The sequence below is a fragment of the Pleurodeles waltl genome, chromosome 2_1 (genome assembly GCF_031143425.1).
Source record: "Pleurodeles waltl isolate 20211129_DDA chromosome 2_1, aPleWal1.hap1.20221129, whole genome shotgun sequence".
Lineage (NCBI taxonomy): Eukaryota > Metazoa > Chordata > Amphibia > Caudata > Salamandridae > Pleurodeles > Pleurodeles waltl.
The window spans coordinates 440,457,177-440,601,355 of record NC_090438.1 but is presented as its reverse complement, the minus strand read 5'-3'; positions in this window follow the sequence as shown (position 1 = coordinate 440,601,355).

The window sequence follows — 144,179 nt, the reverse complement described above, 5'->3', positions numbered from 1 at the left end:
GCCCCTTCAACAATGAAGCCGGCTCCGAATGGAGCCGGCGGAGTTGAAGGGGTGCGACGGGTGCAGTGGCACCCGTCGCGATTTTCAGTGTCTGCAAAGCAGACACTGACAATCTTTATGGGGCCCTGTTAGAGGGCCCCTGCACTGCCCATGCCAGTGGCATGGGCAGTGCAGGGGCCCCCAGGGGCCCCACAACACCCGTTCCCGCCATCCTGTTCCTGGAGGTAATTACCGCCAGGAACAGGATGGCGGGAAGGGGGTCAGAATCCATGGCGGATTCCCTGGGCCAGCGGGAAACCGGCGGGAAACCGGCGGGAAACCGCCGGTTCCCCTTTTCTGACCGCGGCTTTACCGCCGCGGTCAGAATCGCCCAGGAAGCACCGCCAGCCTGTTGGCTGTGCTTCCGCTCCCCTCCGCCCTGGCGGTCATGGACCGCCAGGGTCGGAATGAACCCCTAAGTGCCTTTCGGGAAAGGTCTCACATCACCAAACTCCCAACACACTCTAGCATTCTACTCTAGTCAGGAGGACTGAACCAAGGGATGGAAAAAGGAGAGGGGGATCAAGTAGCGGAAAGGCTGAAAAGAAGCAAAGGTAAAATGGACAAAGTTACACCAGAAACCTTATAGCTTCCCAATAGATTATTATTTCTGGCGGTTTATCTGCAATGACAGTCTCTTTCCCTTAAATTCATCTTGTAGGGGGGAAAAAAAAAAATCACAAAATAGTCATGACCAGGATGCAAAGTAACACAAGAATGGAGTAGATTGATTCCTGATATGGAGGCACTGTGGGGCGGCGGGGATGAGGGCTAAAGTCAACTTCTGGGCATCCTGACACTTGCATCGCATGTGGTTATGGTACAGAAGTCACTGAGTACCACTGAATGTTTCCAACAAACAAAGTGAAGCACAGCTTATACAGCATGCTGCCTCTTTAAAAGCAGAGCACCTACACTGGAGCAGGAGTGCAGAGAGGCGCAGAGAAAATATTACTGGCGCCTCTTTTGGAACTGTGAGCCCCCTCTTGTCTCATCCAGAATAGGCTGAAAGCAGAGTCTTTTCAGGAGGAGGAATTCCTACCAACCTCCTTGTTCCAAAGTGGTTCACTGCCCTTCTTGTCCTTAACATGCACACTGCCCTCTAGTGTCCACAGACCTCAATTGGTACAATAACTGGGCGTACCTACTGAGTGGTGTGGCTGGCATCAGATGTTTGCAGGCCATGGTGTTACCTTAGCATCATTTTGCAGTTGGTGCAATGCACCTTGTTATTTTCATTGTACTACCAAAGATCTGGGCCACGGGCACAGTTATGCATGTGGCGGCCTTTATTGATGTCTCATTTTGCTGCAAGCATTTGATGAAATATATCCACAGATAGCTACATTGGTTTCACATTAACTGCAGAATTTTGCACTTAGATGTGCCGCCACAGCATTGGCAGTATACAAGACTGCTCTCCCGGTTTTAGATTGCATTTCAATTATATTTCTTAATCAGCTGATATCCATTTTGAAATAATAATTAACATCTCAAAGTATTTGCATCCAAAAGTGCCGTAAGATCACAGTGAAGCATCTGTCGCTCGTAAGCTGCCTGAACATGTTGTGATGGCTCTTACCATGCTTGCCACTGCTTCCTCCAGAGCAACATTGGTCAATGTGGCTAGCTTTTTGAGATAAACCAGTACATCCCACATTTTGCTTGAATACAGCATGCCATGAATGCATTCATAAACACGTGGCACTGTCACATACAGTCTAATCTCTTAGAGGCAAATCAGTAAAAGAGTGAAGATAGCTCATAGAAGGCTGCAGTATTCATGTCCTCTTGTAGGGTGAACAGCCCCATTTGCTGATATGGGGGCATTGATCTGCAGTAGGATTGGTTGCGGACAAAGGACCACTAAGGCACAGGATTTGGGTGTCTAGATCTCTTAAATGGACAGAGGATATTAGTTACTATTGCTTATGAATTTCACTTCCTCTAGATAGTGCTTCTTAGCACTGTGCCCTGTCCGGTGCTGACCACAGCGAGATTGGCTCAAGGATTTCACTAAACCATCTACTTGGTAGTAGCAACAGGTGGTGTGCTCAAAGTACAGGAACTTTTAACACAAGCTTATGCCCTACACTTAATGGGACATCTTACATTTTCAAGTGACAGGTTCTTTCACAAACCAGGACCTTTAGTGAGGAAGCATAAAGTGCTGGGTATTTTGTGGTATGGTTAAAGTTATTGTCAACAGTTGCTAATAAGCAACTTGACAGAATGTCTTCAGAAGACTACTCAAGAGTTGGCTCTTTCCTTCATAACCACCATACTCAAACAGCAATGGACTGTGTATGCCTGTGTTGATAAACATTTTTAATCTACATATGTGTATATTCTATATATGTGTAGTTCTTTAGAAAATATGTATCACTACTATGTCATAACAATAAATTACACACATACTATTTAAACCTGTTTACCAAACGTATATTTACTCATAATTAAATATGTATATGTATGTGAATATATATATGTATATACATGTATATATTTATATGAGTGTGTATGTGTGTGCATAAATAACAAATTAAAATCTACAAATAAAACTCAAATTATAAATAAGTAAATAAAAGTAAAAAAGTAATAATAATGTGTAAATAAATTAAAGAAAAATAAAATAATGATTAATATATATATACAAAATTATAAATAAATAAACATAATATAAATGTACTCTCTTGTAAGCTTTACTGTGTCTACCCATCACCGAATGTCACGTCTCTATCAATCTATCCTCCATCCCCACTCTGACTCATCCCAAACCCATTCTACTACTTTCATCTCCAAAGTAACCATGCCTAAGCTCTTCCCTCTTCGCATCTAGCTCACCCAAATCTCACTTTACGACCATGATCTCCCACACAACCCTAATAAATTCTCCCTCATTTATCTCACCTTGACTCATCTAAAACCCCTCCTGCTATTATGACCTTCCTAACCCTTTCCACAGACTCTTTCCTCCTCCATCTCTCCTTTACTCATCCCAAGCCTCATCTTATTACTATAAACTCCTGATGTACAGTTCTGGATTCTTCCCTTCTCTATCTCTCCATTACTCTATTCAATCCAACTAATAAAGTCACATATCCTCTGCTCAAATTAACTCATAAAAATTACAAAATTTAACTCATCTTTCCCTATACTAATCCACCATTAATTCCTCTTGGGCTCCGGAGTAGAGTGCTACTTGCCGAAAAGTGCTTCAACACCTCGTCAAGGGTAGTAAGTGCTATATAAATACTATTACAATGCAATATAATACAATTGTGGGCCGAGGGACGAGGCGTAAATAGGACACGACTGGCCAGGAGGCTGTCTCCATTGTCCTCGGAGACTACCAGCAATCCCAGGACAAGATGGGCCAGATACTCACCAAATTGTAAGAGACCCAAGGGCTGCAGGGTGAATACTACCAGGAGGCCATGCAGCAGCGGCAGGCACACAATGGCACCATGGTCTCCATGTTAGAGATTTTCAAAGAACTCAACACCATCCTGCGTATATCCTCCACTCAACAGCAGGCCCCATCCAGTAGTCACACAACACCTTTGCCCTCTACATCAACACCTGCTATAGGAATGGAGGCCCAGGAAGAGGATCCACAGGCCATCAGTAACCCTGCCCCTGCAGCTGAAGTAACCCTCCCCATAAAAGAGGTCACCATTGTGTGCCACTGATATACCCTGTTGGCTGTACAGTGCCCAGTTCCCATCATCCCAAGGCTAATGGGTACAGGACCTGTGAAACATACAGCTGGGCCACCCATTCTGATTATTTCAGAAACCATGCCCCCACTCCTCTGAACTGTGGTGTGAAACACTCAATACACACCAATGAGCACAAGTAATGGTGTATGTGTCTTCATTGTTTACAGTGGCATTTCTGTTAACAAGCAACAATCAAATACACATATCTGGACTACAAGAATGTCAAAGTGACACATGTAGTAGGATTCTCCAGCAGGTGTGTAAGCACATCCATATTGTAGTAACATCCAAGGGTGCAAGGGTGCCAACAGGCATTTCAGTAATCAGCTTGCAAACAGATATGTGACCTGAAGAGGGAAAACACATGGAATAAGTCTCTATGTTGTAAGCCATGTAGGCCATATCCATATATCAACAGCAATATAACTCAAACACAGGATGATTGCCCCAGTGGCTATGATACCACATATATAAAGGCCTGGATTGTCTCTCACACACATGTGTAGTAATGTAAAGATGCCTCATAGGTGACATCCTCTACCAAATACCTGCTTGCATAGTTGGGAACATGTAGTTGCCATGCAGCAGCTGATAGTACAGCATGATAGGCCTACAGAACAGCACAAGTCCGATACGTGTCCCTTACATTTACCCAAACAGACAGTGGATCAATAAACTTGGGTACAACCAAGGGGATGTATCATCATGGCACCAGCATTAAACACATGTCATTGGCAGCAATGCATTTCCACTACCCCTCATGATAAGTCAGCAACCTTTCAGGGTCGGAAACCAAGATGGAAGGAAGTAGTCTCCACACACACGTTGAAGCATGCAGTAGTAGTTGGATATCTAACAGGTGTTAGGAGCCAGGGCAGGCTGGGGAGTCTGGAGTCACTTGTGTGGAAAAGGAGATATAGCTATAGGATACAGTGTAGGCTTAGTGCAGACAGTGTGCAGGGAGGGATAAACGTCTGACATAGACAGCAGTACATCTACCTATTAGCCAGGCCCTTTATCACATCAGTACAGGGGCACTGCTGTTCCTCAGGACATAGGAAGCATGTACCTAATCAGGGTATTTCGCTGTCGCATGTGATATGTACTTGTTTGCAAGACACCCCATTTGTACATTGAGGGAATATGTACTCTTCTGGTTCCTATACACCTCTTCATTGGCCCTCGGAGGTACGAAGGCGATGTGAGTCCCTTCAATGACCCCTATTACATGGGGGACATTTGAATGTTGTAAAGGGCTGCCTTAACAGTGTTCAATTCAGCATGTTTTGGGTATCCAGCACATCCTGTAACACCATACTAAACTTGGGATGTGACGTCCCTGCAGTCACCTGAAACAAGCCACTGGCCAGAAAAGGTGTGACTGCAAACACCTGGACTGTTGGAGGGATGGCATTGGAATTTCTTAAAGCTGGCAGGAGGTCAGGTTGCAACCAGGTGACCAGCTCCCAGATGGACACACAGTTCAGTCGATAGGTCATAATGATGTAGCGCTCTTCCATGGATTCAAGATCTACTAGGGGCCGGTAAACTGGTGCATTGCTCATCACTCCATTTTGGTGGTATCGAGGCAGGGAGACAAACAACAATCTGGACACATTTCACAATGTAGTGACCCATGTGTGACATGTGACAATCAGGAAGTATTAGTCATGTAAGTTGTTTGTCATGTTGTGGAAAAACACATTACTCCACACTCAATTCCTACCCAGACAGTGCCTCCTATTTCTATACCTATGACAGTGATGTGCAAAGACTTTCCATATGTTTCACTATACGGATTGTGAATACAGACATACGTAGATACAACTGTGGTAATGTCACCTGACACTCACTACATATATAACTGATGACAAAATGTAATCTACAATTAAGCATATTGTGACGATATGCAGGAAATGACGCATTGGGAGCCCAGGACAGGCTGATTGGATACAGAACACAGGTTAGGTGGTTTCTGGTTCCGGTTGCACGGTGAGGACGCAGACGCGGAGTCGAGAACAGCGGCGGAGTTTGCAGGCAGGCTCCAGGAGGAGCAAAGTGGTACGACCGCGAAAAGGACGCCGCAGTTTATGGGGAGCCGCTTGTTCCTTTATCCTGTTCTGGTTGCACGTTGAGGACACGAGGAGGATATGGAGGCGAGCACAGATGTTGTTTGAGGGCAAATGTGTGCACACATTGACATGTGATGTCTGATTTTGGGGTATTGCATACACATAATGTATGTGGTGTTTGGAGTATTGGCAATGTGCATGGGCTGTTTATGTTGTTTTTCACCAAAGGTTGCCGCTATATAGGTATCACCTACATCATGTTCTCCATTTTCTCAATGTTTCCCATGCAGGTCAGTGCCCACCAGAAGAAAGAGTTGTGGTGACCCATTGCTGAACAAGTATGGACCCTGGGGGTCCAATGCCAGTGGAGCACCCACTGCAGGAAGCAGTGGGAGGACCTGAGACGCTGGGCCCAGAAGACTGCAGAGGTCCAGCTGGGGATGACCTCCCAATGTGGAAGTGGTGCCCGTTGGACCCGGACTTTCCTAATGGCGCGCATACTGGCAGTGACCTACCCAGAGTTGGATGGGCACTTGAGGGCAGCACAGCAGCCACAAGGGGGTAAGTGCAGACTGCTAGGTGACTTCTGCATTGTTGTCCACTGTATCCATCACTGGACTTGGGATTTACGAGGTCAAATGGAATTTGGGGAGTGCACAGTCCTGGTTGTCACTCTAATCATGTTGCACTGTAGTACGTTAGATAAGTAAAGCCATGCAGGAACTGAAGTGGTGGTACTGTACTCGAAGAGCAGACTTGCATCTTTATTCTTGTCTGCCTGGGTCAGGGTTAATGAGGTGAAAGGACATGACAGAAGTCAAATATCCCTGCCTTGTCATGATCAACATGTTTCTGCCAATAGAACCCTGAGCTGAGGTGTTCGGGCATTTGTCAGGACCTTGACAAAATACACTTGTGCTAAAAAATGTGCAGTAAAAAGGAAAGAAATATAGAACCATACAGGTGGTGAGCGATAATTCAAAATACACTTGTGCTAAAAAATGTGCAGTAAAAAGGAAAGAAATATAGAACCATACAGGTGGTCAGCGATAGATCCACTTTGCATATTGTCACTAAAGAGATATAAGAACAATCACAACAACATCCAGGTTATTACAAAAGTGTTGGTCGCACACATCAATTATAGTGCCACCATCAACCCAAAATGTAGAACAATAACTCCAGCAATAAAGTGTCCAACTATGTTCCCATTGTGACAACTGTAAAAATCATAAAGTTAACCCGCAAAAGTCAGGTGAGGTGTCTCAATGTGTCATGCCATGGTGTAAGGCTCAGGATGCGCTCTATCCTAGGGGAAAAGATATGAGGTGTGTATAAAATGCCATAGTAGGAGAGATTCTCTGACACTAAAAACTCAGCCAACCCATGTCTGGTCATCTAGAGGCCAAGCAAAAAAGACTGAAGATGAATGCAAATGAGGACACAGAACTGGCTGTGCCTGCGAGTGTCAAGACATACACACATTACTCAATGACACAAATGTAGAAATGCAGAGGGGAGAAAGCTACCCAACTATGGGCCTAATTTAGGTATTGGCGAACAGGTTACTCCATCACAACAGTGAAGGACATCCCCTCTGACAAAATCTAGATCCCATCATTTCCTATGGGATTTAGATTTCGGGGGACGGGATAGCCATCACCGTTGTGAAGGAGTAACCTGACCACCAATATCTAAATCAGGCCCTATGCCTATAACCGGAGAGCTACTAGTGATCAAATCATTGCTATCTGTGTTATTAGGCAGTAAAGCTTCAGATTGAGCCATAAAGCCTTGTTGACTGTTTAAAGGTAACATACCTATGTCATATAGTTGTGACAGAAATTCAGAATCCCTGGAGATGAAGACTTACAACACTAACTAAATGATAGAAGCCTTAAAGAGCCATTTTGGTGCGGTGTGCATTGTGTGGTGTTAAGATCAATAGATGTCGTTCTTTTAAAAGTATGGCCCTGCGTGCACTGTGCAGATATGGGAGAACTGACTGTACAGAAAGGAATGTTCCTATATACACGGGGCAAAGGAACCAGAGTAACTGGCTCCCCATATGTGCAGTGCTGGGCATGCCCTGCCAAGTGTAGAAAGCTAAATAATTGTAAGTGTGATTAAAAGCATAAGTAATGCAAATGCTCAAGGGTCATGAATCAGAAAGTGTCAACTGAAAAGGATGGTTGCAAAAATGTTTGATGTAAGCAGAGTCGGGTTAGTGCAGGCAAGGAGAAGTGCACAAGTGTGTGAAACCTCCTTGAGGGAATTGTGTATACCCGATTATACTGTGCAATCAGAGACCTGGGGTAGACATGCTGTTGAGCATGGTTAAAGCCAAGCCCCTTCGTTATGCACAAGTGCTGTCCTGAGGCAGTGCATTCTCATAACTTAGTCTAACATAGGCAGTATAAATGTGGGATCACACACAACGGTAGCGAGGCTACATAACTTCAAAACGTACTTATAAAGTGGTCCCTGTGAAGTACGTCCAATGCGGGTTCGAGGACACTGGCAGGAGCCGTAGAAGGCTCATTCAACGGTGGGACAGGGTGGAGGGAATGACACAATACTAAAGTGTCTGGAGGGAATGTAGGGAAATGTAGCCCCTAACAGATAAGCGGTGTTGTAAAAAAAGGGGGCAAGCCATTTAATAGTATTGTAGTTCAAAGGTACGGATGAGGTAGGTGGTCTAGAGGATGTGTCCAGAGCATATTCTTGCCTACAGCCTCAAAGTCATACGTGCAGAGGTTTGCCAAGCTTGGGGTGAAGGTACGGCTCATCGAAGATCCAAAGGGTTCGAAGACAGAGGGTACCCCCCAAAATGAAATACTTTTTTGCATGGCTAAGGTGGCACACTGTGTGATGAAAGGTACATGGGGGAGGTAATCTGGAGGCAAGGCTGGAAGAAGAGGTTGAATAGTTTTGAGAGTCTGGTCTTGTAGTCTGAAGGTTTCAAAGGACTCAACCTCAAAGAAGATGAGGAACTCTCTATTGATGTCAAAGGCTAGGCCATCAAGGTTTTGCAAGATATGTTTGGTGTCTTGTAGACAAGTAGGCATGGCTTGGACCAGTGGTCTCAGGAAAAAGTCAACAAACTGAGAAAGGGATTCAAGCAGTGACCCAATGCCAGAGATGATTGGTCTACCAGGTGGAGGGCCCTGTGGCTTGTGTACTTTTGGTAACAAATAGAAGCAGAATGTTAGTGAATCATCTTTGATTAAAAATTGCAGAGGTTGGTAAAAGCCCATGACTCTAAGCTGTTTGAGACATTCACTCCTGTACGAGGTAGTGTCAAAGATGATGATTTATCCCCCTTTATTGGCTGGTTTATTAGTTACAGCTGTATCAGTGTTTAAAGAGGTAACAACCTCTTGTTCCAGTTTGGTGAGATTGAAGAAGGGCTTGGGATGCTTGTTTTTCTCAAAGTCTTGGAGTACTGCCTTTTTAAAAGTATGCATCTCAGGGGGAAGAAGACTGGAAGGAGGTTTGAAGGAAGATTTCTTTTTGAGATCTGTATTCGGTTCTGATGCCATATCACACAAACAAGTCAGCTCTCTAAAGAAATAATGTAAGCATATTTTGTGAAAGAACTGGGACAATTCTTTGTGGGTTTGAAAATCATTACCTTTGAATGTGGGCACAAAGCCCAAACCTTTAGTAAGTTAAGTTAGTATCTTCTGAGATAAGGGTTCAACTACTGAGATTGACCCCTAGTTTGTCCTGCTGTGGGTACCTGGTTGTGTGTGTCCCTTTGTTGTGAAGCCATTTTAGCTATAGCTCCATGTACGTTATTTTAACACACTAGGCCAAGCCGCTGTGCACTCTAACCTAGATATATTTTAGTTGGCTTAATTTTATTATTGTTACAATAGCCACTTTTACGGTCTTGTTTTATTTTCTGTGTATCTAACTGTTTTTGCCTATGCCAGCACTCTGTTCTCAAACAAGACATTGTTATTCACTCTATGCTTCTTCCAAGGCTACAGCAAGGTACATTGCCGGTGAACGTGGTATAAGTTTAGTTTCCGAAATTCGCAGAAAACACACATCCTTATGTAGGGACATTTTCTCAGAACATCAACTGTTTTATTATAAAAACACTTCCCTATCCCTTACATGTTAGAGAGAGAGTTCAGCCACAGAACCACAACTGTATGCTGATTGCTGAATGCTTTGCCACAGCTGTTTTGCAGACTTCATGCCTTTGCTCAGGTATCAGGGATGATATCTTCCCAAGGGAACCTGAAGGGCAGAATTAGAGCTTAACAAGTTGTGCTCTATCATAGCCTTGGTAGGAATTAGTCTATTGACTGTAGTGACAATATGGTAGCGTTATTCTTGTGCATCACTCTCCTTGTCACAATTTTAGTACTGTCATGCTGTGTCGTCCTGGTTATTGCAGTTCACGTTTTGCTATCTAAGATGCAGTTGCTTCATTGAAATCATTATCAAAACATACTGTCTCCTTTTGTCATTGTATATTTGAGACTAATGTAATTGAGAGAAACGGATGAGAGAAGAGTGACCACGGCTTCCCTGAGAAATCAATTATGTCATGCACTCGGCTGCCCATTCATCCCTGTTCTTGGGTAGAGGTGAGGCATTGCTAGTTAGCGGGAGCAAAACCCGGATTGGAGCGACATGTTGTTACCTGCAGTGGTTTCAACTTAGTCTCCCACACAGCAGGTGATTCTGCTGCTCAAAATCCAGTTGTCTCATTAGAATAATGAGAGCCTACGCAACACCTTGGTCATGCTTCTCATTTGGTTTGGTAATGCTGGGGGTCTCCAGTGGCCATGAGTGTTGTTTTGTCATCTTCTTCCTTGCAGTCTTCCTCTGCCCTGTCCTAAAAAAGTAGGGTTGTGTAACTGGTGTAGTGATGGCTGGAAGTGTGGCATGGAATATCCCCAGGGTGTCAGGGCCACCATTGATTAGGAGCCCAAAGAAGATTCCACTTTGGCCTTTTCTTTGTGAGGGGGAATGATAGGACACACTGAAACCTGAGTAAGAGCTACCTGACCATTCGTCTGTGTCAGAAAGATGGTTATTCGTATCACTCTTTTGTCCTCTGCTGCCTCTTTCTTTTTGATTTGAAGTTAGAGCTGTGCAGTTGTCACTGGTGTACGGGTAAACTTTCGCCAGTGAGAATTCAGCTGAGTTTTTAGCATTAGAAGTCATATGTAAAGTAGGTATGCTGATGAGTCATCGGTGACCACCTATATGGTTCTATATTTCTTTCCTTTTCACTGTTTTTAAACAGACGTGTATTTTTCCTAGGTTCTGACAAATGCCCATACACCTTGGCTGAAGGTTCTGTTAGCACAACAAGGCAGGGATATTTGACTTCTGCTGTGTCCTTTCAGTTCTTTTAACCCTGACCCAAACAGACAAGAATAAAGTTGCACACCTGCTCTTACAGTTAGATTAAAACATCTTGCATATATCACTTTGTTTGTCCACAGATTACACACTCTGCTAGCCTCACCACCCTGATTACTCCATAGGGATCATTACCAAACTGTGAAAACATCTGAAGAGCTCCTCCTGATTAGAGAGGGAGTTGTAGCCTGCACTGTGATCAGATGTCAAGGTGTGAGGAGATTCCCTATGATGAAGCATGCCACCTCTGGTTGGTGAGGGATTTCATCCTAATAAGGAGCACATCTTTGATATTCTAGATACTTAACTTGTTCTCTGCATTAGACTCAGGTGTTTCGTGGTGTGAATGAGAAACGATTTTCAACAATAATTGATCATAGTTTTGATAGGAGAGGTCATTACCGCTAGTACTGATCACATTCTGCAGACAGACTTTGGAATGATTAAAAGGTAACACTTTGGAATGATTAGGAGGTAACCAATGCAACTATGAATGACATTGATGTGTATGCAAGAAATGCAAGAATATGCTCTGCTTTTCATGATGGTAAATTAGAGCTTGGAGACTACAATTGGACCAATATGATATGCATATATTTATAGCTAAGATATACAACTTAGTAAACTGCTACTAATAGGAAACATTGTTTTGTGAAATTCCAGCGTGGTGCCAATGAAACAATGAATCAGAAAATACAAATTCTACCTAGCATATATGTAATGGATTTGCATGTGCATATAAATATTTATAATTAAAAATAATAATGAGTGTATTCATGCAAATGTTTTATTACTTACCAATGTAACAATTTTCATAGTACAGATTTGTTAGACTTGGCATCCTTGGCGTGGTCTCCCCTAACCTTTTGACTTTGTTTCCCAAGTTGTTGATCTATGCTGTATTGTGTTGTTGCTGTTTTTATTACTTTTGGCACTTTACCACTGCTATCCAGTGCTAAAAGGCTCCTATGTAAAATTAATGTGTAATTGACTTTCCATGATTGGCATATATGATTTAAGAGTAAGTCCCTGGTACGGTGCACTCGAGGTAAACATGGCCTGTAAATCAAATGCTACAAGGAGGCCTACAGCACTTGTTGTGCCACCCACAAAGGTAGCCCTGTAAACATGGCTCAGACCTGTCACTGCAGTGTCTGTGTGTGCAGTTTTAAACTGCCAATTTGACTTGGCAAGTGTACCCAATTGCTAGGCCTAAACCTTCCCTTTTTTACATGTAAGGCACCCTTAAGGTAGGCCCTAGGTAGCCCCATGGACAGGGTGCAATATACGTAAAAGGTGGGACATGTACTTATGTGTTTTACATGTCCTGACAGTGAAATACTGCCAAATTCGGTTTTCACTGCTGCAAGGCCTATCTCCCTTATAGGCTAACATGGGGGATGCCTTTAAATATTATTAAAGTGCAGATTCTCTTTGGGAGCAGATAGAAATATGGAGTTTAGGGTCTTTGAACTCACACTTTTAGTAACTCTTTAAAGTTTGTTTTTAGTTTGTGTGTTTGAAAATGCAACTTTTAGAAAGTAGGCACTTTCTTGCTTAAACCATTCTGTGACTCTACTTGTTTGTGGATTCCTTGTCTGGATCAGTTTGACAGCGGGCTGTTTGCACCTCTCCTCTAGACAGAGGCACAAAGGGAGCTGGGGTGTAGCCTGCATATCCTGATGGACAATCTGGGTTGGCGGGAGGGGAGGAGCTGTGCCTGACCTCAAACAATGCAGTCTCCAACCCCCTGGTGTGTGTCTGGGGCCTGGCATGGGCAAGGCAGGATCTTGAAAACAACAGAGACTTCTCTTTGAAGTAGGCCTACTTCAAAGGCAGGAAGGGGTATAAGAAGGGTATCCAAAACCCCTGAAGATCAGATCACGTCTGGAATAAAGAGGAACCTCTGCCAAGTAGAAGAGCTGAAGAGCTGAGAAGAAGTTCTGCCCCCTGCCTTTGACTATGCTTTGTTGGGCTATCCTGCAGTTGCTGTTTCTGTCTGTGAAAGGGGAAAAAGACTGAACTTTGTTGTGGATTCCTGCTTGAGAAGAATCTCCAAGGGCTTGAACTGAGCTTGCCTCCAGTTGTTGAAGTCTCAGGACAATCAAAGACTTCCCCTGCAAGCACCTGGACTCTCTGCTGAGACTCCTGCTCTGCCACGTGGTGCCCTAACCAGTCCCTAGGCCCTTGAGAGGTGAAGCTGGCAATTAAGAACTGAAAATCCACGCAAAGACCGCTGTGCAGGGAATCTTTTGACGCACCACCACCTCTCGGCTGATAAAAGACATACTGCCGGCCTCGTGGTTGAAAATCGTTGCTCCATCAGCATCACGGCTGGAAGATCAACGCAATGTGGCTGGATAAATTACGTGTAACACCCGCAGCGGCTGCTGTTCATGCTCCTAACAAAAAACGTGTCTTGACATAAGTCATGGTTTGTGCTTCAGAATATATCTGGTGAATTTCAGGACTTAAGTGTTTTCATTTGGAACCATTCTTTTAGCCAGAAATATTCACAATAGGGCTCCAGGGCCACATGTGGCCCTCCTGACCTCTACATGCAGCCTGGGCCAATAGCAGCACTGACCTGCTGTTTTCTTGAACTAGCACTAACATCAAAAAGATGTTAAATAAACATGCAAGCATTTGTTTAAGGGTTAATTGAAGTTAAGGAAATTGAGTAACTAGAGTGTCGTGCTCTGCTTAACTTTGGGAACGCCATCATTTTTAAAGACATTTTGCAGCAAAAACGTGAAAATATGAAAAAGTCTATTCAAAATTCAAAAAGCGTATTTCATTAACATGCAGAACTGTTTCACCTTCCTAGATCTGATTATATCAGTGCATTGAGAAATAATTTTCTTACAAGTGTTAGTTTTCAAACATGAACTTAGAAACATTAATTCTTCCTCAAATCCTGACAATGCCAGTAGAACTAAGAGGCAAGTCAGATGTTATGTGTACACTTTGGTTGACATGGGTTCCTATTATAGCTGAACAACATTATAATTTATTAAATCAAACTCAGGTTTGTACAGCAAACATCCTGAAGTCATGTATTTAAAGGTCTTCTTTTATGTGATAATTAGGAAAAGGGAGAGAAAGTGAAATAAAAGAATGATCAAGGATCCCACAATTTGTTTACACTCACTATACCGCAGCCCATTCTCCCCAACACTCCGACCACTATCCTTCTAGCATCACTGTGGCCGTCGGTTACATCAAACACCAAACATTTTTAGCCCCTGGGAAAATGGAGCTCTGTGGCTAGGCCCTGCACACAACTGCCCATGCACAGAACCTTTGTCAAGCTGAGAACTGCATTGTGCTTGGGTGTGATAAGAATAAATAGAAAGTCTCTCAGCTTGTAGAATGTTTGTATGTAAGCCAATTTAATGATAAGTACGTCTCCATATATGTGCATATATTATTGGTTCAGTGAGCATGACAAGGAGTGCAGAACATTTTCAAATACAGTTTAAAAACCAGATTTCGAGAATTAATGAAAAACAGTTACTCACACAAATAAGAATGATATTGCAAGCGGCATGGCGATTTTAGAGCGCCTTGTCACTTATTTCTGAATAAATTCAGCAGGTTGCATATTTTCTTCAAGTTTGTTTCATTCTTGGTACTTATTGAATATTTTTCAGTGAGCAAATTCTTCATATTGAAGTATTGTACACAGATAATATAATAAAAATGTATTATATATTATAAAGCACATGAATAACATATTGAAGAAAACGCTGCACTTTTTGTTAAATTAATAAACTGCTCATACAAATCACAAGTCAAATGTGCAATACATTGAATTTCATCCAGTGCCCTTTGATTTCATGCATTATTAAGTCAAAACTTAAGTGCAACAAAAGGGCGTACAGACCACAGGAGACTGCATCCACAAAACAAATACAGATTGCAGCTGGATTATCAGCAGTCTGTTCATACCCCAGAATTCGCTTTTAGGATGATATGGTTGACGCCCTCACAGGATCCAGAGAAATCTCCACTTTAACGCTAAATATCTCCTATGTAAGGGAATTAATGACAAAAAAGCTTTGATAGCAAAATTGGACTAGTATGCAAATGCAATCCTGTAAACCAGAGTAGCAGTGCTTAATTTAGGTCAGCGGTTGACGGTGGGGGACACTGCACTTATTGTTGGTCACTTATTTTTCTGCAATAGCTATTTACCAAGTGCAAGAAAGGGAATTACACAGAGATGGGAAAGACGGAGGAAGAGAAAGACTTCACAAAAGGAGAAAGGATGAACCAGTAAAAGTAAGATAACAGGCCAGGGAGTGTATAGTAGAACATTAAGGAGGCATGAGGTGGAATTAAGGCTACTGGCTTTGGTATTTGACAGGATGACATTTAGTTGCAGGACTTCAGGCTTTTGAAGAGCGCTTTAGGCTCTGGCAATCTTTCTTTTACAAATTAAGTACTGCAGAACAGTTCCTAAAAGCTATGTAAGTATTTAAACCATGGTGATCAAGGGAGAGACAGGGTTCATAGTTTAGGGTGCCATCACTTTTAAGCTTTCACACTATCAGGAAAAAAATCGACAGGTTTTATGATTTTTTAATATCTTCGTACAAAAGTAACTATCTGTGTGTTTCTCTGTCTACCTCCCCACTCGTGCAGTGGATTTCAACATGTTATGTTCTGCCAGACAGAAAGTAAAATATGTTCATAAAGAACATAAGCATCAAAGAGCAGAAAGTAATATATGTTCATGAAGAACATAAGCATTAAATGTACAGGAGTCAAATACTTGTGCCAAAGGAGATGATAAACTTATCTGATAAAAGTGCCACATTTATTAAGCATAACCACAAAATTCAATACAGAAGTGTGGTCTTTCTACAATGGTGATGGACGCTTAGATGATCAGCTTTGTGTACCGGAGTGTCGGAGGCGTGACATCAGGCGATATGGGGCTTCTGGGGTGACAGAGCTCATCACACTGGCACCAAGGCCCCAGCTGCCCCCACTGATGCTACACAATGGGGCCTGCTGCCACAATTGAAGGTTTGGCCTGAGTAGAGGGCACAAGCTGCTTGCACAGTGCCCATTCTTCATCTCAGTCCTGGTAAGGATTAGTGGGCCTCCTGAGACATCTTGTGGCAAGGCCCACCAAGGGAAGACCCACCACCTTGCAGCCTTGTCAATGCCTCTGGCTTCCTTCCAGAAGGCCTGCCTGCCATACAGAGAAGTTGGCCGCCTGCCTCAGGACATCACGGGCTGGCCCACTTGCATTGGGTCAACTGGTCACTAACACAACAGTGAGCCACAGGACTCCTTTGTGGCCCAGCAACCCAGCCACCCACACATGGCAGGGTATCCCTGCTCATGTCTTCAGGACCCCCCACCCGCCTGGCATGAATGGACTACAAAGCGATGAAGCCAGCAGCCCCCCTCCAGGAATAAGTGAGCCAGCCCTTTGACAGCATGTTTACTGGCTGGCTCACCCTTGGACAGAGTCAGGCCATGGATGCCCCCCACAGCACAGTAAGCCTATCACCCATGCCCACATGGTGCCTGGCATTTACGAGCAGTTCGAGAGGCCAAACCTGCTCTTTCCAGCCTGCCTCAGCTCTGTCATGCTGCCAAACTGTGGGAACCCTCTTGCCCCCACTAAACCACTGAACTGGGGAGGCTCAGGCATTCTCCCCCCACAGATATTGAACCTAACATTGTCCTTTACAACAAGCACACAGAAGGCACCTCTTCAAATGCTGGAGGTCTGCCCTGAGGGAGTAGGACTCCTTGGATTACTATGATCTGTTTTGACCCCTTCTCTGCTACCACCTGATCTGAATCTACTCAGCCTATCTCCTTGTGCCAGGAGCTCCTCGCACTTCTTCTGGCTAGCCAACAGGAGGCAATGGGATTTCTTCATCAGGGCTGCTGGTGACAACAGGCCCACAGGATGAGCTCCCCCTTCCATCACATATTACCCCCCTCCCTTTGATGGACGGGACTCCCTCTGCAACAGTAACTTCTTGTCCTCCCACATAGTCCTTCCCACCCTCCCTCGTAGATTTTAGGCTGCCTGCTGCTCAAGTGAACAACATGCTCTATATGCCCATGGTGATGGGAAGATCCGTTGATGAGGGCTAATCTTCTGTGATGCCGAGAAGCGAGTAGACAGATTGGCGACCCACCCAATGGATGCAGATGGCACATTCTGGGTGCTCTCTCCCATCATCGGCTGCTCCCTGCATCCTGGGCACTCAATGACGTGAGGTCCGTGGCTTGAGGGACTGCCCCCCATCCATGCCACAGGACACCATATTCCTTCCCCTCCCTTGCCCAGGAGACCATAATCTGTCTTTGCCTGGATACGAAAGTCAGAGATGCCATCCGGCAAGCCATCCACAGAATACTCACGACAACTGCTTTTCTCAGAGGCCATCATCCAACAGAATCCTCTGGCTGTCTCACAGACATCATCTACCACAGAACCCTCTGCAGCTCCCCCAGCCTGCAACGATCATGGCAGTTGGGCATCACCTGGAATGGATGGACACCATAATTTTCGACCTTGTGGCAGAGACCAAGTACTTATGAAATGGCACATCTGGCATCCAGGACAGAGTGGAGGGGGTAGAACAGAGGCCTGCATCCGTGGAGGACCATCTCAACACTACACTGGAGAGAAATAGAGAGTGCTTATTCCTATGGAAAAAAATTACAGGCCTTAAGGATAGAAGCCGCAGAGATAACGTCCGCTCCTTAGGGTTTTCAGAACATGCTGAGGGGGCGGACACCAATAACGTCCTAAAGTACCTCCTCCCCTCACTAGCTGGACTCACTTTCTGCCCATCCAGTGGATAGCCAATGAGCCCATCACATGGGCACTGCACATCCAGACTCATCATGTAGGCCTTCTTCCTCTATCATCAGCAGGTGTGGCCCGTACATCTTTAAGGGTCATGACAGCTGTATTTTTGTGGACTTTTTGTGAAAGACTAATGATAGAGGAAGGCATTCCTGGCCCTCCAGCCTCAGCTCTGCAAACTGGACATTAAGTTTGGCATGTTTGAATATGCCCGTATGTGGATCATGGTAGATGGCAGGTCCGATGACATCTTCGACCCAGATACCCTTCGCTTCTTGTATGATGGAATAGCAGAACATGCCATTAAACTTTCTTTCACGGACTCAGTGACTGTTCCCCACCATGCCTCCATCAAAGGGTCACACCTGGCGGCCAATGGCACCCTGACAGAACCCGGAACCATGGCAGAGGCAGCGAGAGGCCAGCCAGATGAAAGGGTGACAGGGACATGGTCCTCAAGACTATGGCAGCCATTAACCATGATCAGGACCAATGCAAATCCCGGTTTGCACTGAAACCCTCCAGTACAGAAGGCTGAACTTTGGTCCTTGCTGCCGTGATTGCTGCTTCCTTGTAATGGTTGTAGAGTGACAGGATCCATGGTCTCCAAGTTCCTGATTTAGGAGTATAATGTTTAATGTTTGCATTTGTATACTTCTCCTTTCTGCTTGTCTGGTTGCCCATGAGTCTAATGAATGTTATGTACAACTGTACGTTGCCTGGTTTTTTCTATGCACTGTTCATAGGCATGTCTTGTTTTATGACATTATGTTCTATGTAAGTTTATGATACTCACAATCTTTTGTATTTGCTCCCCCTTAAGCTAGAATGGAGTCCCAGGTCAACTGACAGCTGCAGCAGTTCGGATCTGCATGTGCCCTCCACCGTAGCTTTCCCTTTGCCCCTCTCCTCCTACCCTTTCCCTCCTCCTCCCCCACAGTTACCAATTGCATGTGGAGTCATGCACCCATTGGGTCCCATCCTTCCTCACCCACCCTCTCTCCTTCCCCACCTTCTAGGCCCTCCTATCTCCCCCCAATGATCCAAAAGAAGCAAATAAATGGCACCTGTTGACCGCCTAACTCTGGAGGGCCCCCCTTGCAGCCTGTATTCAATTAATAGGACGATCCCTAGGGGCAAATCTTATCCCAAACTGACCCAATGCTTCCCAGCCACCTCCACAGCTCTGCTACAATCTTGGTATCTAACTGAATGTTTACTTCCCTGTGACTCTGTGGGACCTCTGGCACACTGGTGCCTCAAGTCTGGAGCTGTGGTTACAGCCTCCGGCCCTCCTTGTGGCGCATCCTCGACTTAGTGCCGCACTCCCCTACTGAGACAGTAACACCTCCCTCTACCATGTCTGAGGGGCCCCTCTGAAAACCCCTCCCGTTGTGGGTTTATTGTAGCACCTTGGTAGGGCACACTTATTTTAGCTTAGGCCTGTGTCCTTTTACCTAGTTTTTTTTCATTTATTTGTTTATTTATTTTTAGCACGGAGATGCTTTAGCTGATTTTCTGCAAAAGCATTATAAGTTTGTTTGCACCATGTACCTCTGCTCAATGCTGTACATGATAGTCTATCTAATACTGCCGCCACAAGAGCATGGAGCCAGCCTTCGCACCTAGACAAATTATCACATTAGGCCTATTCTATAATCACAAAACATTTTGTCATAAAAACATCACAGGTCCAAGGAGGATAGAGAGGTCATTCCAGCCAGAGGAGCCACCCTATGTTGTATGTCACAGCTTTACTGATCCAGGCCTTGTCTCTACAGTCAACTGAGGACATGGCCAGCTGACCCTTGTCTTCGGATGTAGGGGTGGGGACTCCTTCCATGGACTATTACGGGTAGAAAGGGTTATCCCTGCTATGTTCTCATGTAGATGCTAGGGGTTTAGGTAGGATTGCTTAGGTATATATTTGTTCCAGGATGTTGAGATTGTTTATTAGTTTCTCACTCATGGTCACAATAGTCACATGGTCACAATGCTAACTCAGATATGTTTCATCCTCCTAATAAATCGCAGCTCATGTCTTTTATCATAGAATGCAATCTTTACAATAAATGCATTGAAAACTGTTCTGGATCTCTTTGTCTGCCTTCGCTTGTGTGAGACTTTTGCAAATAAGAACATGTAGCAAGATCTGCCAAACGTGACTTCACTGAGGAGTTGGTGTGTCATGTTTTCTAGGTTGCCACAAATCACCTTTACTAGATTACTAGATCACCTTTTCCAGATTTTGGAAAGGTGCTGCTTGCCAGCCAAAATGGTTAGGCTGACAGTCTCCATCCAAGAAGGGAGTGACTCAGTCACCCACACATGGTGGTGCTGCAGCTCAAAAACCCACTGTCTTACCCCCAAAGTAAGAGTCCTACGACATGGCGCCACTGATGTTCCTAATGCACTAATCTTACAGGTCTCGTATTTGCAAAAGGTAACATAACTACCTTATACAGAGAGGTCCATGGTGTTGTGGAAACCCCTCCTTAGATAAATAGGTAGTGCCTATCTTAGGCTGTAGGTTGTTCAAGCTTGAACCTTAAAAGGGTTTCCCCATTGGTGCTCCCAGCTCTGATTCCTATCTTTTGATATGGATAATACACAACCAGTAAATATCCCAGAAAACTGTAGACAACCAGTCACACAGTTTCTATTAGCTAATGGACTAACCAATGAGGGTGGGGATGTTATGGTTGCGTTTGAGGCACACAATGTGTACAGAACAGAAATGTACTACTCATGGGTCACCTTTCCTGTGGTCAACATAGGCTCAAACACATTTCACACATACAGAGTAACAAATACACCTCAACAATACATAACATACAAATATTTTGAGATATCACTAAATTATCAAGAACACCCTGATTGGTTTAAAGACACCCACCAACATTGGTTACATGTGCACCACATCCTACTGTACAAGCTATGTAAGTAGTAGAAAAGCATACTTTATATAAAAATCTTGAGACGCCCAATAGAATTCATATTGCAAACCTTAAACACTGCCCCAGCGAGCACTTCTCCGTCTATAAAACAATTAGCCATAAAGGGAATAAATCAACAAACAGTCCATTCAATATTGGGTGAAGCACCCAATAAACAGGAGACAATCCCTTTTTGAGTTGCACAAAAAACAAATCAGCCGGAAGTAGTGTTTCCCCATGTGGGCCCCCTAGATAAACATTGGATTCTCACAGTGTGCTTGTCTTTTTGAACAGTGTCATCTATAGAGGATTGTGGCACTCAGGGCACAGTCTTTGCTGCAATATATCTCACTAAGCATTGAAAACTGACACTTGTGAATCTTTGGGAAGTGTTGAAGCAAATTCAAAAAGAACACGTGGCTGCCACTGCCCTAAATGTGGGGGGTGAAACAAATGCACAATTTTGACACTGTCTCCTCAATTATTTTAAGAAGCATTACAGGGGGAGCAGCAGCTTTGGCAATATGCCAGCAGCTCCGGGTTGTTCCTCAACGGGATCAAGAACAGGAGATGCCAAAGATTATTTCTGAAACTTATACTAATATAGGGGGGGATAGTCTGTGGGCCAGACCAACTAAACCACAATTACAAAGTACGTCCGGTAAAGAAAATCCAAGCATGTGCAAGAGTGCTCTAAAAAGTGCTTTGATAAAACAAAAACCTAATAACGGTAGACAAAGTAAAAGAGGAGAATTTCCATATTTGGAGACCTAAAAAAAGATGTAGGCTTAAAAATAGGGAAACTTTAAAAACTCCAGACAGATAGTTATATACTGACACTCACCCATCTTGTTCCTTCCAAGCCTCACCAGATAAACACAGTGAGAGAGGAGGGCGGTCAGAACACTGAAATGAGTACATGAAGCTGAAAAAGGAATCTGAACACTCTCCAGAAACCTTTGCAGAAAAGGAAGGGAAACTTCTACAACAAAAACCCCAGTTAAAAAAAGAAGAGTCCAGCTGTTTCGGCCAAACATCCAAGAATATTGATAACATTATTGAAGAACAGGACATGGCCAGTGACTCTGCTAGACAGCACAGCAGAAGTCATGATATGTCGCCAGAATCTTATAGAGCTTCTGGATGTGATACTGACTAAGGACTTTCTTGAAACTGAAACAGTGGACAGGCACATCTACCCACCCAATAGGGTTCACAAACAGAAAATCTAGATTGAGGGAGACATAGAGCGCTCTATTAAAGTAGTTTTCTGGGAAAGATTAGGACTAAATTACAATATATTACTGTAATCTTGTTTCCTTTCTCAGTCTTAGTTTCAGACAAAGTAAAAGAAGCTTAAGCAGTAGAGTCTGGATTGGCGCAATGACCAGCACTGTACTGCAACTGTGTGGGGTGGGAAAGAGATTCTCACTACCATGATAATCCAATAAGATCCACACCAGAATTCTAACCTCAGTATTCTATTAAACATAAGCTAGTACACCAGTGAGAGAAATTCTTAGACAATTGGTGTATCATGAGGCAATTGAACCCTGCATCTTTACAATGAAAAAGCTTTGTTTCCTGTGGCGAAACCGGACCACTTGTATAGAATAGTGTAAGATTACAGACACAAACAGTCACACATGCACATTTGCAATGCAAAATTCATACAGAAAAGCACTAATGAAAAACATTATGAGCAAAAATATAAAATAACCTTGGACACTTGGATATTTCCAATGGTTTTATGCACCATCAGAGCACTCTGCTCTCAAAGATTTTGCAGCTTTCCTCAGGGGTTCTCTGCCCATGTGACATCAATATTACATGATATTGATTCTGAGGCCTTATCTCACAGATGACGACCTCAACACACACTTAGCCGGGGTGGATTCCATCGTTTTGGGATTCAATGCCCAAGGATACAAATTCAACTTCAAGAAACCCAAAATTGCTTTTATTAATGTTCTATTTCTAGGATATGAATTATCAGAATTACAGTCATTACTATGTTTCTTCAGTTTTGACAGAACCTACATTCCAGAATATGCCCAATGCATATAACTGCTTTATGACTTAACATGTCCAGATTTCTCAAGCAAATATTGATACACGAACATACACACGTTCTCAGAGTATTACAGATTGACATGCATATTTACACACACGTGACAACAAAACAAACTTGGTAATCCGTGTAATTCCTGGTGACACAATGCTGGGTTTACCTATGTCACATTTAATGAGAGTGACATGGTACCCATAGCATACAAATCACATTTGTACGCCAATGCATAGCAACGTTTTGCACCAACAGAAAAAATACTGATTGTTGTTCAGATGGCTGTCAATAAGGAGAGGCCACTTGGCCAGGGGAAATGCATCATTGTCGTCACCTGATACCAGCCCTAGAGGCTGTTAAAAAGCAAGTATTCTTAAGGCAAAAGCATTACATCTGCATTGGATTCAATAGGCAGCCTCCCTGACTGCCACTGTTGTCAATTATGTTTTCGACCCAAAACTACAGACCCAAGAATTCCTTCAGTATGAACTTGAGTAGCCCAGGTCCTCTAACATCTTGCCTCTTGATCAATACAGAATCATCATTTACACTGAATGTTCAGAACAACCAGCTGTAGGTACCAAACACAATACTCTGCGGCTTGCGTAGCTATCAGTGGAGTAATGAGGGATGTTGAATTCTGCTTTCTACATACCTATATGCAGATCCTAGATGACTGCACAGCACAACTTGAGGACCTTAATGTTCTTATTTTAGAACTGGAAAACAACTTTTGATCCTGAACGTTCAACTTTGATTGTGTGTGGTTTGTATTACTGTGTCCAGTACGTCAGTGAATACTTGCACTAGCGGTGCCTTAATGGGTTCAGAGATTCTAAGGGTAACACTGTTAAACATAAATTTGTGTGGGGGGAAGGTAGCTGATCTAAAAGAGAAGCTGCCACAGGCCCATGTATTCCATCCATTGGGTCACCAATATGTAGGAATACACGTTGTAGGAAACAGTTTGGCTGCTGAAGCTGCCAAATCTCTAGTAGCTATGGCTTGTGCTGCTGTGATTTCTCGTTCCCAGACAAGAATGGATGATGAAACATTGGCTGCTGTGAAAGCTTTGGCTGATGGCGGGCCCTTACCAAAGGCATGTCCTGCAAAATATTCCTACCACGTATGTTCCCAAAACATTTCATTTGGAATAATTCCAGGGGTGGGTGATCATGTGATCCTCAACCAAGACCAGAGATTAGAACTCATCAAAGCAGCGCGTGTGGATATTGCTCCTTCCCATGTAGGTGTGGCAGCTACCATCTCACTCTTACAGAAATGCTATTGGTGGCCCAGTCTTTACAAATGGACCAAGCAATATATCCTTAGTTGTGACATTTGCCAGCAAATTAAACATCCACCATAGAAAGCCTATCACAGACACCCCTCCTAATTTCCAACAAACCACTATAGTGTGTGTACCTGGACCACTGTGGTCCTTTACAACCAGATGGTGTGTCGAAAAACATTCTAGTTGTTGTATATTCATGCTCCAGATTTCTGTGGGTAGGGCCACAATGATTGGCTGAGGCTTGAACTGTCAGTAAAGATTTGCATATCTTCATTGGGACATAGGCAGTCAAGGCATTCCACTCAGACCAGGCCCCTACCTTGTCTCCAGGGCATTCAGGAATGCCATGGCAATTTTGGGTGCTGGGATGCACTGCAGTTCTCCCTCCCACACCAAGAGAAATTTGGTAGTGGTTTTTCTGCTCCAAGGCCCATACTTACAAGAAGCGCAGTCGCGGTGTCATTTTTTTTTGACACAGCACATTCAGTGCTCCGTATTTACAAAAAGACGCATTTGGCAAAATGCATCACTTTTCTCTCCTTATGTCATTTTCAACTGCGCCACAAACGACTGCATCAGGGTTAGTTACTCATATGCAAGGTAGGCAAAGCCACTTAAAAACCCACACAGGAATGATGCAGTCATATTTACAAGAATTTTGTGAAGTGACACATTGTGGGAAAATGACACGCAGACTTCAAAAAGCATCAAAATTCCTTTGCATTGGCAACCCAGGCATAAAAAATTTGCATTTGCCCTGGTACATAAGCAGAATGTGCACAAAACACTCTGACAAGCTCAACTTTGCCATGGAGCTACTGCTACTCTAGCTCGGAGCATCAAGATGAAGATGGGCACCACCACCTCCAACACAGAGACAGTGCAGAATAAAGGAGAGGATATACCACCAGAGGACTACCTCCACTGACCTTAGGGAGGAGGAGTTCATCCCCTATTATGGGCTCAGGAGGAAGTCATTGTCCAGTTCCTACACCAGATTGCACCAAGGCTGTCACAACATCAAAGAGGTCCACCAACATCCTTTTTCAGTCTAAACTGATGGCTGTATTGCACAATCTGGTGTCTTGATCATTCCAAACTACCACAGCCAGAGTGGCAGGAATCTCCCAGCCATCATTTTCTGCCTTCTTCCCCTCCATCATTGATGCCATTATAAGCCTCACACCTCAGTACCTCATGTTCCTCAACACACACAGCAGCAACCGGAGAAGAAGATGGGCTTTGCAACTTGTGCCTCCAGCTGCTGCAGCCTAATTGTTTACAAACCGGTAGCACACATACGTGCAGGCCATAGTGGACCATCTGGGGATGTTCACAAATGTACTGGCAAAGGGCCCTGGAAGTGCTCATGATTCATCTTCTGACATTACAACAGTAATGAACGCTTCCAGAATGGGAGATATGGGAATGGCTTAAAATTTGGTAAGCACATCTCAAGTACATTATTTACCACATTGCAGTAGCTCATGTTGCTTAATTTTTACATATTTGGGTTGGATGAGTGAGACAGAGCATTTGTAGCAGGTGTGTGCCCCATATTTGCAAAATTATATATGGCGCATGTGAAATATAACCTTATAACTCACACATGTACAGACCTTGAAAACCACTGTAGCCCTCATGTACAAGAAGCTTGTACTGCTGAGGTGGTCATTTCCAAGACGCTCAGCTGAGACATGATATTCCAATCATACAATAGAGGCTATGCAAAATCATCCTGTATGCCTTGGCATGGCCTCATACATATGAACAAAGAAAAGGTAGTGCAAAGAGTTGCATGACTTTACTCTGAATCAAGGATGAGTCACATGGGTCTCATGTCTAGTTTATCCATGCAACACCTGCATCAGATACTTTTCCATGTGTGCAAGGACATGGTGATCTGCACAATTTCACAATATATATGCTTCCCCAAGGGAGGTGTAACAAGGAAACCATCATTTATTATTTACATCTGCATTTTTTCTCGTTAGTTACTCTTCATATTTGTGCTGCATTTTGCAGCACACATACAAATGGCCACATTTACATTTTACATTTGAATAAATCCGCATATGACGTGATATAAAATGGATGTCTATTTTATATGATCTTCAAGTTTATACAAGAAATTAGAGCAGGAACAACAACTCTGATTAATCATGTATACAAGCACAGGTAACCTACTCCAGTCCCAATAGTTCCACATCTAGGGGACACAAGGATGGCACCAACCCCCTGACTATCTAATATAAACATCAGTTAATAATTAATCAGTCCTGTCTGATGCTGCACAGGCAACCAGATTCCTTCATGAAGTGTTCCAGCAAAAATGAGATGAGTTTCGTCATGTGGGTCGATGGGCGATGTTACAATTCCTTGCGGCTCAAACAGTCCATAAGACTATCCTCAGGACAATATGTCATGAAGGAATTAATTATAACAATTGTTGCTTTCATCAAACTTCCCATTGCGGTCTAAAGAGCTGCTCAGCTAAAAATATAATATGTCTTATACTTCCACACACAGTAAGGAACGCGTGGGGAATCCTTAATACTACTTCTACAAAAAGGTATGTGCTCCCTTCATCTTGTAAACAGGAAGAATTAACAGAGTTTGGGAGGAGGGTGAACCTGAGGAGGACACCTCAGAGCCTACATGGGAACAAGTGGCTGAACTGGGGGAGGTGCCCTATCTGACCCATTGGCAGCAGGAAGGGGGTCCCACCACGCACAGAAGTCATGCTATACTCTGGAGGGTCTGCTGTAGCAGGCTGCAGACTAAGTATCTGGCTAGGAGTCTGGATCACACTGGCTCTATTGGGAGGATATCCTCATTTACAGTGAGCCTAAGGTTGCTGGGCCTGGGGCAGCCCATGTGCTGGTGGTATCCCAGTGCTTTAGAGCCTTCCTACTGGGTTTGGCTCATGATGTGCCTTTGGCAGGACATTTGGGGCAGGACAAAACTCACTTTTACTGGCCCCAAATGCGCAGACACTATGATGCATATTGCAGGCCTTACCAAACGTGTCAAGCAAGTGGCAAAAGTGGGGGGAAATGTATAGCTCCCCTCCAAAATGTCCCTTTGGTCAGCACACCCATTGAGCGGGTGGGCATTGACATTATGGGGCCTCTGCATCCCAAGTCAGCCATGGGCAACAGGGTTATACTGCTCTTGGTGGACTTTCTCTAAGGTGTCCCCCATTGCCTCCATCCCTACCGGCACCATATCTAGCATCTCCTGCTGGACTCCTACCCCGACATTGAAATTCTACTTGGGGGTACTCATAGTCCAGGGCTGGGGGGTGGTCTGGCCGGTGGTGCTTGTTGTGTTCTGGGTGGATCCGCTGGAGACCCCACAACACGGTTGGTCCATCCTGCAATCAAATATGGTGTGTCAACGGAGCCCAGTATTTCACAGAGGGTGTCTTGATCCTGGGGGGTCAGGCTGTCATTCTCAACCAGGTCATCATCCCAGAAAGGCAGCTGCTCATGAGGTATAGCTACATCTTATGCAATGACAGAGAGCAATGTTGCGATGTCCTTTGTGAGATGTTGACATGGCTAAAATGTTTGACAATCTGACTTGTTAACGTTTGACTTTCTAAACAATATTTGTGTATAGGATGAATGTTACACAGAGTCTTGGAGTACTTGTGGCACTGTAATTTCCTTTCAAATGACTATCTCTGCATTATCACTACAACCACTGTGTGACCAGACCAATTTTTAGGCGTATTTCACTGAAACATTGTTACGCAGGTCATTGGGCCCATCATTCCTAGACGTATGTAAAGAAAGTTGTCCACATCTGTCAAGTTGATTTGCATTGTTTGACATGATGCCCATATTGGATTCTTTTGACACGTTGATCCCACTACTGTTCAGATTGCAGCTATTTCCCAGGGTGGCCACATTCCCGGTGCCAGTATTCATCCCACTGCCCTGTGGATGTGACATGGCTCTGCTCATGATGTCGTTATGATCTAGCCATCTGGGTTTCACAATGTACACTTGTTGTTCTGTCTACCATGTGGCTCTGTCTACCATGCCCATCATGTGTTAATGTGTTCAAGGGCTGGAAGTGTTACACTTATCCCGCACAACCCTACACACTTTAGGAACGTGATAGACTGCAGAAATGTGTGTGGGCATGTACTTCCTATGTAGTAAATATTTCTGTCTTCTCATTTGTAATACTTGCATACACGTTTGAGGCCAACTTTGTGGACAATAGGCACCATGTACAACATCATAGGCTATGGTGAATATCACATTTGGGATTTTGGAAGCACTGACAGGCACCCAAGTTGATACTTGGCATATTTGAGTATCAGCATAGGGTGACACATCCGTCGACTGAAGTATATTCACTTGGAAATGTACATGCCTCCTCTACAACTTGTCATTTTGGGGCAGAGACACTACTAACTATCACACAGTGATGTGCCATAGGTCATACATTGACTCTCGTGTGTACGAAACCAACAATATATGTGACCATGTGCAACATAGTCAGATGTCTGTCTTTTGTTTTGGACTATAGTCCAAGCTGTACCCCACATGGTAGTAGTGCTGGCAATAGTGACATTTATCCAACTGCTTTTGCAACATCCACCTCAGTATCCAAACATCACTGACTCTTGCCCTTTGTGTTGGCAACTATTTTTACATGTCCGCCGATGGATCCATGTTTTGGACTATAGTCCAAGCTGTACCCCACATGGTAGTAGTGCTGGCAATAGTGACATTTATCCAACTGCTTTTAAAACATCCACCTCAGTATCCAAACATCACTGACTCTTGCCCTTTGTGTTGGCAACTATTTTTACATGTCCGCCGATGGATCCATGTTTCCCATGATCCAACTTGGAAATATGTAGCAAGGTGACCCAAATTCCCTGCAGACTCCCTTCTGCCTGATGCCCATTCTCTGACATCCGTTCCCAGCTGCAACACAAGTGTGACACTGTCAGACACAGCAGTGCATGTGTATTGTTTATGTTACCTGTCAGGCCACATATCCATTACTTTATAATTGCTATGCAATGTATCCCCATTCAGACATAGTGGCAGTTCCATCTACACATACATCACTTACAAGATTTTGTGACTCTGGTATTGCCAATAATTGAAACAGCTCCCCAGGTGACTCATAGCAAGGAGTTGTGTCAATGATTATCCTTGTTCTTATATTTATTATATGTGTGCTGCATTCTGCACAAACACTGGAAGTGAACAGAACCTGACAGGATTGCATGTGTGCAGGAAGTTTTCCTTCCTGCACATAAATATTTGTTCTTGCAAAGCAGGCACCCTGGATCCACGGTGCTACTGTGTCTGCATTGCAGGGATGAATCTTTTTGTGCATGAAGGGGCATCTTTCAGCATAGTAGCAATACTGAAAGGCATTTTCTTCATTCTATGTGTGCTGCATAATGCAGCACAATAATGCAGCCCACATGGGAAAAGGAAAAAAAAAGGATATATGAAGGTAAATCTCATTATTGCACCTCCCTTACAAATCCCCTGAGGAGTCATCGGCGCTTGACACATTCTCAAGTTTACATATCCTTGTAAATCTGTCTCACATCAATATTTATGTGTGCTGGTTGGGATACCCACCACAACAGTAAAGAAATGCCTTTTTTGTGCAGAGTGAGACAATGCAGCAACTCGCGTTGCCTTACTCCATATCTACAAGGCTATGCAAAGATCCTTTGTGTGGCTTTGCGTGGTCTGGTAGATATGGGCCTACAGCCTGTGTAGTCGGTGCTTTGAAAAAGAGCTGCACCAGCAGCATTAGCTGCTTGTAAATATGGCTCATAGTTTTGTAGACTAATTTTGTCCATTGCACAACATGTCCCACGATCCACAGGTTACGATGGACTGGTGCTGCACATTCAAAATGTTATGGGTACATGTGACAAAGCCTGCCTGAGCTGTGCAACATTTTACTGGGCAGTGTGAGTGAACCTTCAGTACATAATCCAAATTCCTGCCCTATTCCCTACTGACAGCACAGCAGAGCTTTGGGACAGCGCTAGTGGACTTGCGTACCGTGCATTTGTTGCACCCATTCCCCCTTATTGTTTTTTTAACCTGTGTATGTGGTGGTTCACTGTATGCTGTGCTGTCTTGTCTAGGGCCTACAGCCACCAACTCATCTGGGATGACATCTGCCATTCGCTCCTTCAAGGCATCCAGCCTCCTCTTGGGCTGCAGGTCTCCTTTCTCTGGTCCACAATGCTGCCTTCAAGTTCTTTGCAAGTTTTTCCTTTGCCTATGCCAGCACTTTTTGCAATCGTTAATGGTCCGCTTTACTTTTCCCACACAGTTGATCTTTTCCATGATGACCTGCCAAATGGCCTCTTTGTCCCTATTGGGAATTTTGAGGTGACAAAAATCTGATGTTACTGTTCTGTTACTTTACGTCTGTGATCAAGATGTCATTCTCCTCATCACTAAAGTTACACTTTCTCTTCCCCTATGAGTCTGTATGAACATCTGTGCTGTTGCTGGGGTTGTTGTCTCTGCTGCTACTGCCTGATGCCTGGCCCATGGCTGCTTTCTGTCGAGTTTGCCTTTTTTTTCATGATTCGTAATTTTTAAAAACTTTTTTATGCATTCCACACTCAAAAGTGACACAGTCGAATTGTGTCTCTTTACGTGCTGCAAGTTGGCTCTGCAACACTTTTGCAGTAGTAGTGTTAGATTTCGCTATGACTGCGCACACAGTTGCATCAATTTTATTTTACAGTAGCAGGATCCTTACACCATGGTGAGCTGTATTGTAAATATGACGCATCCATGGCGTAGGATTCTGTCACACTGGGCTGCAAGTTTTTCTTGTAAATATGACCCGAAGACTTAAAGCAATACTTAACAGCGGTAGTATTAGGTTCTAGTTATAGCTGGCTTCATTACCTATATGGGGTCCAGAGAGCACTAAATCTGCCAAGAGGTTCATTGGTAAGACATACCTCATATGAAGTACTCTTTGGGATACCTATGTATGTCCCAGATCTTGACAGCTCTGGTGCAATGGCGGCAGAAACTGTTTTTGACATAAATGAATGGGTCTCGGTTTTACAGGAAACACAACAGTTCTGTGATGCAAATACATCCACACATGCAGCCACCTTGGGGATTAGAGATTTACCACCATTCACAGGCTGCATTCATAAACTTGAGGATCTGTTTTTTGAAAAAATCTCTATGAAGAATGAGTTTGGCCCATCATTTCGATGACAGGTTCCAGTTTTGTGAATATACAGTCCCAGAACTATCATTTTACCACAGCTGCCTGGCCCCAAAGAAACCATTGTCTTTCAATTGCATCAAACTACATTATGTGGCCGATCCTACACAGTAGACCAAGAGGACTCCTAGGTACTTCCCATACCTTTCTCACTACCGCACAGAAAATACCTCTTCAAGCACTCAACAATGCTACAATTATTTCCCCGAGCTTGAGGACCTCAGAAAATGAACATTTGCTGATTCTTTTCACCACTTCATTGACAAGAAATGTCCAAGATGTACATCTATACTAATCTCATTCTATGCATCTATACTCAAATGCAACACAAACTAATTAAATTGTTCATTATAAACCACCACTGGGTACATCTACCAGTTTTTCACTGGCTCCAACTTTTCAACAAACTGCTTCTGGTTACTTTTCCAACACTGATTACTTTTCTGCAAACTCTTCAGCATCTGCTGCTGCACCTATATCAAGGGCATATAAGCTTTTTAACTGGCTTGGATATAATTACTTGAATCAGTCATGGTACTATCTGTGGATAGTATTGACACTGCTTGCCTTTCTGCTTTTAATTGTTTTTGTCAGTGTGTTCTCTCTGCTGGTAAATGGTCATTATCCTTGTTCGAATGGGGTCTCTAGTTGGCTGTCAGTTTACACACTGTCCAAGTAGGGACCCTCAATGAGGGTAAGGTAGTCAGGGTAAGGGAGTCACACACCTAAGCCTAAGATAACCCCTGCTCACCCCCTCGGAAGCTTGGCATGAGCAGTCAGGCTTATCTCAGAGGCAATGTGTAAAATATTTGTATGTTCTCATTTTTTTTATCTCTCTTTCAACAAACGTGGTATGGGAAGAAAACACTAAACACTATCATTAATTCAGCAATGTCAAAAAATGAAAATTAAGTGAGCTAAAAAAACTTTTACAAAAACACATGACTTCCCAAAGCATAAAATATTACTCCATCAAAATACAATTCTTGCAGGACAAAATGGGAACTACAAAAAAACAACCTACATGTTTAATTCAATCCGATGCCATCCCTGACATAAATTATGGTTTAAAACAGCATATACCATAGAAACAGTTGTTTCGTGGATGCAACACTAGTACTGGCTGGATGGCCCCAGGGCAGGTTAGTCCACAATCCACATTGTTAAAATTGCACTTTTCATTTATTTTACTAACAGGGAGAAAATATTTTGAACTATCCAACCTTTTTATCTTACAAAATATACCAAAATTAAAGCAAAATAATAACTAGGCCCCTACTGAAACTCCACACCTCCCACTAAAACCACAATCAAATTTAAAAATCAAATAAAAGTACAAATAAAAATTGGTGCATGTCTCTATTGAGCAAAGAACACCCTTATATTAACGTTTTTCAACTTACTTGTGATTTAAAAAAAACTAAGGGCCTGATTTACATATTGGTGGATGAGTTACTCCATCACAACAGCAGTGGATATCCTGCCTGCCAAAATATGCATCCCATAGGAAATATATGGTATTTAGATTTCTACGAACTGGATATCGGTCACAGTTGTGACAGGGTAACTCGTCAGCCAATCTAATCAGGCCACACTGCCAATGGCATATATGCAGCAGGAACTGAAGACAGAGAGTGTTCCTTCCAACTCGAAATACAAGTGAAAAGTGACCAGAAGATAGACAAAGCACTGGAGTGAGCCTGCTGACAGGAAGAGAAAGGTGGAGTCTCTGGGACACTTCCTTCCTGTTGAAAAAAAAAAAGTAAAATAACAAAAATGCTTTTGGCACCAAAAAACAACATGAATGGTCCTTTGGTGTAGAATATTAATTCAAGATGCTTTTTGGAGTAGATTTAGCTGCTTCTCATGTAGGAAATCTGCTCAAACAACTGAGCCCCTTGTGCTCATCAACATCACAAAAATGGCACCAGAAGAGGGTGATCCGAGGACATGCGAGTGCCATCAAATTTTGTGTGTGCTCAGTAGTGGCTGGTAAACTTTGTCACACTCGCCAGTGCATGCCAAATCAACTCTTGTGCGCATGAACAGGAAACAAAAACACCACTATCTGGATGGCCGAATTCAATGGGGATTCCGCGATACACAGGTAGCACAGGGTTCATGAATTCCCCAAACTCTGCCAATGGAGTCGAACTTTTTCCCACCCCTAATCATAAGGATCTTGTCCTCTGTTACTGGTAGGTGGAAGTGTCCAAGGATCAAGCATGCATAGTAGGATGTCATAGTTCAGCAGATGCATCCATTTTCATTTTACAGCTGTGAGAATGGAGACGCAACCCAAGTGTTTGCAAAGACAATATGTCAATATGTTAAGCAGCAGGACAAATTAAGTTAAGTTGTCAATTGTGATAGCAGTTGGAATAGACTGACTATCACCTGTCTTCTATTATATCCTGCATTTAAGTCTTGTTGGTTAGAATAGTGGAAAGGTTTGGACATAGGTCTTTCTGCAAGGACATCTCCTTATTTTTTTACCTTACCTTTCCTTTTTTCTAAATGTATTTTTGTTGGTTTTAAAGCTCTCAACACTTTACCACTGCTTTGTATCCTTCCCATAAAACATAGTAAAATTAGGTTGCACCAAATAGCCCTATATAATTTACTTATGAGTCCCTAGTAAAGTGGGACTCCATGTGCCTAGGGCCTGTAGTTTAAACACTGCTAGTGGGCCTGATGCGTTGATTGTGCCACCCACTTATGTAGCCCTTTAAATGTGTCTCAGACCTGCCATGCAGCCTGTGTGTGCAGTTTTAAACTGCTATTTTGACTTGGCAAAATAAACTGTCGCCAGACCAAACCTTCCTTTTAACACATATTGTCCCTCCCTGGTGCAGGCTGTCCACATCCCATGGGGCACGGTTTAGGGTATTTCAAAATTAGGCCATGTACATTTAAGTTTTGCACATCCTGGTAGTGAAAAACGCCTATATTCATTTTTCACTACTACAAGCCCTACCTTTCCCATGGGATAACATTGGGTTACTCTATTAGCTTTAATAAGTGGTAATGTTAAAAGGAGACCAAGTAGACAGGTGAGCATGTTGTCTGAACAAGTTTAATTAAAAGCTCTTTGATTTATAGTCACAATCCTGGAACATGTCATCTGATGAAATTTTTTTTTTTGGTCCAAACCATTTGGTGTCTGCAGCCTGTTCCTGGGTCACATGACTAGGTGTAGCTGGCAGTTGGTCTTTGTGTATTGCTCACAGACAGTAAGAGAAAGAGAATATTGGTGTTGGCACAATGGGCCACTCTTGGTTAACAAAGGGAAGGAGCTATCACCTATCACACTTGCACATAACAAAGGCTCTGCTGGAGCACATTTCACTAAGGGTTTGACACTGGTATTTTATGACCCTAGACTAGCAAGGTCCAGGAGAGGGGAGCAATGGGATGCCCAACACCTCAGGGGAGTGAACAACTTTAGGATATTCCTCTATTTCAAAGTGTGCCCCCAGGTATAAATATTCAACACCTTGACCAATTCTTCAGTACACTTCTGGACCTGTGGATAGACCTGTGATTCCTGCCAGGAAGAAGGACTGCTATGCTGCTCAAAGGACTGGCACTCTGCTAGACTGCTGTCAGGAAGGACTGTTTCCCCACCATGCTGACCTGCTGCCCTCTTACATGCATGAGAAGAACTATACCTGTATCTCTAAACCAAGGGTCTCAGAGTCACTGCAAGGACTGGTTATCTGGCCTTCTGACCACATGCCTCGGGGACAGAACAGGCTCTCAACAACCTTGAGACTCTACTATCTGTGAGCTCTGCTCCCCCAAGTGATTCTATCCCAGTCCTAAATCTTTGGAAGTGGGCCTAAAGGTGTTCTGCCAGCCCATGTGTAGATTAATCAGAACTGATTTATCCCTTTCGCAACGTGGCGCTTCTCCACACAAGGAAATTATCTCGCTCAACAAGGCCCATTGGAACCACTGTTGCATAACATCACCATACAAGGACACTGCATCACACTACGCAGCTCCCGGGGACTGCTGCTGTGACATTATCTCACCCAAATGTCACATGGCCTCTGCTGTGCATCGCATTCTTGGTGCTTGGACTCCACATCTCTTCATAAACAGGATTAAGGTACAGTGTTCAGAGGCCTTAGTGGGATCCTGTAGCCCATCAGGGCTTCATCGTGAGCAGCTTGATCTTGTGACTTAAGGCCTGATTTAGATATTGGCGGCAGCGGGCCTGAGAAAATTAATGTATTGCGGGTAAGCCAAAAACTGCCACGATGGAGTGTACTTTGTTATGCCAGCTACATCCCGCTCAGTATGGAACCAGGCCTGAGGCCATTGGTTGGATGCCAATAGCCCACAGCTGTTGCAAATTGGACAATTATGAACACCTGCAAAACACACTATAAAACATATTCCATTTCAAACAATGATCCTTTGCCATTCCACTGCAAATGACCAGCCTGCCAGCCAAATCTACAACATAGGAGACAGGTTTTTGTAGTCTGTTTACCTCTCCCTCTGTGTCTTTTTTGCTAAACTAATTTTTTTTACAGTACCCTTCATTTTATTGAACACTATTTGTTTAGATATGTTTCACTGGCAAGGAGAAAATAAATCCCCATTTTACATACAGAATTGTCTGTCAGAGTGGATGAAATCATCAATGTGGAGCCACAATTTTTTAGAGCACAAGTCGAAAATACTCCCATTTCCCAGAAAAGGAAAATGTGAACCAGCATAGTTGACAGGGTGAACTCAGCAGCCAATAACCTGTGCACACATGATTAGGAGGAGGTAAAACAACCTGCATGGAAAGGTTTGTTCAATGGCCTCAAAGCATCACCTAGAGTCCCAGAGGTCTGATGGTGGTTCTCCTCTACCCCCATTGCAACTCTTTCCCTGGGAGGAGAAGGAACTTCACATTCTCCCTCCTACAGGCTGGACTGGAATCCCTTGTGGAGTGCAGACTGGTAAGTCAGACCTATATATTCCTCCCTAATCAGCAGTGGAGTCCTGCCGTAAAGATAGACTTTTAGAATGCTGCAACAAGCTTAGCAACATAGATATAGCTACTAATGAATAAACAAAATCTGTTGTGTCATATAAATTACTGAAAGCATGGGTTTACCTCCCCATCTAACATAATGCAAAATGAATAGTCATATTGTGTACTGTATAGTTCCCCATTGATCATGCCTTGCATGGGCTCAGCCCATTACTGTCTATAAGTGTGTGCTGTTGTGCTTACAAAAACAGTTCCAAAACTACATCAATTTTCACAGGAGAGTATGCTAGTCCTAAGTTATATTGTCTCCCAGTCACATTATATCCATGTGTGTGTACCAGTTGCACATGTAGTCTCATCTTTGAGATAGTCTTTGAAAGAGATACGTATAACTTATTTGTCAAACATGTATTATCCATGGTGTCAACAGATGACTACAACTACCATGATGCTCTGTTATTGCATCTGAAAAACAATAGTGGAATGCAAAGTTGTTACATTGTTCTTTTCTTCCATATGAACAATCCTTTCAAAAGCTAGTGAATTGTTCAGTCACTATGTCATGCTATGGATTAAAATACCACTTCCTGTATATCTCAACCATGTTGACACCTGCTCATAGGTACACTGAACTGATCAAAATACTTACATTATTTATTGTCTGTTGTATCCGAGATATCCAAAAATGTGCTGTGGCATGCTGATCAGAAACAGTCTCCACACACAAATCAAAAATCACTGTCCATATGATGACCAATTACAGTGTCATGTGCATTATAAACCACTTTGTATCCAATGTTTTGGAGCCTGCTAGGCCTTAGAATGGCCCAGTACTCCCATCTACTCACCACTGTCTTGAGTGCAATGTCTGTCACATGTAACCTACAAATCTGAACTAATACTTTGACATTTCAGGGAACCTCTACAAGGTCAGACCTGGACTTATCTGTGTAAATCAGGCTGCATGGGTAAAATAAAGAAAATAACACAAAGGCCCAGTCAGTCAATCTCATTTTTTCTAAATTTCAGGTTGGCCCTTTTGTAGACAAAGACACATGAAATGTGCAAACTATATTTTAAAAACATATCCTCTTTATTCTTCACAGGTCTAACAACCCGGCCCAGTGCACCACTGCCTGCCAACCAAGGCACCTCCACTCCAGCCCAGCAGCAAGCCATCAGTGAGGACTGCCATGCTGTAAGTGATCGAAATGGGGTCTAGTTGGAAGTCGGTTTGCATCCTGTCCAGGTAGGGACCCTCAAGCTAGTCAGGATAAGGTAGATACCCGCTAAGATAACCCCTGCTCACCCCCTTGGTAGCTTGGCACGAGCAGTCAGGTTTATCTTAGAAGCAATGTGTAAAGCATTTGCAAATAACCCACAGTAATACAGTGAAAACACTACAAAAAGGACACCACACCAGTTTTAGAAAAATAGCTAATATTTATTTGTGTAAAACAAGACAAAAATTTGAAAAATCCAAAATACAGTAATAAAGATATGAATTTTGCAAGAAATAACTTTGAGTCGCGGGCCAGATACAGTGTCAGGAAGACCCACAAACAGTACTTTGGAATTGCACGGCATTGTGATCCTCGTGATGAGATCCATAGAGAGGCGTAGTTGCCGTTGCTTTGTCGGTCAGTGCGGGGGTCATCGGGCCCTTGAAGTCACACACGTTGCAGATCGAACTCCGGGCTGATGAAGTCAGGAGCGCTGGCGTGGGTAGCGTTGGGTCTGCGGTGAAAAGCAGGATGATGCGACGTGTGGTGCCCACAGGTCACGGTGCAGGCAGCGGCTCAGTGACAGCATCGGTGAGACCAGGGCTGTGGTGTGAAGCAGAATGGTGTGACGTGCGGAGTCACCAGGTCACGGTGCAGGCAGCGTCGTCGTTGCTGAAGTGCTGTAACCGGTAGGCTCAAGGTATCAGTGGGGCATGGGACGGGCTCCGTGCGACATCCATGGGTCGCAGTGCAGACAGGGATGTCTGGTGACAACACTGGAGTTGATGATGCTGGCGTCAGTGGACCGGGGCTGGAGTGTGCCTCACAAGCGGTGTCCACAATCCACAGTGCAGGCAGTGGCACCAGTGTGAGCAGGAGCATCATCGTCAGGGATGCCCAGGCTGCAGTGTGAGCAAGGCGATGCCAGAGTACGGGGCCCACAGGTCACAGTGCAAGCAGCGGCTTGATGGTGGTGTCAGATGGTGGCGTTGGTGAGAGGGTTGCAGTGCAAAGCAGGGAAGTTCTACTCTGTGTGGTGATGGCAGGTCACGATGCAGGCTAGGGGTGTCTTCTTGAAAAACACAAAACACACAGTTCCCAGTGCTGTAGGCAGATGAAACAGAAGTCTTTGCTATCCCTGAGACTTCCAACAGGAGGCAAGCTTTACTCCAAGCCCATGGAGAACTGTCTCAAGCAGGATACACAGCAAAGTTCAACCTTTGCTGCCTTTTAAGGCAGAAGCAACAACTGCAGGACACCAAAGCATAGCACACAGAGCAAAAGGGCAATACTACTACTCCTCCAGCTCTTCAGCTCCTTTCCTTGACAGAGGTTACTCCTGATTCCAGAAAGATTCTAGAAGTCTGGGGTTTTAGGTCCGCTACTTATACCCCTTTCTGCCTTTGAAGTTGCCCAACTTCAAAGGAAAGTCTTTGCTGTTGACAAGATCCTGAGTTGCCCAGGCCTGGCACCAGACACACACCAGGGGGTTGGAGACTGCATTGTGTGAGGGCAGACAGTCTTTTCAGGTGTAAGTGGCTCATCAGGATATGCAGGCTACACCCCAGCTCCCTTTGTGTCACTGTTTAGAGGAGAAGTGCAAACAGCCCAACTGTCCAACTTACCCAGACAGGGAATCCACAAACAGGCAGAGTCACAGAAATGGATTAATCAAGAAAATGCATACTTTCTTAAAATGGCATTTTCAAACTAACAATCTAAAAACCATTTCACAAAAAGATGTACTTTTAAATTGTGAGTTTAGAGACCCCAAACTCCACACCTCCATTGACTCTCAAAGAGAAACTGCACTTAAAAGTCACATAAAGTCAGCCCCCATGTTAACAAATTTAGCAGTATTTCACTGTTAGGTCATGTAAAACACACCAGTAGATGTTGTACCTATAAATAAATTGCACCCTGCTCATGGGACTACCTAGGGCCTACCTTAGGGGATCCTTACTAGTGGGTATATTTGCCAGGTCGAATCAGCAGTCCAAGACTGCACACACAGACACTGCAGTGGCAGATCTGAGACATGTTTACAGGGTTACTCATGAGGATGGCACAATCAGTGCTGCAGGCTCACTAGTAGCATTTGATTTATTGTCCCTATGTACCTCTAGTGCACTTTACTAGAGACGTACTAGTAAATAAAATGTGCCACTCATTGAAAAGCCAATTACACATACAGTTACACATACAGTTACACATACAGTTTACACAGAGAGCACTTGAACTTTAGCAATAGTCAGCAGAGGTAAAGTGCCCAGAATACCAAAAACAAAGTTCAGCACACAGCCACAACATAGGAAGCAGAGGCAAAAAAAGACAGAGAAGACTACTCGAAAGATGCCAGGTCTAACACAACCCAATGGCCATCAGCGGAAGTTGACCAGTTGGTAGGTGGTACTTCCAACACGGGCCTTGCCTTAGTCTAACATGTGCGATAGTTACGCACAAAAGCCAACCTGTTTGGCTCCCTCACGGATCACGTTCACGGTGTACTTGTATGCCACAGTGTGCAAAAAACACTCATTTGCCCCCTAACACAGCAGTCATCAAGACCTCCTTGTTGTTTGCTGCTATTACCAGCCTCTGGGAGCCAGAATGATGAGCAAGGCAGGTGACAGGGTCCCTCTTTTCCCCTGAAGAGCTGGAGCTCCTTTAGCAACACAAAAGGATGATGGAGGGAGTGCTGACACCTTTCAAACATCCATCCCCTGTCACAGATCTGGGATTAATCCATTGTTCTTTTGCTCAACATGCCAGCCCAGCATGGAGCAAAAGAACAATGGATTAAACCCAGATCTGATAATGGGGTGAGTGCTTGAAAGGTTTTACCTGATGCTGTGTGTGGTTTATTGCTTTGTGCTGTAGCATGCCAGTAGATTCCTCCTTAGAAGGCAAGTACTGTGGTCAGCAGAACATAGCTGAATGCAAATAAGAGACTGCCACCATTTTCACAATGACATGATGGACAGTTTCACAAAACATGCCCCATGTCCTAATTGGGTTTGGTGTGATGGTATGTCACAAATGTATGTAGTGAATGTAGGCTTCATTACTGGTAACTGGCAAACGGCACAATTATGAAGCAGTTGATGTATCAAACTTGACATTGCTAACTTGGTGCTATGACAATGTGAGCACGTGCATCTGCACCATGAGTTTTGATGTTCTTTTTACTATGGCATCATTCCTTATCTGACACATGTTGGAAAACAGCTTTGCCAGCAAACTTATTATACTTTATGTGGCCAGTAGCTGACGGACTAGGGACCATAATCATGCACAAATGTACATGTAAGCCAGTCTGTCATTACCAACATCAATTTTATATGCCAAACTGTAATGTAAACAACAGGCATGTGCCCACATTTGTAAGAGAATTGTGCATCCCACAGACAACATTTTTGTATTCTTAGTCCTGCCCAGAGGAGGAAATTATGGACAGAAATGCAAACCTGAAAGGGACAGTTGAATGTGGGAGGTATCATCACATATATGATGTGGTGTCTCATTTTGGACAGACAATTTCCATCCAAAAAAACTTACCCTTTGGGAAAAGGCAATCAACTATAGCTCTGTACTGCAGGGATTCAGAGATGCAGCCAGGCCTATATGTTTACTTATGCTGTTGAAACAAGCACACACACCACACACCCCTAATCATCACACCCACTACCACACATGCATGCACCAGCACACACACAGAACCACAGCCAACTTAAAAGACACATCTATACACACACACACAACACAAATACTTAAATTCACCCACCCAACCATCAGTAAAAGACACAAATCTAAAGATACAGCACATACACCAGACCCTCAAGCACCTACACCTTGAACAAACACCTGCACAACAGACTCAGCCACTCCCTTTACCTCCCAAACCCCACTCCCTCTGAACCACCTAACACATTTTCCCAAAGGGGACCTGTTTTTTGCACTGGCCCTGACCTCTTCCAAACCCCAAACCATCCTTTCCTAATCCCAAACCACCCCTACAAAACCTACCCATGCCAAACCCACGTCTCCCAAAGTGAAACTCACCCATCCCAAACCTACCCCCTCCAAACCCACCAGTATCGTTAAGGTGCCTGCCCCATGAACTCATCACTGAGTAAAATATTTTATTTTGAGAATACCTTTGCCCTTGCCTTATCATTCAATTGTTACTAATTATTTGCTCATGATGTTATTTCTGCGTATGTGTCAGCCAAGAACTTACTCTCAATTGTGACAGTGACAAACACAGGTAGTATGTTTTAGTTGTTTTTGTTAATGATAAAAAAAAACAAGTGATGGACGGAATGCTGAACAATGTCAAACATTCACCCTCAGTACAGAGATCTGGGCCTAAATCCATAGTTTTTTTGCTGCCAATGCCATTCCAGTTCGGACCCAGCCATATGCAAATCAGCCTTGACCCTGTTCCCCATGGGAACAGTCCAGACTGAACTGCCAGGCCAGGTCTTCCCTGGACTGGAAACAAGCATCCTGGGACCGGTTTCAGGGTTTCACCACTCATCAGCCCGGCTAGCTTGAATCCAGTGGCATGGGAAGCACGGGATCCACGTCTGGGCATACCCATAATGATTACATTAGTGTTGTGCATTAGTGATGGGCATACTCATTTTGGTGAAGGCATTCATGATGTTAATGGAAACATACAAAAACAGAAACACATATTTTGATGTAAGTGGAGAATGAATGTGTGTTTATTTTCACATGTTGTGTCCATAAAATGCACATATGCATTACACAGATGACCTGGCACTTTACAGTTGAATGTGATGTACTCTTTGTGATATATTGCACACTTCAAGGGGGCATGAGACCTTTATACATCTCTGACATGTTTGCAGGTCACCATTGAATATTACGTTACATTCTGTGTACACCCACCTGCAGCATGTTGTAGTGTAATGGCTACATTACCATGGGATTGTTTGGTTCAAATTGGGGATATTCTTACAGTTGATACTTAAGATCTTTTGGGTAAATGTTTGCCAATACCTTTACAGACACATTGCCATTTGTGCCTTTTGGTAGTGCATATAAAATTGGTTTGTGCTACCTATACCGCGAGGTCTGTTCTGATACATTTTCAAGTTTGTACATTACACACCAGCACAGCGCAACATTATGGAGATGTCTACACAAATATTGAGCCATGCACAAGTTCAGTGTTTCTATGCAGCTGCAACTCAGAGGGAAACAGGAACGCCTATGACCTTCCTAAGTTTCCGGGAATGATGGGGTTTATTTCCATCTTCATCCCGGCTCACAGGAGAACTGGTAGCAGCAGCTTCATGGAGACTGGGTACTTGGAAAGCATTCAAACAGTGAGTTTTGTGTTTACATACCTGCCAATCCACCAACTTAGGTGTGGAGGTTTAGCCACCACAGTTGTATCAGCAGGATTGCACATCATGACTGGGTGTACCGGTATAACAGTGGGTGGTTTTCCCATAAAAAATGTCAACTGCAGGACCATTACCGCCAACTTCCAAATAAGGCCCTTGGTCATAGTCTGGCACGACAAGATAACTACAGTTAGCGCTTTGTGCTTTTTGGCACTATTTTCATTTAAAACTTTAAAATTACATATTTCTGGTTCTATTTATTGAGGGTTTCAGTCATGACTTTTATTTATGAAAATCTACTCTATATTTACCTAAACTGGTGAAGGGTTTTTCTTGTGTTATGCTTCCACATTATTACTGTTTGAAGTTCTGAATAAATACTTAACACAAGGCCTCTAAGTGAAACCTGACTGCTTTCTGCAAAGCAACCAGAGTGTTGGGCACAGCTTATTTTGAGATTTGTGACTTCATCTTGATAAGGATTGTGGTTGCATCTTGAGTAGGGTGTCACCCCACCCCCCTCAACTAGTACTCAATTTCTTACAGAAATTATTTGTCCAAGGAATATAATGTTTCACCAACATCTGATTCTCTATGATTCTTCCCCTAAAAAACTCAGTCATGAGAAAGGGAGTGATAATGATGAAAAGATGATGAATTTAAGTATTAATCTGTATTCTTCCCAAAAAAGGAGGTTTCAACACCCTAAATAGGGAAATGCTCACAGCATGGTGATTATATACTTAGATTATTACGGGTCTAAAAGTGGGAGTAATAAGTTCCCTTATGGGGCCCAGAAGAGAAAACATAGCTCAAAGGCTATGATGCTTGAAATCCTCTCTCATATCAGATTCCACAGGATTTGGTGCACCTGATGCCCCAGGCGCACCAGAGTGAACTTCTCTGCGCAAACTTTGGAGATCTGCTATGTTAGGAGTTCCCATTAGTTATGTGATGGAGGTTATAAGACCGGACAGCCTTAGGGTGGTCACCCCTAACTTTTTGCCTGCCTCCCTCCACTTTTTAGACACTGTTTTTGCTGGTTTGTAGACTCTGCACACTTTACCACTGCTAACCAGTGCTAAAGTGCATATGCTCTCTCCCATTAAACATGGTACCATTGGATCACAACAAATTTGACTATTTAATTTACTTATAAGTCCTTAGTAGTGTGCACTATATATGCCCAGGGCCTGTAGATTAAGGCCCGTATTTATACTTTTTGACGCTAAACTGCGCTAACGCAGTTTAGCGTAAAAAAAATTTGCGATGGCTAACGCCATTCTGAAGCACCATGCGGGCGCTGTATTTATTGAATGGCGTTAGCCGGCGCAAGCAGACCGCCGCTGCCTGGTGTGCGTGGAAAAAAACCACGTACACCAGGCAGTGCCGGCCTATGGAAAAATGGCGTTAGGGCGTCTTAAAAATGGCGCAAGTCAGGTTGACGCAAAAAAAACGTCTTAACCCGATTTGCGCCATTTTAAACGACGCCCAGACGCCATTTACATGACTCCTGTCTTAGTAAAGACAGGAGTCATGCCCCCTTGCCCATTGGCCATGCCCAGGGGACTTATGTCCCCTGGGCATGGTCATTGGGCATTGAGGCATGTAGGGGGGCACAAATCAGGCCCCCCTATGCCACAAAAAAATATAAAAAAAAAAATATTTATACTTACCTGAACTTACCTGAATGTCCCTGGGGTGGGTCCCTCCATCCTTGGGTGTCCTCCTGGTGGTGGGCAAGGGTGGCAGGGGGGGTCCCTGGGGGCATGGGAGCGCAGCTGTGGGCTCATTTTGAACCCACAGGTCCCTTAACGCCTGCCCTGACCCAGGCGTTAAAAAGTGGCGCAAATGTGGGGTTTTCTGCCCCGCCAACTCCCGGGCGTGATTTTTGCCTGGGAGTATAAATACGACGCATTTGCGTCGCAGTCATTTTTTTGGACGGGAACGCCTACCTTGCATCTCATTAACGCAAGGAAGGCGTTCACGCTAAAAAATGACGCTCTTTACTCATACTTTGGCGCTAGACGCGTCTAGCGCCAAAGTATAAATATGGCGTTAGTTTTGCGCCGAATTTGCGTCGAAAAAAACGACGCTAATTCGGCGCAAACGGAGTATAAATATGCCCCTAAATGCCACTAGTGGGCCTGCAGCACCGGTTGTGCCACCCACTTAAGTGGCCCCTTAACCTTGTCTAAGGCCTGCCGTTGCAAGGCCTGTGTGTGCAAATTTACTGCCAATTCGACTTGCCATTTAAAAGTACTTGCCAAGCCTAAAACTCCCCTTTTTGTACATATAAGACACCCCTAAGATATACCCCAGGGTGCTGTGTAGGCAAAAGGCTGGACATGTACCTATGTAGTTTACATGTCCTGGTAGTGTAAAACTCCTAAATTCTTTTTTACACTGCTGTGAGGCCTGCTCCCTCCATAGGCTAACATTGGGGCCGCCCTCCTACATTGTTTGAGTGGTAGCTGCAGATCTGAAAGGAGTAGGAAGGTCATATTTAGTATGGCCAGAATGGTGATATAAAATCCTGCTGACTGGTGAAGCTGGATTTAATATTATTTTAGAAATGCCACTTTTAGAAAGTAAGCATTTTTCTGCAGGTAAATCTTTCTGTGCCTTACAATCCACATCTGGCTGGGTTTAGTTGCCAGCTCCTTGTGCATTCACTCAGACACACCCCAAACACAGGATACTCAGCCTCACTTGCATACATCTGTATTTTGAACTGGACTTCCTGGGCTTGAGGGTGGGGGGCCTGCTCTCACACAAAAGACTGCCACACCCCTTACTGGGACCCTGGCAGACAGGATTGAACTGAAAGGGGACCTGGTGCACTTCTAAGCCACTCTTTGAAGTCTCCCCCACTTCAAAGGTACATTTGGGTATATAAACAGGGCCTCTGCCCCTTCCAACTCAGACACTTCCTGGAGAAGAAACTTGTAACCAGAGCCTGCATCCTGCCAAGAAGAACTGCCTGGCTGCCCAAATGACTCACCTGTCTGCTTTCTGTGAAGGACTGCTGCCTTGCTGTTGCCCTGCTGCCTTGCTCCTCCCTGGCTGTGGTGAAGAAGTGCTCTCCAAGGGCTTGGGTAGAGCTTGCCTCCTGTTCCCTAAAGTCGCAAGACCAAAAAGACTTCTCTCATGCAACTAGACTCCTTGTGCCGTGAAAATTCGACGCACAGCTTGCTAAAACTGACGCACAGCCTACCCCGCGGTGAGAAATTCACTGCATGCCGAACCGGAATGACGCAGCGCTTTTTCAAGGAGATGATCGACAAGCGCCTGTGTTGTGACCGGAACTTCGACGCACGGTCCACTGGATCGACGCACAGCCGACCTGGGACAATGCAGCCCGACTTCCAGAGGAGAAATCAACACAGCGCCTGCCGTGCGTAAGAAACTTCCCTGCAATGCCCACCGGAACAACGCAGCACTTGTGACTTCACTCCACAAGCCCAGGATTCCACGCACAGACCCCGGGGCATCTGAAAACCTTGCAAGCCGAAGAGGATCCACGACTGAGCACAGGAAATGGATGCACAGCTGTCCCTGCGTGGAAACCAAATGATGTATCACTGCGTGCAGCCTGAGAAATCGACGTACACCCCCTTTGTTTCCACGCTTCTCCTCCTCTGCGGCCCATTGCGGAGATTTTTCACACAAACCAGGTACTTGTGCTTAAAAGAGACTTTGTTTGCTTTAAAAAGACTTAATACACTTTGGGGGTCATTTTGACCTTGGCGGTCTTTTTGAAAGACCACCGAGGGACAGCCGTGCTGAAGACCGCCAGTGGTGGCGGTTTTCCACTCAGCGTATTATGACTGTTGGCAGCTCTCCATCCTTTTTCGGATGGAGAGCCGTCAACAGCCATACTGGCAGGCGGCGGCGAAGTGGAGGTTGCTGCACCGCCAGGTCAACAGAACACCACACACGGAATCACGTCCTGTGATTCGGCGTGGCGGTGTTCTGTTGACTGTGTGGTGTCGGCGGAGCAGCCCCCATGGATGCTGAACAATGTCAAACATTCACCCTCAGTACAGAGATCTGGGCCTAAATCCATAGTTTTTTTGCTGCCCATGCCATTCCAGTTCGGACCCAGCCATATGCAAATCAGCCTTGACCCTGTTCCCCATGGGAACAGTCCAGACTGAACTGCCAGGCCAGGTCTTCCCTGGACTGGAAACAAGCATCCTGGGACCGGTTTCGGGGTTTCACCCCTCATCAGCCCGGCTAGCTTGAATCCAGTGGCATAGGAAGCACGGGATCCACGTCTGGGCATACCCATAATGATTACATTAGTGTTGTGCATTAGTGATGGGCATATTAATTTTGGTGAAGGCATTCATGATGTTAATGGAAACATACAAAAACAGAAACACATATTTTGATGTAAGTGGAGAATGAATGTGTGTTTATTTTCACATGTTGTGTCCATAAAATGCACATATGCATTACACAGATGACCTGGCACTTTACAGTTGAATGTGATGTACTCTTTGTGATATATTGCACACTCCAAGGGGGCATGAGACCTTTATACATCTCTGACATGTTTGCAGGTCACCATTGAATATTATGTTACATTCTGTGTACACCCACCTGCAGCATGTTGTAGTGTAATGGCTACATTACCATGGGATTGTTTGGTTCAAATTGGGGATATTGTTACAGTTGATACTTAAGATCTTTTGGGTAAATTTTTGCCAATACCTTTACAGACACATTGACATTTGTGCCTTTTGGTAGTGCATACAAAATTGGTTTGTGCTACCTATACCGCGAGGTCTGTTCTGATACATTTCAAGTTTGTACATTACACACCAGCACAGCGCAACATTATGGAGATGTCTACACAAATATTGAGCCATGCACAAGTTCAGTGTTTCTATGCAGCTGCAACTCAGAGGGAAACAGGAACGCCTATGACCTTTCTAATTTTCCGGGAATGATGGGGTTGATTTCCATCTTCATCCCGGCTCACAGGAGAACTGGTAGCAGCAGCTTCATGGAGACTGGGTACTTGGAAAGCATTCAAACAGTGAGTTTTGTGTTTACATACCTGCCAATCCACCAACTTAGGTGTGGAGGTTTAGCCACCACAGTTGTATCAGCAGGATTGCACATCATGACTGGGTGTACCGGTATAACAGTGGGTGGTTTTCCCATAAAAAATTTCAACTGCAGGACCATTACCGCCAACTTCCAAATAAGGCCCTTGGTCATAGTCTGGCACAACAAGATAACTACAGTTAGCGCTTTGTGCTTTTTGGCACTATTTTCATTTAAAACTTTAAAATTACATATTTCTGGTTCTATTTATTGAGGGTTTCAGTCATGACTTTTATTTATGAAAATTCACTCTATATTTACCTAAACTGGTGAAGGGTTTTTCTTGTGTTATGCTTCCACATTATTACTGTTTGAAGTGCTGAATAAATACTTAACACAAGGCCTCTAAGTGAAACCTGACTGCTTTCTGCAATGCAACCAGAGTGTTGGGCACAGCTTATTTTGAGATTTGTGACTTCATCTTGATAAGGATTGTGGTTGCATCTTGAGTAGGGTGTCACCCTCACCCCCCTCAACTAGTACTCAATTTCTTACAGAAATTATTTGTCCAAGGAATATAATGTTTCACCAACATCGGATTCTCTATGATTCTTCCCCTAAAAAACTCAGTTATGGGAAAGGGAGTGATAATGATGAAAAGATGATGAATTTAAGTATTAATCTGTATTCTTCCCAAAAAAGGAGGTTTCAACACCCTAAATAGGGAAATGCTCACAGCATGGTGATTATATACGTAGATTATTACGGGTCTAAAAGTGGGAGTAATAAGTTCCCTTATGGGGCCCAGAAGAGAAAACATAGCTCAAAGGCTATGATGCTTCAAATCCTCTCTCATATTAGATTCCACAGGATTTGCTGCACCTGATGCCCCAGGCGCACCAGAGTGAACTTCTCTGCGCAAACTTTGGAGATCTGCTATGTTAGGAGTTCCCATTAGTTATGTGATGGAGGTTATAAGACCGGACAGCCTTAGGGTGGTCACCCCTAACTTTTTGCCTGCCTCCCTCCACATTTTAGACACTGTTTTTGCTGGTTTTTAGACTCTGCACACTTTACCACTGCTAACCAGTGCTAAAGTGCATATGCTCTCTCCCATTAAACATGGTAACATTAGATCACAACAAATTTGACTATTTAATTTACTTATAAGTCCTTAGTAGTGTGCACTATATGTGCCCAGGGCCTGTAGATTAAATGCCACTAGTGGGCCTGCAGCACCGGATGTGCCACCCACTTAAGTGGCCCCTTAACCTTGTCTAAGGCCTGCCGTTGCAAGGCCTGTGTGTGCAAATTTACTGCCAATTCGACTTGCCATTTAAAAGTACTTGCCAAGCCTAAAACTCCCCTTTTTGTACATATAAGACACCCCTAAGATATAACCCAGGGTGCTGTGTAGGCAAAAGGCTGGACATGTACCTATGTAGTTTACATGTCCTGGTAGTGTAAAACTCCTAAATTCGTTTTTACACTGCTGTGAGGCCTGCTCCCTCCATAGGCTAACATTGGGGCCGCCCTCCTACATTGTTTGAGTGGTAGCTGCAGATCTGAAAGGAGTAGGAAGGTCATATTTAGTATGGCCAGAATGGTGATATAAAATCCTGCTGACTGGTGAAGCTGGATTTAATATTATTTTAGAAATGCCACTTTTAGAAAGTGAGCATTTTTCTGCAGGTAAATCTTTCTGTGCCTTACAATCCACGTCTGGCTGGGTTTAGTTGGCAGCTCCTTGTGCATTCACTCAGACACACCCCAAACACAGGATACTCAGCCTCACTTGCATACATCTGTATTTTGAACTGGACTTCCTGGGCTTGAAGGTGGGGGGCCTGCTCTCACACAAAGGACTGCCACACCCCTTACTGGGACCCTGGCAGACAGGATTGAACTGAAAGGGGACCTGGTGCACTTCTAAGCCACTCTTTGAAGTCTCCCCCACTTCAAAGGTACATTTGGGTATATAAACAGGGCCTCTGCCCCTTCCAACTCAGACACTTCCTGGAGAAGAAACTTGTAACCAGAGCCTGCATCCTGCCAAGAAGAACTGCCTGGCTGCCCAAATGACTCACCTGTCTGCTTTCTGTGAAGGACTGCTGCCTTGCTGTTGCCCTGCTGCCTTGCTCCTCCCTGGCTGTGGTGAAGAAGTGCTCTCCAAGGGCTTGGATAGAGCTTGCCTCCTGTTCCCTGAAGTCGCAAGACCAAAAAGACTTCTCTCATGCAACTAGACTCCTTGTGCCGTGAAAATTCAACGCACAGCTTGCTAAAACCGACGCACAGCCTACCCCGCGGTGAGAAATTCCCTGCATGCCGAACCGGAATGACGCAGCGCTTTTTCATGGAGATGATCGACGCGCGCCTGTGTTGTTACCGGAACTTTGACGCACGGTCCACCGGATCGACGCACAGCCGAGCTGGGACAATGCAGCCCGACTTCCAGAGGAGAAATCAACACAGCTCCTGCCGTGCGGAAGAAACTGCCCCGCAATGCCCACCGGAACAACGCAGCACTTGTGACTTCACTTCACAAGCCCAGGATTCCACGCACAGACCCCGGGGCATCTGAAAACCCTGCAAGCCGAAGAGGATCCATGACCGAGCACAGGAAATGGATGCACAGCTGTCCCTGCGTGGAAACCAAATGATGCATCACTGCGTGCATCCTGAGAAATCGACATACACCCCCTTTGTTTCCACGCTTCTCCTCCTCTGCGGCCCATTGCGGAGATTTTTCACACAAACCAGGTACTTGTGCTTAAAAGAGACTTTGTTTGCTTTAAAAAGACTTAAGACACTTTGGGGGTCATTTTGACCTCAGCGGTCTTTTTGAAAGACCACTGAGGGACAGCCGTGCTGAAGACCGCCAGTGGTGGCGGTTTTCCGCTCAGCGTATTATGACTGTTGGCAGCTCTCCATCCTTTTTCGGACGGAGAGCCGCCAACAGCCATACTGGCAGGCGGCGGCGAAGTGGAGGTTGCTCCACCTCCACCGCCAGGTCAACAGAACACCACACACGGAATCACGTCCTGTGATTCGGCGTGGCAGTGTTCTGTTGACTGTGTGGTGTCGGCGGAGCAGCCCCCTTGGATCCCGTCCCCTCCCGGAGGATCGACGGACAAGGTAAGTCGATCGTCCGTTAGGGGAGGGGGTGGGGGGGTGTTGTGTGCGTGCATGGGGGTGTGCGTGTGAGAGTGTAGAGGGGGTGTGTGAGTGCGTGTATGCTTGCGGGGGTGTTGTGTGTTTGGGAATGAGTGCTTGTATGTCTGTGGGTATGTCTGTATGGATGTGTGCGTGTATGTTTGAATGTTGGTGTGTGTGTCTGACTGTGTGTGTGGATGTTGGCATGTATGTCGGTGTGTGTGCGTGTATGTGTGTTGGTGGTGCCTGCGTGCGTGTCGGGTGTGAGTGAGTGATGTCTGATGTTGGGGGTCGGGGTGGGGAGGGGGGTTCTGACACCTTTGGGGGGTGGCAGGGGGTGTAGGGGAGGGAGTTGGGGTGGGGGTGGGGGAGACCCCTATCAGTGCCAGGGAAGAAATTCCCTGGCACTGATAGTGCTTACCGCCATGGATTTCATGGCGGTTCCAAACCGCAAGAAATCCATGGCTGTCAGCCAGGTCCAAATACTGCCGGCGGTATAGTGACGTCTGCCAGGCTGGATACCCAGGTCTCCAACCCAGCTGGCGGGCGGAACGGAGAACCGGCGGATGGCCATGGCGGTAACCGCCATGGTCATAATAAAAAAAAAAAGACCGCCAGCCTGTTGGCTTTCTTCCCGCCGCTTTTCCGCCTTCCGCCAGGGTCATAATGACCCCCCTAATATCACTTTTCAGTGATATCTCTACATTTACTTATTGCATCATTGATCGTTTTGACCTGCAAATATCCAGATAAATTGAATATATTTTCCTAAACACTGTGGTGTATTTTTGTGGTGCTACACTGTGGTATTGTACAATTTATTGCACAAATACTTTACACATTGCCTTCTAAGTTAAGCCTGACTGCTCAGTGCCAAGCTACCAGAGGGTGGGCACAGGATAATTTGCATTGTGTATGACTTACCCTGACTAGAGTGAGGGTCCTTGCTTGGACAGGGGAGGTGACCTGACTGCCAACCAAAGACCCCATTTTTAACAGAGGTATATTGAATAAATGAAGCAATAATCCCAACAGAATAAATATGTCCAAGTTTATGTCTCACCTCTACTCTTTAGATGTCTTTCAGTTCAATGTATCGGATCCCCTCCATGTAGATTCCTTAGTTGCCAGTTTTGTGGCAGACTAGAACATTTGAAAGCTTAGTAGATTCTGCATTGAGGAAAGTCTGTTCAGGAACTCATCTTGCATTTTATGCTAGCATGGGGTATATACAGTCTAGGATGGAGCTGAAAGCTCAGAGCTTCTTTCAGGAATGGATAATCAACTATGAGATTTTTTTTTACTGTACTAATAGCATCAGCAGTGGTGAGTAAGGCATTAATTACAAGATGTAATCTTTCTGAAAGGGTTGGGATACAGATTCATATCAAATATCCAATGATGTAATGCCTTGATGATGCCATTTTAAGAAACACATCGGTATGGTACAGATCTGGAAGATGTGCTACATCATATCTTCAAAGAGAGGAAGGGCATATTCTTTAGACAGACTTCAAATGGTCAATGGCCCACAGAAATCCTCTGAAATCCCAAGGGAAATCCTTCCATAAAACAGAAACCGGATGCTTTGATGAAAGAGTCATGCTCTTGGCTATGTCAGTCCATAACAGGTACTGGTCTAGAGTTTCAGGTTGGCAGATCCCACACTAGCTGAAAGAAAAAGATAGTCAAGTTTGGGTTCCAGTTATTATCCATAATGGTTACAAGACAGAGGGCCTGATTTAGATGTTGGCAGTAATGGTCCTGCAGCTGGTTTTCCACTGGAAAACCCATCCACTGCCTTGGCAGTCCACCCTCCAGATTTAGATATTGGCACGACTATAGGCAAAAAAACGCTCGAGTCCCACCGACTCTGCCAGGAATCTCCAGCCGTGTCGATGGCGCAATTGGAGATAGGGGCTGGCGGTGTGACTCCAGCCATCTTTCCCACAGAGCAGATTATGATGTGCCTTCTCGCCAACCAAACTGTGGTGGTGTTACATACACACCTAAGTTGGGGGGATTAGAAGGGGAAGGGGCACAAAAACTACCTTATCCACATTTCTGCTTCTGATTTAGACTGGACTCAACTGAACATCACCTTCCATCGCTGCTGCCACTGGACTACGGAAGACACACAACCCCACCATCGCCAGACTCGAAAGTAGGGATTCTGCATTACCTGTGTGAACACTGCACATGAGCTCGGGACCTCTAAAGAAATATATATATATATGCCACAGGTATTTATTTAAAAGTCCTTTGACATGCATACGGTGGGGAACACATTTGTGTCAGAGAATGATGGGGACACAAGTACACAACACATATCACACTCATACACAATGGTTATCATGATGTCAGTATTTATTGCCAAATGAATGCTTGCATCATAAATGATGGCATCACACTTGTCACTATGTCTGCATGTATCTTTGATATTGTGAGTCCAGTTGTGTATGTGAGTCAGTATGTGTATGTGTGTGAGACTGGATTGACTGGTCAAAGTGGAGTGTGCTGGAGTGGGTGCTGTGGTTGCATTTGTATGTGTGCCATATGCATGAGGGCCTGTTTTCTGTAATGTTTTTTGTGTTGTGTTGCTATGTGCAACATTCAGGTGTGTGTTGTGTCTTTCTGTAGATGGGTGTCATTGTGTTGGTTTTCATGATTGTGATGTATGTGTTTATATGTGTGTATGTGTGTAGTACCAATCATGTGTGTATGTTGTATCATTAGTGACAATGTGTGTTTTCTGCATGTACATGTGGTGTTGTGTATTGTGCAGGTGGACATGTATGGATAAGGTACAGTGTCTGTGTCACCTACCTCTATGTGATAGCCACTGCCATTGTACAATGATTGATGGCTCCTGCAATGATATCCTGCCATCAGCAATCTGCCACCAGCACACCGCCTTCAAAATTGTAACATCTCAATAGGATTAGTCCTTTGGTGGAGACTTTGGCGATAGTTGTGGCCCCCAATGTTGGGTTGGAACTAGGAAAGGGGGTCCAATCTGTACTTTTCCTGACTACAAAGGTGACAGGAAGATTTGCATATTGATTGACCTCAGGAAAGTCAACAGACTGGTATCGAAGATTACTTTGAAAATGGAACCTTGCATTTCTCATATTTCAATGAATTATTTCATGGCTACAATATACTTGATCAATGCCTATTTCCAAATACAATAGCCTGCCACTTGAAATGTAGTATAAGGTATAATTTAGAAGTTCTATATACAGAGCATTGGCAGTTCAAGGGCCTCCCACTTCTTCAGTCAGCATCAAGGATGCTCACATAGGGAGCTGCCTCTATTAGGACTCAACTTCATCCCAATGTATTCATATCTGGATAATTGGTAACCCATGCTCCATCAAAGACCAAGAATGTGCAGTATCTATAAGCTGCGAAGGACCAGATTGGTCCCTGGTTGTGCAAGGCTTTGAAGGCATCTGTGAGGATTTTGAACTTGCATCTCTTCTGGATGTTCAGCCAGCGGAGGCTGCTGGCGTGGGGGTGATGTAGGATTGCTTGGCGGTGTCTGGGATGAGTTCAGCAGCAGCATTCCGTGTGACTTGGAGTAACTTGGAAGTTGGGTGGCGAAGCCGATGTAGAGTGCGCTGCCATAATAGAGTTGGCTGGTGAGGAAGGCCTAGGTGACGGTGTTTCTGGTGTCTGTGGTAATCCATCTGAAGATCCTGCAGAGCATGCAGAGGGCGTGGAAGCAGAATGCAGCGATTGCACTGATTTGCTGTTTCATGGTATGGTCACAGTCTAGGATGAAGCCAGGGTTGTGAGCGTCATCTGTCAGGGGGGTATGGGGACTAGCTCAAATGTCCACCAGCTGTTGTCCCATATGAAGATATTTTTTTCCAATGATCAACACTTCCGTTGTGTTCGAATTTAGCTTCAGGCAGTTTGTTCTCATCCAGTCCCCAGCACCGGTAATGGTGTTGTAAAAGCTTGCCCTAGTGATGGAGAGGTCTTCGGTGAGTGAAGGATGAGTTGTGTGTCGTCCCGGTAGGATATGATGCTGAGACTGAAGGATCTGTTTTTGGCATGTCAGTGGTGCATTCATGACACTGCCGCACTGCGGCCTCCTTTAAGAAGGCCCTGGGGAGGGAGGCTTGTGGGAGTCAATGGACAGGACCGGTGAGAATGGGCAGGAAAGCGAGCAGCAGGAAGAGGGTGTGGCATGAGAAGCAGATACAGAAAAAAGGACAAACACTCGAGACAGTAGTTGACAAGCAGTAAACAAGCAAAGGCACAGACACAGAATGGTACAAAACTTAATGACAGAGCACAGACAGATAAACAGACAATCAAGACAGCGGATGACAAGCAGTAAACAAGCAGAGGCACAGAAATAGAAGGCCACAAGAACAGAAACAGAATGGCACAAAACTAAATGACAGCACACAAAACTGAAGATAGAGGACGGCCAAAAAGGACAGCAAAGGGGGAGCAAGCCGAGGAGCACACAGGGTGGGAGATGCACATTGGACTGGGCAGCGACGTAGGAGAGGAAGAGCACTGGCAGCTGGATCAGAGATAGTGCAGGTAAGGACTGTAAGAACGGTAGGTCCGATGCACACCATCATTTAATACGTGCTCCCCCACTGGTAGCTTGGCACAGAAAAGGTAGGCTTAGTTTAAAGTGCAATGTGCAAAGTATTTGTTCAATACTTCAGATGGTAAAACAGTGAGAACATTACAAAAGAAGATGCCACACCAGATTAGAATAAATAGACTTAATATAATGAACTAAACAAGACCAACCGACAAAAAAGTAGAAGTTGAGATATGAATTTTTTTTAAATAAACTTAGTTGTAGTGCTTAGAAGCATGAAGAGCCAACTGGGACTATCTAGTCATGCTGGACCAGGTCAAACCTGAAAAGGCAGATCAACTGCAATGAAGTGCAGGCCAGATACAGGGATCAGTCCTGGCCCCTTGAACAGTAGCTTGGTTAGGAGATATATCAACATCGCGAACAGGATTCTAGGAACAAAGGAGCTGATGCGTTGAAGTTGAGGCAGAAGATGTAGGTGATGTGGCGACTCCAAGCCACGTAAAGTTGGAGATATGTCACACAGTCGACAATGCGGTCCTCCGGCTCCTTGCACCAGCAATGTGCCAACGGTGATGCAAAGTCCTCAATCCTTGTAGCAGTGGCAATGCATTGTCATCGATGAAGATGCTCTGGTTTGAATCAGCAAAACTGTGCCAATTCACAGGTTAAATTTACGGACTAAATTTGGCACCACTTGGCAGGGCAAGATTTTCAGCAAGCAAAGTCCAGGTGCTGTTGCAGGATTAAGATAAGTCCTTGATGTTCCTGAGACTTCAGAAAAAGGGGCAAGCCAGCAAGACCTTGGAGTCACTTTGGTTCTGGTTGGGAGACATTCAGGTCTAGTCCTTCTCACTACCCAGCAAGGAGAGCAGCAGGCAGTAGGTCAGCAGCGCAGAGCAGGAGTCCAACAGAATCCAGCAGAGGGGTAGTCCTTTCAACAGCAAAACTGGTGGTGTCTGACGTCCAGTTCTTATACCCAGTGGTGCATTTGAAGTGGAGGAGACTTCAAAGAGAGGCCTTTCTAATGTACAGAGTTCATGTCCTTCCTGTTCAGGCTCCAGACTCACTACAGGGAGTTAGGCAGCCCTTTGTGTGGGATCAGGACACAGCCCATTCAGCTGTAAGTCTATGTTCCTCCACCCCATTCCACCCAGGATGACTGGTCAGGTTGTGGATGGCCCATCAGTCACAACTAAACTCCTTTTGTGTGTAGATGTCTAGAGAGAATGCACAAGAGCCCAGCTGTCACCCACCCTGACGTGTATACAAAGACAGGCAGAAAGCACCCGAGGGCTAAAGTAATAAACTGAAACTTTTTAAAAGTGTCATTTTCAGAAGTACAGCTTAAAATTCAATTTCACCATAAGTTGTGATTTTAAATTGTGATTTCAGATATGCCAAACTTGAGGGCCCCATATTTTCCCAATTGGAAATTAAAAAGGCAATACGATAATCCCAGTGTTTTACCATGGGAGAGATAGGCCTTACAGTAGTGAAAAAGTAATGTAATAGTTTTTCACTACTAGGACATGAAGAACTTAACAAAACATGGGCCTACCGTTGGGGTGACATATGCATTAAAAAGGCAGTGTTTGGCCTGGTAAGAGGGTTAACTTACCACATCTACATGGCAGTTTAAAACTGCACACACAAGCTCTGCCATGGTAGTCCTGAGCCATGTTTGGAGTGCTACTGAAGTGTGGGGCAAAATCAGTGCTACAGGCCAACTGGTAGCATTTAAATTACAGGCCCTGGGCACAGGTGGTGCACTTTACCAGGGTCTGCTAAGCAAATGAATGTGACATTTGTCGATGAGCCAATGTTACCTGGTTTTAAGCAGAGAGCACACGCACTTTAGCACTGGTAAGCAGTGGTAAAGGACCCAAGTCCTAAAGCTAGCAAATAACAAGGTCAGCAAAACAGGTAGTCTGAAGGCAAAAAGTCAGGGGAACCACACCAAGGATGCCAGGTTTAACAAATTTGATGTACAGCTCCTGGGTAATCTCACCTAAGGACAAAGATCCATTGGCCCAGAGTAATGCTGTGGGGATTTCTGCGGAGATTTCTCTCTGGATGAATTGTAAAAACATTTTCGTAAAATGGTATGGTAATGGGAATCCCTGCTCAGCATAAACCTCGCCAGGGCAGTATGAAATTCCTTTATGAGGTAGCAACTGTGAGTAACATCTTTTGTTAGCAACAGTTGCTAGTTATTCACGTTAGTGGCCAGCTACTGGAACCATACAGAGCAATGTGTTAACTTTAAGGGAACTTCTTGACGAAATCTATGAGACGCAGCCAATAAATAAAAGGCATCGAGCTTTAACGATAAATATATGTTTACACTGTGAAATAATTGCTGTTAACATTTGAATGCAAAGTGTTTCTAATATGGACAGAAGAGTCAGGTGTGGACATGGATTCCTCTCGATCAGCTTTCTAAAATTAAAAACAATGATTTCCGGTAAGAGTTGACATCTCAGCTCCAGAAACAGTTCTCAATTATAACTGGGGTATTGGATGCAAATGTTTTCTACTTTTATGTTCGGAATCCTTTGACCTGCTGTCGACCTCCGAAACTCAGATCGCCACCATGCTGCCCTTTTATTTACAATATTGAAACTACTACTTTATGTACTTTTGAACTGCCCTCTCTCAATTCATAGTTTAGATTTTAATGTGTTGATTATACGACATAATTTAATAAAAACGCTTTTAAGCTTCTTTTTATCTCACTGTTGTTAAACCCCTTTCATTTTAGTACGGTTTCCGTAATTTATTTCAATTGTTGCATTTTTCCTTATTTCAAATAATAGGCAAAAAGTACAATGGACCATGTGCTTTGATAAAGAAGCATTTCTTAATGTGACTTTTCCGCTGAATCTAAAATGTAAGAGTTTTATGCAGAATAATGAGTACTTGACAAGCAGTAGAAGTACAAGATGAATAGCGCCTTTTGTTTCCCATGGAAGCACCACATTTTAAATGTTCATTATCAAGCAATTGCGTCTCCTGCATCATTAGAAAGTTGATCTGTGACCTCTTTAATAATGTGGTGACCTTCCGGTTCTTGATGATATTATTTAAGCCTCTAATGTACTATCACTGGCTTAGGCTATTAGGAGGAGTGTATTCATCCCAGGTGCACACTAGCGTACTTTATTAACATCATTGCCGAGTGTGCATTACAGGCCGCCGTAGTAGGTGTTGTTTTAAGAAAATGCCAAAGTATGGAATGGAATATATTTATATATATATATATATATATATATATATAAATATATATTTATTTTATTTTTTACACTAGGTGGCTGACTTCCAAATCAGACCGAATGTTTCTCGTGTTTTGACGAATATTTTTTGGACTAAGATATTACCTGTATTTTATTCTGCTTATGAATTTGGTAAAACAAAAAAAAAACACGCAAAATGATTTTTTGGGGACAATTACGTGTTTTTAAGAATCTGTATTTTTTTGATTGTAAAGGACTAATCATGATTGTTCTTCTTATACGTTGTTATAATTTTTAAATATCTTGTAAAATTGTATCTTACCTTTCTCTCTCTGCATTCATATCCTAGAAGACTATTTTCATCTTATTCTTTCATTGCTGCAATTCATATGTATTTATTTATAAATAAAACCACATTGACACCCTTTTGTATCCTGTGTTGCTCGAAGCGAGGGATAAGGAGATGGGAAATTGAGCGAACAAGCCCGACTTGCAATATAGTTGTCTTTAGAATTTTATGGAGATCTCAATATTATTTTGAAAGGAGCAGCCGAAGTGGTAGATTGTTCCAGAAGGTAAACCAAGATAGTTTGAAGGCTACCCCACTGCATTGATGTTGGAAAATGGATTATTGGTAGGGGCAGATAAGTACCTACACTTAGCAACAGGTCACTAACCACCACTTCCGTCCAGATAGGTCTCAATAAATTAAACCCAGCTCAAACCTTGGTAGCTTGGCAACGAGCGACAAGGCTTAACTTAGGACACATGTGTAAAGCATTTAAAAATCACAAAACAGTAAATAAGTATAACACAAAACACAATAAAAATCCAATACCAATTTATAAAAATAGATTATACTTTTATTTTTAAAATGACACCAAAACAATTAAAATCAGATAAGGGAGACAGGAGAAATCATTTTTTACAGAATTAATGCTTTTTAGCGCATAGTAGGAACTAGCGCTCAAAGGGTTAAAAAAAGGTCACACAGGAAAGGAACAAAGTCCAGAGTTAAGGTCACCCACAAGGTAACACAGGCACACTTACTTTCAGAGGTGTTTCTTGATTCAGGAAAGTGGCCCACAGCACCAGCCAAGGGTTCGGAGGCTCTTGTTTGCCTCTTGGGGTCTGGGACTACAACTCCCACAGTGCAACTCTTCATCTTATGAAGTTGCTCCAAATGTCTCCAAACTTCCGGATCTTCTTCCAGAAGTCCTTTTTGTATCCTTGAAGTGCCCACAACTTGATCCAAGGTTCCAGAAGCATTGATTTGTTCCTTGTAGTTGGGACTACAATTCCCAGAATGCACCTGGCCAGAATCCTCAAATGACCACTGGACAGCTGGGCTCTGCTTGCAGGACTTTATGCAGGGGACTCTGGGCAGCTCATTTGTACCTATAGCAAACAGGGAGTCCCTTCTTGAAGCAGTAAAAGACAGGCAAAGTCCTTTTAGTGTTGAAGCCCAAATGTGAAACTGGTGCAGTCCTTCAGAGTGCAGTGTCCAGTTGCAGGTCAGGGGTCCAGCAGGGCAGTCCTTCTTCGTCTGACGTTTTTCCTTATTGAGATCTGGTAGGGAACAGAGGTGTGGTTGCAGCTCTGCCAGTTTTATCCTTGCTCCTTGTTGAAAAACAGGGGGGTCCTGGTTCTCCAGTCAGATGCAGGGTCCACCCCCCTGTTATGACCAGTCCCTGAGAAGTGTGGTAAAAATCAATCCCAGGGATCAACATTCTTCAAAAATTAATCATGGCTGAAACTGATTTTGGAGGTTACATCTGGCTGAGCCCACTCACTGGTGTGGCTAAAAATCCTAAACACACCCCTCTACTACCCTCTCCTAATCTAAACAAGGGGGCATCAAATTGTCTGTGGTTTCCAGGATGTGAGGGAGGTTCTGGGCTACTCCAAATGTCCTTCCCTGCCTTTGAAGACAAGTTTGGCCCACCCCCGCCCTTCCTGGTCTTCCATCTGCTGAAATAAGTTCTCCTCCCACAGGCAAATTCCTTTGTGTTCAGCCCAGGCAACTTCACACCTCATCAGGGCAGCCTGGCCAGGCTGCCAGAGGCTGGTTAATCAGAGCAGAGCACTACAGGGCTGAAGTTGGCAACTTTTTAGGTAGAGTTTAAAACTCTTTACCTGAACAAGTTATATTGTAAATTGTGGGGTTTATTATAACAATTAATTTGATACCAACCCTGAGGTATCTGGCACTTCAGGGGACTTTGTAAATTAAAATAAAGTCTCCCCATTTTAGCCTAAGGAGGCCATTCACTACAATTAGGAGAAATAAAATGTGCTGTTTTACCTCACCAGGGCTTATGAAACCATTTGTATATGGTCCTTGCTTATAGTTACATGGCACCCAATTCAAGGGGCACCTAAGGCACACCTTAGGGGTGACTTGTATGTAAAAATAAGGTAGTTTGGGACTAAACTTTGGACATGCTTTTAATTCCAAAGTTGAATTTGCATATAACTGATTTAGAAAGCAGCCAGCAAGGCAGACCTGCCTTTAAAATGACACTGGGTACCTCAGCAGTGCACTACCTACCCTTGTGTCCCTAAACCTACATGCCATACCATAAACTAGAGACTTATAGGTAGGTTGGCATAGCCAATTATAATTAACCTTAATTTGCATATTTTTTGTATATAGAGTACAGGCACTGGGAGTAGTTAGTAGTACCCAAGGCACTATCAGAGACAGGAAAACACCAGCAAAAAGTGAAAAATGGCAGCAAAAGTTTAGGGGGCTTCTGCAGCCAGCCCTGTTTTCTCACAATTGAGCATGCATGAACCACAAAAGTTTAGGATAGTCAACAACCTGATTTCAGTAATCTTATGTTGACATGATCCATGGCCTAGATGGCAATCTTAATTGTATAGTGTTCTGGTTAACAAACCACAGTAATTTAAAAAACACTCAGATTTTTACTAGACTACAGTAGGAGACTGCCTGAATCATGGCCCTTGGTTACATTTAGACAAATTACATTTCAGACATAAACGGTCCCTCCACAGTCCAGACAAGTGAGTTATTGGTTGAGGAAGGTGAAACACCAATCTAACAACAACCCCAATCGTTGTCAGAATGAACCACATAAAGTCACTAAATTAACCTGTGCTTAGCTCTCTAATAACTTAGCACAATAGCAGACAGGTTTAACTTAAGGGCAATGTGTAAAGTATTTATGCTGCACTCAATCAGAAAAATACCACATCAATCTAGATAAATGAGGTACATAAAATGAGATAGGAATGACAAAAATCCAAACAATAGAACTGTAGATATGCATTTTCAAAATCTTAGGTAAAAGTAACACAAAATCCACAAAGTGGCAAATGGGGTTATCTGGTCGTGCCAGACTGGTACAAAGTCAGAAGGTCAAGTTGAGCACAACGGAGAGCAGGCTAGGTACAGGACAGAGTTTGCTCCACTGGGAAATGTACCAGGTTGTACTTGGACTGAGGTGGCACGTCTTGTGTTGTGCTGTGTCAAGTTGCATTGGGTCCTATGGGGATGCTGATCGGGAGCTGTGAGATGCTGCAATGTGAGGTCCTATCTAATTGCATTGCTTACATCACACTGCATTGGTTCTGAGGGAACCCACAGTTGTACCAGGAGGAGTACACTCTGATGCCGGCCAAGGGTCCAGGACTTCGGGGCACCTCTTGGGGATCTGGAATCACTTCAGCAGACTCCAGCAGCAGGGCACAGGCAGGTCCAGTTGAGTCTGGGCAGCTAGATAAATGCAGGACAAGTCTCTTGAAGAGGGCAGCAGCTAACCTTTGGAGTCACTCTGATGGCTCTGGGTTCCAGCAACAATCCAGTCTTCCTTCCTCAGAAAGCAGGGCAGTCCTTCATGCAGCAGGACAATCCTTCCAGTAGTTGGGAAGCAGATCAATCCTTCTAAGTCTTTCACAGGTCCATATTCAATCTGAAGAGTTGGTTTGATGGTCCAATTTTTATATCTGATGCCAGCTTTGAAGAGTGAGAAATGTCTAGTCTTCATCAACATCTGGTTCTGGAATGTCCTTCCTTTGGCTCCCCTGGCTCTGATGAGTTTGGGGTGACAATAGACTAGTGGGAAGTCCTTTGTGAGTGTGCTGCGCCAATCCCTTTGAAGTTCAAGTGTGGTAAGTGACAGCTGTGCCCCTTCCATTAGGTCAGGGTGGCCCATCCTGCCAACACCCAGCACCCCCGCCCACCCCCCTTTGTGATGTTGTCTAGGAGAAATGCACAAAGGCAAAATGCTGTCTACAACTAGTCATGTGAAACTAGTCATGTGACCCAAGATACAGACTACAGGCAGGAACCAAGTGGTTAAGAGAAAAAAAATGCCAGCTTTCTAAAAGTATCATTTTCAGAATTGTGGCTTAAAATCCTACTTTACCATTAAATATTGTTATTTGCTGGGATTCATTTAAGACCAAACTTGACACTATGACCTGCTCCCAAACAAACATTATAACTTATTAAACCAAAAGAAAGTTACCCCAATATTATACTATGGGAGAGGTAGGCCTGCAGTAGTGGCAAACAAATTTAAGAGTTTCTCGCTCCCAGGACATAAAAACCTAAGAGTACATGTCCAATTTTTTAAATACACTACATCTTGACCTATTGGCTGATTAGGGCCAACCCTAGGGGTGGCTTATATATTCAAAAGGTTTAGGGCTGGCAAAAAGTTTACTTTGCCAGGACACAATGGAAGTTTAAAACTGCACACAGGTTGCAGTGGCAAGCCTGAGATGTTTAAAAAGGAATCTTAACTGGGTGGAACCACAAGTGCTGTAGGCCCACTAACAGCATTCTATTTACATGCCCTAGGTATGAGTAGTACCACTTTACTAGGGCCTTATAAGAAAATGGAATGTGCCAATTGGGTGTAAGCCAATTGTACCATGTTTTAGGAAGGTAGTACAACCACTTTAACACTGGTTAGCAGTGCTAGAGTGCACTAGATCACTTATTTCCTTATCTAGCAGGATACCAGGCAAATTTAGATGAAATCCATTCCTTCTATGAATCTTTAAACTGTCCCTACTTTGCTGATAACTGATTTTGGCCAAAGGAAGGGGTAATTCAGTAGATTCAATAAAATGGTCACTCAAAACGTGTATTTGACATCAGGTTCTCTAATATATGGAATTAGATGGTCTGAAATTATGACAGGGTCAATATTGGATGAGGTCCCTGTAGCCTAAAACGTTGGAAGCATATTAAGCGGATTAGTTTTCACTGCATCATCTACTAAGTGCAAATTTAACCTTGAAAGGAGGTTATTTTATGCTTCACTGTACTAACAATGACATCTGGAAGGGATGTACAAAGTGAAACTTTCCAGCCCCCCAATTGTCCCCCATCCACATACTTCTTTGTCAGGTTTCATACACTATGTGCATTAAAATCCCCTGCTCAAATAAAATAATGTGTTTTAATATTGAGAAGGGTATACTTTCCCAACTGTAGCACCAACACATTTAGTGGTTCATCCTGCTGTGATCTAAATCTACTGTTATAAAATAGTATATGCTTAAGAGCTCTTGGGTCCAATCCAAGTTGAGACACAGTAATTGAAAATATAGTGATTCCTAGTTAAAACGTAATATATTTAAGGGCAGGAGAACTGAAATAAAGAAAGCAAATCCATCTTAGCGCTGTCCAATGTTGTTGGGATAGCAGAGCATTGGTGCTGTGCACATGGCTTCCTTTAGGGAGTCAAAGGCTTTCTGACAAGCCTCTGACCAATTCACCAATATAGGTTGTTTCTTAGATAGGAGTTCTCTTAAGGGGGCCACTATGGTGCCACAGCCCTAAACAAATCTGTGGTAGAAACGGGTGAGACCCAGGAAGGCCCTCACCTCAGTTTGGGTTCTAGGTGGTTGCAGGCCTTGATTGTCTCAATTTTGGCCTGAGGGGCTGAACCTTGCCTCAACCTACTAGGTGTCCCAAGTACACCACAGAACCCTGCCCAATCTGGCACTTACTGGCCTTTATGGTTAGGCCTGCATGTTGAAGAGCCTGAAGGACCTCTTGGAGGTGGAGCAGGTGTTCCTCCCGCTGGAACTGTATACCGCAATGTCCTCTGAGTAGGCTGCGCAGAACGCATCCTTGCCAGCTAGGACCCCGTTAACTAACTGTTGGAAGGTAGTGGGGTCATTTTTCAATCTAAAGGGCATTACTCTGAACTGGTAATGTCCTTCAGGAGTAGAATAAGTGGATCTCTCATTAACCCCTCAGTCAAGGCGATCCACCAGTACCCTGATGTGAGATCAAAGGTACTGAGGAATTTGATAGTCTACAAGCTCATCAGGTCAGGGGGTGGGGTGAGCATCTGTCTTTGTGACAGAATTGAGACTCCGATAGCCATGCAGAACTTAAGTTCTGACGTAGCACTGGGTGTGGCAGCCTTGGGAACCAGCACCACAGGTCTGGACCAGGGACTGCTGGACTTCTCAATCACCCCAAGAGCAAGCATCTTGGCAAGTTCCTCATTGATGCTGGCCTTCGCCCTGTCTGACAACCTGTAAATATTGTTCTTTACAGGGAGACTGTCTCCCATGTCAATGTTATGGACACACAAGTGTGTGAGTCCAGGGGTGAGAGAAAACAGGGAAGAATATTGTTCCAGTGACTGGTAGCAGTCCCCTCTCTGATCCAGTGTCAGGGAGTCAGACAGATTGACTCCCTCCACTGGCCCATCACCTTCCTTGGCAGAGAGGAGGTCGGGAAGAGGTTCACTCTCCTCCTCCATACCCTCGTCTGTCACCAGAAGCATGCTGACCTCAGGCCTATCAAAATGAGGCTTCAGTTGTTTCTGATGGAGCCCCCTTAGGGTTTTTCGAAGGGACTAAGTGGCTTCCCCCTTGCAATCCTTGATTTAAAATGGGCCAGTCCAGCTGTCCTGAAGGGCCATTGGCTCTACTGGCTCAACCACCCAAACTTTATCGCCAGGTTAAAACTCTACCAGGGTGGCCTTCTGGTCATCCCATGGTTTCATAACCTCTCGACTGGCCTCAAGGTTGCTCTTGGTGTTCTTCCAGAAGCGATTCATCTGGTTTCAGAGGGGCACATCCTGGGGGGGGGGTGGGGGGAAGGTTTCCAGGGAGCTTTCTCCAACTCCTCTTTTACTGTACGTAGGGGTCCCCTGATAGGTTACACATAGAGAAAATCAAAGGGGCTGAACCCCACCCCGTTCTGCGGCACCTTTCTATAAGCAAAGAGAAGGCACGGCAAGAGGACATCCCACTTATGCCTCATGGCTTCAGGGAGGCCTATGATCCTGCCATTCAAGGTCTTGTTGAATCTTCTCCGCAAGCCAATTGGATTGAGGATGGTAAGGGGTGGTGAACCCGTAGGTCACCCTACATGCATGCCACATAGATTTCATGTACGCAGACATGAAGGTTGTGCCTCTGTCAGATGCTATCTCCTTTGGGAATCCCACACAGGTAAATATCCCCATCAGAGCTCTGGTCACCATTGGTGCAGTCACTGTCCTCAGAGGGATTGCCTCTAAGCAGCGGGTTGCATGGTCCACCAAACCACGATAAACCTGTTGCCTAAGGCAGTCTTGGAGTCCAAGGAACCAATGATGTTGATGCGCACACTTTCAAAGGGGTGCCAATGATGGGGAGTGGGATCAGGGGGGCCTTAAGCCTTTTCCCCGTCTTCCCACTAGCCTGGCAGGTTGGGCAGGACCTACAGAATGCATCTGAGGCCACCTGCATTCAGGGCCAATAAAGGTGGGTTACAAGCCTGGCAAAGGTCTTGTCTTGCCCCAGTTTTCCTGCCTGGGGGATGTTGTGAACCAGACCCAGTAGGAAGGACCGGTAGCACTGGGGAACCACCAGCAGACATGCTGCCCCAGAATCCTGCACCTTAGGCTCACTGTAGAGGAGATCATTTTCCCAATAAATATGCTGATCACCAGAGGCTTCATCTGCTGCTTGGGCTGAGGCCTGCTGCCTCAGACCCTCAAGAGTAGGGCATTTTCTTCTGCGCCTGGCAGAATTCCTCCCTGGTTGGTCCACCCTCAACTTGCCAGCTAGCAAGCTCAGGTAGGTTACTCAGGGCAGCAATGTCCACCCCAGTTGACTCAGCGGCTTCCTCCTCAGACACCCCGTCAACCACTTAGGAAACCTCTAGGACCGGTTTACTGCACCCCTTGCCCATCTCCTTGGCAGCTGTCTGAGCCACTGTTCCAGGCTCTAGACACCCTTCCCAGGCAGCCATGGCCCTTGTGGTCATGCAGACCCACTCAGGCAAACCTAACATCTACAGATGAGACCATGGCTCTGCCTCTTTCCAGGTAGTATGCTCAAGGTCATTGACTTACAGAGAATCTATAGGCATGGCAGGACTCACAGCTACTTACAGAGTACCAGCGACCTTCCCACCCCACTCAAAGGGAAACAGAGCTACGGGCAGGTGGCTCTCTCAACTGTCAGCGACTATAACCTGGTGGAATGTATTAGGGATGACCTGCTCTGCTGACACCAGATGACCCCTGAGAGTAGTCATACTAGCTCCTGTGTCACACAGAGCCTTTGCCCATTAATGGTGACCCACTGCCTATACTTGGAAGTATTAGCAGGCATGTGGGCTTTTGGCACCATTTCCTCATCTCCCAGGGACACTAGGGTGACTGCTCTTTGTTCCCCAAAGCTAACTGGGACCACCTCTTTCCCAAGCACTATACTAGCCAACCCAGGTGTCTTCCCTCCAGTGGGGGGCTGTGTACTCTTGGGACACTTGGAGTCACCCTTAGAGAACCATACCTAGCGCACTTCATAAATTGGGGTACAAACCTCCCTTTCTTACGGTCAAATAATCCTGGTTTCTTTGCAGAATCACGTTGGGACTGGGTACCGCTATCCTCTTTAGAATTTTAAGGAGTTTTCATCCCCCCTATTTCTACTGGTGGGAACCCTGACCACCTTTGTGGGTGTCCCCTCAGATATATTTTTGGACACTCAGGTGCTAGTCCAGAGATCTGCTTCCTCAGCAAGCTTCCTAGGATCAGTCAGCTCTCTATCAATCAGGTGCTAGCATAACTGTGCATAGCAAATACTGGGCATATGCTCCCTCAGGATCAAATTATGTAACCCCACATAATAATTTACTTTACTGCCCGAACCCATCCATTCAGTGCCTTAGTGGAAAAATCAAATACGTCTACCCAAGTTTGGTTGGAGAGTTTGGTACTGTCCCTAAATTTGGCGATACTTCTCAGGGGTCAGTCCAAACTTGGCAGTTAAAATGGCTTTACTAGGGGCATACTTGTTCAGGTCCTCAACCTCTAGTGTAAGAAATGTGTCCCTCCCAAGTACTGGTGCGTGTTTCCACAAACCCGCTCCTGATTGCTCCTCAGCTACTCCATGAGCCCTTAGAGCAGAGGTCTTCAAACTGGGGGGGGGGGGGCCCTAGGGGGGCATGAAGTGATCCCAGGGGGGGCCCCAGATTCTGTCCAAAATAAATATTATACAGATAACAGGCCTTTATTTTAAGCAGGAGGATGTTATTGCAGTTTTAAAAAGGTAACAGTACCTAACTGCAATGTTTAAATAGGTTTAGACATATTTAAACATTGCCATGTTTATAAAATAATTGTGAAAAATTCTGAGGGGGGCCCAATGATTTTTATTTTTCAACTGGGGGGGGCGCGGCATTAAATAGTTTGGAGACCTCTGACTTAGAGAAACTTCATATGCAGCAAACCACTTATCAACGTCATTGCCCACCACGTGACCTGGCACCACATCTTTGGGTATAAGAATTTTTTGTCTCCAGGAGGTCCTGTATGTATGCTACCACCATCACTGCAGGACTAAGACTCCCTAGATTTGAGGGCCAGCTTTTTGATACTCGGCTGAACAGAAACTTCTTCTGGCTTGTAAACTAAGGCCCTCTCTGCCTCAATCTGGGCCTGTTTGGATGCTCACTCAGCCTCTCTTACCACTTTCCTCTCATCTGCCTCCATGTTTAATCTGGCCTACTGCAGTTGAAACTCTCTTTCCTCCCTCCTTTCCTCTGCGGTCAGGCCGCGACTTGAGACACTGTTCCTGGTTTAGCAGGGAGCACAGATCCAGGGGTGACATCGCTCACTGCTGTTGGCAAATCCTCAGGAGAGCACTCCTCTTGGTCTCCCAACTCAACATTCTCTTGTGAACAGGCTTCTGCCCAGGCCCTCAGCGCCTTTTGATACTCCTTCTTGGAGGCACCCCGGGCAGGTACTCCCAACCTCTTGCAGAACCCTTTCAGCTGGCTGACAGTGTATGTCTCCAGCTTGGCTAGTTCAAACTCTCCAGCTCCTCCTTGAGACCCAGCCAGAGACATGTTGTATAGGATTAAAATGTCAAGCAGAAAAAAGTGCAGCAAAAAGAGAACAAATCAAATTGACCTTTAACTGTGGGTAGGTAGTGTACACTTAGCTATTGTATGTCACTGCACAAACACAAGTCCTATCCTCACCACTGATCACTCATTTTAGAAATGGGGTCTCTATGTGGCAGAGGTGTACACCTTTGTCCAAATAGGGACCACAATCTTAATCACGGTAAGTCACACACAATCCAAATTATCCTGTACCCACCCTCTGGCAGCTTGGCACTGAGCAGTCAGGCTTAACTTAGAAGGCATTGTTTAAAGGATTTGTGCAATAAACCATACAGAAACATAGTGAAAAACACCACACAGGTTTAGAAAAATATGATATTTATCTGGTTAAATTAAGGTCAAAAAGATAAAGATTAAATAAGCACAAGTTGGGATATCACTTTTGCAAAATTATGAAGAGTAATAAAATATAGAAATCAACAGTTGTCTCTTGTTTACACAAACTACCTTGTTTGCTTCAAAAATAACACTGGCACAGGAAAGGTACCGACCCCGGGGGTCTTTAGTGCCTCTATTCAGTATACAAAAAAGAGCTTTACACTAGGAAGTGTTTAAATAGATAGATTTTTTTATTTCCCAACAGAGTTTCAGTTATTTCTTACAGTTTTCTATGAGGGTAGGTTTTCTTTTTTCATGTCTCGACTTTCCATTCCCTAGCAACACCTTCTCTGTTTGTTTCGGCAGGTCATCAAGGCTTCGCCATTCGTCCACTCCCACATAGGCTGCGAGAAAAGGGGAGAAAACAAGACAAGAAGCCTTTATCAGGTAAGTGTTTGTTTTAGTATCAACTTCAATTGTTGTATTATACTATTTGTGCACTAAGATGGGGTGTGCTAATAGCGAAATGACGGTGGGGAGCAAGGAAGACACTCCTTCAGTGCGCCACTCTTACTGCCCAAGGGTTAAAGGAGCCACATCTCTCTGTTCTGCATCTCTAATGCTTTACGTTTTCATTTTATTAATTTCTTTTTTCTCCTGTGTTAGGTTTGTTTTATATGAGAGAAAAATACCAACACCAACAATTACCAGTGCTCAAAAAAATCAAAATAAAGGTGCTCTTATCTTCGTGTTTTCTACGGGGGCTTTGCACAGTTTAAATCCTTATGTGTGATGCTCCGATGTGCCAAGCCTTCCTCCCCGCTCCTTCCCGTCCTTCCCCACCAACGTGGCTAATGGACCGCAGAACCCATCCCGTACCTGCAAAAGCCATGTCCCTCCGGGGATGTGGTGGGCTTTTCCACTCTCCCCCTTCTCTGCGGCTGGTTCCCAGCTCCTTGCTGCTCCTCCACTATTACCACTCATCCTCCTCCTCGCTTCCTTGTCCTCTGGTCCTCCCGTCCTACGTCCGCATCCGTCCTCTTTCTGGCATTTCTCTGATCTTTTTCTCTCCCGGTCTCCCTTTTTCAGTTTTTTTCCCCTCGTCGTTCTCGGGACTCCGAATGACATCAACACACTCGGTCGTGCTGACCAGTAGTAAGTTCTTGTGAGTTCCCCTTGGGGACTCCGAAATCGACTCGACCCCTATCAACCTCCTGTGCCCCGGCACACTCGCTCTCCCCAGAGAGTGGCTGTGGAAGCCACAAGTCCATAGGATGTCGGGATAAATAATCAGAATTGGTCAACAAAGAGCCCAGAGTATGTTTGACCTGAAACATCAAGGGTTGGAGGGATAAGAACCACCGGAGAACTCTTGCATTCGAACCCTTATGTTTAGCCAACCAAGTTAAATGGGCATGATCTGTGAGGAGCACGAAAGGTCTCCATAACAAGCAACAATGTAGGGCCTCAATAGCTCATTTGAAAGCCAAGCATTCTTTTTCCATGGAGGGATAGTTCTTCTCTCTAGGCAGGAATTTCTGACTAATATATACAATAGGATGTGGTTGTCCATCGTCTTCCTGCAAAAGAAACGCCCCTAGTCCGTGATCGGACGCATCTGTCTGTAAGGAAAACCATTTCTTAAAGTTGGGACATTGTAACACGGGTTCAGTAGTGAGGAGGGTTCTGAGGGTCAGATAGCTTTGATTTTGAGCATCGGTCAAACTAGTTATCTTGTTAGGACAAATTGTTTCTAGAAGGGTTGTTAATGGTGCTGCTGTGGTTGAAAAATTAGGAATAAATCGCCTGTAACACCCCACCATTCCCAAGAATGCTCTTATGTCTTGTTTGCTTTTAGGTACGAGTATTTGTTTTATGGCCTCAACTTTATATTTCCCACCCTCAATGACATCCAAGGTAATTGATAGGCCAGACTTCTATGTTACACTTTTCTGCTTTTGCGGTTAACCATGCCTCTTGTAAAGCTTGCAGGCGTTGGGACAACTGACCCACGTGTTGTTCCCGAGTGTGACTATAGATAATGTCACCAGACATGCTGCTGCGTATTCTCAGTTGGGTCTTAACATCCATTAACCTTTGAAACGTATCAGGGGCTCTGTGTAATGTAAAGGTTAACACAGTAAATTGGTACAGCCCAGAAGACATAGAGAAGGCTGTTTTTTCTTTATCTGACTGGGTTTAGAGGGATTTGCCAGTACCCTTTTTTCAGGTCCAAGGTAGTTAGGAATCGGACCTGGCCCATGCATTCAATTAAGTCATCTACCCGAGGCATGGGATATGTATCAAATTGTGACATGGAGTTAAGCTGGCGAAAATCAATACAAAATCTTATACCGACATTTGGTTTGGGTACTAAAACCACTGGGCAACACCATGGACTAGAGGATGGCTCTATGATACCTGCCTCTAGCATATCCTTTACATCTTGTTCTACCAACTGCCTGCGGGCTTCAGGAAGGAGATAGGGTTTTTGCCTAGAAACTTTCCTTTCTGAGGTTCTAATTTGGTGCTGAATTAAATTGGTTCTACCAGGGATTTTTGAAAATATTTTTCTATTTTTTTCCACTACCAACTTCATCTGGGTTATTTGGTCTTCAGTCAATTCTACCCCATAGGTTGGTTCTATTTCCTGTTCTTCTTTTTCAAGTGTGGGGAGAATAGGAATCTCTAAGGGATGTGTTGTAGTAATGAACAATACTGTGTTGTTCGTAGGGCTAGTGGTTTCATTCTCTTTCCATTCTTTTAGCCAATTAATATGGTATATTTGACATTTGTTTGAACCCTCTGGAATTTCTGTTCTATAAGTAACAGGGGTTATTTTCTCCATAACTTGGTATGGTCTTTGCAACTTAGCTAGAAGTTTGTTCTCCGCTGTGTGCAATAGAATCAGGACTTTGCTACCTATAGTCAGGTATCGTTATTTCTTGCTTACATCATATTGCTTCTTCTGTCTTCCCGGACTCTCCTCGAGATGGGATCATACTTCTTCCCATACTGAATTTAGGTATTCTTTTAATTCCCTGGTATACGTTAGAATGTCCAGAGTTTCTTCCTCAGTTTCTTCCCACTGTTCTGCTGTCATATCTAACAGTGTTCTTGGCTGTCTGCCAAATAACAGCTCAAAGGGACTATGCCCTATTGAGGCCTGAACAGGAGTCCTGATAGCATAGTGAACTAACGTTAACTTCCTGTCCCAGTCTTTCCCTGTGTCATTTATGGTCTTTCTTAATGTCTTTATTGTATCTCTCGACCAGGCCCTCTGTTTGTGGGTGATAGACAGATGTTTGTATTTGTTGGACTCCTAGCAACTGACATTAATAGGGACGTAAATGGGGTTCCTATGTCCATAAGGATTTCTTTAGGGAATCCTACTCGAGAGATGAATCCAATCATGGCCTGGGCTTTGCTCTTTGTCATCGTACTGGTGAGGAGAATAGCTTCTGGGTATCTTGTAGCATAATCTATCAAGACCAATAAGTACTGATAACCATTAGAATAACCTACCAGTGGACCCACCAACTCCATACCCACTTGGGAAAAAGGGGTTTCTATTGTTGGTAACGGGAACAATGGGGCCCTTGGCTCATCACTGGGGTTAACCAATTGGCACTTGGGAATACTTGACAGTGTCGCCTAATGTCACTGAATACTCCTGGCCAGTAGAACCATCATAGTAGATATTCTTCTGTTTTGTCTTGACCAAAACGTCCTCCTCCTACTTGCCCATGGGCTAAATGTAATACCTGCTCCCTGTACCCTAGGGGAATCGCTAGTTGTGTTTTTGGGGTCCCTTGCTGTTGGACACATCTATACAAAAGCATTTTTTTTAAATAAAAAAATAGGGACATACCTGATCTGTAGGGTAAGATGTTGCTGTAGTCTAGGCGTGTTTAAGGGGGGGTCATCGCTTTGGCATATTCTTAACTCCCCTGAATTGGTTAGTACTCTTTTACCTTTCAGAATATTCTCCACGTTTTTACTTGTTGCGTTCAGCCGACATGCTGTTTTTATGTTCCTTTTCAGACCTCTTGTCAGGTATTCTTTATTTTTAGTTTGTTTAATGTCTTCCTGGGAGAAAGGTGCCTCTTGTAACCATGACTTCATGGGACTTTGTGGGTTGATACTATCTAAAAGGTAATGGAAGGCAGAATAATGCATACCTATAATGATGTCCTCTACCAAATCAGGAATCCCTCCCACCTTAATTTTCTCTTCCCAACCTCTCCAATTCATAAAAATTTCTGCAACAGGATATCTTTTGCTGTCTCCATGTATATGTTATGACTACAGGTTCTCCCCGTAACCATTGCTCCCGCTTAACCAGCTTTTCGTTAACGACATTCTGGCTGCATTCAGAATCTACTAGGGCTTGTTTGGATATACCGTTTACAGTCAGGGTGGTCATATAGCTAGGAGTTGTGCCTCCTGCCCACAAGACCCTCCCCTTAGCCAGACCTATCTCCATGGGTTTAGCTGTTGGACGTTTATGGGGACAATTCATTGCTATGTGACCCAAATCTGCACAATTATAACATTCCGGGGCTGAAATTGATAACATGAATACAATAACAGTTCAATTACACGAAAACAAACTCTTTTGAGAAACACGACTAATTTACAAGTATATTGAAAGGTAAATATATAAATATATATATATATATATATATATATATATATATATATATATATATATATATCCTCAAACAAAGATGGTCTGAAAGTTGCTGGGCGGCGCACTCCACTGCCGGTGCCAGTGACGGAGAGGACCAGTCTCGAAAAATACAAATCACCAAAAGTATTCACTGCACCCCACAAAGTTTCAATAGTGCATATTTATTCAAAAATAACAGCCACCAACACGTTTCAACTCCCTCAGGAGTCTTGTTCACAGTGAGTGAGTCCCTTTTCCCTTTTACTATTTATACCCCATAGTGTTACATCACACACAATGCATTATGGATAATGTAGTTTCCAATTAAAAATACATTTTATATTTTTCTAAATTTAAATTAAAAATAAAATAGAAATAAAAAATAAAAATAAAACTACCATTCTCAATGTATAGTGCTCTTTACGTGTGTTCTCTTATGTGATACTATTCCTTTCTGATTCATGATTTCATACTAGTTGCATCTGCTACTGATTAATTACTTCACTATAATTATTGAAGCTGAACATGTATATCAATATCAACCCTTTAAATCTATTTCATTTTTCATATATGTATTTAAAGAGTTAGTGTCAGACTAATGTTTTAGCATTTTCTTAGTCAAAACATTTCTAAATATCCACAGTGATCTTAAAATTTTGAGATTTGTTGATTTCATTCTTTATTATAATTTTAGCAGTCTTTGGGGGTCATTCTGACTCCCGCCGGGCTTGGTCACCGCGCGCCCGGCGGGAGCCGCCAAAATACCGTACTGCGGTCGGAAGACCGCGGTGGGTATTTTGAGGTTTCCCCTGGGCTGGCGGGCGGCCTCCAAAAGGCCGCCTGCCAGCCCAGGGGAAAACGTCCTTCCCACGATGAAGCCGGCTCGTAATCGAGCCGGCGGAGTGGGAAGGTGCGACGGGTGCTACTGCACCCATCGCATATTTCACTGTCTGCTAAGCAGACAGTGAAATACAAGCGGGGCCCTCTTACAGGGTGGCGGTAGGGGGTGTCAGAATCCCCTCGGCGGCGCAGCTGCGCCGCCTTGGAGGATTCCAACGGGCAGTGGTAAACCGGCGGGAGACCGCCGGTTTACCCTTTCTGACCGCGGCTGAACCGCCGCGGTCAGAGTGCCCTCGGGAGCACGGCCAGCCTGTTGCCGGTGCTCCCGTGGTCGGTGGCCCTGGCGGCCGCCAGGGTCAGAATGACCCCCTTTGTCTTTTGTCACTTAGTTAATTCTGTTCTGCATAAACACCAATGAACATCAATTCTCTCCAACTTGATAACGTTTGTCAAGAATATATCATAATTTAGTAATGTTTAATCAATAGCCACGCCACATAGATGCCATTGTTGCCATCCATATTACATAGTCACAAATGCACATGTAATTCCTCGTCCATATTCAGCCCATAGGGCATCTTTGTACGGAGCTGGATAATGAATTTACTCTCCATTTGTCTTAACTTTCTAATTCTGTCCCCTCCTCTCTCACTCCTTTTCATTTGCGCTATACCCATGAATCATAACGATCTCCAATCATTGGTATGTGAATTCGCAAAATGTTTTGCCATTGCATAGCTAAAATATCCTGATTGGTAATGGCTCTAGTATGTTCCAAAATCATTTTCTTCAATGGACAAATTGTGCTTCCAATGTATCTCAAGCCACATTCACATTCAAGCATATAAACTACATACTGACTGTCACAATAATTCTTTGTAAAATGTGTAAAGTTTTGCCACTGTGATCCATATAAGTTTTACTATTTCTTGCAATTTGACATACTTTAAACCGAAGAGAAAACAATTGAAGTGAAAACAAAAACAAAATGGCGGCCGCAATTGAATCATCCGGTGACCGCCATTATTTCAATAAAATTCTGACAAAATATAGCCCTTAAAAGTCATCTATGGAGAACCACATAAGTCTATATATGTTCCATTAACAGTTCCCATTTCCTGCTTTAAATTCAAAATACCACCAAAAACGAGCCGGCTGTCTCAGCTCCCACTGCAATCATGGAGCTCACGCGAAGGCAGCCATCTTCTCTTGGTGCCAAGCCACGGCCCTTGAAAGTGGTTCTTTAATCGGAGGCATAGGCCTGCTGTTTTGTCTTCGTAACTAATGGTAGAGTTTCTCCCGTGGTGCCTCAGAAGTCTTGTGCTCTATAAATAGGGACAGGCTAGCTCAATCGCCGAAAGAATGATAGCATTGCAATGTTGCCTTATCCAATTTCTTGTGGCTGTGGGCAGTGCATCTAAATATTTTTCTAATAGAATGGCCTGTAGGAGTTCCTCTTTGGTACATTCAGTGGGGTTTAGCCATTTACATCCCTCATCTTTTACTCTATAAAACAGAGCTTGGGGATTCTCCGACGGATTACATTTGGTCCGACGAAAGCAAAGTAGATAGCTCACCTTATCTAGCCCCACCATTTCTGATATCGCTTTTTTTATATCACTCACCCCTGGATTGACAGTGTGGTAGGATGATTGTAAAGTACTGGTAAACAGGGGTGTGATATACTGACCCCACCTTTCCCATGGCCAACTGGCGGATGTGGAAACCCTCTTATAATTGGTAAAGAAGAATCCAGGTCCTCTCCTTCTTGATATTTTTGTAAGACTGAGCTAGGTACAGTGGGATGTACTCTAGTAGTGACAATTGTCTCAGTGAGTCTAGAACCGTTTCATGAACCAACTGATTACTGATGATTATATTGGGTTTGTTCTTTAAGGCATTCTGCAGAGCGTCTCTATCCCAAAGAGCCTCCTTTACTTGTTCTTCCCATAAAAGCTGTAGGTGTTTCTGTCCCTTGGTCAACTGGGCTATCATGTCGCAAGGGTTGGTTTTACCTCCATAGCTCTTTCCTGTAATTAGTACGCCTAGATCCCACTTCTGACACCACTGTCACAGGAAAGGTACTGATCCAGAGAGGTCTTTAGTACCTTGATTCGGTTTACAAAAAGGGGTTTACACTAGGAGTGTTCAAATAGATTGATTTATATTTTCCCAACAGAGTTTGTTGTTTCTTAGAGTTTTCTCTGAGGGTGGGTTTTGTTTTTCCATGGCTCGATTTCCCATCCCCTGGTAAACCTTTCTCTGTTTTGACAGGTCATCAAGGCTTCGCCGTTGGTCCCCTCCCATGTAGCCAGTGAGAGAAGGGGAGAAAGCAAAACAAGAAGCCTCTATCAGGTAAGTGTTCCTTTTGTTTTTGTATCAACTTCTATTTTTGTATTATACTATTTGTGCACTAAGATGGGGTATGCTTATAGTGAAAGGGGTGGGGGGGGATAGGAAGTCACTCCTTCTGGGCACCACTCAAAGAGAAATAGTGCTGCCCAAGAGTTAAAAGAGCCACGTCCCTCTGTTCCGTGTCTCTAATACTTTGACCCTCATTACAACCTTGGCGGGCAGCTTCAGCCGCCCACCAAGATCGGACCGCCAGGCGGCCGCCAATGCTGCCGGACCCCCGCTGTGGCCATTTGGAGATCACCGCTGGGCCGGCGGGGATCTCGGCCGCTACACAGGAGCTGGCTCCAAATGGAGCTGGCGGTGTTGCGGCCATGCGACGGGTGCAGTTGCACCCGTCGCGCTTTTCACTGTCTGCATAGCAGACAGTGAAAAGCTGCACGGGCCCTGTCAGGGGGCCCCTGCGACTCCCCGTACCGCCAGCCTTTTCCTGGCAGTTCAAACCGCCAGGAAAAGGCTGGCGGTAGGGGGACTCGTAATCCCCTGGGCTGCGCTGCAAGCAGCGCTGCCCTGGCGGATTACAACCGCAGGGGCCATTGTGACGGGAAAGCGCAGGCCCCGGAGGTGCGACCTTGGCGCTTCCGCAGCGGTCGTAAAGTCTGGGGAAGCACCGCCAGCCTGTTGGCGGTGCTTCCTCCGAAACAACCCTGGCGGTCTTGGACTGCCAGGGTTGTAATGAGGGCCTTTATGTTTTCATTTTATTTATTTTCTTTTTCTTCTCTTTTGAAAAAAAAAAAAAAAGGTGCTCTTATCTTCGCATTTTCTATGAGGACTTTGTCCTGTTTAAATCTTTATGTGCGATGCTCCAGTGTGCCTAGCCTTCCTCCCTGCTCCCTCCCAGCCTTCCTCACCAACGTGGCAAATGGACTGCAGAAGTTCCCGTACCTGTAAAAGCCACATCCCTCTGGAGACGTGGCAGGCTTTTCCGCTCTCCCCCCTTCCCCGCAGCTGGTTCCTGGCTCCTTGCTGCTCCTCCAAGATCACCGCTCATCCTCTTCCTCGCTTCCTTGTCCCCGGTCTTCCCGTCCTCCATCCGCATCCATCCTCTTGCTGGCGTTTCTCCAATCTTTTTCTCTCTCTGTCTCCCTTCTTTTTTCTCCTCGTCGTTTCTGGTACTTCGAAAGACGTCAACATGTTCTGTTGCGCCAACCAATAGTAAGTTCGTGTGAGTCCCCCTGGGGGACTCAGATCAGCACGACTCCCGTCGACTCCTGTGTCCTGGCACAAACACGCACAGAGGACGCAATGTTTGGAAAAATATGGTGTGTGTCGGAAATTCCGGTGAGGCACAGACGATGTGTCATTCCTTTCCACGCTGCAAGGGGCTTTGAGTCAATTTCCGGCACGCAGTCTTGGTTCCTCACTGAGATGCAGTGATCTTTTTGATGCCCAGGGTCGATGCGTGGAAATCCTGGGCATGCGGGATGAAGTCACAGGTGCTGTGTCCAGTCCACATATGGGCTGTTTGACAGCTCCCTTGTGCATTTTACTGAGACAACCACAAACTAAAGATACTCAGTCACACTTGGACTCATGTACATACTGAATGGGTCTTCCTGGGCTGGGAGGGTGGAGTGCCTGACACTTACATTTCAAAGACTAGTGGCCTGCCCTCACACAATGGACTGCCAAACCCCCTACTGGGACACTGGCAGACAGACCCATACTTAAAGGGGACCTTGTGTCTCCCCCACTTCAAAGACATTTTTGGGTATATAAATTGGGCCTGTGACTCCAACAAATCAGACACTTCTAGACCTAAACCCGCAACCTATCAAGAGGAACTGACTGGCTGCCCAAAGGACTCATCTGGACTGCTTTGCTGACAAGGACTGTTGCCCTTCTGCCTTCTGACTTTGCTGAGAAGTGTTCTCCACGGGCTTGGATTGAGCTTGCCTCCTGTTTTCTGAAGTCTTAGGGCCAAATGTTCTTCAACTCTTTAAGGAACTCCTTGTGTGCCGAAATTCGATGCATAGTCTGCCGGAAACAATGCACAGCCTGCCTTGGAATGAGAAAATAGCCACATAGCTGAAGTGGAACGACGCAGCCCGACTTCCAGAGCGAAGATTCAATGTAGCGCCTGCGTTGCGGCTGGAAATTAGACGCACAGCCTACAAAATCGACGCACAGCCAAACTGTAATGACACAACCTAACTTCCTTAGTGAAGAATCAACGCAGTGCCTACTAAGTGACCGAACATTTGACACATTGCCTACCAGATCGACTTAACACCTGTGACTTCGTCCCACATGCCCAGGATTTCCACACACTGTCCCTGGGCATCAAACACCCTGCATCGCAGTGAGGAAGTCTGTGATGCAAAGCCCTTTGCAGCGTGGAACAAAACAACCCATTGTCTGGGCCGCGCTGGAAATTCTGACGCACACCCTATTTTTCCACACATCTCCTCCTCTGCAGTCTCTAGAGAGGAAGTGGTACTGCAGCCTTAAACCACACGTAGCATATTAAATACGGTCCAGTAAGTGGATCCCATCTTGCAACAAAAAGGATTGTGAAGGAGCATACCCATCAGAAAATGTAATATTCGAGTGAAATTGCCTTTTTATTTATATGTAGCCTTTTTTTTTTAAGAAGTAAAAAATGTAATTTGTGAAGCTACTGATGTTGCACTTTGATTTTTGTGGTGGCTATTTTCTTTGAAAAGCACAATTAATTGAATGTTGTTGTTTTACATTTTAAACACGTCTGGTTTACTATTTAAACTCTCACTTTACATTAGAGTTCAATTATTGATAATGACTAAAACATATTAACTAGGCTAGATTTTTTTGCCGCACCATAACTTCTTTTCTTATGGGTGCTCCCAGTTAAGCTGAACGTATAGATGAATGCCTCTGCATTTGATGTTATTTTGACAAAAGTGGATACTCTCCTGTGTAGCAACTTGCATATTTACATGCTGTATATGCTTGTGCTGATGTTGTTGTATGATGTCTCGCTAAGTGTTCATCAGTGTTGTGCACAATGTATAATATTGTGCTTTGAGTAAAGTACAATTCACTGTATCTAAAATACCTTTCGTTTTTCACAATGGTATAGCTCGCAAATAAAAAGTCAAATAAGATGCCAACCGGACAGAGATTTAAGGAGAAAACTTCTCATGCTAAAAATGTGCAAAACATATTTTTGCAAAATCGAAATTTCATGCAGTTAATGGAATGCTATTTTCAGGAACTAAATTTCACAAAGGCATAACAGGACTAGCATTTATGCAATTAATTCAAAACATTGAAAAAAAAACTGTAACTTTTTCTGGGTTTAAAATCGATACAATCCCAGAAAAATGGTGTTTGAGCCCTGTTTTAAATTCAGAAGCTAGGCATCAATTTCACTCAGTGCCAAAGTGTTTACATGCACAATTTTCTCTATGTACTTCATGCAGGAATTTGCACAGGCAAATCAGTGCAGTAAAAGGGACACTGCATACAAATGGTAGCAACACCTGTTTTTCAAATCAATTCCATCATACCCTGTATTGGACTGCTTCAGACCTGGGCACAGAAGGAACGAGATACCATACACAAACAGTAATAAGCAGTGACATTTTTTAACCAAACTCTTTAAAATGCAATCTATTTAATTGTATAAATGAGAGCCTATTCTGAAAGCCCCACTTAATGGCATAGATTGTTGTCACTCTTTGGTGTGTTACACACAATCATACACAAAACACAAGAGGGGGTGAGGTAGAAGTGGATCTTACTGTTCGCATGTGGTCAAAGCCACATTCATTGTCAGATAAAGAAAGATTTTGACCATTGTTCAGTACTACCAGTTGGCTTATGGAGGAAAGATGTTTTGGGCGAAAATGTTTAATTCATTCACTCTACCATCCTTGCTCCAACACTCAGAGCTTGCGGTCCTCACTACAGATAACCTACCTTATATGTGCTAAGGTTATAAATGTGCTGTGTGCTGGTTTTAATGATTGTGTGTTTAGGAACGTATCACAGGCACTTGTGTCTCTAATCTCAGGGTCACTGAGACACAAGTGCCCATGGTAACGTAGAGGAAAAAGTATGCCCCTGCTTTAGCACAAGGGCCACTGAAAGATGCATGCAAATTGTCCTCGCTCCTATTTCCACATGGGTATTTAACAGGACCAATCCCATTTTTGTTGGGGTGGGGAGGGGGATTTGCATCCATTTCTATTACTGATTGGGTCTTAATTCACCTTCCTAATATGCAATCACTATAAGAGACAAGTATTCTTTACAGTTGTACAGGTCCACTGAACGCAGTCAGATTACAAAATACACAAATACATTTTATTTCAACCTTGTGGTACCTATATGAAAGATTATTACTTACTTTTAGGGTTGGGCTAGTGCTAGACCTGACAGCATTAGGGTGGCCATCCCACAACTTTGGCTATCCCCCTTCGTTTCTTTGACCCTGTTTCTGCTTGTTTAGGACTCTGCACAGTTTACCACTGCTAAAGTGCATGTGCTCTCTCCCCTAAGGATAGTAACATTGGTTCCTACCCAATTGCCATATTTAATTTACCTGTAAGTCCCTGGTAAAGTGTACGACGTGCCCAGGGCCTGTAAATTAAATGCTACTAGTGGGCCTGCAGCACTGATTGAGCCTCTCACATAAGTAGCCCCCTAACCATGTCTCAGACTTGCTATTGCAAGGCCTGTGTCTGCAGATTCCATGCCACTTCGACTTGGCATTTAAACTACTTGCCAGGCCTTAAACTCACCTTTTTCTACATATATAAGTCACCCCTAAGGTAGGCCCTAGGTAACCCATAAGGCAGGGTGATAGGTAGGTAAAAGGCAGGACATGTACTTATCTGTTTTACATGTCCGGGTAGTGAAAAACTCATAAATTTGTTTTTCACTATTGTGAGGCCTGCTCCTCTCATAGACTAGCATTAGTACTACTCTCATATACTTTTCAGTGGTTGTTAGAAATGTGGTCTTTGGTTGGCAGTCAGGTTACCCCCTGTCCAAACACTCTAGTCAGTGTAAAGGAGAATCACCCTCAGTTAACCCCTGCTCACCCCCTTGGTAGCTTGGCACGAACAGGCAGACTTAATCTCAGAGTTCTAGGTGTAAAGTATTTGTACCAACCCATACAGTAACTTAATGAAAACACTACAAAATGACAACACAGGTTTAGAAAAATAGAAAAAATATTTATCTAAACAAAACAAGACCAAAATAACAAAAAACATACACAACTCAAGTTATTAATTAAAATGCAAAAAGTCTTAAATCCTTTAGAAAACAATGCTAACACTGTTTGCATTAAAAAGTACCTGGGTAGCATAAAAATAACATGCACTGGGATTGTGTGCGTCAAAAAAGGTTAACGATGCATCAATTTCTCACCCACAAGCGAGATAGTACGTTGTTTCTCTTTCTTTGGTCGGATCAGCGTGCGTCATTTTCTTTCCCTGCAAGAGAGGTCTGGGCAAGCTTGCCTTGTTTTTCCATGCCCAGTAATGTTGCATCATTGCAGCCTCCATCAGCGATGCCGCAGTCGTTTCTCTAGCCACGTGTGTCGATCTTACAGCAGCGAAGCCGGCGGCGCGTCATTTTTCAGCCGCACTCAGGAGGTTGTGTCGAAAATTACCCCACACGGCAGTCTATGCATGGATTTTCAGCCTTGGTCTGCCAGCTTCACCTGTCAAGGCCCAAGGAACTGGATAAGGCACCACTTGGCAGGGCAGAAGTCTCAGCAGAGAGTCCAGGTGCTGGCAGGGAAAGTCTTTGATGGCCTTGAAAATTCAACAACAGGAAGCAAGCTAACAACAAGCCCTTGGAGATTTCTTCACAAGCAGGAATTCACAACTAAGTCCAGTCTTTGTCCCCTTACACAGACAGAAGTAGCAAATGCAGGATAGCTCCTCAAAGCACAGCCACAAGCAGGGCAGCACTTCTCCTCAGCTCTTCTCCAGGCACAGGTTTCTCTTGATTTCCAGAAGTGATCTAAAGTCTGTGGTTTTGGGTGCCCTTCTTATACCCATTTTGGCCTTTGAAGTAGGTTTACTTCAAAGGAAAGGCTCTTGTTTGTGAAATCCTGCCTTGCCCAGGCCAGGCCTCAGACACACACCAGGGGGTTGGAGACTGTATTATGTGAGGGCAGGCACAGCTCTTTCAGATGTAAGTGACCACTCCTCCTCTCCCTCCTAGAACAGATGGCTCATCAGGATATGCAGGCTACACCCCAGCTCCCTTTCTGTCACTGTCTAAAGAGAGGTGCAAACAGCCCAACTGTCAAACTGACCCAGACAGGGAATCCACAAACACGCAGTCATGGAATGGTTTAAGCATGAAAATGGCCACTTTCTAAAAGTGTCATTTTCAAACACACAATCTTAAAATCAACTTTACTAAAATATGTATTTTTATATTGTGAGCTCAGAGACCCCAAACTCCATGTCTATCCGCTCCCAAAGGGAATCTACATTTTAAACATATTTAAAGGCAGCCCCCATGTTAACCCATGAGAGGGATAGGCCTTGCAACAGTGAAAAACGAATATGGCAGTATTTCAGTGTTAGGACACATAAAACACTTTAGTATATGTCCTACCTTAAACATACACTGCACCCTGCCCATGGGGCTACCTATGGCCTACCTTAGGGGTGTCTTACATGTATGACAAGGGAAGGTTTAGACCTGGCAAGTGGGTACACTTGCCAAGTCGAATTGACAGTTTAAAACTGCACACACATACAGTGCAATGGCAGGTCTGAGACATGATTACAGAGCTACTATTGTAGGTAACGCAACCAGTGCTGCAGGCCCACTAGCAGCATTTGAGTTATAGGCCCTGGGCATCTCTAGTGCACTGAGCTAGGGACTTACCAGTAAATCAAATATGCCAATCATGGAAATCCAATCAACAATACAATTTACACAGAGAGCATATGCACTTTAGCACTGATTAGCAGTGGTAAAGTGCTCAGTGTTCTAAAGCCAACAGAAAAAAATCAGAAAAAAATATTAGGCAAAAAGATTGGGGATGTACCTGCATAAGGGAAACAGTGGTAGATTCTGATCTGGAAGGAGTAGCTCTGTCATGTTTAGTATTGCCAGAATGGTAATAGAAAATCCTGCTTACTGGTGAAGTTGGATTTAATATTACTATTTTGGAAATGCCACTTTTAGAAAGTGGACATTTATCCGCACTTACTGCCATCTGTGCCTTGCTGGTTGACAGCTCCTCTTGTGCATTCTACCCAGACAGCCATAAACACAGGACACTCTGTCACATCTGGATTCATCAGCATACTGACTGGCTCCCCCTGGGCAGGAAGGGTATAGGGGCTCGCCTTACATTTCAAAGGCCAATGGCCTGCCTTCACACAAAGGACTGATAACCCCCTGCAGGGATCCTGGCAGGCAGGACTGGGCTGAAAGGGGAACTTGCGCACTTCAAAACCACTCTTTGAAGTTCCCCCCACTTCCAAGGCATTTTGGGGTATATAAACTGGGTCTCTGACCCCACCAAATCATACACTTCTGAATCTAAACCTGAACTCTATCAGTGGAACTGCCTGGCTACCCAAAGGACTCACCTGGACTGAATTGCTGGCAAGGACTGATGGCCTACTGTTTCCCTGCTGCCTGCTGACCTCTGGCTTTGCTGGAATGACTCCACCTTACCCAAAGGTGGCTTGGATTGAGCTTGCCTCCTGTTCTGAAGTCTCAGGGCCAACAAAGATTCATCAGCTAGCTTTTAGCTGGTTTTCTGACTTCAGTGACACCAAGAATGACTTCAGTGATGCCAGCTCTCACCCTGTGGACCTCGCTGCATGCAACGACCATGGCCTGATATGCAAGTCTGATGTTGCATGACACCTGTGACATCATGCAGTGTGTTCACAACACTGTGAAGTCGACTCATTACGTCTTGACCAACTGGATCCATCGAGCCTGCCGGGTCACAAGGAACTGACGCCTCGCCACCGATGCTGCACCAGCTCCCCCTGCAACCGAACAGAACCGATGGCTCGCCTCCCCTGCCTCGCAGTACGGAACCAATGCCTCACCTCCCAGGACACCGTAAGGGACTGATGCCGCACCATCTCCAGCAACGCTTCATCTCCACAACACTGTGCAACGTCTTTGTTTCTATGTTTCCAAAGTTAGAGTGCTTGGGCTCTATGCAACTCCGTGAAACAGCGCCTGTGGCATTGGATTATTTTCAACGGCTCCTTCAACGACGCCATGATAGCCCCAGTTAGAGCTATTGACTTTCTAACCACTTTAGTGAGATTTAATATTTTTTTTAAATCATAACTTTGTGTACATTGGTTTTTCATCATTTTTACGTTATTTTATTCAGATAAATATCTATTTTTCTAAACCTGTGTGGTGTATTTTTGTTGTGTTTTCACTGTGTTACTGTATAATTTATTGCACAAATTCTTTACATATTGCCTTCTAAGTTAAGCCTGCCTGCTCTGTGCCAAGCTACCAGAGGGTGTATACCTCTTCCAAAGAGAGACCCAATTTCTAACAGCTATTTTAGAAACAGGGTTTTTGGTTGACTAGGGTATGTGCATCGGCCAGGCAGAAACTGCCACTCTAGTCAGGGCAAGTCAGTTACACACCAAAGATAATGTGTGCTCACCCCCAGTAGCTTGGCACAAAACAGTCAGGCTTATCCTCATAGGTCATGTGTAAAGTGCTTGTGCAACACACTCACACCAGTGACACAATATGTACACCACAAATTAGATTCCACACTTGGTGTATTAAAATAAATATCTTATATTATAAACACAATTAGAGCAGAACATCAGAATTACTCTGCATATTAGGGAATTGTCACAAACCGTACAGTGTGGACATTAAGAGGGAAAAAGGTTTCTAGATAGCACAAGTCATTAAAACACCATTATTACAGATTATGCAAATACTGCAAGATCACTCACTGCCCTTAGTGTGAGCACCAAAAGAGAAAATCACATATGTGGCTATCACAATATATTGGATCATGAACGGCACCAAGTTATTTATGAGGGTTCATGAATCACCTTACTGTACTGGAAAGAGACACAAAAGTTACCAAACGGCACTAGTCATACAGGAGTAACATGAAATCTACCATAAGGGCATAGGAGACTGTACCTGTCCTCCTACTGCACCCTATACGGTACGTAGATATTATACAATCCACAGCGCTATAAATTATAGGTACTGTGCAACAGAAATAATCATAGCCATGGTACTCAGTGTCTCAGTTACACATGTTACATACCCACATATGACACATTGTAAATTGATACAGCTGCATGGGTCCCTCAAATAGCAATACATGCATCAACCCAGGGCATCTGCACTCCTATTAGGCTAGTATGATAGCTGGTGCAATCAGTCACTGAGGCACCCGCTTGCTTCTTCTTAGGTTACTGCTGTGGCGAATGCTGGGTCTACCTGTGTACAGGATGGCAAGAGGCAGCTACCCATGGGACTACGATGCAGCAGCTAAAGGTGCACTCAAGCTCCTGACTAATCTCGGGCCGCATCCCTCCACAAGGAAAGAGCAGGACCACCTGCAACTCCCCAGCACCTGGTCCGGGAATGGCTGTTACTGTGCCGATCTCTCTGTCCCCTTGAGTAGGCTGTTGCAGTTCAGAGCCAGTCTGGGTGAATACTGGCAGGCAAGCTCCCTTTCCGCACAGGCCACGGCAGCACCACTCCAGTGCCTGTTGCGAGTGCACTCACCATTCTCCTTCCGGTCAGGAAGCAGGCGAGGCCAGGTGTTGTCCTGATGATGCGTCCCTGCAAGCACCAGAGTTATAAGCACAGAGATATGCCGACTTTCTAAAAGTATACAAAAAAAATTACAACTAACCTAGCTGCCAGTATAAAAAATTCACTTTTAACCTGAAATCCAGAACCTTTAATTTCAAGATCTGGGTATTTATTAACCACTTCTTTGTGAATAAATTAAGATATTTTTACACACCTTCAAATCTATGATGCCATATCCTCAATATCATAAACATATCAACATTACAAAACTCAAACAAAAAAAATGTAAACATCAATTACAAAAAATGTTCGTATTTCCATTACACAACCAGTCAATTTTTTAATGCTGGAGTCAAAAACTCCATGGCTCTGATTCAAGTTCTCCTGCTACAATTAAGTTCCTTGGGAGTGTTATATCCACTTTAGACCAGCAGTCTCATTCAGTTCATATTCCTCTTTTACTTCTGCTGGACTACTTTAATTCATGAACACACATTTCCCAAGAATTCCTTAGATGGGTTTCAAACCTCTTATTGCTTTTGGGTTCTCCTAGGACCCTGTCTGGTTCAGTTTCTGGAAATAATACTGTAACCATTAAAATGTTATCTCAAGAAATATTGATTTTAACCTTTACCGTCCATCACTTCTCTCAATCAATTGTTTTTTACCTAATTTTCAGGAGAACTAAAGACTTCACTTCACCCTCATTCAAGATTTCACAAAAATGGCCATGAAGCTGCTTTGTCAAATGGCTTTCTGCAGATGAAATATAAAAGTCATCTGCTTTTGGCCCTCCCAAGTCAAAAAGGAAGATCTTCCTGGAGTCATTCTGAAGTCATCTGATGACTTCAGCTGGGCTATTCCTGTAATTATCTGGGGAAGTCATCACTGGCCATCCTGAAGTATGTGTTTAGGGCGAAATATTTAAATGAGATGACTCCAGCGTCATCACTGAAACCACTGCAGGATGGTGTACTGATGACTTCCTTTGAAAATGTGTGATTATCTTTAACTGATACAGGATTACTCTATGACAACAAAAGGATTAGAGCAGATTACTTTGTGATAACTCCATGACAACTCTAGGATGGGAATAGATTACTTCGTGATGACTCTGTGACAACTAGGGGATGGGGATAGATTACTTCAAGGTGACTCCATGACAACCAGGGGATGAGGGCAGATTATTTCATGATGACTCTATGACAGCTAGGGGATGGAAACAGATTACTACAAATTACGCAATGGCAACTAGGGGATGGGAGCAGGCTATTTCACAATAACCTCACTAGTACTTCAGGTGTTGCTTGCATTACTTCACAGTGACTTCATGTGTAATTCAGGGTGTGGTTTTATTACTTCACTGTGATCCCATGAGGACTTCTGGATAGTTTTTCCCATTCCAGTAACAATCCAAGATGACTGCTTTTAAGTATTTCATTGTGCTTGGTGGTTCTCTCTCCCAGGGTAATTCCACTGGACTTTAACAGCACTGAAATGTACCATTAAACAAAAATATTCAAGCCTTAATTAGTGAATGCCATATAGCTGCCTGACATACTGTTATGGTAATACTACAATTCAAATCCATGTAAAGATGCATTCTTACCACCAGCTTTCAGTGAAATGAAATGGCCTCGCTGCATGTCTTAATGTAGCAACACTGTGTTTAAACTGAAACAATAATGTTAAAGGTAAGCAATTCTCCTTTCAGTATACTGGACATGAGCTTTTGCATGTACAGCAATCTGTTACAGAGGGCCAGAAAGAACTACCATCATGTCTTTAACCCAGTTATCTCAATCTCACTCACAATTATCTCTTTTAGTTCTGACTGGATTTGTGTCAGCAGCGAGAGGTAGATAGTAATGACAGTGGGAGAGGAGCACGTAGAGAGGCTATGAGGGAGAGTGTGTTGGCAAGTGTGTTCAGAGAATGTTATAAAGCTTCTGAGATGTGCCAGTGAATATTATTATTAGTGGGAGAAGGGAACAGATGTGAGTGTTACTGTGACTAGCTTGAGATGAGGAGCAGGTCAATTATGAATTAATGGGTTTGCAGGTTTCTGGTGTTACACAAGTGAATGGTGTAGTGAAATATGTGAAAAACATTGTGAGTTGTTTTGTTATTGGCTTGTAGGAGTAGGGCAAAGAGTATGTAATGAAATTGGGAATCTCAGTGGTTGAAATTATATGAAGTGAATCACTGTTGAGTTGTTAATGGGCGTCTCGGCGGTGGATGTTGAAGACTGGTATGAATAGGTGTTGGAGACTGGTTAAGAGTAATATTCAGAATAACTGTGCAATGCAAGTGATGATGCATTGTTGAGCATATGAACTTTGCGCGACTAAGAAAAATTGATCTGTTGCAAGTGGCTGTTTGGTGTGAATGGTGTTGTGTGGTTGTAGTGAATGAACGGTGTGAAAAACTAGAAATAGAGCCTGTGAGCAGAGGATCTGAGTAAGTGGTAAGAGTGGGCTATTAGGCAGTGATGTGAGTGCCAATGCATTGGGATGAATGAATGGCAAGCATATGACGCAATTGGCTGTAAGTGAATGGGTATTGTACAAGGGCAAGAGAAAGTATGTTGGTGATGGGTAAGCAGTAAGAGTGCTTTCAAAGTAAATGTCAGTAAGTAATGCAGTGAATCGTGTGCTACATGGCAGCGCATAAATCGTGCTATTTCAAAAAAAAATCTGAGTAAACATGAATTATAAGTGCAAATTATAGTGTAAACAGTGGATGGTACCCTAGACAGCGTTTATAAGATGTGAGGATATGCTTAGAGATGCTTAGTGAAAGGAGTAACTATGAATTGTGATCGTAGAGTGTGGAATCAAGACTATAGATATAATGAGTGAAGTGCGGTGTGCTGAGCAGATTTGGAGAGCACATCAAGCAGAAATTTCAAGAAAAATAATGTAGAGTGCTTGTGGAGGCTGGGGGTCAGCAGAGATGGGGAGTCAGTGGATGTTCAGGAGATAGGGAGACATGAGGATGTAGTGTGGATGAACAGGTTGGTTTTAGGGGCCAAAAGGTGCATAAGGAGGCAGTGTAGGTGGCGACAAGCAGATGTTCAGATTTATAAGTGGATGTTATATGGAGAATATATACAGGGTGGAGACCCAATGAAGAGTCTGCAGAGACAATGGAGAGGGCTAAATATGAATGAGAAGGTTAGGGAGCAGATGTTGCTGACAGATACAGAGAGTGGGTTGTGGATGTAATGCACAGACAGCAGAAGTGGAAAGTATATGTAGAGGGTGGGGAGAGGAAATGGAACTTGGCAAGTTGATTCAAAAGACTCCAATTAGATGTGCAAGGTGAAGAACACATTTGAAAGGTGGATATAGAGGGAGGACAATGAATCGTACAAATGAAGGTTTGGAAAACCCATTTGGATGATTGCGTTCCCACATGAAGGATGATGAGCAAGTGTGGACATCTAGAGATAAGATCAACTGTGTAAAGGTAGCAGCAGGAGAGCAGATGGTTGCAGCAGGGTAGGGGAGTGAATATACAATGTGGTGTTGAAAATGGGGAAACATGAAAAGTGGAACATGGAGAGAGGATGTGGGCTGTGGGATGTACCTGGTGAAAACAGGATGTATAGCGTGCACATAAGATGTGGTGAAGTGGTGAGAAGAACAGATATAGAGGGAAAGTTTGGAAGTTGCACAGTGGATGTACCAAGTGCGGAATGCATGCCCATAGTGGAAAGAACATATGGATGATAAAGAGGAAAGTACTCAGAGGATATGAGGGCTGGAGAGATCACAAAGTGGGTGAAAAATATATCTTTAAGAGTGGAGAGCTTGTCTGGAGGATGAGAGCATATGTACATGGTGGCAAAGACTAGTGAGGTTTGAGAGTGCATATATATATAGGTTGGATGGTAAATATGTGTGATATGCAGGGCTGTTAGCAGAAGTGAAATGTGGATATATAGGTTGTGAAGCAGATGTGGAGAACAGATTCACAGAGCGGGAAGTGCAGGTTGAGTGTACAGCGCATATGTGCAGGATGCAGTGGGCATGTCAAGGGAGGAGGGCAGAAGTTTAGGCTGGAGAGCAGATGTTCAGGATGAATAGTGCGCTTACAGCACATGTAGAGAGTTTACATTAGAGTACAGGGTGGACAAAAAGTGTAGTTAATGGAGAGTGTATATAGAAGGTGGAGAGTATATGTTGAGTATAGGGTACAGAACATGTGGAATGTGCACTGGAGGGGTTTCAGAGCATGTGTGTTGAGGGGAGGGTACATCTTAAGGGTGGCGATCAGCTCTAGAGGGTGGAAAGTGAAGCTGGAAAGAGGATGCAAAGGGCAGAAAGCATTTGTTGAGGATGGATGAAAAGGGTAAGTACTAGAGAGAATGAACAGTTTGGAGAGCACAAATTGGGGATGGAGAGCATGTGGGGCATATAAATAGGATGTCTGTGGTGGACAATGATGCTCAGGGCATACAGCAGATGCAGAAAGAGAAAGTGGATTGTGGCAAGTAGATGTGAAGAGTGGAGTTTGAACAATTCCTGTGGAAAGCAGATGTGGAGTGTATATATAGGAGATTTACACAGTGGTTAATGTATTTTCAGAGTGTAGAGAGTACATGGAGAACAGAGATGGAGGGTTGAAAGTGCATATGGTGTGTGGATAGCCTCTGGAGGGTAGAGAAGGGATAGCAGATATACAGTTTGTACAGCATATCCAACAGTAGGGAACTCTTGTTCTTAATAAAGAGCAGAGGGAGTTAAAAAGGATGTGTACAAAGTGGATAAACCAAGTGGAGTGTGCAAGGGAGTTAAAATTACCCACCACCCCCCCACTTTGAACCAAAGCTCTTATGGCACCAAGCTAGCAAAGCAAGTCATCGTGGCCCTCCCCAGAAGAGCTTGCTCTTCCATCCAAGCATCTATTCATTCATCTTTTCAACCTTCCATTCACATCCATTCATTGTGAAGGTGACATCCACATTTTCATCTTCACATTCTGTCATCCATTCAGTCTCTCATCCAACATTCAGTATGTCACCTTTCTGTCCATCTGTCCGTCCCTATCCAAACCTATCCTTTCAATCTTCAAACCTATCCATCCTTTCACTCAGTCATCCATCCTTTCACTTGTCCATCCGCTTTTATCCATCCTCCCTTTCACTCATGTATTCATCCACCATTTTACTCAACCATCCATCCTTTCACTTATCCATCCATTCTTTGGCCCATTCATTCATCTATCCACCCTTTCACTCAGTCGATCAATTCACTCATTTATACATTTACGCTTTAACTCATTGATTCAGGCTTTAACTCACTCATCCAACCTTCATCATCCATCCTCTCACTCATCCCTCCACCCATGTATCCAACCTCTCACTCATTCATCTTTACATCCATCTTTTCATTCATCCAGCCATGCATCTATCCATCCACCTTTTCACTCACCCATCCATCATTTCACTCATATCCATCCATTTACTCTTTCACTCATCCATTCACCCTTTCACTCATCCATCAATCCACCCGTTCATCCAACCATCCACCTACCCTCCTTTTCACTCATCCATCCTTGTATCCATTCCTTCACTCATCCAGCCACTCTTTCAACTCTTCATCCATCCAGCCTTTCACTCCACCCACCATCCATTTACCCTTTTACCCCATCCATTCAATCAGCCATGCAGCCATCTAACCACCTTTTCACTCACCCACATAGCCACCATTTCACTCACATTCATCTATCCATTTAGCCTTTCGCTCATCTATCTGTCCAACCTTTCATACATCCATCCTTTCATACATTCATCCATCCACCCTTTCAACCCATCCATCCACCCACTCCATCCAGCGTTTGTCTCATCCTTTAACATGTCCAGCCATCAATTCATCCATCCACCCATTTATTCATTCATTTCTCATTTTCACTCATCCATCCTTACATTCATCTTTTCACTACTTGATTCATCATATATCCATCCACCCCTTCACTCATCCAGCCACCATTTCACACATCCACTAATCATCCTCTCATTCACTCACCTTCCCATCCTTTTGTGTTAATTAAGAGCCTAAGTCTGCTGACTTACAGACAGAAGAGGCCTATGAAAACCCCTGCCCGCTGCAGCTGCTAAAGTGAGGGAGGATTGACGAGGGCCTGGAGGGTGTTTGTTGAGATCGGAATGTGTGGACGGTGAAGGGTGCGGAGAGCCCTTGTGCGGAGCTGAGAGCTGTGTGGATGTAGGGTAGAGATCGGATGCAGCATGAAGAGCAGATGTAGAGCGGATGTACAGGGTGCAGTGCACGAGGAGCATGGAACAGAGTGTAAACTCTAGAAAGAAACGTGAATTTAAAAAAATACCTTGCTGAAGCAAGATGTAGAAGAAAAAAGGAAAATGTATTGATAGGAGAGAAATGAAACGCTGTAAAAGGCTAAGAGTGAGAGGCATTCCTATACCCCCAATTTAAAACTTACGAAACTAGCGCAGCTCTCACCTAGGGGGTGGGTGAGTTCCATGCCTCGCTTACGTCGGTCATCTCGCCTCCCTTTGCTATCTTTTCCTACTCCCTTTCCCCTTCTGCCAGATTACTGTACTTCATTCAAAACTCTGCACCTTTCCTCGTCTTTATCTCTAAAGAGACACGGCAAGCAGCTGATGTAATTCCTTCAGTATAGCTCCATGTATGCTACTGCTTCAAATTTCCCTCGTTTTCAGGTACAACAAAAAAAAGGCCGTCCAGTTGTGATCGAGTAAGGGCGTGCTTGTTTGGACACAACAATCGCCTTGACTGATTGGCCGAAACAGCCGGGAGGCGGGGACAGGTGAGCAAGGTTGGTTGCAGGACAGCCTCTATCTATTTCATTTCAACAAACTTTACTGAACACACAGGGCCAACTTTAGCACTGGTGACGCTGTGTGCGACAGCCTTTTTTGGCGCACCCCACCCCCCATGCCACCTCCTCGAATTCACTCACTGCCACCTGGTAACTGTGCCACTCATCTCTCCTGAGCCCCTGTTCACATACATTTAACTTGTTTTCAAGGGATTGTAAAGGCCGGCCTTACTAATCCACACAGCTAGCTATATAAAATATATTTCTGCTCTTTGAAACATCTACGCTACTTTATGACCACTTTATGGCAAGTCAAAACTGTGACAAAACTCCATCTCTTTCCCTAACAGGATCATTATTCACAAGAGGTGTCTTGACATTTTAATTGCGTCCTGAAGCTCTGGACGCATATCAGGAACTTTTCAGGTGGTGCAAGTTTGGTAAGTTATTGCTAAACACAGGGCCCCCTCAGGTCACCGCCCCCCAAGCTAGGGCAGCACCCAGTGCATCAGCACACCTTACCCTCCCCTAAAGAGGCCCTGTGAACACATGAGAGTAACAAGAAAACAGGAAAACCGATTTAGTTCCAGACGGAAAAAGAATCTGAACCTATAGTTTAAAAGAATAATAGCCCGTAGACCCGGGATCTGGAAATGAGATGATATGACCGCAGAAGAGTTTATTAAAGTGTGCAATGATGCAGTCTAAAATACGCATGCATAAAGAAATCTGTACTGATATGATTAAAGCATCTTTGCCATAACTCACTCCTCATTGCCATAACTGAATTTTGGAGCCGGTGTGTGATCCCATAGCCACATTAGAGGAAACAAAATATGGGGAAACTAATTTAATGAAATAAAATTGTAAGAAAACACAACCAAACCAAAAATGAAAGAAAAGATTTGAAAGGAATGATTAATTATTTAGTCCAATTGATGCAGGAACAGCGGAAATAGAGGCATCCAGGGCAAAGGAAATGCCAATGGGAAAAGGTCCAACACCCAAATATCTGATTGGTGCAGTGAAGTGGATGTTTGGTTGGTTGTAAGCGCCTTCGACAGACTTCCTTTCCTATCACGAACTGCATTCTGGAACATGTAGTTGCATATTTGGATTCCTTCTCAATAACAAAATCCATGGAAAAAGGCGCAGAGTAACACAATTGTTTCTTTGCATAATAGTTTTTCAATCTGCATAGCACAGACGCCTCAGTAGCTTTTTCATCATATGCACTTTTTTAATAGAAGTATAATGCCTTCAACAACATTTCCATAGCACTTTGTGAAAATATCTACATAGCTCTACCATAGCTTCCAAATTTTTGGAGTGCTTATGTGCGACATTCCCATGATTTACATGAACATAGGAGTGAAATTTTACAGCCAAATGTGTGACACTTTGAGTCACACGTATCTTTTACTGTCTTTAATACAATTAATGACTTGCACGGTCAAAATGCATTTGCAGTTGTAGGGTGAGACCTCATAGCACTATAAGTAGACATTATTCCCTACACCGTCAACCAGGATTCTTTGCTCTTTCTCGCTCTTTACACACAGAAAGACATCTGCAGAGGGATTACATTTACCAATTGAGTTTCACAATGCAAAATAGTGCATTTCCCACCGATAACTTGAACTTGCATTATTCATTTAAAGTGTTTGCGTTATTTTAAACGTAGCTGATTTGAGGTGAAAGACCAACAAAAATACAAACAGAATAATTTTGTCTGTGTTATTCTGTTTTTGCCCAACCCATCCCACGCTCTAACACTGCCTCATTCTAGCTTAGTGCTCTGCTGCCAGACCTATTGGTACCACCAAGACATGACTGCCAGGGCAGGCTATGACTCAACCAGAAGAAAACATCTTGCATCTGGAACTGTGCTGGGGTGGGGCACTGAATACATACATGGTGCTGCCATTGACAGCCGTACTACTATCAGTGCAGCATGCACTCACAGGGCCTGGTGGAATCATGGTAACGCCATCAGCGCTGCTCAGGAGGGGAAATCTATGTCAGCTGAGGGCTGGCTAGTACTTTTAAAGTGTGCACACTGACACACCTGACTACTGAGACCCCACATTTGAGACAGGAGGGCAGGTGAGGCCTACAACCTGACTCTTAAGTTAGTATGCGGAGGGTCGGGCAGTATGTCTGAAGGCCTGGAGGGGCTGGCTGGAGTCAGGGACGACCTTAGCGCTGTTGGCACCCTGTGCGACAATGTTTGTTGGAGCCCGCAATGCCCACCTCCACCAATCATTCCTTCACTGCCACCCTTAACAGTGCCCCTCAAGTTTCCATAAGTGCCCCTCAAGTTTCCATAAACACTCTCTCTCAGCTGAATTTAATTAGTTTTATAGCACCACTCATACCAGTATAGGATGTCAGAGCACTTTACATTGCACAAACATTGCACAAAGACAATCAATCATAGGTATGCAAATCAGTGTACAAGAAATGTTACATAAGACAGAGGACTACAGGGTGTAGGAGTCTCCTATCCTCCATACTGGTAGGGTGTATAGTTTGAGTGCTTGGTCTGTAGAAGCACAAATTCAGAATTTAAAATGGTTGGGGGTTCTTTTTAACAATAAGTAAGAATTCATTTCTACCCAAATGAACCCTTTTTGCAACATTAGGATAATGAAAGACTGAGGAAAAAATCATAACTATCTGCTCTATACCTTGTAGTATGCATGCAGTTCTTTGATCAGAGTTAATAGCTTGCTGTTCTATATTAGGATTGTAACTTCTTAACTGCAAGTCATAAAAGGACCTCTCCGATAAAAGTAGTAACGCACTGACCTATTTGCATTATATGCACTTGGGCCCATATTTAATGGAAAATGACTGAGCTGAATGCTGCGCCAAAATTAGTGATGCACTGTATTTAATTGAAAACGGAGCTCCCCAACGCTAGCGCTAAATTAAGCTGCCTTGCACCAACACAGGCATCCATGCACCATTGTGCAAGGATGTCTGCATTGAGGGGTTTGATTGTTTATGTGCAGGAAGGTGTCCCTTCCCGCACATAAACAATCACTAATGGTGATTTGGCACTTCTGTGCATGCAGAATGCAGCACACACAGAAGTGCCAAAGCGTCATTTTGAAATGATTGTTTCTGTGCAGGAAGGGACACCTTCCCGCACGTAAACAATCATGTCTGGCATTTTTCTCTTTCTATGCGTGCTGCAGAATGCAGCACACATAGAAAAAGCAAAAAATGAGGACGAATAAAAGTATTTCTCCTTGTTGTGCCTTGCTAATGCCACCCCTGGGGTGGCGTTAGATTTTGGCGCTGCCTCAGGTTTATGAAAACTTGTGAATCTGAGGCAGCGTCAAAATGCAATGGGTGTTGCTGTGGCACGCCCCTTCCACGTAAAGGGCTGCATGTGAAGTAGCCGTATTTGCAAGGTGGCGTTAAGCCACTGTAAGAAGGTAGCCTCTTTCTAGCCTTGTTACCCCCACTTTTGGCCTGTTTGTGAGTATATGTCAGGGTGTTTTTACTGTCTCACTGGGATCCTGCTAGCCAGGGCCTAGTGCTCATGGTGAAAAACCCTATGTTGTCAGTGTTTTTGATATGTGTCACTGGGATCCTGCTAGCCAGGACCCCAGTGCTCATACGTTTGTGGCCTATATGTGTTCCCTGTGTGGTGCCTTACTGTATCACTGAGGCTCTGCTAATCAGAACCTCAGTGTTTATGCTCTCTCTGCTTTTAAAATTGTCACTGCAGGCTAGTGACTAATTTTACCAATTCTGATTGGCACACTGGAACACCCTTATAATTCCCTAGTATATGGTACCTAGGTACCCAGGATATTGGGGTTCCAGGAGATCCCTATGGACTGCAGCATTTATTTTGCCACCCATAGGGAGCTCAGGCAATTCTTACACAGGACTGCCACTGCAGCCTGAGTGAAATAACATCCATCAATGTTGCCCTCATTGCATAAGCCAGTCTACACCGGTTCAGGGATCCCCCCAGCCCTGTTCTGGCACGAAACTGGACAAAGGAAAGGGGAGTGACCACTCCCCTGACCAGGACTTCCAGGGGAGGTGCCCGGAGCTCCTCCAGTGTGTCCCAGACCTCTGCCATCTTGGATGCAGAGGTGTGAGGGCACAATGGACAGCTCTGAGTGGCCAGTGCCAGCAGGTGACGTCAGAGACCCCTCCTGATAGGTGCTTACCTTTCTCTGTAGCCAATCCTTCTCTGAGGGCTATTTATGGTCTCTCCTGTGGGCATCTCACCAGAGTTCCTCTGCACTTCCCTCTTCGACTTCTGCCAAGGATCGACCGCTGACTGCTGCAGGACGCCTGCATAACCGCAACAAAGTAGCAAGAAGACTACCAGCAACATTGTAGCACCTCATCCTGCCGGCCTTTTCGACTGTTTCCTGGTGGTGCATGCTCTGAGGGCTGTCTGCCTTCACCCTGCACTGGAAGCCAAGAAGAAATCTCCTGTGGGTCGACGGAATCTTCCCCCTGCTAAGGCAGGCACCAAACTTCTGCATCACCGGTCCTCTGGGTCCCATCTCATCCTGACGAGCGTGGTCCCTGGAACACAGGAGCTGGGTCCAAGTGTCTTCGACATTCCAGTGGCCCTTCTGTTCAAATTTGGTGGAGGTAAGTTCTTGCCTCCTCAAGCCAGACAGTAATCCTGTGTACTGCATGAACTGCAGCTGCTAGGGCTTCTTGCAAGGATTCCTTCGTGCACAGCCTAGCACAGGTCCCCAGCACCCCGTCCTGCATTGCCCAACTCGCTGAGTTGGACTCCGACGTTGTGGGACCCTCTTTTGTGACTCTGAGTTGACCGTCATCCTTAGATCTTCTAAGTGCCTGTTCGGGTACTTCTGCGGGTGCTGCCTGCTTCTGCGTGGGCTCTCTGTGTTGCTGAGTGTCCCCTCTGTGTCCTCCTCCAAGGGGCGACCTTCTGGTCCTTCCTGGGCCCTGGCAGGATCCAAAACCCTCAAGCGCGACTCTTGCAGCTTGCAAGGCTTGTTCACAGTCTTTCTGTGTGGAAACAACTCTGCATCCTCCAGCACTTCGTGGAACATCTTCTGACCAAAGGAGAAGTTCCTGGCACCTTCCGTTGTTGCAGAATCTTCAGCTTCTTCCACCCGGAGGCAGCCCTTTTGCACTTTCATCCAGGGTTTAGTGGGCTCCTGCCCCCCCGGACACTTGCGTGACTCTTGGACTTGGTCCCCTTCCTTTACAGGTCCTCAGGTCCAGGAATCCGTCTTCAGTGTTTTGCAGTCAGTTGTTGTCTTTGCAGAATCCCCTATCTTGACTTTACTGTCTTTCTGTGGTAGTAGGGTAACTTTACTCCTACTTTTCAGAGTCTTGGGGTGGGGTATCTTGGACACCCTTAGTGTTTTCTTGCACTCCCAGCGACCCTTTACACACTACACTAGGCCTGGGGTCCATTCATGGTTCGCATTCAACTTTTGGAGTATATGGTTTGTGTTGCCCCTAGGCCTATTTCTCCCTATTGCATTCTATTGTTATTCTACATTGTTTGCACTACTTTTCTAACTGTTACTTACCTGATTTTGGTTTGTGTATATATTTTGTGTATATTACTTACCTCCTAAGGGAGTATATCCTCTGAGATACTTTTGGCATATTGTCACTAAAATAAAGTACCTTTATTTTTAGTAACTCTGAGTATTGTGTTTTCTTATGATATATTGCTAAGTGATATAAGTGGTATAGTAGGAGCTTGCATGTCTCCAAGTTCAGCCTAAGCTGCTCTGCTATAGCTACCTCTATCAGCCTAAGCTGCTAGAACACCTCTAATCTACTAATAAGGGATAACTGGACCTGGCACAAGGTGTAAGTACCACAAGGTACCCACTATAAGCCAGGCCAGCGCCCTACATTAAACGTGGCTTAACGCCACCTTGTAAATATGGCGCAGGGCATTGTGCAACCGGAGCGTCACAAAAAGTGACGCTCCGGTGGAGCTAGGGTCTCATAAATATGCCCCTTAATCTGCATGGTACATGCTCTTTGCGGCAGGCATATTCACCCTCTGCGCTACCTTAAAACATCCACTAGATAATCCGATCTCTCACCACTCAGAACATTAATCACCAGAGTTATCTTGACATATTTATTGTTGCCTGAAAAAAAGTCTGGAGGCAAGGAACGTCACAACAGGTGCTTTTAAAACCATAATATGTTTGTAACCATGGTGCCCCAACTGAAGTTGGCACCCGGTTCGGTGGCACCGGTCGCACTGCCTAGAGCCAGCTCTGGCTGGAGTACAGAAGAGAAACCATTGTAGTGAACCATAAAACCAGTGACATAACAAAACTTAAGGTGATGCTACTTCCCAGCTGCACCAGGGCAAATTTTTAGCTACTTGGCCTAAAGTTTGTACATTGGACTTTTTTCCAGCATCAGGATGCCCCAGCCTTTGGCTTTCTAAGGTAAGACAGTTGACAGTGAGAGGGGTGTGGTCTGGGGTGATGCCCATTAAAAATATCTATGGGGGAGTAAGACCAAGCAACTTTGCTTGATAGCAGGCGATGGTGCATAATGTTGGACTCAGAATCTGATTAGCAAACATGTTTATGGTAGGATCTCTGATGGAGACCATGGGCAAGAGGCAAAAGTCACCTTTGCAGGAATGGTTTCCATTTTTTTTTGCTTTGCAGTACTGCACTTTACACAGTTAAAAACGCATGTAAAGTTTCAAGTTGCCCGACTCTGCAACCCCTTGTTAAAATATCAAGTGGCTAAATTTCACAGAATGTGCAGTATAGTTTGCATTCTTTGATAATTTGATTTTTCCCAGCTGCATGGTTTAGACAATACTGCTCAATAAGTTCATACTCGATTACTGCCTAATCCCATTGGCCCTACATACAATTGATCAACTGGAAAATAAACTAACATGTTTTTAACATTGTATCACAATATACTTGTTATTACTGATTATTATAAATAAAATGATGTAAAAAAACCTCAAAAAATATTTACCTGTGACTGTTCTTACATATCTTATGAAGCACACTGTATGCTAATTTGCATTTAAAAAAACCTCTTTTATGCCTAAATAGTGTTCACTTAGTAGTAATCAGCAAATAATTCTAAAATCACACCACAGGTCTGACCTTTCTTCCAAAAATGTAGCCAAAATAGTGGATGTATTCTTTGGGTAATCAGCAAATCATTCTAAAAACATGTTAGAAAGAAATGATGCTTGTGGAGTTTTATATATATATTTTCAAATCATCAAGAACAGATTGGATCTTATGAAATAATCAGATACTCATTCTTAAATCCTCCTGAAGTCATCAGTAATAGTCACACCTTGTGAAGTCATCAGGTACTCATTCTGAAATCATCCTGAAGTTATCAGGAAAGTCGCACCTTTTAAAGTCATCAGATAGTCATTTTGAAATCCTCCTCAAGTCATCAGAAATAGTCCCACCTTGTGAAGTCATCAGATGCTTATTTTTAAATCCTCCTGAAGTCATCAGATACTCATTTTCAAGTCATCCTCGAATCATCAGGCTTAAATTTCTAAACTTTGCTGATGACTTCAAGAGCTTGATGATGTCTGATGATACGAAAATGACTTCTACAGTAGTTGGATGATCATCCAATGACTCTGGGATGGCTTCTAAAGTAATCCTGTTTGACCTGGGCTGTCACACCCCAAGGAGTCGTCGTCGTTTTTGTGCAAGAGGTAGGCCCTTAGAGTTTCGGTTTTATTTTTGTAGTTTTGATAATTGGAATCGGTATAATAGCACCTGGCAATAAAATAGTTGATGCATTAAAAGTATTATTGGAGGAGGGTATGGAGAATTTATTGTAGGCAGGGGTTTTAGAACAAGCCAGGGTGGGTCTGAAAATACCTTTGCTGAAGGTGTTGCTGCGGCGGTATTAGCGTGTGCTTTGCCAGTTCGCAACAGTAAAAAATTCAAGCAAAAAAGCATACTGTGCTCTCCTTCACTCAATTATCTTTTTTTGTTGTTATTAAACAAAGCCGTTTTTATATACTCGCAGCTATTGTGCACTTCCATTTGATTTACTTCCTAACTTGAATCACTGCGTGAGCTTTTGAATATCATTCAAGCGTGAGTAACCTTAATTTGAGGGCGTCACCTCCATAATTTCTTATTAACCTTGCTCTCTTTGTTTCAGCTCCTAAGTGTGCAATGCTCATTCTGTTCTGGGTGGGTACCCCATATTAATAAGTCTTTCATTTCGCTCCATTTCCTTTCAACTCACGGCATATTATTTCATAGAAACTCTGCTAGTCACTCAAAATCAGGTAACATTTTTACTTTTAAAACTTACTTGTGTTATAAACGAAGCCTTAGCGCCTCCTCAACTTTCAATCATTATTTCTTCCCGTACGCACCGAGTGGAGTCAGTCAGCTATCGCTGCCCTGACCTTAATAACGAAACGGTTGCCAGCTCTGCTCCGGGCATGCTGGTTGCTGTAGTTGTACGTTTTGTTCAAAGGATATTTTCCCGCTTTCTACACGCCATCCCTTTCAGATATTTTGGCTCGACAAGCATCTTTGATGGATTACTTATGTATTTGGGCTCTCAGATTTTTTTTCAAAAAAAGACTATATTTCATCTATCACATTGTTTCTTTGCGCACTCTGAGAATGGAGTTAGTCAGCTACCCCTTTTCAGGCATAATCAATGCAATGCGTGCCACATTGATCCAAAGGCATGTTGTTTATTGTGGTACTCAGTTTTGGTCTAAGCATTGTTACCGCCTGCACTCCACATTTTTCAGATATTTTTGCCCTTCAAGCATCCAAAATAGATTGCTTACCACGTTTTGCGCCGGTATTTAAATAATTATGCCACTGCATTTCATGTCAAATCTCATAGCTTCTGTTTTTATGTGCTCCATTGTCCTCCAACTGGATTATCTGACTTTGCTGGTTTCAAGCTAAATTCTTGATTGAAGACTATCCAAAACAATCGCAATCAGTAAATTCTCCGTTTACCGCTTGTACATATGTATTAAGAGCGAAAACAATATAAAAATAGAGACACAAGCGGTGATGAGATCCATGTTGGTGAAACCAATGAAATTTAATTATCCACTTGGAGGACAATTAAGTGCATAAAAACGGAAGCTATGAGATTTTATATGAAATGCAGTAGCGTAATTATTTAAAGGCTTAAGTAAAACGTGGTAAGCAATCTATTGTGGTTGCTTGAAGAGCGAAAGCATCTGAAACAAGCATTTGCAATGCAATGGGTCTCGTATATTTCGAACAAGCTAATTGCCATCTTTGCACCCACGAGGAAAAATAAAATATGAGAAGAAACTGAGAAAAGAGGACTTGTCAAAATAAAATAAAGTTAGCTTTAAAAAATAAAACTTTGCAAAGTTGTGCCTACTAGGCATGTTTTTTCCCAGTTCCAAGCCTTCTGTTTGCGGGGCACTCGAAGCTAAAAACAAATAGTACCTTTATCACGTCTGGAGTAGCAGACGGGCACTAATTAAGTTGCATCAATTAGTGCTTGATCCCTGCTCCACACAGAGAAACAGAAGTAATGCCAGACATGCCTTGATGAATTATGAGGCTATAAAGAAGAGTGCCATGCAAACCAATGAATGGTGAGCGACAGGCAGGCTCCAAGCCCTGTACTAAACACAAGGGAGTCTCACAAGGGAGACACATGCACTAGCCTATGCACTCGCAGGCTCAACCCTAAAAATTGGGAGTGCAGGAGGTAAAAATGCTTAGAACAAAATGGAGTACTACAACAACCAGCATGCCTGGAGCAAAGCAAGGCAAGCATTTCGTCTTGAGGTCAGGGCAGCGATAGCTGACTGACAGACTCCACTTGGCGAGCACAGGAAGAAATATTGACGCTAAGACTTCGTTTTAAACATAAGTATGCTTTAAAAGTAAAAGCGCTGCCTGATTATGCAAATGGATGAGTGACTATAAGGTTTTCTATGAAATAGTAAGCCATGAGATGCAAGGAAATGGAGCGAAAGGAAGAACTTATTGATATGGAGTAAAGGAGCAGCAACTTTGGAACGATAGTTAATATGAATGAATGGGAAGAGTGTTTAAAAATACAATGATTTGAAGCACAACATTAACAAAAAAACCTTGTGTGCCAGAGGAGCTAGTTCTAGCTGTCAGGCAAGTGGAAGTGCAAAATGCATGAAGTAATAACAATTTTACAAGTTAAGTTTCACAAGTTTTGAAGTATATGGACTGAAGGATTGGAAACTTTGTAACAAGAGCCACATGCGTAATGGTCAGGAGCATATAAAGTATTTACGATTGTAAAAGTTGAGTGCTTAATAATTGTGAAGATCTAAGCACAATAGATAAATGAAGCCCACCCAAAATAGAATGAGCATTGTATATTTAGGAGCTGAAACGAGAGCAAGGTTATAAAGGAATTATTGAGGTGCCGCCCGCAAATTAAGATTACTCCATTTGAAAGATATTTAACAGCGCACAGAATGATTCAATGGGGGCTTAAGTGGAGCAAGGGCTTGCCTGGTATGCCCCCAGGCATGTTGAGTGTTTGTGGTGCAATCCACCACGCAGGTGATTTCAATTGGTTATAGGTGAAGGTAGGGTGGGGTTTAGCATGGTCTATATACAGCTGGTGCAGGATGTGGGCGGCCTCTTTTTGCCGTGTCACACCCCAAGGAGTAAGGGCGTCGTTGTTTTTCTGCAAGAGGTAGGCCCTTATAGTTTTGGTTTTATTTCTGTAGTTTTGATAATTGGAATCGTGATAATGGCACCTGGCAATAAAGTAGTTGATGCATTAAAAGTATTTATGGAGGAGGGTATGGAGGATTTATTGTAGGTTTCAGAACAAGCCTGGGTGGGTCTGAAAAGACCTAGACGAGCCTTTGCTGAAGGTCTTGCTGCAGCGGTTTTAGCGTGTGCTTTGACTGTTCGCAGCAGTAAAAAATACGAGCAAAAAAGAATAGCAGGCCGTTGGGTGCGTGGCTCACCTGTTCACATAGTTGATGAAGGTGCTCGTCAAAGTGAGAGAAACGTGTTTTCAGAGCATTGTGCTCAAGGGGGGCATATTTTGCCATGCTGCACAAGAATGTCTGGGAGGCAGTGGGTAGGGGGTAGAAGGAGAGGACCTCAAGGAAGGAGTGTGGTGCACAGAGTGAGCTGCTTGGGGGCTCAGTTAGTTGCCCCGCATGCGCATTGCAATTTAGGCATCAAAATAGAGGAAGGCATGGTTTCTGAGTCAGGTCAGGCAGAAGGCCTGCCTGACTAATTAGAGGAAAGATACAGGGGCACAGCAACAAAGATGGCCGCACCCATGAAACTGAACAAGCCAATTGTGATATTGGACTCAGAGGTTAAAGACAATATATACACAAAGATTTTCAAGGTTAGGGATGTTGTTTGTGGGCAGGAGCATCAATTTAAGGTTGCTGAACACCCTGTTCTACAAATATTACATAGGTGGATCAGCCCTGTTGTGAATAAAGTACAAAGATGGCACGTTAATGAGAGTGGGATGGTCCCAGTGGAACTGGTTTTGAGACCTGGATGTAGGGATAATCAGACAGTAAGGGGTGAGGAAAGTTTTATTGGTTTCTTTCAGGTGTAGGTTGAGGAGGGCAGTTGCAAGGGGAAAGCTTGTTTTTTGAGCCACAGTACAGGGTGGCTGAGTTAGTTAAAAAAGGGTGTGACAACGTCCCAGGGCTTCATGGTTCTGGGGATCTGGTCAGTCAGAAGATGATGATGAAGGGGCCAGCTAGTTTGGTGACACCGGTGAAGGTCTGGGCACCTATGGGACATCAGTTGGTAGAGAGGGTGGTATTCGGAGTGAACGACACACCTTCAAGGGAGTTGCCTGGTGAATCTGCAGATTCAGGACACAGGCATGCCATCGAGATGCCATCTACCAGATGGAGCGCTGGCTTAAGTGATGTTCTTTTTGCAATACATGATGAAATTCTAGATTATGAGGATGATCAGGAGACAGAGGAAGGTGAAATTTGTGGTGAAGAGGAGCACGTGATGCACAAGGGAGCAGAACGGGGGAAGGGTGGTATGAATTTTAACAAGGAGAGGACCATTGGTGTTTTACAAGAGTTGACATATAGGATGGTCCAACACGATCTGACAAGTGAGAAGGATAGTCGGGTGGCAGATGTTCGATCTTTTAAATAAGTTGAGAACAAAAAGATTTCAGGAATGTGGCGGGAAGATGACAATACAAGGGTGATACGTTTGGTATCTGCAACAGTGGGGAGCAGCCCTATTTCAGTGGCATCAAAAGGTGTGGGTAATCTGGGCGGCAATGTTGATGGTGATGGACAACGGTTGAAAGAAAAAAGCAACACTATTGTCACAAAATATGGGAGTGAGGATGGTAAGATGGTCGATTGTGGAGAAGAATCTTCTACTGTGGATCAAGGTAAGGTTGGTGCAGGTGGGGGTAGTGTGAAGAATAAAAAGTTACCGTACATGGGGTGTCGATGCCTCTGGGGCCGCATCTCATCCAAGCTATGAAGGAGAAGATATGCAGAGGTGAGTTTGTCAATGTTTTTAAGTTATTACATAGAGAGGTTCAAGCAAAAGAGGGGTATAAAGAGGAGGAATGGAAGGTACGGAGGAGACTGAGAGTTCCCACTACAATGAAAATTGGACATCTGCAGTCTTAATTTTCGCTGGTGTTTATTGCGAGAAGCATCCGGAGTGATGTGTTTCTCTTTTCAAATACATGGATGTTGTTAGGCGGGCTCAAATGAATGGACTATGATGGTTTTAGTTGGTTAGATATGATGAAGAATTTAGAGCCAGGATGGCATTATTTCCTGATAAAGAGTGTGGTGATATTGATAATGAGCTATGGATGCAATGGTTGCGTACTTCTAAAACGGCCCCTGGTCTATATACAGCTATGGGCTCCCAGTTCCTTGTAAGCCCTTTCAAGGACGTCCCACCCAAGGGGGGGGCGTTATTCCATTAGAAGACAATTCCCTCAGAATGGTTCCCGTTGGTCATTTAACAGAGGTTTCTGCACAAGGTTGCAGTGTAAATTTAGACACAACTGCTTCATTTGTGGAGGAAAACATCCACTGGTTCAGTGCTTTGGAGGCATGCAGCGGGGCTGGCAGGCAAATGGAGGTGTGGAGGAGATAGGAGTAGGGGTCAATTTCAGCAGGTGGTGGGAAATGTGCCCTATTCCTATTAAATTGGGGATTTTGTCTTATTGGCTACAGTTTTATTCAAAGATTGAGGAGACAAAGTTGTTATATTGGGGTTTTTCTGAAGGTTTCAGGTTATTTTATCAAGGATTGAGAATTCCAAGATGGGCAAACAATTTGAAGTCTGCAGCTGAGAGGCCAGGGGTTGTAAGGAGGAAGTAATGGCTGGTAGAATAGTGGGTCCTTTTGAATTTAGGCCTATTCCTAATTTGACTATTTCACCATTGGGAGAGGTGGCAAAGAAACAAGGTGAGATTTGATTGATTTCTTATGTACCATGGCCTGCAGCCAAGTCGGTTAATGATTTTATTGCACAAGGAGTTCCATAGTTCATAGTGGATGAGACTATTAGAATGATTAGGATTTGTGGCAGGAATGATTTGATGGCAAAGTTAGATATTCAGTCTGCCTTTAGATTGTTGCCAGTCCACCCTGATGATTTTTCATTACTGGAGATTCAATTTGATGAGAGTATATTTTTGGTTAGAATGCTGTCAATAGGTTGTTTGGTTTCTTGTTCTTTTTTATTTTACTTTTAGCTGCTTTCTGCAGTCATTTTTCCAACAAAAGACAGGGTTTTCAAATGTTACTCATTACTTTGAAGACTTTTTCATTGGTAGGTGATTCAGGTTCAGATGTATGTGAAAGAGATCTTGTGGATTTTCAGGTTCCATGAGGGAGATGGGAGTACCACTGGCTCCTGACGAGACTGAGGGCCCTGCTACTTCCATTACGTTTCTGGGAATTGAGTTAGACTCAGTGTAGTTGGAAGTTAGTTTACCGGTTGAAAAGGTGCAAAAATTGACTTCCTTGTTGGAAGAAGCAGTGACCAAGGATAAGCTCGAGTTGCGTCAAGGCCATTAGAATTTTGCATGCCGTGTAGTGAGAGTTGGGAGAGCTTTTTGTAGGTGGCTTGCATTTGCAGTCAGAGGTGCAATTTTACGGCACCACAGAATTCAGCTTAAGGTAGGCACTAAAGCCGATTTGGGGATGTGGATCTGTTTTTTGAAGGATTTTAATGGCATGAGCATGTTGTCAGTTGACAAAGAGTTGTATGGGATGTGCAGATTTTTTCTGATGCTGCCGAAGCACATGGTTTTGGTGTTTTTTGGGATGGGCATTGGGCTGCGGAGTCGTGGCCTTTGGCTTGCAGAGCAGCACACCATAGTATTGCCTTTTTGGATTTTTTCCTTTAGCGGTTGCTCTGGTTTTATGGGGAAAACATTTGATGAACCGGAGAGTTGTTTTCAATGTGGACAACCAGACGGTGGTGAATTTGATTAATTCACAAAAAGCGCAGGATGAGAAAGATTTGAAGCTCTTGCGTATATTTTTGCTTCATTGTTTGAAGTTCAATATTTTTTTCAAGGCTTGTTATGTTCCTGAGGTGAATAATGATATAGCTGATGCGCTATTTTATTCACAGTGGCAGAGATTCTGTGGACTGGCGACGGGAGCGGATCTACTGAAGACACCATTGCCAGTGGAGCTATGCTAACTATGAATGTGAAGATATTACATGTGATTCGAAAACCCATTGCTCGGTCTACATTGAGGTCATATGATAGGGCTTGGGCTGAATGTATTGATTCAGGGGTAGTAAAAAGAGCTGAGAGTCCCCACATGTCTTGGTATAGGTGGGAGGATGCGATTTGTTTTTTTAATGAATCAGATTGACAAAGGTCTTGCAGCAGTAACCATATCAGGTAAGATGACAGGTGTGTCATTTTTTGGTGAGTATTTTTGGGGTTATGATCTCATGGAAGGGGAAACTTGTAAAAGGATTGTGGCAGGTTGGGCAAGGGAGGGGGGTGTGCGTCTGGATCGTAGATGTCCTATTTCTGGTGCAATGTTGAAAGACATTTTAGGGGTATTGATTCAGGTTTGTTTTCCAGAGTGGGAGGTAGTTTTGTTATCTTTGTGTATGTCATGGCTTTATCATGGGGCCTTTCGAGTTTCTGAGTTATTGGGCACGAGGGGGTTGTCCGGTTTACGGTGTTCTCATGTAAGTTTGGTACATGGTGGAGTAAAACTTTGTTGTAGTTAATCTAAAATGGATAGGATTTTTAAGGGCCAAGAAGTGCTGTTAAAATCCAGACTGTCTAAGGCATTGTTGGTTAGTGTTTGGGTTTCATCTGCATTTCTACCTATAGAGAGTGAATGTGTATTTATTCACAAGGATGGTTGATTCTTAAGTTCTTTCCAGTTGTTAGCTGTCATGAGGGAATCATTAGGTAAGTTGTGGATATCATGGAAAGTTTACGGTACACATTCTTTTCACATTGGAGCGGACACGGATGCTAGAAGGGATGGTGAGAGTGATGAGTGGCTAATGGATGTTTGCCGTTCGAGGTTGCAATGCTTTAATAGATACATCAGGTTCGGTCAGTCTGATGTATAGATTATTGTTTTTCTCTCATTCACAATTTCCTTGCGTAATTTTGTTTTTCATCTTTTTAGGTTGTGTTGTTGGTCCTCATGCAGAAGGTTCATCAGTGTGGCTCTCTGGGCACTCACTTGCATACTGGGCAGCTAAGCAAGTGGATTCAAGGCCTTTTGGGAGGCAGTTGGGTTTTGATGGGGTGAGGGTGAAGGTATTTTGGTTATGGAAAAGTGGGATGAGGTGGGGAGAGCCATTCTTTCTACAAGATGAGCAAATGGTTTTTACCCACATTTGTTGGTTCTGCACTTAGGAGAAAATTATTTAGTGCAACTGTCTAGGATAGGTATCCTTAAAACTATCACATTGGATCTAACTAGGTTGAATTCCAGTTGGTCAGACACTCACATGTTATGGACAGAGCTGTTACCAAGGAGATTTTGGAGAAGTGCTCGTAGTTTTGCGGGGATTGAGAAGCAGAGGAGAAAGGTGAACAGGAAGATGAAGTGGTTTTGTAGATGGCAAAGCACTTCTGTGTTGCAACATCCTGAAATGGTTGATACCAATTGTTGGAAATGGGGTCTTTGGTTGGCAGTATACAAGGTCCCCTTTCAGTTCAATCCTGTCTGCCAGGGTCCCAGTAGGGGGTGTGGCAGTCCTTTGTATGAGGGCAGGCTACTGTCCTTTGACATGTAAGTGTCAGGCCCTCCTCCCTCCCAGCTCCTTGAAAACCCATTCAAAGTGCAGATGTATGCAAGTGAGGCTGAGTATCCTGTGTTTGGGGTGTGTCTGAGTGAATGCACAAGGGAGATGTCAACTGAACCCAGCCAGACGTGGATTGTAAGGCACAGATGGATTTAAGTGCAGAGAAATGCTCACTTTCTAAAAGTGGCATTTCTAAAATAGTAATATTAAATTCCACTTCACCAGTCAGCAGGATTTTGTATTACCATTATGGCCATACTAAATGTGACCTTCCTACTCCTTTCAGATCAGGAGCTACTACTATATGCCTATGAAAGGAGCAGGCCTCACAGCAGTGTTAAAACAAATTTAGGAGTTTTACAATATCGGTACATGTAAACTACACAGGTACATGTCCTGCCTTTTGCCTACACAGCACCCTGATCTATGGGGTACCTAGGGTGTACCTTAGGGGTGATATACATGTAGAAAAAGGGGAGTTTTAGGCTCGGCAAAGTACTTTTAAATGCCAAGTCGAATTGGCAGTGAAACTGCCCACCCAGGCCTTGCAATGGCAGGCCTGAGACGTGGTTAAGGAGCTACTTAAGTGGGTGGCACAATCGGTGCTGCAGGCCCAATGGTAGCATTTAATCTATAGGCCCTGGGCACATATAGTGCACTTTACTAGGGACTTATAAGTAAATTAAATAATCCAATTGGGTATGATCCAATGTCACCATGTTTAGGGAGAGCATATGCACTTTAGCATTGGTTAGCAGTGGTAAAGTGCACAGAGTCTTAGAACCAGCAAAAACAGTATCTAAAAAGTGGAGGGAGGCAGGCAAAAAGTTAGGGGCGACCACCCTAAGGCTGTCAGGTCTAACACCAATGCATCCTTATACAGGCAAGAACGGTACACCTTTCTTTTTTTGGTAATGAGTTTTAGAGTTGAGGATTAGGATTTTTTTGATAAGTTTTTATTGTTATTTTAAAGAAGGAAAAGAGAAGGAAAAAGAATGCGGAAAAACACAGGTTGGCGCTAGCTGCACCAGCTTGTACATAACATTGAATGGACAACACAGAATGTCAGTATGGCATATCAACATTATTAACTTTCTACACCGTGCGTACAATAACGAGTGGTTAAGGGAGAAGACCCAGCCATTTCCCCCACACCTTTGCATGATTATGTGGACAGCCCCATGCCTCATAGACCGATTTTTCCTGACTTGCACACCAGTCAACTCCATATCTCCATTTCCATCAAGACGGGCCTGAGGCAGTGTTCCAAGTGGCTGCAATGTCTCTTTTTACCACCAGTAAAGCCGTACCCACAAATGCTCAGTCAGCCCTCGTTCCTTCCAGTTCATCCATAACGCCCAACAAAACCAGTTTTGGGGACATCTGCTGCTCTCCTCCCAACACTGTGGTCAGTTCACAGAATATCTTGCCCCAGACCCACCCCCAGACCATGTAGAAAAAATCCGCTGAGTCTTCCAGGCACCTAAGGCACTGGGCAGCTGGGTGGAGGCCTGCTCGATGTAGCCCGACAGGAGAAAGGTAAGACCCATAAGAAAATACAATTGCACTAATCGTAACCGAGCCGAGAACGCAAGTAGTCTGGGTGCCATCAGCACATCCACCCAATATGTCTTCTCCAGAGGTCGTAGCCAACCCTCCCACTTACCCCTGATGTGATTCAGGTCACCCGGTGCATGATTAATTAACATCTTATAAATTTGGGACACCCCTTTTTTCCTAGAGCACCCATGAACAATTTCACGTCCAGTGGATTGTATTAGGCAGTGAGTCAGTGCGGGACAAATGCATGTTCAGGGCATGTCGCAGTTGGAGGTATCAGAAGAATTGTGTGCAGGAGAGTTGGAAGTCAGTCTGTAGGTCCTGAAAGGAATGCATCAAATCAACCCTCCCCACATCTTCCAGTTGCAAAATGCTCATTAAATCCAATTTTTTGAACCGTTTCAACGCAGCTGACTCTTTTAGCCAGGTACCATGATATAAGGGGGTCTGCTGGGTGATGAAACTATTCCATCGGGTTTGACGCAGGGCTGCATGCCATGCGAGAAATCCCTCTCCAGTCACGGGGTCCATTTCACAGGGGAGTGGTGAACTATAGAGCAAATCCAAAATAAGTGAGAAACTTAGGCCCTAATTACAACTTCAGGCTGCAGGCGTCACTATACCGCCAGTGCTGGTGGTGTTTGTGGCTCTCTATTATGACTTTTCCGCTGGGCCAGTGGAAAAGCCACACCAACATTGCAGCCTGCTCATAATAGAGCCAGCGGCAATGTTGGTGTGCAGTGGGTGCAGCTGCACCCGTCGCGCATTTCACTGCCCGAATTTCAGGCAGTGAAATGCGCGACGGGTGCTGTGGATGGTGGCCCCTGCACTGCCCATGCCAAGTGCATGGGCAGTGCAGGGGCCCCGTGAGGCACCCAAATCCCCCTTCCCACCAGGCTTTTCATGGCAGTGTTTACCGCCATGGACAGGCAGGCGGTTGGGGCCTCATAATCCCCACAGCAGCGGTGTGACTGTGAGGGGCCGGAGGTATGGGCCTGGCTAATGGCACCATGTTCATAATACACTGACGGTACAACGCCAGCCTGTTGGCGGTGTTACGTCCGGTGTACCGCCGGCCACCAGGGTTGTAATGAGGCCCTTAGTGTTGTCAGTTCCAGCTGGTAAGCTGGATCGGATCACCCCCCATTGAACCAGTCATGCACGACTAGGAGCTGCGTTGCTGAATAGTATAAATAGGGGTGAGCCATCGTATACCCAACTCTGGCAATGTTGCAGCGCAACCCTGTGCCTTGAACCATGCCAAAGAAATGAGGTTGTTGACCGGTCTAGTTTCTGTAGCCAGGAACGTGAAATCGGGAACGGAAAGTTCTGAAGTACATACAAAATACGAAGCAGTACCATAATTTTATAGAAGGCCACATGACCCAATATATTCAACGGCAGTGCCTGCCATCGCTGCAGGTCTGCCTTAGTTTGGGACGTCAATGGCACCAAGTTCTGGGACCAAGTTAGCTCAGGGAGGAGAGTCACGCATATACCTAAGTACTTAAAGCTCAACTGACGAATAGGCACTACTTCCTGTCAGTCGTAGCAATCCCGTGGAGGTGTCAAAGGGACCAATACTGATTTGGCGGGGTTTATTTTAAGCCCCAATGCCTCCTCATAAGAGCGTGGGTCAGATTTGCTGGGCTCTGCCATATAAAGTAAGACATCATCAGCATATGAAGACACTTAGGCGGTCATTCTGACCGCCGCCCGCCATGCGGTCATCGCCATTTGGCCGCTCCGCGGTCAAAAGACCGCAGAGGCCATTCTGGCTTTCCCGCTGGGCCGGCAGGCACCCGCCAAAGGAGCGCCCGCCAGCCCAGCGGGAAAGGCCCTGCAACACAGAGGCCGGCTCCGAATGGAGCCGGCGGTGTTGCAGGGGTGCAACGGGTGCAGTTGTACCCGTCACGATTTTCACTGTCTGCTATGCAGACAGTGAAAATCATGCTGGGGCCCTGTTAGGGGGCCCCATGACACCGGTTCCGCCATCCTGTTCCTGGCAGTCAAAACCGCCAGAAACAGGCTGGCGGGAAGGGGGTCGGAATCCCCATGGCGGCGCTGCTTGCAGCGCCCCCATGGAGGTTCAGCCCTGCCAGGGGTATTCCGGCGGGAAACCGCTGGATCCCCTTTTCTGACCGCGGCTTTACCGCCGCGGTCAGAATGGGCAATGAAGCACCGCCAGCCTGTTGGCGGTGCTTCCGTTGCCCGCGGCCCTGGCGGTTTAGGACCGCCAGGGTCAGAATGAGGGCCTCAGTCTTCATATGCATTTACCCAGCCCGAGCCACGAATCAGAGGGTCAATTCTAATCAGTTGTGACAAAGGGTCAATGGACAAGGTAAAAAGGAGGGGGGATAGGCAGCAGCCCTGACGTGTTTCTTGGTGGATTTGGAAGGAGAATGATAGGATACCATTTACTTGGACCTGGGCCCTGGGATTGACTTAAAAGGCACGGACTAAACAACAAAATCTAGGCCACAACCCAGCACACTGCAACACTAGAAAGAGGATCCCCCAGTCCACAGTGTCAAAAGCCTTCTCAAAGTCAACAAAGAGAAGAGCCAGGTTTTGGGATAGCTGATGACGTCAAGCCAGTGCCACATGCAGACGACATACACAGTGCTGCGTGCTTCGGTTGGCCAAAAAACCACACTGGTCTGGGTGGATCAGCGATGGCAGGACCCTCTGAAGGTGCGATGCAAGAATTGTGGCATAAATCTTCTCCTCACTGTTGATAAGAGAGATTGGTCTTTATTCTGTGCAATAACATGACGGCAGCTGCGTTTTGGGGAGCACCACAATAGTGGCCATATCCGTTCCTTCCGGAAAGGACCCAGTTGGTCCACCTCATCATATAAGGCCCTGAGCTGTGGCATTTGTTCGTCACAAAATACTTTATAGTATTCTGACGGAAACCCATTAGGTACGGGGGTCTTGCCGGTTCCCAGAGAGGAAATCGCCTCATTGATTTCCTCAGTCGTTATGGGATCATCCAGGGCTGCTGCCTCTGCCTGGGGCAGTACAGGAAGGGGAACATCTATCAAGAATTGACTAATGTGTTCCTGATCAACCACTGAAGAGGCCCTGTGGCAAACCGCATTGTAGGACGCAAATGCATCCTCCATGTCTTGCAGTTTAGTAGCAGGCTGTCCATATGCGTTAGAAATTTCAAGAATGATTCTAGTTGAGTAGTGACTTCTAGCTAGCTAGTAAAGCAGCTTTCCATTTTTGTCTCCCCAACCATATACCCTGGCATTAACTGCCCGCCAGAGGTGTTTAGCCACTTCCAAGGAATGATCAATGATTTTGTCCTGAATCAGTAAGAGCTGCCACTATGGTCGGCCAAGTAGATTGCTCTGCTTCTAGTTGGGTGGCTTGGGTTTCCAATTGGGTAATGTACAGGGTTTGGGCCCGCTCCCGGGAGCGGACAATGCTCTTGGCCACGCTCCGCACCACTGTCTTGCTCGCCCCCCAGAGAGTACCTGGCAAAGAAACTGACTCTGTATTTAGAGCAAAATACTCCTGAAGTGTTTCATGCAGTTGCCGGACATGAGGATCTTGTTGCAGGTACCAGGTGTTCATACACCTCATCAGGCGAACCCTGGTTTGAGCCGACCCCAGTGTGAACCGCATGATCTGATATACGCTTGGTAAAATTTCAATGTGTGTAAGATGGCAACAGTCTGTCGCAGGCAACAGAACAAGATCAATTCTAAATTGTATGTGGTGTGCCACTGAAGTATGCGTAAACTGTCGGCGCTAAGGATGCCAGACTCTCTATGCATCACACATCCCCATGGACATTAGCCAGCTCAAAAGTCCTGAGGCTGCGGCCTGTCTTTGAGCTGATGGGGACACTATCACATCCAATGCGGTGTCAGGGACTACATTAAAGTATCTCCCCAGCCCCGTGATCACCTAGGGTAAGGCTAGGAGTTGAGCAGTAAGGTCGATAAGGGTCTTGCGCACGGCCACCGGAGGGGCATACACACTGATAACATTGACAGTGAGGCCCTTCACCCTCCCTGTCAAGATCATGTATGAGCCCTGTGGGTCCTTCCTCACTTGAATGACCACCATGCAAAAGGAGCGATGAAGCAGAACCGCCACCCTCCTCGACCCCTGAGCAAACCCCGCATGATAAACCCTGTCAAAGCCCCTGCGGGCCAGAAACAGGCAGAGGTCTCTGAGAAGATGCATCTCCTGTAGCAAGAGCAAGTCAGGTCTGTGGCGCTGAACGTGTGCAAGTACCATTGTGCACTTGATCTTATCTAGGACACCATTTACGTTCCTGGAAATAATATGCATCGGGCCCACTGTGCCTGTGAGAATATGTCAGTCAAGCACTCACTTAGAGGTCCAACCGGACACCATCCAAATCCGGGTTCAACAGAGCAGGATTGTTACCCTGGTGTGTATCATGGTACCTGTCATAGAGCAGTGTGTGCCTCCACCCCCATGCGTGTGATGTGAAAAGCAAACAAACATCAATCCTGACTAACAAAAACAACAGCCATAAATCTTGGCTCAAACTCCCATCCCTCCCCATACTTCCCCCATGAAGCATCTGTCACTCTTATAAAACATTAAACTCTCTACTTTGGAAGATTCTCAACCCCAGTCTAATGGGCAGTGGTGGACCCCTCCGTAATGTCGGAGAAAAGAACATTAGGTGTTAGATAGTTGCTTCTCGGCCCGGAACTGAATGGAGGCTGCTGCACCCTTCCTTTAATCCTTTCCCAGCGGGAGTGTCATAGAACCGGACTACGTGATAGTTCTGACTCACTTGGAGCCTCCAAAGGCTCAAGCACCCCTTCTTTTGCTTGCAATTCCCTCTAATTCCCCCCACTGCAGGCAACTGCTGGATGTTTGGACAAAACCAGTTGCACAGTTCCTCCCGGCAGTGAACCAAGAGGGGAGCTGGATAAAGAGCCGTGCCACCCTCTGCGTCTCCTGGAGCGCGTGTCCCACTGCTTACCCGAAGGCCGCCGCAGCCAGACGTCGGCCAGCAGCGCCCCATGATTGTTCAGGGAGCCAGCCCATAGGGCACAGAGGGACCTCCTCGGTCGCCCACATCCACGCCGCTGCAGTAGTCTCAAAGAAGTAAGTCTTATTAACGTGCACCACTCTGAGTTTAGCAGGAAAAAGAAGATGGTAAGGTACCTCCATCACTTTTAATTTCTGCTTAACCTCTACATAGGATCTATGTTGTAGTTAGACTTCTCTTGTATAATCTGGAAACTAAAGGACCTTTGTTCCATCATAGCACAATTCCTTTCTCATACGTGTCTCCTGTAACACCGCATCTCTGTCTTTAAAATTAAAGAAACTGAGTTTCAAAGGCCTCGGGGACAGCCCGGCAGGGGCCAGGCTAGCAAAGCCCAATGGTCTCGCTCTATGGCAAACCAAGGTGTGAGGCGCTCTGCCGGCATCCACGATTTCAAACCATTTTTCCAAGAAGGATGCCAAGGAGGAGGATGCCGTGTTCTCGGGAAGTCCTGTGATACGCAAATTGCGACTCTCTAAATAAGAAATCGCAAATAAGGTTTCTTTTTTTGCGATTTTTAAAGCACATGTAAGAAGCAATTCCTTAATGCGAATTGGGCATTAAGGAATCACTATTACCACCAAGTTGAACTTGGTGGTAACCATGTGCAAATTTTTAAAATGCATTTTTGAAATTTACATGTAAAGCACACATGCCCTTTTGGCATGTGTGCACCTTACATGTTGTAAAAAAATGTTTTGGGGTGCAGCAGAGGGGGCCTTAGGCCCCCAGCACTCTGGACTTTGCATTTCCCAAAATTGCGAATTCCAGTAAGGACTGGCCCATTGATGCGAATGGGGGCTGTATCACAATTTGCGATTCGGTAAAAGCATTTGCGATTTTTAGGAAATCGCTAATACTGAATCGCAAATGTGATACATTGCATTTCGCGAATCAGAAATAGCGATTTCTTAAAAATCGCTATTTCCGATTCGCAAAATGCATTCTTGATACATCTGGCCCAGAGTTACTCAAAATAAAGGTACTTTATTTTAGTGACAATGTGCCCAAAATATCTCAGAGGATATACTCCCTTAGGAGGTAAGTAACAACACAAAATATACACACAAACCAAAATCAGGTAAGTTAGAAAAGTAGTGCAAACACTGTAGAATACAATAGGATGCAATAGGCCTAGGGGCAACACAAACCATATACTAAAAAAGTGGAATGCGAACCACTTAGGGATCCCAGGCCTAGTGTAGTGTGTAGAAGGTTGCTGGGGGTGTAAGAAAACACTAAGGATGTCCAAGATACCCACCCCAAGACCCCGAAAAGTAGGAGTAAAGGGACCCAACTTCCCCAGAAACACACTAAAGTCGTGATAGGAGATTATGCAAAGACCCCAACAGACTGCAAAGCACTGAAGATGGATTCCTGGACCTGAGGACCTGTAAAGGAAGGGGACCAAGTCCAAGAGTCACAAAAGTGTCTGGGGGGCAGGAGCTCACTAAACCCTGGATGAAGGTGCAAAATGGCTGCCTCTAGGTGGAAGAAGCTGAAGATTCTGCAACAACGGAAGATGCCAGGAACTTCTCCTTTGCACAGAAGATGTCCCACAGAGTGCTGGAGGATGAAGAGTTTTTTCTTTGGAGAAAGACCGCAAATAAGCCTTGCTAGTTGCAAAGGTTGCGGTTGAAGAAAATGGGTGCTGTCCGAATCCAGGAAGGACCAGAAGGTCGCCACTTGGGAGAGGAGACAGAGGGAGCCCTCAGCAATTGAGAGAGCCCATGCAGAAGAAGGCAGCGTCTGTAGAAGTACTTGAACACAGGTTCAAGAAAACTGAGCATGGCACCTGACCGGCCCTGAACTGCTGGTGTGGTAACTTTGGGGGTGCCTTGAACCCCCAACGGTGGGCTGCCTATTCCCAGAAACTGAGACTTGTAAGTGTCTTACTGACCTCACAGTGTAACCAATACTTACCTACCCCAGGAACTGTTGATTTTTGCAGTGTCTACTTTTAAAATAGCCCATTGCCATTTTAACAAAAACTGTCTATGATATTGCTCTAATTCAAAGTTCCTAACTTACCTGTGTGGAGTACCTTGCATTTTATGTACTTACTTCATATCTTGAACTTGTGGTTCTAAAAATAAATTAAGAAAAAAAAATTCTATGTAAAAACTATTGGCCTGGAGTTGTCTTTAAGTGTGTGTTCCTCATTTATTGCCTTTGTGTGTACAACAAATGCTTAACACAACCCTCTGATAAGCCTACTGCTATACCACAAAATAGAGCATTCAAATTATCTAATTTTGCCACTATCTTACCTCTGAGGGGAACCCTTAGACTCTGTGCACAATATCTCTTACTTTGAGATAGTAAATACAGAGCCAACTTCCTACATCACGTCTCTGGTGGACCCGATTTCCTGTCCAGGCCACCTGCCACCAAGGTTCGGGAGTGAGTGAAGCCTGGGCCCGTAGTAAACTGCTCCATATGGTTTATCCTTGCCCATTGTAGCCCTTCCTGGGTGTATACACAGCAGCGGTGGAAACCGGCTCAGCAGAAGGCCATCTCCATTTGCAGTAGCCGCATCCACTCAGGGTCCGGAACCTCCGTGCTGAAGCGTAGAGCAATGACCACAGCGCCAGTGCCCCCTGAGCTGCAGTGGCCTGGCAGCGACTATGCCCACAATCAGCACAGCCACTGGGACCACAAAACACACTCCCCCGCGGTGGTGCGGGCAACGAGCAGTCCGAGCGAGGGCAATCAGGGGGTTACCACAGCAGCCACAGATCCAGGACTGCCCAACCAGGGAAGACCAGGGCCGCCAAACTAGCCCCCCACTAGGACTGACAGCTGCCTCAGCAGAGTCACCAGTCCACCACTGCTCCGCAGTCCCAGGCTCCACAGAACCACTGGGACAAGGTCACAGCACAGTCACAATACCGTCACCTCAGTACAATGAGCCCATTGCTAATGGATCCTTTCATTTGGATGAGCTAGTCAATTACAGGCAAAGCCCTCACACCTCATCACTTTCAGGGTGTGGTGGGCCCCCGGGCACGTACAGGCTGTTAGTCTGGATGGCACTGAGCGGAGAAGCGGCGAGTGAGGGATGTGCAGCCGGTGCTCCGCTTCACAACCACAACCCTCACGCTGTGCAGACACATCCCATGTAGGTAGGCCCCAGAGTTCCAGGCCATCGGCGCAGGACAACAGTCATCTCTTGTGATTCCCACTGAGTCACCATCTCTTCAGGGCGATGCAGCTACTATGCGCCCGCCGTTCAATGGTCCCTCTTTCTCAGAGGGGCCTGCCATGATCCTTGCAATCATGGGCCCCCATCACATTCAGCTGCACTTGGCCGCCAGTCCGCATCACAGCCCCTCCTGCAGCTCCAGTCCGTCTCCTCCCATGTCTTTACTGCAGGGAGTGGGGGGCACAGACCCAGGGGAGATCTCAGTCCAGGCATTATCAGCTTACCCAGGCAAGCCACTCTGTCGTGGACCCCTGGCAGCCACACTGAGGTACCACCTCGCCTTCTTCGCGCCTCAGACGGCCAGCCCCGGAGGCCCGGTTCGGCCCCACGCTACCTCTTCCTCCGCAGCCTCACATCAAACATGCCTCACCGCAGGACAGGGCCCCAGCAGCAGGCCGCCCCAGCTGAGACCCGTGATCAACAGAGCTGCCCTCTGCTCCCTCCACAGCCACTTCGATGGTATCCGTCTAGCTCTGGCGCGGACACCAGTCAGGACAGAATCTCCCAGCCTCTCCTGGCCACCATCTTAGGGTGCACTTTGCCTTGCTGCAATCGGCTTCTTGTGGTCCCCGCCAGCCCCGCTCATCAGCTCAAACGCTGCTGCGGGTTTCACAGAATGTCCCACACCTGTTTCAATGCAGGGCACAGGGCGAGAAGGGCATTATAAGAGGCAGATGATGGAGGGGTCCGGAGCACTATTACAGTGCAACTGCCATCTTGGCGCCTCAGCCTCGCCCTCGCCCTCCAACAAGATTACAGAATTGTTGGGTGACCGTTTGTGGGATTCCTGACTCTAATGCATTAATATTTGTGGGGCAGGAAAATGCCTTTGGGTTTCCCTGGGTGGCGGAGATGAGAGACATTTCAGCGGTTGGATAGGAGTATGGAAACACCATAAGGAGTTGGCAAGGATATTGAGAAGGTCCAAAGGGATGGAGAAGCAAGGGGAACAACACGAAGGGCACATGGGTACTGGTTTTGGGTCAAGGCTGATCTGGGAAAGGGCAATGGATTTTATTAGAGGGTGGGGTTAGGTAGAATGTTATGTTTTAGTGAGGACATGAAATAGTTTTGTTAGGCTTCACGCCAAGGTTGTTATTTTAGTTACCAGACCTTTTCTTTAAAGTGGCCTTTTATCCCTTAACAGTTTGCAGCATGTTGTTATTGCGCCGTTTTCACCAGAGTTAGGAAGTAAAACAAATGGAAGTGCACACTAGCTGTGAGAATGCAAAAACAGCTTTATTTAATACCAAAAAAAAAAACATTGAGTGAAGGGGAGCTCAGTATGTGAGGGCTTTTATATTTTACCTTCAGAAAGCCATTTGAGAAAGAAGCTTCATGGACATATTTGTGAATTCTTGAATGAAGATAAGTGAAGTCTTTAGTTCTGCTGGAAAAGAGGTAAAAATTATTTTAAAAAGTGATGGACGGTAAAGGTTAAAATCAATATTTCTTGAGGTAACATTTAATTGCAATAATTCTTTTTCCAGAAACTGAAACAGTCAGGGTCCTGAGGAAAACCCAAAAGCAATCAGAGGTTTGAAAAGCATTGAAGGAATACCTGGGTAATGTGTTTTCATGAACTAAAGTAGTGCAGCAGTAAGTAAAGGAGGAATATGAACTGAATGAGACTGCTTGTCTAAATTTGATATGACAACCCCAAGGAACTTAATTATAGCAGGAGATCTTAAATCAGAGTCATGGAATTTTTGACTCCTGTATTAAGTAATTGACAGGTTGTGTAATGAAAAGGTGAATATTTTTGTAAATGATGTTCAAGTTCTTTTGTTTGAGTTTAGTAATGTTGATATGTTTATGATATGAGGGTATGGCATCATAGAATTGAAGGCATGTCAAAATTGCATAATGAATTCATGAAGAAGTGGCTCATAAATACCCAGACCCTAAAATGCTGTGTTAAAAATGGGGTCTCTGTTTGGCAGTCAGTTTGCACTCAGTCCAAGAAGGGACCCTCACTCTAGACGGTAGAATAGAGATGCACACTTACATAACCTCTGCTTAACCCCTTGGAAGCTTGGCACAAGCAGTCAGGCTTATGTCAATGGCAATTTGAAAAGTATTTGTACCAACACACAGAGTAACACAGTGAAAATACTATAAAATGGACACCAATCTGGTTTAGACCAATAGGCAATGTTTATCTAAATCAAACAAGACCAAAATGACAAAAATCCAACATATGCAAGTAAAGATATGCTGTTACACAAAGTACCTGGTTTTCGTCAAAAAGAAAGCTGCATGGGCGAGAGTGCATCGGCAAAGTCAGCGATGAGTCGATTCCTTACTAGCAAGTGAGGCGGTGCATTGCTTCTTTTCCGGTCGGATAGGCAATGCATTGATTTCCGTATGGGGCACCTTGAATCCACGCAGGTTCACAATGACTTTGATGCAGAGGGATGATGCGTGAGAAATCCGGCCACACAGCGATGGAAAAACCGTGATGAGAGGGGTTTGCTTCGTTTTCAGCAGCCGCAAATGGGTGTTGTGTTACTTCTGCAGCTGCGATGCAGGTGATGCATCGATTTCCCAGATGCGATGCAGGTGGTGCGTCGATTTCAGCTGTGAGGTGGGTGGCACTTAATTTTTACAGCCGCGTTGCAGGTGGTACATCAAAATATTTCCAGCACGGCTTCCTGTGTGTTGATTTCAGTCCTTGTTCTACCAGCTTCACCTTTCAAGGGCCCAAGGGCTGAATAAGGCACCACTTGGCATGGCATGAGTCTCAGCAGAGAGAGTCCAGGTGCTGGCAGAGGAAGTCTTTGATGGCCCTGAGGCTTCAAAACAGGAGGCAAGCTCAGTCCAAGCCCTTGGAGATTCTTCAGAAGCAGGAATATACCACAAAGTCCAGCCTTTGTCCTCTTTCAGGCAGAAGCATCAACTGTAGACCAACCCAGCAAAGCACAGTCAGAGGCAAAGCGGCAGTTCTCCTCCTACAGCTCTTTAGCTCTTCTCCTTGGCAAAGGTTCCTCGTGGTTGCAGAAGTAATCTGAAAATCTGGTGGTTTGGGTCTACTCCTTATACCTCTTTCTGCCTTTGAAGTAGGCAAACTTCAAAGGAAAGTCTGTTGTTCACAAGATTCTGCCTTGCCAAGACCTCGCTCTGGACGTGCACTAGCGGGTTGGAGGCTGCATTGTGTGAGGGCAGGCACAGCCCATTCGGGTGTAAGTGACCACTCCTCCCTCCACTCCAGGCCAGAGGGCCCATCAGGATATTCAGGCTACAAACCAGCTCCCTTTGTCACTGTCTATTGGAGATTCACAAACAGCCCAATGTCAGTCTGACCCAGACACGGAATACACAAGCAGGCAGAGTCACAGAATGGTTTAAGCAAGAAAATGCCCACTTTCTAAAAGTGGCATTTTTAAACAGACAATTTAAAAACTAACTTTACTGAAATATGTATTTTTAAATTGTGAGTTTGGGGCTTCCAAATTCCACATCTCTATCTCTTCCAAAAGGGAAACTGTACCTAAACGATATTTAAAGGCAGCCCCCATGTTAACTTATGAGATAGATAGGCATTGCACCGGTGAAAACCGAATTGAGCAGTATTTCACTGTTAGGACATGTACAACACATCAGTACATGTCCCACCTTTAATATACACTGCACTTTGCGCCTGGAGAGACCTAAAGCCTACCTTAGGGATGCCTTACATATACAAAAAGGGAAGGTTTCGGCCTGGCAAGGGGGTACACTTGCCAGGTTGAATTGGCAGTGTAAAACTGTACCTACAGACATACACTGCAGTGGGAGGTCTGAGCCACGTTTACAGGGCTGCTCATGTGGGTGGCACAACCAGTGCTGCAGGCCCACTAGTAACATTTGATTTACAGGCCCTTGGCACCTCTAGTGCACATTACTAGGGACTTACATGTAAATCAAACATCACATTCATGGAAAAGCCAATTACACATACAATTTACACAAGGAACACTCCAGCAGTGGTAAAGTGTCCAGAGTACCAAAACCATCAAAAACACAGTCCAGAACACAGTCAAAACATAGGAAGCAGAGGCAAAAGTGACACGGCAGACCAAGCCTAGGATGCCAGGTCTAACATTCTGGATTTTAGGTAAAAATTGAATTCTTATACTGGCAGGTAGGGTATTTCTAAATTTTGTATATTTTACAAAAGGCTTGACCCTACTGCTTCAAAAAGGACCTAACCACCAGGTGTACTACACTTTCTAAAAGTAGCATTCCAAAACAGTAATGTAAAAGCCACCTACACCAATAAGCAGGATTTTTCACTACCATTCCAAACATGCCCATGCTACTCCATACAGATCAGAAATTACCACTTAGACATATATGAGGGAATTCACACTGCAACCCCATGAGAGGAGCAGCACTCACAGTGCTGAAAAACAAAATAGGCTTTTTGTCACTGCTAGGCCATGTAACACATAAATATTTATGTCCTACCTTTTACATACACAGTACCCTACAGATAGAGCTACCTAGGGCCTACCTTAGGACTGATGTAGGTGTAGTAAAAAGGGAGTTTGGGCCTTAGCAAGTAGTTTGACTTGCCAAGTCAGTGGGGCAGTAAATTGTGCATGCAGTGGGAGGCCAAGACAGGCTTGAAAGGCTACTTCTGTGAGTGGATCAATCTGCGCTGCAGGCCCAATAGAATAATTTAATTTACAGACCCTGTGTAAATGGTATACCACTTTACAAGGGACTTGCAGGTGAATTAAATAAGCCAAACAGGTGTAAGTCAATTATATCAAGTTTTTGGGGAGAGAGCACATGCACTTTAGCACTAATTAGCGGTGGTAAAGTTCCCAGAGTCCTAAAGCCAACAAAAAGAGGGTCAGAAAAATAGGAGGAGAAAGGCAAAATGTTTGGGTAATAACCCTGTAGAAAGGGCCTCTTCCAACAGGCTGCTTTGTAGATTTTTCCTGCCTCGAAGCCTCTCAATACAAGTGACCTTTTTATTCTGATGAGGCTGGTGGATCAGTTACTAGCCCCATCAGAATTATGAGATCCATTCAAATGCCACAGATCACTTTTCTTAGAGAATTCAGCTACTGAAAACAGCTGAAACCTCTGTGAGAAAGTACAGGAAAATATTAAGAATCACCTGGGCAATAGGAGCAGCATTTGCTCCAATAGTCGCTCATTTTGCAGTGGATGCCCAGGGTCTAGCTTGTAATGGGCTAGATTTTCCTCTTCCTAGGACTTAACTGTTACCCATTGCAGCCTCTGTGTGTAGTGTTAAACTATCATTTTGACTGGCAAGAAAACCTTTTGCCTTCCCAAACCTTTCTTTTTAATACATATGTCACCCTTAATGTAGGCCATGGACAGCCTAGGGTGCAGGGTGCAATCCATTTAAAAGCTGGATGTGTATATTTAGGTTTTACATTACTTGGTATTGAAAAACTGTTAAATTCATTTTTCGCTACTGCAAGGTATAACTCATGTATAGGATAGTTACATGATTACATTTAATAAGTTGTTTTTAGCAAATGGGAACAGGGGACCAGTTCAAGTTTGGTGTCTTTGGAATTATAATGGAAAATCATAATTCATGGTGACATTGGAATTTGAATTACAATTTTAAAAATGTCACTTTTAGAAGGTTGACATTTTCCTACCTTAACCATTTGGTGCCTTCAGCCTGTCTCTGGGTCACATGACTGGGTGACCCAGAGACAGCTGGGCTTTGTGTATTTGTCTTATATAGTCTTACACAATAGGGAGCTTAGGTGTTCCTGGAAGGGTAGGACTGGATGGAGGAGCTCTGCACAGCACCTCCTGCAATTTAATAGGCTGTGTCCTGCCTCCAGACAAGGAGCTGCACACCCGCTGTAGTTAGTTATGACCCATGGCAAGAAGGAATGCAGGGCACCTGTGCACTTCAAAGATAAGTCTCTAGAAGCTTCTTCCACTTTAAAGGCAAAACTGTTTATAAATATTTGACCTCAGACACCAACTCTTCAGCACATTTCTGGACATGTGGATACTCTGCCCTGAAGAAGGACTGCTGTTCTGCTGAAAAGACTGTCACTCTGTTTGATTGCTGCTCTGAAGGACTGCTGCCCAGCTGTGCTGACATGCTGTCTGCTGCCCACATGCCTGGCTAAGAAGGACTGGACCTGCATCAGTTGAACCCAGAACCCCATAGTGACTTCAAAGACTAGTTGGCTGGCCTCCTGACTTGGGCCTCAGAGACAGAAGGCTCCAACAACCTCTTTCCTAGCACCTTGACTCTGGCATCTGTGAGTTTACTCTGCCAAGTGGTGCCACCTGAGTCCTGGAACCTTGGACATGAGCCTATGTTGCCCTGCCAACCTCTATGGACCCAGTGAAACCAACTCATTGCCTTGGCTATGTGGCACAACCCCAAAGAGAACTGACACATCACCACTGGTGCATGGACCAGACCCATTGCAAAGACCTGCATCAATTCCATAGCCTACAGCCTCTTTGCAAGTGCCACTGCATAATGCATCCTCAGCACAGGCCCTCCAATCCCTCATCAATTGCAGCCTCAAGGACAAAGCCAGACTCTATATCGCAGCCCCACAGCATCTCGGAACGACACATCATTCCGACTGTGCAACGCATCTTTGACGTGGATCCTCGCAATGCCCTGCAAACCAGGATCTAAGTTATTTTGTTGTGTGGACTTAAATGAGTCCCTGAAGCCAGCCAACCCGCCATCATTGTCAGCCTGAACTCATGATTTTCTCCTGGTCAGTGCAACTAGGGGCCATACTTACAAGAAAGTGGCACTTCATGAGTGATGCACAACTTTACATGTGTCCCCCTTGTGTCGCCTAATGCCACCATGGTAGCACAGTATTTACAATACAGTGCACCATTGCACATGTTAGGGGCAATAGCGTCATTTTTTAACACTATTGTAACGCTATAGTGGATCAGCGTAAAAAAAATGACGCTATACAAGGATAGTGTTAAGAGGCCCATTGAAATTAATGGGAGCCTCATTTTAACACCCACTTTAAGCAGTCATTAAAAATGATGCTACAAATGGTGCAATGAAATCTTATAGATTCCATTGTGCCATTTATAGTGACCCTCTAATGAGGGAATGCCCCCTTTGCATACATCAAACATATATAATACATGATATGGTCAAATGGCTCTCAAGGTGGCGAAAACTAGTTAGCGTCACCTTATAAATATGGCCCTATGGTAGTGGCCCATTAGCATCATATTTGTTACATAATGTTGCTGCCAATGTGGCACTACAGGGCGCAAGGGCCTTGTAAGTCTGGCCATAGGTATCTGGAGTTGGCTCCTTGTGCTTTTACTTTGGTACTATTTTTATTGAAATATTTAAGATTGCATATCTCTGGTTCTACTAGCTGGATTTTTTTTGTTTTGGTCTTATTTTATGTATTACAACATTCTCTATTTTTTCATATGGTGTGGGATCTTGTTTGTTTGGTGTTTTCACTTTATTACTGTTTGAAGTGTTTCACAAATACTTTACACATTGCCTCTGAATTAAACCTATCTTCTCCGGGTCAAGTTAGCAGGGGATTGAGCAAAGGTTAATTTGGGGTTTGCTTGTGATGTATCCTGACAGGGATTGTGGTTGTTGCTTTACCAGGGCTCACACCCCAGTCAACCAACAACACAATTTTTTACAGATTTTGATCATTAACTACAACTACTGCGTACAACCAGTGTTGTGGTTTAGGGCTATTTGCACCTTTTTTCCTTAATGAACTGTCAAACATTGAGCCTATTTTGAAATTTGTTGATTTTGATGCAATAATTTAAAAAAGCACAAAATCCATTATGCACTGACCACAGTACTGTCAGAACTCCTACCTATAATTGTTTCACCCCAATATTTATTTCATATGATAAATAGAAATGTAATATTGATCACAATCGGTTACTACATTTGTCTATGTTAAGCTGGTTACATGCTTAGTGCCTGCCTCTTTGAATTTACATAATTTGTAAAATTGGCAGGCTGTGCAATTAGTAGATGCAAATGGTCTGAAATATATGAGAGTCAGCCACTGCAAACTGTTGCAGCCTTTAGTTTTATCCTATTATAAGGGCCAATTCAGACCTGTTCTTAAAAGGAATGTGACTTGATAAATTCAGACTTATGCAACGTAGCAAACTGCTATGTTGCCTTATTCTGCACAAGGGAGGCGTTCCATGGTTGTTTCACTTAGTGTGTTCCCACGCAACATCCATGGATTTTGGTGCCTTCCTAGATTTCCCTGAATGGGTACACCTTGGAATGCACCAAAAGCCTATGCCTCCCCAGGTGTAGCATAATGAAAAGAAATATCATCATTGCTCTTCGTGTTTTTCTCTTTCGATGTGTGCTGCATTCTATAGCACACATAGAAAAATAAACATGCCTCAGATTGTTGGTTTCGTGCAGAAGGTGCCCCTGTTTGCACAAAAACAATGCTACATGCAACTGAGGCACCCTTTTATCATGTGTGCCAGTGCTGGAGGTAGGACAGGAATGCGCCATTGTTAGAAATGGGGTCTTTGGCTGGCAGTCAGGTTACCCCCTGTCCAAGCAAGGATCCTCACTCTTGTCAAGGTAAAGGTGAATCACACACAGTTAACCCCCGCTCACCCCCTTGGTAGCTTGGCACGAGCAGGCAGGCTTAACTTCAGAAGCAATGTGTTAAGTATTTGCAACAACACACATTAACTCACCACAAAATGACACAACACAGGTTTAGAAAAATTCAAGTTCAGTTCAAGCCCTTGGAGATTCTTCTAAAGCAGGAATGCACAACAAAGTCCAGTCTTTGTCCCCAGAAACTGCAGGATAGCCCAACAAAGCACAGTCACAGGCAGGGGCAGCACTTCTCCTCAGCTCTTCAGCTCTTCTCCTTGGCAGAGGTTCCTCTTGATTGAAGAAGTCATCTGATTTTCATGGGTTTTGGGTGCTCTTCTTTTACCCCTTTCTGCCTTTGAAGAAGGCCTATTTCAAAGAGAAGTCTCTGTTGTTTTCAAGATCTTGCCTTGCCCAGGCCAGGCCCCAGACACACACCAAGGGGTTGGAGACTGCATTGTGTGAGAGCAGGCACAGACCTTTCAGGTGTAAGTGACCATTCCTCTCCTCCCCTCAGCACAGATGGCTCATCAGGATATGCAGGCTACACCCCAAATCTCTTTGTGTCACTGTCTAGAGGAGAGGTGTAAACAGCCCAGCTGTCAAACTGACCCAGACAGAGAATCCACAAACAAGCAGAGTCACACAATAGTTTACACAAGAAAAAGCCTACTTTCTAAAAGTGGCATTCTCAAACACACCATTTAAAAACAAACTTTACTAAAAGATGTTTTTTTAAACTGTGAGTTCAGAGACCCTAAACTCCACATTTCTATCTGCTCCCAAAGGGGAGCTGCACTTTAATAATAGTTAAAGGTGGCCCCCATGTTAACTTATAAGAGTGCAACTTGCAACAGTGAAAAATGAATTTTACAGTATTTCACTGTTAGGCCATGTAAAACACATAAGTACATGTTCCACCTTTTACATACACTGCATAGTGCCCATGGGGGTACCTAGGGCCTACTTTAGGGGTGCCTTACATGTATAAAAATGGAAGGTTTAGGCCTTGCATGTGGGTACACTTGCCAAGTCGAATTGTCACTTTAAAACTGCACACACAGACACTCCAGTGGCAGGTCTGAGTCATGTTTACAGGTCTACTTATGTGGGTGGCATAACCAGTGCTGCAGGCCCACTAGTAGCTTTCGATTTACAGGCCATGGGAACCCCTCAGCGCACTGTACTAGGGACTTACTAGTAAATCAAGTATGCCAGTCATGGAAAGTCAGTTACGCATAGAGTTTCCATAGGAGCACTGGTAGTACTGATAAAGTGCCCAGAGTAACTAAAACAGGAAAAACTGTGTCCAGCACACATCAGCATCCTGAGAAACAGAGGACAAAAAGTAGGGGAGACCACGCCAAGGATGGCAAGTCTAACACGCCATAATGGATAAACATGGCACATTCCTGCCCATCCCTGCTGTGCTGCGCTACTTGCCCACAAATATGACCCTTGGTCTTGTTGTGTAGCCATTTTAGTTATAGCTTCATGCATGTTATCTTAACATACAAGGCCTGCCACTGTGCACTTCAAACTAGATATATTTTATTCTGCTTCACTTTATTATTGTTACAGTAGCCACTTTTACGGTCTTGTTTTATTTCCTTCTATTTAACTGTTTTTGCCTAGGCAAGCACTGTTATCAAACAAGACATTCTTGCTCACTCTGTGCTTCTTCCAAGGCTGCAGTAAGGTAGGTTGCCGTTGAACGTGGTATAAGTTTAGTCTCTGACATTCATAGAAAATACACATCCTCACGTAGGGAAATTTTTTCAGAACATCAGCTGTCTTACTATGAAAACACTTCCCTGTCCCTGACACGTTAATGGAGATTCCAGCCAGAGAACCAGGACTGTATGATGATTGCTGAATGCTTCGCTACAGCTGCTTTTGCAGACTTCAGGCCTTTGCTCAGATATGGGGGATGATGTCTTCCCTGGGGAACCTGAAGGCACAATTAGAGCTTAACACGCTGTGCTCTATCATAGCCTAGGTAGGAATTAGTCTATTGACTGTAGTGACAATATAGTAGAGTTATTTATATGCTTTACTCTCCTTGTCACAATTTTAATCTTGTCATGCTGTATCGTCCTGGTTATTGCAGCCCACGCTTTGCTATCTAAGATGCAGTTGGTTCTTTAAAAGCATTATTGAATCATATACTGTAAGAAAATGCCTCCTTGGCATGGTTACCCCCTGACCTTTTGCCTTTTGCTGGTGCCAGTTATGATTGAAAGTGTGCTGGGACCCTCCTAACCAGACCCCAGCACCAGTGTTCTTTCCCTAAACTGTACCTTTGCTTCCATAATTGGCACAGCCCTGGCACCCAGATAAGTCCCTTGTAAATGGTACCCCTGGTACCAAGGGGCCTGATGCCAGGGAAGGTCTCTAAGGGCTGTCTCTAAGGGCTGCAGCATGTATTATGCCACCCTGGGGACCCCTTACTCAGCACATGCACACTGCCTCACGGCTCGTGTGTGCTGGTGGGTAGAAAATGACTAAGTCGACATGGCACTCCCCACAGAGTGCCATGCCAACCTCACACTGCCTGTGGCATATGTAAACCACCCCTCTAGCAGGCCTTACAGCCCTAAGGCAGGGTGCACTATACCACAGGTGAGGGCATATGTGCATGAGCACTATGCCCCTACAGTGTCTAAGCAAAACCTTTGACATTATAAGTGCAGGGTAGCCATAAAGAGTATATGGTCTGGGAGTTTGTCAAACACGAACTCCACAGTTCCATAATGGCTACACTGATATCTGGGAAGTTTAGTATCAAACTTCTCAGCACAATAAATGTACACTGATGCCAGTGTGGAATTTATTGTAAAATGCACCCAGATGGCATCTTAGAGATGCCACCTGAATACCAGTCTGACTCCTAGTGCTAGGCTGATTAGTTTCTGCCAGCCTGCCACAACCACACAAGTTTCTGGCCACATGGGGAGAGTGCCTTTGTCACTCTGTGGCCAGGAACAAAGGCTGCACTGGGTGGAGGTGCTTCTCACCTCCTCCTGCAGGAACTGTAACACCTGGAGGTGAGCCTCAAAGGCTCACCCCTTTTGTTGCAGTGCCCCAGGGCATCCCAGCTAGTGGAGATACCCACCCCTCCGGCCTCTGCCCCCACTTTTGGTGGCAAGGCTGGAGGAGATAATGAGAAAAACAAGGAGAAGTCACCAACCAGTCAGGACAGCCCCTAAGGCATCCTGAGCTGAGGTGACCCCTGCCATTAGAAATCCTCTATCTTGAGGTTGGAGGATTCCCCCAATAGGATTTAGTATTTAGGGGCACCCCAGAACCGAGGAGATCAGATTCCTGCAACCTGAAAGAAGAAGAAGGACTGCTGACCTGAAAGCCCTGCAGAGACGACGGAGACGATAACTGCTTTGGCCCCAGCACTACCGGCCTTTCTCCTGACTCGAAGAAAACTGCAACAGCGACACGTCCAACAGGGACCAGCAACCCCTGACGCCTCAGAGGACTGCCCTGAACCAAAGGACCTATAAACTCCTGTGAACAGTGACTCTGTTCAACAACAGCAACAAGTTTACAACTTTTAAAGACTTCACTCTTCCGGCCGGAAGCGTGAGACTTAACCCTCTGTACCCGAAGCCCACGGCTCAAGCTCCAGAGAACCAACACTACAGGGAGGACTCCCAGGTGACTGCAACCTCGTGAGTAGCCAGAGACGACCCCCCTGGACCCCCCAGTGACGCATGCAGAGAAATTCCAGAGACTCCCCCTGACCGCGACTACCTGTAACAAGGAACCCGACCGCCCCTGTGCCGCAGAGGGTGTGTTTTATGTGCCTATTTGTGTGTCCCCCAGTGCTCTACAAAACACCTCTGGTCTGCCCTCTGAGAACTCGGGTACTTACCTTCTGGCAGACTGGAAGTAGAGCACCCCTGTTCTTCATAGGCGCCTATGTGTTTTAGGCTCCTCTTGACGTCTACACCTGACCGGCCCTGTGCTGCTAGTGTGGTAACTTTGGGGTTGCCTTGAACCCCCAATGGTGGGCTGCCTATGCCCAGGAACTTAGACTTGTAAATGTCTTACTTACCTGACAAACTAACCATTACTTACCTCCCCCAGGAACTGTTGATTTTTGCACTGTGTCCACTTTGAAAATAGCTTATTGCCATTTTAACCACAACTGTGTATGCTATTGCTCTAATTCAAAGTTCCTAATGTACCTGTGTGGAGTACCTTGCATTTTATGTATTTACTTCAAATCTTGAACTTGTGGTTCGAAAAATTAAGAAAATATATTTTTCTATATAAAAACTATTGGCCTGGAGTTAAATCTTTGAGTGTGTGTTCCTCATTTATTGCCTGTGTGTGTACAACAAATGCTTAACACTACCCTCTGATAAGCCTACTGCTTGACCACACTACCACAAAATAGAGCATTAGAATGATCTAATTTTGCCACTATCCTACCTCTAAGGGGAACCCCTTGGACCCTGTGCACACTAGCTCTTACTTTGAGATAGTATATACAGAGCCAACTTCCTACATATACTGCCTCTGTTTGTCATTGTATATGTGAGACAAATGTAACCTAGAGAAACGGATGAGACCTGAGTGACCACAGCTTCCCTGAGAAACCAGTTATGTCATGTGCTCAGCTGCCCAACCATCCCTGCCCTTGGGTAGAGATGAGGCATTGCTACTTAGCCAGAGCAGAACCCGGATTGGAGCGACATGAGTCACCTGTAGTGGGTCAGACTCAGTCTCCCACACCGCAGGCGATTGTGCCACTCGAAATCCAGTAGTCTCATTAGAATAATGAGAGCATACGCAACAGTCTTTACCAAGCAATTTCACTCATCAAGCACGTCAGCACAACAGCTGTAATATGCTTTTAGTTGTGACCTTCTTTGTTGGCTATTTCCACAGGTTTGTCATCTGTGCCACCCTCTGTTGTTGTCTAGGGAAATGTGCAGGAGTCAGAACCAAATTCCAACTATAGCCATCATCCAGTGAAACACATTTAATCCACCAATCCTGTGCAGCCACATCCAGAATCCTGCTGGTAGTCAAGCCTGATTGGCAAAGTAAGAGACTGCATAGTTTATCAAACAGACACCACTGAATGACTGGATCTCTTTTTTCACCTGCTATGTTTGGCAAAGCAAAAATGCTTGAACAGAGTCTCAAATGTTCATGAAATACATAAATGGATCTTTCTGGAGATTGATTGTTTTTTCACAGATTGAACCTGTGAAAATCTTTGCTAGCCTAAGCTCTACAATTAGCAATATATTAGAGACAAGTAATGCCTATCCTGGCTCAGCTGGCAGTCCTCTTGGACTCTGGAACACAAAGCTTTTGTGTGGCTTCTATTCACAACTCCTGCAGTAATATTATGCACAAATATCATGCACTAAAAATTAAACACAATGTACACACCTTTTCTCTAAAAGCAGAAAGATGTGGCTTAATTGTACACCATGAAAGTAGAAATTAAGGAATCAATCCCAGCTTCCCTGCATGCGCCAAATTGTGTAATACTCGGAAAATAAGTTATTTTACTGCTTCCTTTTTCCTCATTATTGAATATAAGAGACTTTTGAAATGTGTGCTAATGATCAATGCTGTACAAAAACATCATGTTTAAAATAACAGACTATAATTTTGCTGCATTTATAACTTTGTAGGCCACAAATATACATGCACATGACTAGTGACTTCCATCTTAGTTCACTAATGGCATTTTCTTTGGTGGTACAGAGGGCATGAATGTTTATAATCTAAAGTTTAAACACTACCACTTTTAATATATGCCTCTCAGTGCAGTGATATAGGCCCCCATTATGAACTTGTTGGCAAACACCGCCGACCGCCATGATGACAGCCAACAATAGAACGCCAGTGACAGTGGAATTCACACTGCCACTTAATGATAACAAAAAGACATACCGCCAAAACATTCACAACCTATAACGATGGCGGAAACACAGTACACATCACCCCGCTACCACCAAGCATACAAACCACCCACCCACCAAATAATGATGCACAATTCAGCACAGTGGTCAGTGAATGTTGAATGACCATTGCCGGTACCGACCGCCGCAGTCAGGAAAGGGAACCGCGAACAACAAATGCACACATTGGCAAATTTGAAAAGCACTCACCTGACACACATCTACACCACTATGAAACACACACATACACACCCCACAATCCTTTGAAACGCCAATAGCACAACAGATATTGACACCTCAACACGCATACACTTAACCAACCATCACACAAATCACAAACAAAACCACCACCAAAACTCAAACACTGCACACCCACCATCACAAACCACACTCCAACCACACAAAAGCACCATCACCAACTCACTAACAACACACAACAGGGCAACCCCTACACACCCCCGCTTCACTGACAGGGAGGACGAAAAACTCAGGGTGGAGCCACAGCTATTCGGGGCACAGGTGCAGCAGACACCCTTGGTCAAGAAGATGGAGCTATGGCAGAGGATAGTCAACAAGTTCAACGCTATGGAAAACCATCCATGCACAAGGGATGACATCAGTCAGAGATAGAACGACCTGTAGGGAAAGGTGCTTTCCATAGCATCACGACACAACATCGCAGTACAGAAGACAGGCAGAGGTCCCCCACCTCCCCCCCGAATACACAGACTGGGAGGAGAGGGTCTTGGCCATCAGCATCCAGAGGGCCTCACTGGACTCCCTGGAGGACTGGACTCGGGTAAGTCAACTACAGCACCCTAACAGTCACCACACCTGTAATGCATGTATTACCCCACCCCTCTCACTACCCCTTTGTCACCATCCCCTACCCAGCCCACAACACCCAGACACTTCTATCCATGTTTCCTACTTGCCCACAACCCCCCCATACAAATCACTATCCAGCCCCCTGTGTACAGTAACCAACCCATGCATGTAATGTCAGGAGCACTACAACACCCAATGCATGAAAAAGAACACAAAGGGACCCTGCATGCTACTGCATCGGAATGTAACCACCAATTACTGGTAATCAGTGCTGCAAGGGACAAGAAAGTGCAGGACACCCACATCTCTATTCTCTCACACACAGGCACCACCACCCATGCCATCTGGATGGAGACGTCAAGGAGTGGCAGTCCTCCACCTGAAGACGAAGGCCCCATTCAGGAGAGTGCAGAGGGATATCTGGACACAGAGCAAATCCTTTGGCCATTTCACAGTCCTGGACAGTCACCCTCCAGAAGCCCCACCCAGGACACCACTGACACCACTACCACTTAGCCACCACTATCAGCTCTGTCCCAACACGGCCACACCAGTGTCTCCAGGCCACGGACTGTGTGCCCACATGTACAGATGCCCGAGTCTCCACCCACCCCCAGACAGAATGATGAAGAGTCCAGTGCAAGTGGGACTGCCAGACCTGTTCAGGGGACACAGGCACAGGGGGCTAGGGTCAGAGGGAGGGTATCATTGGCCCAGGGGGGTAGGCCAAGGAGGTATGCTGCTGCCCAGGAGGTCATTGTTGAGGTACTGGGAGCATAGCACCATTCTCAGGACAGGATGGGCCAGATCATGGCCACGTTGGAGGAGAATGAGAGGCTGAAGGTAGCACACCACCATGAGATCATGGAGCAATGGAAGCAGCTCAATGCTACCATGGCTTCCATTGCAGGGGGGCTGCAACGCCAGACAAACATCCAGCCTAAGTCCTCCACCCACCTGCACGCCCCTTCCACTAGCCAGGACACAGCCCTGCCATCTACATCTACAGCAGCTAGTGGATTGGTGGAACCGCCAGAGGACTCACAGGACACCAGCACCCCTTCCACTGCAGGCCAGGTTCCTCCTCATAAACGTGGCCTCAGACCCAGACATCCCAGTGAAACACCAGCCAAGCCCACCACCAGGAAGTGACTCATCCTTGAACTGTCTCCCTTGTGTGCCACTGAGCTACCTTGTCGACATGCCACTACCATTTCACCATCTTCCAATGTCCCCATGGACTATGCCCCTGTGCTACCAACAGCTGTGTAAATGTACCTGAGTATATTGTTCACCATGTGCCCACTCCCTTCCACTGTTCCCTCACTCATGTATGTTCTATCTTCAAAAAAATACACTTGTACACACTAAATATCTGTCCTAATTTAATAGTAGCAATCAAATGTTAATATGTATCTATTAGCCAGTTTCCATCATAATGCCACTTTTATTGCAGCAGAGGGTCTAACAGACTGTGGTGCTTGAAGTATGTCACACTGTGCATTCCATTGATGTAACACACATGTGTTTCTTCATTCATAAAGTTGCCACATCACTAATAAGGGACACTACAGCACTAAGTACACAAGTCTCCCTGAAACAATGCAGTAAACCGATTTGCATCATAGAAAATGTACCTGAGAGTCACTGGAAGCATAGCCGGGTTAGCTGGTCAATGTCTTCCCCCTCTTCTTCTCCATCACTTTCATCCATCCTCTGAGATGGCAGGGGTGGTTGGACTGCATCCTCCTCTTCCAGAAGTGGGATAGCTTTCCTCACAGCCAAGTTGTGCAGCATGCAGCAGGCCTCCACTATCTGACACACCTTGTCAGGGCCATAGCACTGGGATCCTCCAGAGAGATGCAGGCAACAAAATCTTGCTTTCAGGAGTCCTATGGTCTGCTCAATGACCCTCCTAGTGCGACCATGTGCCTCATTCTAACGGATTTCTGCATCTGTCTGGGATTTCTCACAAGTGTCAGGAGCCATTGCATGTTTAGGTAGCCAGAATCCCCTGGGTAAATGGCTGAAAGAGGGTTAAAACATACACTTTCTACTTGCATACAGCCTGCCGGTCAGGTATGTAACTAAATTAGACAGGATGTGGCTGAACATTGGCTGACATACACCGGCTGCTATGCCCACTGTCACTTAGAATGAGCCTGTGGCCAAAAAATGTAGCACAGATAATACCTTCACAGTTGTAGGTATGGCATGGGGATTCCTATTAGCTGGCATCAGATCAGGCTCAATTTGTACACAGAGTTCCAGATTTGTAGCTCAATTCAGGTGGTAATTGATGATGAAGTGACGTTCCTCCATGGTAGCCAGAACTACTAGAGGTCTTTATACAGAGGAGGCCCTCCCTCGCCACATGGGTCTGTACCTATGGGGGAGGAAGAGAGACACATTGAGTTGGGACATACACTTCCATAACAAGGTTCCACTATTCATGATGTACATGCAACACAATTGTCCCTCACACAGACACAAAGAACGTGGTAACCCTGTCAGGGTGATGTGTGGTGAGGTGTGTATGTTTTATTGCATCACAGTATAGGCAGTCTTCCCACCATGATTCTATGAGGAGGACCAGTAATCATAACAGTACTTGACGAAGGGGGGGGGAATGGAGCCATGGACTGGTACCCCGGCCAGACTATTAAGGTGTTGTGGATACAAAATAAAAGTCCCCTGCCCTACAGGTAGTGTAGTGTAGGAAGTGACCTAATTCCGCTGGCGTTAGTTGTCATGCTGGTAGGCGTGTTCACCACCATGCACCTGATCATTGGATAACACTGTTGTCAATAGGAAAGCAAGGCCAATCATGATCACCGCCGGTGGTGATGGTGCACACTGCGCAGTATATTCTGCCATTTTGCCATGCCCTTGCCACTTGACTCCTGCACCTCACGTAGGGAAGAACTACACTGCGTGTGCTGCTGTGTCCTGACTCTGGTCCTTGAGATGGCACGTGCTACAGGGAAACAGTCCCGGACTTCATCACAGAGGAGCGGGAGAAGCTGGTGGATGGGGTACTAAGCTGTGTGGGCGACAGGAGTCCCTTGAATGTGTGTAAATGTGGCGGATGCTTGTAGGCATTTTTGTTGGCTGTGTGAATGCTTACCCATAGTGTGTCTGGCAGTTTTTTGCTTGGCTATTGTCTATATGCACGTCTCCATGGGCTATTATAGGTTGAACTGGCATGGCATATGTGTATGGGACACCCACACTGACATCTGTTTGTTTACTCTGTGTGTCCCATGCAGGTCAGAGCCCATCAGAAGAAAGGATTGTGGCAAGCCATTGCCAAGGAAGTGCGCATCCTGGGGGTCTACAACCGGTGGAGCACCCACTGCAGGAAGCTGTGGGAGGATCTGAGGCACGGGGCATGGAAGACTGGAGTGGCCCAGCTGGGGATGGCCTCCCAACAAGGGAAGGGTACCCGCATTCTGGCAGTGGCCTATCCTGATTTGGATGGGCGCTTGAAGGAAGCACAGAAGCCACAAAGGAGTGAGTACAAACACTGTTGTGATGCTACTATGATGAGTGTAGTTAGGTGATATGGGGTGCATGCATTGTAGTGCCAGGCCCATAGACAGGTGTGTCCTGCAGTCCTGCCCTCCTCTACAGGAAGGGCAGATATAGGCCAAACAAGGCCAAAGGCCAGTCCATATTCAAGTTCCGGAATGGTAAATAAAGCCCACACTTGTCTCCCATGATGAAAAAAATCCTCCACTGAGAACGGGCATCAATGGGGCAGCCAGGTACCTCAGGGATCAGGGGTAGGGGGTGGCTGGGGTGGGGGTTCAGGTTTGGAAGGAGGCGTCATTATGGGAGTCAATTGTGGGCTATCTTTGCCCTTCCAGGTCTTGAATATGACTGGCCTATGGCCTTGTTTGGACATTTATTATTCCTTCTTAAAATACATTTTAGTGGCCAGCTGCCCTGTGTGTGCTATATTGAGCCATTGCGCAGCGTTTCACTGTGGGGGTGTGGTGTGCACAGGTGTGTGCATTGGTGCAGGTATTTGTTGACTTGTGTCTGATAAGTACATTTTGTTAGGGTATGTATGGCTTGGGTTGGTGGGAGAGGTTGGGTGTGCATTGCGCTGTGGGTGGGGTGGTTGTATGTTTAATTGTGCCCTTTCCTCCCATGTGTGCTAGGCTGAAGGACTTACTGTCGTCATCTTTGTCGGCGGTCACGGTCCTGGAGAAATATGGCAAGGTGTAGCACTGGCATTGTTTCCAACTCTCGCTCCATGTCAGCGTCAGCGTGTTCTGTGTACTTCCGGTGAGTGCTTCCCTTTATATGGGTTGTTTCCGCCAGGCTTTGTGTGGCGGTGGTTCCTGCCCAGGAACTAATGGCGGTGTGGTGTTTCATTATATGGTGGGGCGGTTGGGCCTTTTCGCCGGGCTGAAGATGCCCCCTGCCATCGGCGGCCGCGCTACCAAAATGGCGGTGAGTGGATGGGCCATTGGCTGTTTCTCATGTGCTTCATTATATGGAAGTCTGGACCGCCAGCCTGTTGGCGGTATTTACCACGACCGCCGCCAGGGCGGTCTTTCCCACCAGGTTCATAATGACCACCATTATCTGATGTGCTAAGGGGAGAATGATTCCACGTTACAAAAACACACTTTTTTAATTATGAAGATATGTTATATTTTTACATGATGCTTGTTCATGGTAGTACTGGGACAGAAAGTAGGCCCAGCCACCAACATAAAAGTGTCCACCATTAGTGAATCGGAAAGCTAAAAAAGAGTGGCCAATGTTGTCAAACTGGGACAGTTTTGAACTTGTAAAGGTGTGCTGTATAAGTGTTTTAAAGGTATGGAAGACAGCAAGCTTGCAGAAAGCAATGTTTGTTTTAATATCACGGAATTCAAAAGTAGAAAATGTCTCAACAGCCAAAAATTATCACCCTACACGCCACTCTGTCAGACCAGCCTGTCGAACACTCATTACTGCGCCAATTTTGGAACTTTCCCCAAAAAAGAGATGATTATATGGGTGGAAGTTGTCCTCTGAAATAGAACAAATATGCTTTACAAACAGAATGTTGTCGACTTTTGAGTGCGGTAATGAAGCCTTAGATGTTGTAGGGACAACTCGTTCAAAGCTGTACTTAAGTTAGAAAAGCCACATTATCAACCTCTGTTTGGATCCTGTCATCGTCTTCCCCACAGAGTGTGACTATAAGGGGAAACCCACCACCGTTAGATCCCAGAACAGAGGCTAACCGGCTTTTTTGCACAGGGTAAGTCTGTACTAATAGGCTCCCCCTGCCCCAAGGTCCCTCAGTTCCTCTTTCATATGTTTGTGTGTGTTGCCCACAGCATGTTTCTGACACCATTAGGGTGCTGTGGTTTGGATTGAAGTGGCACAGTTACCTCACAACCATTTATAGTTATCATTTTCTTTCCCTTAGGCCTCCCCCAAAAGGCCCCAGATATATATATGTATATCGCTTTTTGAGCACTTATCCTTCTGTTGAGCATATAATTTTGCTCTCCATCTGTAGGGATCCCCGACCCTGATGAATGCCCCAGACCTTTCGGCTCTTAGCGTGGGCAGAAACATGTTGGTCCTCAATTTTTAGACCCCCTGAGTCATTATTCTCAGCGGAGTCTTCACCCCTGTTTTTATTCTTACCTACAAACACCTATATTAAAAAGTCCCCAAACAACAAAGGTGATTTGTAAGGTAATTTTATTATTCACAACCTTTATCTGGATCCCTTGTATTATCCAGCTAGATTACATTTCAGCACTCCCTCTGCAGTAATTTTAACGACGAGGTTGAGTCCGCCCAGGTAGTATCATCTTACCTGGGTGGGGCTAGGTGGTCATATGATGAAGCATGACACTATAATGTGTGTGAGACCACCTAGTCCGTAAAGGGAACTCCCTCAAAGGTATAGCCACTCATCACACTAATACTTCTCTTGTGGAGTACGCGCCCAACTAGCTCATCCTGAACAGGCCCTAAGAGTCCTGTTTTCTCTATCAGCACCCCACACTCCTTGTGTGTTTACAGTCTCTTGTCTAAATGGGAGATTGTGTGGGGTTGAATCACTCCCGACACTCTCTTCTTGTGTTATAATAAACTGTGTTTGAATTATTTTTTACCATAATGCAAAATGATTAAAATAGTGAAATCATTGTTCCACAGTTTGTTGCTTAGCACACTTTACTTACATGAGTGCCACTAAATGTATACAATTTCTGTTCTTAGCAGTAATCTTCCATTTTGTTTAGAATTCTCTGGTTCTTTTGTAAATGTTAAAAGATTCAGGAACACTCCCATTTTGTTTAGAATTCTCTGGTTCTTTTGTAAATGTTAAAAGATTTGGGAACACTTAGCAGGGCCGGCTTTAGAACTGGTGGCACCCTGTGCAACAGTCTTTTTGGGCAACTCCCCATCCCCTAACCACCTCCTCGGATTCCCTTACTACCACCTGGAAAATGTGTCCCTCATCTCTCTATAGCCCCCTTTCTCATACATTCATTTATTTAGAATGCCTGTAAATGCTGGTTTTACTAATCCTATCAGCTGTCCACATAAAATATAGGGCCACATGTACAAACTTCAGGTTTTGCGACTCGCACTTTGCGAGTCGCAAAAACGGATGTACAACAGTGTCAATTACAATGTACATTCATGAGGTAGGTCTCAATTTGTGACCCAATTGGGAATGGCCGCCCTCACAAGGATGGTGGGCTGCTGGAGACAGCAGACCACTGTAGGAAAGTACCATCTTGCCTGGCATGTTACCCCCATTTTTACATGTATGTCAGTTTGATTTTGCCTGTTTCACTGGGATCCTGCTAGCCAGGACCCCAATGCTCATAGTGTGTGGCCTGAAAGTGTGTACCTGTGTAGTGACTAACTGTGTCACTGAGGCTCTGCTACTCAGGACCTCAGTACTTATGCTCTCTCTGCCTTTAAAATTGTCACTATAGGCTAGTGACCATTTTTACCAATTCTAATTGGCACACTGGAACACCCTTATAATTCCCAATATGTGGTACCTAGGTATCAAAGGTATTGGGGTTCCAGGAGATCCCTATGGGCTGAGCATTTCTTTTGCCACCCATAGGGAGCTCAGACAAATCTTACACAGGATTGCCACTGCAGCCTGAGGGAAATAACGCACACATTATTTCACAGCCATTTTACACTGCACTTAAGTAACTTCTAAGTCACCTATAGGTAGGACCACTGCTTGTTCTGAAAAAATATTTTTGCTGTCATTCGCAAAGGGGAAGGGGCCCCATGGGGATCCCTTCCAGTTTGCGAATGGGTTAGCACCAGTTTGAAACTGGTGCTAACTGAGATTGTTTTGCGACCGCATTTGCGGTCACAAAACAATCCTACATGGGACTGTGACTCACAATTAGGAAGGGAACACCCATTCCTAATTGTAACTCGCAAACCCTTTTTGCAATTCGGTAAATAGATTACAGAATCACAAAAATGGGTCTGTACATCCCAAATAGCATTTTCTACGTCGCAAACGGCCTGATTCGTCATTTGCGACATGGAAAATGCTTGTACATCTGGCCCATAGTTCTGTTCTATGAAGCAGGCATAGTGACCCTTTGTGCTACTTTATGGCGAGTCAAAGCTGCCCCTAGACAAAACTCCCATCTCTCTCTCTAGCAGGAACATTATTCAAAAGAGATATATTGACATTTTAATTGCATTGTGAAGGCTGGAGGCACAAGGAACTTTTCTGCAAGTGCTTTTAAATAGCAAGTTTCTAAGTTAATATTGCTAAACACAGTGCCCAACTGAGGTCAGCGCCCCCCAATCCAGGTCAGCGCCCGGTGAGGCTGCACCGGTCGCACTGCCCTAAAGCTGTCCCTGAGGCCGTCCAGAGAAGGAAAGGGAGGGCTAGCATTTCCTAACAGTCCTTAAATTCCTCTGAACTTTGACTGTCAGACTAGAGGATGAGAAGTCCTCCAACAAAATACACACATTTTAAGACAGAGCACCAGCAACAACACAACCTGTGACTGACCGGAAACGTCCACATCAGTCAGACTGAAAAGGAAAGAAAAAAGTGTAACATTTTCAGAAAAGCCAAGAAGCATTATACATACCAAGTCTGCATATTTTCAATTTTCAAGAAATTAGTGACAATGTCCAGGGCGTTTTTTTCGTGATTTAATGGGAGTCGTGCATGCTCTGAAAGTGTATTTAGCTATCAGAGTACATCCGTTTACCTTCCGGAGAGCTTCATTTGACAAA